Source organism: Gopherus evgoodei, chromosome 19, assembly GCF_007399415.2.
Source record: "Gopherus evgoodei ecotype Sinaloan lineage chromosome 19, rGopEvg1_v1.p, whole genome shotgun sequence".
In the NCBI taxonomy this organism is placed as follows: Eukaryota; Metazoa; Chordata; order Testudines; family Testudinidae; genus Gopherus; species Gopherus evgoodei.
The window spans coordinates 16,232,121-16,354,016 of record NC_044340.1 but is presented as its reverse complement, the minus strand read 5'-3'; the positions used below and the strand labels follow the sequence as shown (position 1 = coordinate 16,354,016).

The window sequence follows — 121,896 nt, the reverse complement described above, 5'->3', positions numbered from 1 at the left end:
TGCACCAAGGTGCCATCTATCGCTCCGGTAGGAGGCTCGTTGAGTAGTGTTTCAGAGAGGACAGTACTTCCTACTCCACCCCAATCACCAACTGCAACTACAGGGTTTTTCCTTTTCTGCTCTCCTATTCAAGCACTGGCCACATTAAAATTTAGCATAAATATTTCAAAAGCCAAGAGAGGTTGGTCAGATACGATAATAGCAATGAAAACTGACGGCTGGACAAAGCTGGTGCTTTGCGTGAGATGCATATTATCCGAGCCAGAGTAGAAAATGTTGGGGGGGGGGGGTCCTGAAAGCAATGCACAACAATACTGACCAATTCACAGTACAGAGTCTGAGGAACTTCTAGAACCTGCCTTCCCTTGCAAGTGACAAGAGGCTGTGAAAAACATCCCCTTCTAGACGAACAGGGAATGTAGATACTGGGGATGCCTCTAGTTCCCACCCTACAAAATGTTTCATTGACATTTTCCTGCAGTATTTCCACTCATTTTTTTATGCTAACAATCTTGGAAAAGATCTTGCTGCAACTAGCAATTTCATTTCCTGCACACAGAGAACAAGGAAGGGAATCAAGCCCTTTGTGAATTTGTCCTGACACACAGTAGTGTTGGCTACCAAAAGAAACATTGCAGCAGAGCAGGAGAAAATTCAGAGAGACACGTTGCGCCGTCATAGAAGAGCAGAATGCACACTAGTGTAACAGGGGTTTGCAATCTCCATGAATTTATGCACTAAATTCAATTAGAACCTAGTTCTGAATCATCAGGAATAAAGCTCAGTAAGGATTTTCCTATTAGGAGAGATAAAAAGTCTTAGAGAGAGATGTATAGTCTCTATGATAGCAAGTCCACTAAAATTTATTTCACAAACAATTACCCTATGCAGCCGCCCTATTTGATCAGATACACAATTATCACTCACTGTATTTAGTTTGGTGGGAGAGCGCCAAGACAAAGGAAAAACATGAGGCTGGTTAAAAAAAAAAACAGAACAGAACTAGCATTTGTAAAATCATGATGCCATAAACAGACATACCATAATTCATTTCTAAAGTAAATAAAAATATTTGCTGTTAAAAATCCATTTATTTGGATTAAACATTTATTACTTTGACTTTTAACCAAAGTACAAAGACATTTACAGCTGGATTGAAGAGCTGCTCCATCAAGTGCATCCATACCTTTGGGTAGAGTATCCTGTGTCTCAACAGGAAGAACTAGAAATGTAATGAAAGCAGGAATGCATGTGGCTTCAATTCCAAAGCTGAATAGGCCTGTTACCAGGATATCATTCTGAAGTGAAGAGACAAAGGCTTTAATCTCCAAGTCAGTCACCTTAACCAAACTATTCAAGGGCTTTTACTGTTTCTTGATCCTCAGTGTCAGAATCGGATATCTTTGTCCTGTGGGAAATAACAGAACCAGGTCAGCTGCGGTAAATAAATGGGTGATGCAGTTCCCGTACTTTAGTTTCAGGCTTTATGCAGGTTTCAAGCAGTCCACTGCCACACATGTTGCCTCTTTATCCAGTTTTGCAGAGTAAACGCTTCCAATGTTCAGTTTAATTCAAAATAGTTTCAGCTTCAGATATTTTGCCAAGCTCTAAACAGTGGTTCTCAATCAGCACACAGCTGCGGTCCACGTGACATCCTCAGGGCCCTACACATAGTATATACACTGTGTGGATGCAGCACATATAACACAGAGAGTTGCATACGTGGCCCACAATGGTAAATAGGTTGAGAACCACTGATCTAGACTACAGGGTCACTTTTTTTTTCTGGGGGGGGGGCACAGAGTTGTTACTTACTATGACCCTGGTCCTGCAATGACTAAACACTGAGGCTTCCCTTAACCCACAATGCATAGTCCCAATGAGACTACTCACTGCATAAAGTGAGGCATATACATGAATCTTTGCAGGACAGGGGCCTAGAGCCAGTTATTTTAACTTTCAGAAGCAAATGAAAAGATAGCTATTTGTTTGGACACTACGGATGGAATTTCAAAAGTGCCTATGCATCTTTCGAAGCACAAGTCTGTTGAAAGTCAATGGAAGATGTGCTCCTAAGTAAGTTAGGCTCTTTTGAGGATCCAATCTTGGGACTCTGGGTATGCAGTTACATTTTCATATCTTGTAGAAAACACCACCAAGTTTCTTGTATTTTCTGTATCAGCATGAAAAAACAAACCAAACATTATGGGTAACTAATACCATCAAAACTCAAGACAATTCTCTGTTTAAACAATGTTAACATATTTCTATCGGACCCTTGTGAGCTGGGAAGGCAGCACTATTAGAGACTCTTAGAATGGCATAGATGGGTGATCATCAGTACATTGTGTTTTGCAATGCCTAAGCACATGGCAGAGTGTTAAAGGATTCAGCGGTTTGTGTCCAATGCATGTTGGTTTAATATTTTTTTCTTGCACTTCTTTTGTATAATTATTAACTCCCCAGAGCACCACATCTTTACATGGTGTTTTACAGACATTTTAAAAGCATGGGGTCTCAACCCTGAAAATTTTACAATCTAGATATAAATCCAGGGTTATGAGCCTGAGTGACAGGGAGGACAGTGGAGTTCTCAGCAGTGATGGAAAAAGAGGTTCACAGGAAATGTGATAAGTTCAGGTGTTGCCACATTTAGTTTAAGCAAGTGGGAGAGCATCCAGGAAGAGAAGCAAGCCTCGATAGAGGGGGTCAGTGACCAACCTAGAGATCATGAGAACTGACTGCAGACTCCAATTCCAGTTCACTGTTCTGATATTTAAACCTCTCCATGCAAATGAACCTGAGAAATCCCTTCTCCCTTTGCAATCCAGTGACATGTAGATTCCAGTGACATGTAGATGTGAAACAGCCGATTAACGGGGAAGGCTCATGAGCATGGTAGGCAGAACTTTCACAACAGCTGGACTAAGGCTATCTAGAATCCAGCCTTCATATCTCATGCAAGAGAGAATAACTATTGGCCACACTAATTGAGTTTGCTCTCTGACTTAGCTTTTCTTTGATAAGCTCCACAGATGGACACATGCACAAAATTGCTCAAGAAATAAGACCTGATGCACACATTTTGCACCAGTACAACCATATTGGTTAAGGGTATTTTCTTTTTTTTTTTTTAAACTGAAATAATTATAGACCAGTACACTCATAAAATGGATGCAGTTATACTAGGATAGGGGTGCCTTATATTGGCACAACTTAGTCCCCTTCCAGTTTGGGAATAAGCTATACAACTCTAAGCACCTTTATATTGGTACAACTACATCCACAGGAGGAGGCTTATACTGCTACAGTTAAAACAGTATAGTTAAGCAGTATAACTTGTGTGTCAACAAGCTCTTATTTAAGCAAGTCTATACAAAAAAAAAAGTAGCCCATGAAGAAATATTCCAACTATTTCCCCTACAGGCTAGAAGGAAGAGAGATACTGATTTCTATTTTTAAATACTTGGATGGTGAAAGGCTATATAAATACAGACAGACCAAGTATGGGAGCTGAGGAGGTCAGCATGGGGACAAACAGAGTGGGAGAAAGGAGATTCACTAAAGAAATCACTAGAGGTAGAAAGACTCAGGAAAGGAGTGAATTGTCCCCAAGGAAGATGAATAGGATTTAGACATTGCATAGCTCTCTGGAAATAGGAAATATTTTCCCAGCTGTCCATCTGAGCTATTGCTGGAAACAGGAATCATCTCAGCCAATAAAGAATATGAATTTTTTAAAAAAGATATTAGTGAAACTGATATGATCATTGATCATTTCTCAGTGACAAGCATTAGGAAACTTAAATTTACAACTATTCTAATGAAATATAGAATCAATCATAGAATCATAGGCCTGGAAGAGACCTGTACTCACGGCAGGACAAGTATTTTCTAGATCATGGTGCATCTGAGGAAGTGGGTATTCACCCACGAAAGCTCATGCTCCAAAACGTCTGTTAGTTTATAAGGCGCCACAGGATTCTTTGCTGCTTTTACAGATTCAGACTAACACAGCTACATCTAGACTATGATACAACTCTATAGCTTCCACTCTGGGTGAGTTTGCTTAAATAAATATAATCAGTAGCTTAACGTTCTCTTTCAAGGCAGAGTTGAAGAAAATGTTTTTTTTTAAAAGGTTTTATATGGTAATAAGCTGAATTAAACTTCAGTTTTCTCTGTGAGCCCTAATCAGCTGTCTGAGAAAAATGCTTTCATTTGAACGATCTAAAACTCATGAAAATGGTGAAATTGCAGAAGCAAGGATTGAGAGATACCAGGTCAGCTTTTCCAAAGATGAGATTTTTAAGATGGGTTTTAGAAATAAAGGACAACATTGTAGCAAATGCAGCTATTTTCGTTAACTGCTTGAGTGCTGCCTAACAAACATGGTCAAAATGCACCTTGGAACTGCTGATGTCAGAATGATCTACAGGAACACCAGCTTTTCAGAGTAACATTACATTTTCCGGCATCAGGAAAGGAGACTAGGCAACTGCTATCATCATTTGTACTGTGATGGTGCCTAGGATCCCATTGTACTAGGCATTATGCAAACAGAACAAAGAAGATGGTAAACTCCTTAGGACAGGGACTATCACTGAGAATGCCCCCAAACCACAGAAATAGAACACAAATATTAAATGAGAGAATAAAATATGCCATGTGAGAATGTGAAATACCCACCGCTCCTCTTAGTACTTACTACACACCCTATAGATACAGGACTGTCTGGAGGAAATGGTAAGAGAGTCCCATCTGCAGTGTAAGACCACTGCACTTCGCACCTTTAAGCTGAGAGCTTTCCAGTGGTAACACAGGGTGACCTCAGAATTCTCCCAATTGAATTCCTTTGGGCTTTTAGTGAAAGTTATTTACTGATGCTGTGAAATTCCCTTGTAGAAAGGGACACACAGGTGCAGAGTGTGTTGTACTACAAGAAGCAATGCTTTTACTGTTCACACACTCAAGGGTAGTATTGAGCTAGCTGTGGACATGTATCAGAAAAAAAATTGCACCTAAGATGGCATATGTTGGCCCTGTGGGGATTTCAGAATATTTGGGGTGGATAGGTAAAAGCAAGTTCTTTATTATTTCTCTATACACAGTGAAAACATATTAATGGATGGACAAAAAAGTGTATGGTGTAAAAGGACCTGATATTTCCATCTTTAATTTAGCAGCATCTTTTGTGTACAAGGTCAGGTTTAAACTGCTTTTTTATCTAATTAAATGAGATTTCTTTTTACCAAGACAGATTTTTATATTTTCCTGTTCCTGTTTGATAGTCCCCTGTAACCAAAACCTGCTGACAAAGATCAATTGTGGGAGTTTTCTAACCTTTCTCAATTGTTGGTTTCTGAAAGTAACAGTAATGTGACCTTAAACTTAAGCTTCTGCGCATACAGTAGATTAAATCTCCCACTCCCTATCTGATAATTGCTGGCTCCTGTTTGTTTATACAGATGCTCACTCACAGTGGGAAAGAAAAGTACGGACATCACTGGGGAGACTCCATTCAAGGGCCAGACAGGAAGCTGTTCAGCAGAATAAAAATCAGATTCTCAGCAATCTCAGTCATGATGTTGGTCACAACTTTCACCAAGTTTAGGAACTGCTCTATTGGACCAGTTCATTTAACCAGTATCCTATCTGCAGCAGAAATTCTCTTTAGGGCATTTCAAGCCACACCTTTGCAAAAGTCTTCAAAATCTCTTAAAATGCTCCAGTTTTAAGGCTAGATCTTGATCTATCTGCATGGGCAGAGTCCCTCCAAGGCATCAATGCGACTCTGCAATGACGCAGGGATGCCTCCAGAAAGATCCATTTGTAGGATCTAGCCCTTCATTTCCAATCCCACAAACACTTGGGCACATGAGTAACTTTACTCAGGCTATGTCTACACTACAGTTGCTACAGCAGCACAGCTGAGGCACTGCAGCTACACCACTGTAGCATAAAGGCTTCCTACATCGATGAAAGGGGTTTTTCCATTGACGTAGGAAACCCACCTCTCACAGAGGTGGTAGCTAGCTCAACAGAAGAATCCTTCCACTGAACTAGCCGCATCTATCTAACTACACTGCTCAGGGTGTAACATTTTCCAAAGCTTCGAGTGAGCTTTACAGGTCAACCTAAGTTTTAGGCATAGATCAGGCTTCAAAAAAAAGTTGCATTTAAGTCAACGTGTAAGTGTTGGTGAGATCAGGGCCTTAAGAGTTACAATTATTTTCAAATCTATCTTCATCAACCACCACATGAAACTGTGTGATCCACTACATTGTTGATCTATCGGGAGGGCCTAAAACAAACAAATTTTAAAATCTGCCAGAGTGTTTTGTTTTATGGCTGCCCTATTTGGACAAGAAGGAGCATTATATATTCTCAAACCATCCATCTTACCTCCAAGACCCACATCCTACTGCCCATGCTCTCTGATTTCCCTCACTACTTGGTAAAGAAATCTAAACATTTTCTTGAAAATTATGTTTTTTCTTGGATTTCATTAACTTTTTTGCACCCAGAGCAAAATATTAACATTTTTCTTGAAATTCCACACCATTGCTCTAGTTTCATAATTCAGCTTCCATCTCCTTCTCACCTCTATTACTAAATTGCTGGAGCACAAGAAGTAAAAGAAAATTTTTGAGCCAGTTGTGCTAAGTGACGTGTCCTGTCTTTAGATAGGTATTTAAAACAAGGCTGGAGAAAGCACTAGCAATTATGAACTGGCTGAAAGAGGATTGATTTGGTCAATTTAAAAGGGCTTTTCTCTTCACTGGCCTCTGATTCTGGGCATGCGTGTAAGGCAAATCTGATTATCTTTTTTTCAAAACAATAAAAATGATTGGAAAACATTATGGCCCAGAGAACATTTCTGTGGCAGAGTGATCAACCCACAAAAACAGGGCTTTATAATGAGAACAGACTTAAATCAGGGCAATATTGCTGGGACAGAGTGATATCTTTATAATAAGTGTTTACATTACCTTACTTGATGTGTTTTGGTCTTTGGTTTATGCAGACAAAATATCTGTTCTTTCTAAGAAAGAAAGAAATATTTAAATTTGTTTCATTCATTCTAAATTTAGATTGTAAAATGCAGCTTTTCAGAATCAGCAATCACAGAAATACAGTATCAACAGGCAGATCAAATGCCTTTATAAATTACTGCCATAGCTAGTCTGAGTATTCTAGCATATATAATTTATTCATACAAAATAAAGCAAAAAGCAGTAGATGAAGAGATCCTCATTAATAGTCACCTTCTGATATATACTTGTAGCAATTCAGCTCTTATATGTATGAAATATCATTTTGATCAGTCCCTTGTACCAAACTTAGTTTTAACGGACTGAATTTGGAAATCGTCTTGAGAAACAGATATGCATTATCCTGGATTTTAATGAACTTTGTGAAAAGGAAGTACTTATTTTGAACCACTTTACAATCCTGAAATAAATGAGAGAAGAAAAAGGAACCTTTTGCTCTTAAGACCATTTTACTCCTAAGATGGAGATTTCATCTATGAAAGCCTTTTAGGATATCTTGCTTTCCAAGTTACTTTTTCATTACATTAAATCATTACATTTATCTGCCTAAAATCTGTAGTTTTGCTCTTCCCTGCTAGAATGTCACTGTATTTAACAATCAGGATGTATGGCTCTTCAGCAGAAGTAATTTTGGTCTTATATGGCCTCTGAATTCATACATCTCAACTTTGCACCTTGTCAATCGCCTCTGTAGGAAGCGAATTTTTTAGTCATACAGAAAACCCTCTTGTTCCAGTTCCTTCTGTTTCTCTTATCTGGCTAATCCACACAAAGGCATTCCAAATCAATAAATCTAGTTTTTGCTACTTACAAGAAAAAAGCTAAAAGGATTTCCCACCCTCAAAAAATTAGTTTATAAAAAGGATCCTAGCGTGATAACATATGCCAAAACTATAGCCAGTTTTATGGTTCTCATATAAATCTCTGATAATAGGGTATTATAGTGGGAAAGCCAACAGATAATGAAAAATAAAGTTAATTAAAAACAAAACTGACAGGCTGTAAAGATTCATCTAGCTAAATTAATTGAGAAATGTAACTACTTCTGTGAAATATGTTTGTATTAAAACAGACTGAAGTGTTGCTTCTGTTACTCATCCTAGTTTAAGTTTAACATTGTATTTGATTTTGTTTTACATTTAATTTCAGTTCCATTGTTAGTAGCCAAACAGCTATAACAAAATGCGGCTGCCAAGATCATCCTCCTCGCCTATTGACCTGACAATATCATCCCCTTCATAAATCCCTCCCCTGGATTCTGCCTCCCAAATCCAAGATTTTTTCCAAACCTCCTAGGCCTAGCATTTATCCATCCTTGTCACTTTTCTGATTACCCCTCTGTGAGCAATGAGAGCTTCAACACTGCCTGCTTCTCTCACAAGCATTTCCATACCTTCTTCTCTATTGCCCCTAAAGAACAAAACATCCTTCCTGAGCAAAGGCACATTTAAATCCTTCCTGAAGACCCTTTTCTACCATGATGCCTCAAAAAAAAAAAAAGGAACCTAGGCAGAAAAAATATAATTTTACAAAAAGTAACCCCAGCATCTGGCCAATTAACCCCTTGACCACTTAATTTTTTTATATAAGCTGTACCAATTTCCTTTTCCCCACTGTCTTTTGGATTAGGGGGAGTGGACATATTTTACTTCCTTTTCCCGAAGTTCATTAATATTCGTACTAAAGTGCATCTGTTTTCCAAGACTATTCTCAGACTAGATAACCTCTAATTATACCAGTACCCCTTCACCAGAGTATGTTGTTTCCTGGTACATGTTGTATTGTAAGAAATGCCAAAGAAGGACGTCCATCTCAAGAGCAATGTTAAAGATGAATATGAAAAATAAGCAGCCTTACTCTGATCCTCTCTTCTCTTTGTTTCCACAGTAAAGCAAGTATTTCATCCCTCCTCTTGGCCTGAGAGGAAACATATTTACCATTTTAAGTCCAGATAAATTAATTTAAACTTATCTGCATCTTACAGCTTCACAATCAACATTTTATTTCTTAATGGAGCAGAAAGCTAGACTAAATATGTAACAAGCACATTAGGAGATACTTTGTCAATTAAGCAGTTATTTCACAGTATTTTTCCATGATCCAGAAAGTCTGATCTTAAAATACTGAGTTTTCTTTTCCTAGAGTGATGTAAGGATATCTGAAAAAGGCCATCTGTGTCTTGATCCAGGAGAAACCAGTCCAAGTGGTGAAGTAAACACATTTACAAACAAAAGTTAGCAAACAATACTCCCTGTGTCTCTTCAAGATGGCAAAATAAGGATTATTTTGGTCTCCCATCCAAAATAACCCATATCAAACCTTTTTAGCTTGAAAGATGTGACAAGATCACATCCAAGGCAGAAGACATATTTTACTGTTACAACACTTCTTTGGTGCAAGCAACTCTCTCCCACTCTACGTAAGCGTTTTAAAAAGTCAAAGGGTGAAATCCTGGATCCACCTATATCAAGGTACATCTCCCAGTGACTTCCATGGGCCCATGATTTCAACCAGAATAGTGAAACATGCAATACTTTTTGCTCATTTTTCATTAACAGTCTTGGTTTTTCGGAACTGTAAAAAGGTAAGTTCATGTCCCAGAACTTGTTAAAACCATTCTCTCTCTAAAATACTAGCTGCAGAAGTAGAAGGATTTCATGATGAACAGTGCAACAATTTCTACTCAGACCAGTTTAATACTTGGGTTTCCAGGCACCCATATAAATCAAAACACTTCTAACACACAGTAATCAAATGCCATTGGACTTTTGCTTGCTGGAAATGAAGAACAGACTTCCAAGCTACAAAGGTGCTGGTGGGGGGTGGGGAGAGAAGAGTAGGAATTGTTTAAGCTGGGTAAAGGCATATTAAACACTGCTGAGACATTCATAGCAATTTGTTATGAAACAGACATTCCAGTAAGTATTCTGGGAAATCTCCACCACTGATGCCAGAGAAGAACAAATTACAGAATGTGACTAACACCAAAGAGTTCTCACTTCATAACTCCTTTTGGATTAAACCCTAATGTGTACAAAACTAAGGAGGAAAAATCTGATTTGAAAACCTCTTTATTCAGTGCCCATGTCATTCCCCGTTTCCTTCAACACCAGAGCTGAGACTCACAAGGAATTTTAAGTATCTGAATATTAAACAGACCAACATTTCCTGTACTGTGTCTAATCACTAGTAAAAGCACAATGAATCAGAAATCTGCTCTCTGTTACCCAAGCAGCTAATGCTAGACAGAGCAAGGCATTTTTCAGGGGAAAAAAACAAAATAGAAGATCTAGCTATTGGAACAGGGTAAGGAGAAACAGGAATAAGCAGCACTGGAAATGTTTAACCAGCAAAACCAAGATGCTCCAGTTCAGTGTGGTAGAACTTGTCTGTCTTTCTGGGCACACGGGGGAATTGTGGGAAAGCACACTGAAGGACTATCAGTATAAGAGTGCTTTAGTCTGTGTTCCCACTGCAGAGTCGGTGGGTTACCAGCCCAAATGAGAGCAGCATCTGAGTTTTAACCCACAGCCCTACCTTGGCCAACTAACTTGGGTTTAAAAGCACCTCTAAACTTGGGCAAAAGGGTTGTAATCTGTGGCCAGTAAGGGTTAGGGGGCAACAGACAAGTAAAAGCCAGGGGTAACTGCAATGAAGAAAGACCAATAGCCTCTGCCAGTACATCAATACCCAGCTACCAAAAGAAAACTCCTGAAGCCAACTCAGATTCTTTTGTCTGACCACAATTTCCTCTGCAGAATTTGAACTTTCTGCTTATGTAATTCTCAGTCCTTAAATAAAGTCACTTGTTCAACAACCACTTCAAATTTTAACCAACTTATACGAGCCAAAAAATGTTACCATTGATTTCTACAACAATTATTTTAAAAAATACAGCAGGTAGGAAGAAATCCAAGACTAAAACTAGTCCATTTTGGTGATGGATGCCCCAATATAACACCTAGATGACATTCTGGAGTCTGAACTTACATTTTCCTATTTATTACCTTACTAGAAAGGAAAGCAAAATATGTGAGGCTGTATAAAAGAGGGACAAAATCTATACCTCAGTACGCAAAAAAGGTATTGTATTGATATACATCAGCCAGAGACGGTGAAGAAAACCCAGATGCTAGTTGAGTTCAATTCCCTTTCTTGAGGGGTGGCTTTATGAACACAAAGAATATTAAAAACAAGAGGTAAGCCGACTCTGTTCAAGTTTGGCAGTCAAACCTGAACATGCTGGGACAAGGCACAAAGGCCCAGTGTGTACAGGTTACGAGGAGAGCTCAGTTCTGAGCTATCACATGGAAGATGGTGGGGCGGAGGGGGAGGGAATAAAAGAAAAGGCAGTGAGCAATGGCTGCCCCCAGCCTTTACAGGAAAACTGGGGAAAGGGCAAACCCTTTCCCCCAGGTTGCTGCAGCTTCTCCTTTGCTTTAGTAACCCAGATGATCCACATGATACACTAGGGAACCTTGGCTCTCCTCGTTATCCCATTACCTGCGGGGCCTCTGTACTTGTCTCAACCAGGCCTAGGTCGGACTAGAAACCAGTCAATAATGCCACTGGAAGGAGGGAAGCATCCCAACATTCATTAACTCCACCTTGTGAAAGTCTCTTCCAGTCCCTCAAGTGATCTTCAATGTGTTAGCGAGCCATGCTGCTGTGTACTCTAGGTGAATAAATTATTGATGTGATCTACAGCAGTACTATCAAAGTATGCAATCGTAATGTGCAGACCTACAGCACTACTCAGAGATGAGTGGAAGACAGCAGAGGGAGACCAATATTGAAGGAGAGAAAGTGACCAGGCTAACAGCATTGCATATCAATATGTCTGAATATATTCAGACAGGCTAGGGTACCTGATGTTAGGCACACTTAGACTGACTACCTTGGACCGCAAGTGCTTGTAATTTCTTAGGTAATCAGGTAATAATCTACAAACAATGTGGGAATAAATGAATTACATACAAGTCCAGTGCAATGAATGTTATTTAAAAAAGAGATACCCAGCTATGTTTCTGTGCACATTCCTCCAGTTTCATATAAAATTAACTGGCTAATTAAACCCACCTGTTTTCAGTGAATGCATTTCACCGTGATTTTTGTGAAATTACAGTTTAATAGTTATATCTGACTTCATGCTTTTTTGAAAATTCGTACTTATACCTTACTTAGGGAAAAATTGTATCTTCTCAGATCTGCCTGGCAGATCTCACCTTCCATATTTATTCTTGCAATGAGACATCTCCCTACACAGAAAGAACATTATATCCAACTCAAGATCCACCACGTGGATTTGAAAGAAATTTTACCTTTGTCTAATTTAATGGTAGTCTTATTCTGTTCAATGCATTAACTATCATATCCCCGGATTTACTGGAGGCCTGTACTCCGTCTTGCAGTTGTATAATTTGCTCATTAACATTTCTCAACTGCAACTACAACTGTAGGATGTGCAAACCTGCACAACCTTAATTTCATCTAGTTGCAGAATTTTTAGAAAATGAACTGAATATTCACTGAAAAGGACTACTGCCCTGTTAATTCAATTCCTAAAAGGTAAGTCTAATGCATGCTAATAGATTAAATGCATACCAGAGTTATTAACTGGAAAGAGGAGGATTGCTGAGTTGCAAGAAAGAGCTGCAGACCTCAGCACCTTTACACACCTACTGCTGATTGCTTTCATCTGGCCTGCTTCCCAGGCCTAACATATAAGCTTTTCCAAAAAACCCACCCCAAACATTTTACTAAAATGAGGAAAATACACTATAATTACAGAGTAAGACTAGCAACCTTATCATAATATTGAAATGTTATTTGCTTTGAGCTAGATCCTGATTAATTGGATCCATAGTGAACATATGCATCTGTACCATCTGTATTGTTGGTAAATGCAAAAAAAAAAAAAAGTTTACTTCTATTGAATGCTTCAGTATCTAGAAAGCAAAAGTACAATGGGGTGTCAGTCATTATATGCTAATTGTGTATGTGTGAGAGAGAGAGAAGCATGACAGGTGTTTGGATACTTTTCAAGTACAGTAGGTGAGCTAACAAGACTAAATTGCGTAAATACTAGTGTCTTCCTACATTCAGAAAAGATTCCTTCAACTGATTAAAAAATTTGAAGATTTTAATTGTTAATTATTTTTATTCCAATAAGACCTGAAGGGCCTGAATGTGAACAGAGAATGAGTGCGAACAGGGCCCCATTGTGCTGGGTGCTGCACAAACACATAATAAAAAACAGTCCATGTCCCAAGCAGCTTACAATCAGCAAAACAAGCTTTTTTCTAAATGTGCGATCTTTTACACAACAATAAATTCTATTAGTGACCAGTATCATGGATGAAGTGTTTTTTTAAATTAAAAAACAAAACAAAAACCAAGCTACAAAATGTATATCCAATTCCTCAAAACTTTACTTTCGTCATTTAAAACAACCACCAAATAGCCTTTGTTTGTCATGAGACTAGTCCAGAATATGAAATAAAAATTAATGCACAGTCCTGATTGAAATTATGGTTTTGCTGTAGCAAGATAATTAGCTCCTTTTACAATCAGATAAACAGTGACTCACACTTTCTGCTGTTTAGAGTTCCTTCATTATTTTCAATTTTATGTTTTTAATAAAAGTACTAGCTGTCCTCCAGATTTAAAATGCAATTTCATTATCCCAATTCCTTCGTTAAAGGAATAACCAAATAAAAAGCCTTTGAAAGAGGCACTACTAAAAAGCAGATTTGTTTTATGGCTCCAAATGGACCTCAAACCATATCTATCTAATGTAACTATGCAACACTGTGTCCCAACATATACAGGAAAAGAAACTGCTCTTCAGAATGCCATGGGATTTCTTTCATACAGTCATGGGACTGGACGGGACCTTGAGAGGTCTTCTAGTCCAGTCCCCAGCACTCAATGCAGGACCATTATCTAGACCATTCCTGACACATCTGTCCAACCTGCTCTTAAAAATCTCCAGTGACTGAGATTCCATAACCTCCTCAGGCAACTTATTCCAATGCTTAACTAACCTGATGGGAAGTTTTTCCTAATGTCCAACCTAAACCACTCTTGCTGCAATTTAAGCCCATTGCCTCTTGTCCTATCCTTAGAGGTGAACAAGAACAATTTTTTCTCCTTCCTCCTCCTAACAACCCTTTCTGTACTTGAAAACTGTTGTCACCTACCCCCTCAGTCTTCTCTTCTCCAGACTAAACAAACCCAATTTTTTTTAATCTTCTCTCATAGATCATGTTTTCTAGACCTTTAATCATTTTTTGTTGCTCTTCTCTGGACTTTCTCCAGTTGGCCCACATCTTTCCTGAAATGTGGCACCCAGAACTGGACACAATACTCTAGTTGAGGTCTAATCAGCGCAGAGCAGAGGAGAAGAGTTACTTCTCGTGTCTTGTTTACAACACTCCTGCTAATACATCTCAGAACTAGGTTTGCTTCCCCCCCCCCCCTTCAGTTTTACACTGATGACGCATATAGCTTGTGATCCAATATGACCTCCCAATCCTTTTCCGCAATACTCCATCCTCATGTATATATTAATTAATTTGGTTGGGATGAACACAATTGCTTCACCTATCTTTCGCCTCAAGCTTTTATCAGAGCAGAGGTGATAAATCCTTCATGTTTTCACTCTGGTCTTGAAGTTAGCTGCAGGCTGATGTGATGCTAGCTAGTAACAGGAGTGCTACGACCACTGCTATTAACGGTCCAGTGAGTTACTCAGACAGCTCTTTTAAAAAACTGTAGCACGCAAGTTATCTGTACCTGCTGATTTAAAAAGCTCTAATTTCAGTAGCTTGTTTAACATCCTCCAGAGATATTAGTGGAATGGAATGGAAAGTATTATAAGCACCATATAACGAGACTCATCTGTTTCTCCCCAAATACAGAACAAAAATATTTACTGATCACATCTACCTCTCCTGCATTATTACTGATAATTCTATCATTTACATCTTGTTCAATACCATTGTCAGGATTCTTTTTGTTCAATATACTTAAATTCCTTCTTACTGTCCTTAACGCAGTTGGTCACAGATTTCTCCTTGGGCCCTTAGGTTTCCTTTAGCCATTTTCTACATTTATTACTATGAACTTACCCTTCTATTTGTCATTTTTTATAGTTTCCTTCACTTCCCCTCTAAACTACGTCTTTTTTTTTTCTCCCAAATCAGTACAGCCTTCTTCCTGGATTGTGGCATTTTGGGCACTTAATAAGATGATCTTAATGGATTCCCAATTATCATTCACATTCTTCTGATGAAGCTCTTCTTCACAGCTGATTTGGCTCATAATTGTTTTCAGGTTTGTAAACTGGCCCTATTAAAGCATTGAGAGTGTGTGTGTGTGTGTGTGCGCACACGCGTGTGTGCAGATACATAAAAATAAATAACCAGTCTAGACTTTATTCTGCTTGCACATTATGTATTACACACAATCACCTATTTCAAAAATATATATAAATAAAAAAATTGCAATAGGCACACCCCAGAATCTTTTATTCAGTAGATCTTACCTTCTGAAGATATTTTTCTTTTTCTTCAGCTTTCTGAGCTTTGTGAGCTTCCAGGATTATCTGTTCACTCTCTAAATAAAATAAGAGTCAAAGGCTACATGGAAAATTAGTGCTAGACAAGCTTTTGAATAATGATTCAGAATAGCTAGCACTAAGACCTGTACAATTGGCACATGACACAGAAATCTGAGACTTGACTTGTTCTCAGTCATGGTTACAGCATCATTACAGAAATGCAGTATGGCCAGTAACAATAGAAGTGACAGGCATCATTGCAGAACTGTGAACTAATTCACAAGCCTGGTTAAGTTTCCTTTGGTTTCACGTTTTGGAAACTGAGTTGGAGAAGTAAATCCGAACGCAGACCCCTATTCAGACAGGTACTTAAGCATGTGCCTAACCTGAAGTCAACGGGAGTACTCAACTACCCAGTTGAAATGAGGCTTATAGCCACAATCCTGAAACAAGCAAAGGCTTACCTCTAAGCACACAAATAGCCCCATTGCTTGCACCACGATTACTCAAAGTTGTGAAAGTGTTCACAGGATCAGGCTATAATGTCTGGCTACCAAGCTCTTTGTAAGACTTCTGGGATAGATATCTCATCCCTATTACCTGAGTACCTCATGGTCCTTAACATAGCATTCTCACAACACCCTTGTGAAGTAGGGCAGTGTTATTATCCCCAGGTTACAGACGGGAAACTAAGGCACAGAGACATAAAGGGACTTGCCCAAGGTCACATAAGATGTCTGTGGCAGAGTTGGAAACTGAACCCAGGTCTCTGGAGTCCTAGGATAGCGCTCAAACCACAGGACCACCTTACTCTCGCCATTAATTGTGGGAAGAGGGCAGTGTCCTGTGACTCAGCCCTTATAAGCCACTTCCTGGCTAAATTCCCACTCCCCCAAAAACCCCAAAAGCCACACACACACAAAAAAAACTCCCAAGGTGTCAAGGGTTTAGCACCATGAGAGCACTTGTTAGTTTATACTCACTGTTACTGCCTGGTGGAATCTGGAAAGCAATATTTCTCTCTAAAAAAACCAAAAAAACCAAAGATCACATAAAGAAGAAACAAAATACCACTTTAGCCTTGTTGACACACAGAATGACATGGTTTAAGTACAGGGGTGATTTTAAACAAGTTTAGTTAAAGCAGTGGAAAAAGCCATGCAGACACTGATTTCAGTTTAAGCAAGCTTAATTCAGTTTAGCTCAAGGCAATCAGGAACACGTTTAACTAAACCAAAATATACCCATCTTAAACCCAGGCCCACACACAGGAAGGGGCAAGTGGAGCAATTTGCCCCAGGCCCTGGGCCCCACAGGGGCCCCCACGAGACTTTTTCAGGCCCCCTGGAATGGGGTCCTTCACTCGCTCTGGGGGTCCCGGAAAACCCTCACGGGGCCCGGACCCCCGGAGCTTCTTCCGCTCTGGGTCTTCGGTAGCAGGGGATCCTTCTGCTCCAGGGTGGAAGGACCCCCCGCCACCGAATTACTGCCGAAACGGAGCCCCCCACCACCAAAGACCCTAGGCCCCCTGAATCCTAAGGGCAGCTCTGCTTAAACCAAAACACAAATATCCACACTGGAGTTTGCACCTGTCCATAAGCAACTTTTCAAAAACACCCCAAAACATGATTTAGTGTTTCAACCTCCTCCAGTAACGAAGCCAGGGTGCTAATCCTGCCAACACCTACACCCATGATTAATCTTAATCATGCAAGTATTTGCATTGACTTGAATGGGGCTGCTCATCTGTATACAATTACTGTATACTAGTTAAACATTGGTTGGGCCCAGCACCTCGATTCTCCAGTGACTGTGAAGCAAAAGCATATCACACATACCCCATACATTCAGGCTGGGAGAGGGGATTTGGGTTCTTGGGGTACACCTACACAGGAAGGTTTTTTTAATAGGGTCATCCCATGAATACAGGTAGGGCATGTGGGTGGGACAGGCTGGGGGCTCTCAAGGCAGCCCTGGGGAGATAGGAAATAAACAGACATAACCCGGAGTCACCCCCACTACTGGGGAGGAATGGGGGTCATCCCTACATGACAGGGAACAAGGGGAAAGACATGAGGATCACTCATATACATCCCAGTGCTGGGGAGAGAAAGAGGAATGCAGGGGGTGTCTCCCCCAGAGCTGGGGGGGAAGGGTGGAATGGGGGGGTGGGTGTCTCCCCCAGAGCTGGAGGGGAAGGGTGGAATGTGGGGGGTGGGGGTCTCCCCCCAGTACTGGTGGAATGCGGGGCGGTGTCTCCAGGGGGGAAAAGGGGGGAATGTGGCAGGAAAGGGGGGAATGCAGGGGGTGTTTTCCCCCAGTGTTGGGGGGAAAAGGGGTTAATGCAGGGGGTGTCTCCCCCAGTGCTGGGGAAGAAGGGGGGAATGAGGGGAGGTGGAGGTCTCTCACTGCAGAGCTGGGAGGAGAAAAGGGGAATGCGGGGGGTGGGGGTCTCCCACCCTCGTGTTGGGGGGAGAAGGGGGGAATGCGGAGGGTGTCTCCCCCAGTGTTGGGGGGGAAAGGGGGGAATGCAGGGGGTGTCTCCCCCCCAGTGCTGGAGGAAGAAGAGGGGAATGCGGTGGGGGTCTCCCACCCTAGTGTTGGGGAGAGAAGGGGGGAATGTGGGGGGTGTCTCCCCCCCAGTGTTGGGGGGAGAAGGGGGGAATGCAGGGGGTGTCTCCCCCCCAGTGCTGGGGAAAGAAGGGGGGAATGCGGGGAGTGTCTCCCCCCAGTGTTGGGGGGGAAAGGGGGGAATGCAGGGGGTGTCTCCCCCCCAGTGCTGGGGGAAGAAGGGGGGAATGCGGGGAGGGGGTGTCTCCCCCCCAGTGCTGGAGGAAGAAGGGGGGAATGCAGGGAGGGAGGGTCTCCCCCCAGTGCTGGGGGAAGAAGAGGGGGGGGTGTCTCACGGGTCTCGCGAGGCCGCGGCCACCCGGGGCCCAGGCGGGACTCCAGCAGGGGCTGCAGGGTCACCGAGTCCCAGAAGACCTTGGCAAAGGCCACGTCGCGCTCGGCGGAGCCGGCGAAGACCATCAGTCCGGGCGGCGTGAGGGAGGCGGAGGAGGCCAGCGCCGTCTCCATGGAGCCCGAGAGCCGCGGCGGGCGCGGCCTGCCCCGCGGCGGTGGGGTGCGTGTTTGCGGGCTCGGCCCAGGCCCGGCCCCGCGGGGGTGAAGCAGGCAGGCTGGGTCGCTGCCCCTACCCCCGCGTTACTTGCCCAGCCCAAGGCAAACATCCATGGACCGTTTAACGACTTCCCAGGCAGCGTGCCAGGAAACTAGCCGGCTCCTGCTCCTGCACTTCCCCTTCCGGAAATGAAATGCTCCTGGGGGCTTTGGAACGACCCTAGCAAGGACCTCAAATTTAATTGCATTGCGGTGGCTATTGCCACATTTGCCAAGCAGCTCAGCTCCAGTCACCTCTTGGATGAGAACACGCGCCGTGCTTAGGACTGACTCAGGAAATGGGGCGAGCCAGGCTAGCCCGCAGCGCTGAATGTTTGGGTCTAGGCGGCTGAGGGGCAGGAATTCGGGCAGTGCAGCTTCCTACATTAGTTTACATTAATGTGCTGGTGCAAGAGACATTCCTAATCTAAAAATATGGGGTCCGTGTTACTCTGCATCTGGTGTTCTCATTTGCACCTACACACTGTGAGAGCAAAAGGCTTCCAAGGCAGCCAGGTAGCATTTCACATCCACCTGTCCCTGCTGTATGTGGGTACCCCATGGGCAGGCCAGTGGTGAATTGGGGAATGGTTTTCATCTATTTTTTAAATAATTTATTTTTAAGGGCCTGGCCTAGTGCATCTGTGCATTAATCCAGCACCAGCAAAAAGCAGCAGAGATTTGCCCATCTCCCCTAGTGCAGAACTTGATCCAGAACTCTGTTTATTCTTTTAGGGAGTGCTGCCCTGGGTTTTGTAGCCAGTTGGTGATATTATTGCATCCCTTAGCATATCTGGCACTGACATTATCCATCAGAGGGCAGTGCTGATCTGGACACATTATGGGAGTGCAGGTGTTTGTCACATGTAATGTGGCCCAATTAGAATATTGTTGCTGGATTAAAACTTTAGACCTCACAAGTGGGGCACCATAGCACCATCAGCTGGTAGCTTTCAGTTACCAGGAGCCAGATTTAAACCAGCAGAGTCCCCAGAGGTGGTGTATACTATGAGATGATCAGACAACTAGTTCCCCACCAATCTAGCACTCATTAGTACTGCACAGTGGAATTGTATTATGTTTTGTGGTTACGCTGAATTCTAGTTTTCAGATGAAGAGTGATGTTTTTCTGAAGTGGTAATAGAGCCAAGCACAGTCTCTTTGGAGTCAACAGGAGTTTTACTGAAGTAAGGACCAGAGGATGTAGCCCAGAGTCTTCTGTGCAGGAATAGCACCATTGCTGTATATTGGAGGACAGGTATTGTTGCAATTGAAATGTTTAGCATGATATGTTTGTTCTGATTGCCACAATTCTCCCTCCCCTCTGAGTGGTTTGAGCATTGGCCTGCTAAACCCAGGGTTGTGAGTTCAATCCTTGAGGGGGCCATTTAGGGATCTGGGGCAAAAATCTGTCTGGGAATTGGTCCTGCTTTGAGCAGGGAATTGGACTAAATGACTTCGTCAGATTCTTTCCAACCCTGATATTCCGTGATTCTAAGAGTGCCTCCTTGCAGCTGGGGACAACAATGTCAGGGTAACTGCCTCAGCTTCCCCTCTCAGGCTCATTAAAGATTCCACCAGATGGTCTCTTGCGTCCAGTAGTACCCGTTCCCAGGGCTAGTTGATTATTCTGCATAAACGCATAGTCCTTGGAAGCCCCAAACACAGTCAGTTTATCCCACGCAGAATGCACATAATCCATGAGAGTGCTAAACCACAGTCCAACAGCACACCTCATATCCCAGCTCTGGCATGTTCTGCCACACCCAGGCTTTCTTTTGCTCCCCATCTGCCCTATTGTGAGAAAATACACCCCAGCCGAAGTCCTTCTGCAGCTTCTTCTTGGCTTTCAAGGATAGTCCCTCTGCTGGTCTGCTAGGGGATAGCTACCTTGCAATAAAAAACTCCGGCTGGCCCAGGTCAGCTAAGTCAGGCTCAAGCTGTGGGGTTATAAAATTGCAGTGTAGACGCTCAGGCTGCAGCCTCAGTTTTGGAACTCCCCACTGTGGGATTTCAGAAACTGGGCTCCAGCCCTGAGCCCCAATTCTACACTGTAATTTTATAACCCTGGAGCCCAAACCATGAACCCTGAGTCAGCAACCTAGACCAGCTATGAGTTTTGTACTGTAGTGCTGACATACCCTTTCCCCTTGTCAGCCTCCCTGGTCTGGCTGTCCTTTCTCTTGTCTTTACAAACACAGACCCCAGGGCTGCTTCTCTAGAGAGTGGCCCTTGTTCTAGGACTCATACCCCTCCTGTAGCTATCTTTCCCCAACCAACTTCCCATCGTCTTCAAGGGACATTCCCCTTTCTCACAGGAGTCTTCCACTCATTTATTAGCTTCAAGTGCCACCCCACTCTCTCAATCGAGTCAATATGAAATGCACCGATGTTGGAACAGAGGTACTGGACCCACTTCATTTAAAGGAGCTAGCCATCATGTGACAGTACCATTTATTTATTTCCTTTTAAAATTTAATTTATATCAGCCTTCTTCAAATAAATTAACAGCTTCATCATACCATTCTGTATTTGATAGTTACAGTTTCTTAAAACTTGTAGCTTATTAACTATACACAAGATAAAGAGAAGAACAAAAATATAGGGACATGTAATACCCTCCTTCACAAAAGACTAAGGGAAAAATATATAAATAACATAGAAAGATGGTTAACGTAAAAAATATTACCTCAACTACGTTGTCTCTCTGAAAAATCAAAATCAAGCTCAAGACTCCACACTGAGTTGTAGATATATACCATGAAGACAAACAGGCAAATCACTTGCCACATGATTCACATAGGACCCCATTCTGCAACGTGCTGAGCACCCTAAACTTCTAAGGAAGATTACAGAAGTTGAAAGTGGATATAACATTCCAGAGACACTAAAAACCTAATAGGATGAGAACCATGCGGAGGCTACAATATTTCGAATATCTTCTCTAATTTACATTTTGAGTTCCTCACGAAAGAGAGAGTACATTAAGTCTATGTGAACAACTGTAAAGGCCGAGCCATCTTTACACAAAGCACCATGTGTACAATGTCTGGGTGGTTTTTGACTGGCCTTCACTTCTCTTTTCCTGCAGCTTCTCTGGTGCTTCTGTCGTCGTCTTCATTTTGTCCTTTGAGTTGCTAGAAAGAGAGAGAAAGAGAGAGAGGTGAAGCGGGCTCAGTGGATACCACGATTGCAAGGTCAATTCAGATTAAATGGACAAGGTCCTCGCCCCTCCTTGAAATTACCCCAATTCCTCGGCTTCGGCGGCAATCCGTAGCAGAAGGCAGGAGAGCTTGCAGCCGAACTCAGGGCCATCTGGATGCAGAGTGCGCTGGGCTTTGACTTGGCTGAGAGCGTGAGGAGGCCACGGGCACAGGGCAGCTACAAGGGCAGACCCTTCACTCTCTCAAGAGGCTGCTTTCTAGAACTAGCTTTCAAAGGGGAGTGTAATCTTGGGAAAGTGAGAGAAAAACCTGCACCCTAGTTAGAGGGAGCTCACTTTGGACTTTGGTGATTTCTAGGCTTTTTTGAGGAAAGGGTTGAATTTTTCACGGCCTCCACCATCCCCTTACAGCCGCCCCTTCGCCACACCTGGTTCCATGTGTCCCGGAGAGGAAATCCATGGGACGCAAATCAGATTTGACTTCAGAACCCAGAAGAGCCAAGTAGAAATCATTCTAGTGCCATTTAAGGTGACTAACCGAAGTAGAACCTCAACCCTTCTTAAAGGGGGGTCACTCAGCCAGAGGCACAAAGGGGTTCTCCTAGTTTAAGAATGAGAGGGATAAGACCTTAGGCCCTGGTCCTTAAGCCAGGGGCATCACAGAGGGCCGTTGCCAAGAGGGCGGAGAAGGAGAGACCTGCAATCCCTCGGTAGAGGGGGCTGTCTTTGCCCAGCCAGGGACTTTGGCATTAAAAGGGCAAAGGCAGAGAGGAGAAAAGGGAAAGAGACCCGATCCCTGAGTACAGGGCGGTCACCCTTTGTTTAGGAAAATAGTCCTCCTTTAAAGAAGGGGGGGCAAGTCCCCAGTGTGAAAAGATCTGGCAATGAACAGGTAAGGGAGGAGTCCTCCTGAGCCTCCCATTACCATTAAATCCTCCATCCCTCGGCAACACCCTTCCCGACTTACCTTCCTACCCCACCAAGAAAATGTCAACTTTGTGCCCCCCTGATCTTGACCAAAAGACAGTCCTGTTAGTAGGGTTAGGTGCACTCACATGCAAGCTCTGAATACCACGCCAAGTACCTACACCAGCTGAGCATCAGCACATTTCCAAAAGGACAGCCACAGCAATCACTGCAAACATAGCCCTGGGAATAGCCTCGGTCTGTCACCAAAGAAACAAAAGGCCTGGAATTCGGACACAGAGCTCTCCGAAGCTGTACCATTAACAAACGCTACGTGCAGCAACGTCTTTCTTGTGCCGAATCAAACACGGGCTCAAAGCTGAGGTTGATTGGGCAGTGTAAATTGGGCAGGGCAAGAGGAGACGAGGAAGGATTGCATGGAAGTGAGGCTCTGTAAGGAGCCCGCTTCCTCACCTGTTCAGTTCCAGACTTTGTGAAATAGGGAACTTGGGCCGATTTGTTGGCTCTCTGGGAAAGAAGGGTCGAATTTTTCACGGCCTCCACCGTCCCCTGACAGCCGCCCCTTCGCCACACCGGGTTATATGTGACCCGGAGAAGAAGTACACGGGTCACTAGTAAGATTTCAGGTCAAAGCCCAAAAAAGCCAAATAGAAATCATTCTCGGGGAATTGTCTGCGACTAACAGAACTGGACCCGCAACCCTTCTTAAAGGGGGGTCACTCAGGCACAGGCACAAAGAGGCTGTCCTAGTTTAAGAACGAGAGGGCTAAGACCTTACCCCCTAGTTACAGGGCGGTCCTTTTGCCTGGCCTGTCAAAGTGACCTGTGGCTTCATACGCATGGCGAAAGAGACCCAAACCCTCCTTACAGGGTGGTCCTTAAGCCAGGGGCATTTCAATGGGCCATTGCCAAGAGCGCGGAAAAGGAGGGACCTCCATTCCCTCAGTAGAGGGTGGTCTCTTTGCCCAACAAGTGCCAGTGGCCCAAGACAAGCTAGAAAGGGGAGACCTGCACCCTTCTTACAGGGAGAGGTCATTGGCACAGGGCATTTTAAAGGCTAGGTCCTAAAATAGTAGAATGCCCGAGAGACTTCGACCCTTCTTAAAGGGGGGTCACTCAGCCAGAGGCACAAAGGGGTTCTGCTAGTTTAAGAATGAGAGGGATAAGACCTTAGGCCCTGCTTACAGGGCGGTCCTTTTCCCAGGCGTGTCAAAGTGACCTGTGGCTCAATAAGGGTGGGGAAGGAGACCCAAACCCTCCTTACAGGGAGAGATCAGTGGCACAGGGCATGTTAAAGGCTAAGTCCTGAAGAGCTGAAATGCACAGAGACCTCAACCCTTCTTAAAGGGGGGTCACTCAGCCGCAGGTGCGGGATGGGCCCATAAAGCATTTCTCTTGGCGAGGAGCGGACCTTGATCTCCGTTTACGGAGAGGTCCTTTCCCCTGGTCCCTCCAGGGGGATAAAGCCTATGCGGACAAGTGCAAGTGCCACAGGGAGGGCCATGTGTGTAATGTGTGCGTGGTTTTTGACTGGCCTTTTCTTCTCTTTTCCTGCAGCTTCTTTGGTGCTTCTGTCGTCGTCTTCATTTTGTGCTTTGAGTTGCTAGAAGGAGAGAGAAAGAGAGAGAGGTGAAGCGGGCTCAGTGGATACCACGATTGCAAGGTCAATTCAGATTAAATGGACAAGGTCCTCGCCCCTCCTTGAAATTACCCCAATTCCTCGGCTTCGGCGGCAATCCGTAGCAGAAGGCAGGAGAGCTTGCAGCCGAACTCAGGGCCATCTGGATGCAGAGTGCGCTGGGCTTTGACTTGGCTGAGAGCGTGAGGAGGCCACGGGCACAGGGCAGCTACAAGGGCAGACCCTTCACTCTCTCAAGAGGCTGCTTTCTAGAACTAGCTTTCAAAGGGGAGTGTAATCTTGGGAAAGTGAGAGAAAAACCTGCACCCTAGTTAGAGGGAGCTCACTTTGGACTTTGGTGATTTCTAGGCTTTTTTGAGGAAAGGGTTGAATTTTTCACGGCCTCCACCATCCCCTTACAGCCGCCCCTTCGCCACACCTGGTTCCATGTGTCCCGGAGAGGAAATCCATGGGACGCAAATCAGATTTGACTTCAGAACCCAGAAGAGCCAAGTAGAAATCATTCTAGTGCCATTTAAGGTGACTAACCGAAGTGGAACCTCAACCCTTCTTAAAGGGGGGGTCACTCAGCCAGAGGCACAAAGGGGTTCTCCTAGTTTAAGAATGAGAGGGATAAGACCTTAGGCCCTGGTTACAGAGCGGTCCTTTTGCCTGGGGTGTCAAAGTGACAGGTGGCTAAATAAGGATGGGGAAGGAGACCCAAACCCTGCTTACAGGGTGGTCCTTAAGCCAGGCGCATCACAATGGGCCCTTGCCAAGAGCGCTGAAAAGGAGGGACCTCCATTCCCTCAGTAGAGGGTGGTCCCTTTGCCCAGCAAGTGCCAGCGGCCTAAGACAAGCTAGAAAGGGGAGACCTGCACCCTTCTTACAGGGAGAGGTCAGTGGCACAAGGCATATTAAAGGCTCGGTTCTAAATGGTAGAAAGCCAGAGAGACCTCGTCCCTTCTTAAAGGGGGGTCACTCAGCCACAGGCACAAAGAGGCTCTCCTAGTCGAAGAAGGAGAGGGCTAAGACCTTACACCCTGGTTACAGGGCAGTCCTTTTGCCTGGCATGTCAAAGTGACCTGTGGCTACGTAAGCGTGACGAAGGAGACCCAAACCCTCCTTACAGGGTGGTCCTTAAGCCAGGGGCATCACAGAGGGCCGTTGCCAAGAGGGCGGAGAAGGAGAGACCTGCAATCCCTCGGTAGAGGGGGATCTCTTTGCCCAGCCAGGGACTTTGGCATTAAAAGGGCAAAGGCAGAGAGGAGAAAAGGGAAAGAGACCTGATCCCTGAGTACAGGGCGGTCACCCTTTGTTTAGGAAAATAGTCCTCCTTTAAAGAAGGGGGGCAAGTCCCCAGTGTGAAAAGATCTGGCAATGAACAGGTAAGGGAGGAGTCCCCCTGAGTCTCCCATTACCATTAAATCCTCCATCCCTCGGCAACACCCTTCCCGACTTACCTTCCTACCCCACCAAGAAAATGTCAACTTTGTGCCCCCCTGATCTTGACCAAAAGACAGTCCTGTTAGTAGGGTTAGGTGCACTCACGTGCAAGCTCTGAATACCACGCCAAGTACCTACACCAGCTGAGCATCAGCACATTTCCAAAAGGACAGCCACAGCAATCACTGCAAACATAGCCCTGGGAATAGCCTCGGTCTGTCACCAAAGAAACAAAAGGCCTGGAATTCGGACACAGAGCTCTCCGAAGCTGTACCATTAACAAACGCTACGTGCAGCAACGTCTTTCTTGTGCCGAATCAAACACGGGCTGAAAGCTGAGGTTGATTGGGCAGTGTAAATTGGGCAGGGCAAGAGGAGACGAGGAAGGATTGCGTGGAAGTGAGGCTCTGTAAGGAGCCCGCTTCCTCACCTGTTCAGTTCCAGACTTTGTGAAATAGGGAACTTGGGCCGATTTGTTGGCTCTCTGGGAAAGAAGGGTCGAATTTTTCACGGCCTCCACCGTCCCCTGACAGCCGCCCCTTCGCCACACCGGGTTATATGTGACCCGGAGAAGAAGTACACGGGTCACTAGTAAGATTTCAGGTCAAAGCCCAAAAAAGCCAAATAGAAATCATTCTCGGGGAATTGTCTGCAACTAACAGAACTGGACCCGCAACCCTTCTTAAAGGGGGGTCACTCAGGCACAGGCACAAAGAGGCTGTCCTAGTTTAAGAACGAGAGGGCTAAGACCTTACCCCCTAGTTACAGGGCGGTCCTTTTGCCTGGCCTGTCAAAGTGACCTGTGGCTTCATACGCATGGCGAAAGAGACCCAAACCCTCCTTACAGGGTGGTCCTTAAGCCAGGGGCATTTCAATGGGCCATTGCCAAGAGCGCGGAAAAGGAGGGACCTCCATTCCCTCAGTAGAGGGTGGTCTCTTTGCCCAACAAGTGCCAGTGGCCCAAGACAAGCTAGAAAGGGGAGACCTGCACCCTTCTTACAGGGAGAGGTCATTGGCACAGGGCATTTTAAAGGCTAGGTCCTAAAATAGTAGAATGCCCGAGAGACTTCGACCCTTCTTAAAGGGGGGTCACTCAGCCAGAGGCACAAAGGGGTTCTGCTAGTTTAAGAATGAGAGGGATAAGACCTTAGGCCCTGCTTACAGGGCGGTCCTTTTCCCAGGCGTGTCAAAGTGACCTGTGGCTCAATAAGGGTGGGGAAGGAGACCCAAACCCTCCTTACAGGGAGAGATCAGTGGCACAGGGCATGTTAAAGGCTAAGTCCTGAAGAGCTGAAATGCACAGAGACCTCAACCCTTCTTAAAGGGGGGTCACTCAGCCGCAGGTGCGGGATGGGCCCATAAAGCATTTCTCTTGGCGAGGAGCGGACCTTGATCTCCGTTTACGGAGAGGTCCTTTCCCCTGGTCCCTCCAGGGGGATAAAGCCTATGCGGACAAGTGCAAGTGCCACAGGGAGGGCCATGTGTGTAATGTGTGCGTGGTTTTTGACTGGCCTTTTCTTCTCTTTTCCTGCAGCTTCTTTGGTGCTTCTGTCGTCGTCTTCATTTTGTGCTTTGAGTTGCTAGAAGGAGAGAGAAAGAGAGAGAGGTGAAGCGGGCTCAGTGGATACCACGATTGCAAGGTCAATTCAGATTAAATGGACAAGGTCCTCGCCCCTCCTTGAAATTACCCGAATTCCTAGTTGTCTGCACCAATTCTTAGCAGAAAGCAGGATAGCTTGTATGACAATTTAGCTCCTTCTGCCCTGTCAGCAGGAAAATCCTAAGATATTTCCTACTCTGTTCCTCTTTCCCAGTCAGCTCAGGGCTTCACAGGTATTTCACATCTAAGGCCTCATGGGAAGTTAGTACAACATGCCTTTAATGTTGTACACTGAATTCTTCTTGTCCAATTAGTGGAACCATTTCCCCCTTTTCGCACCCAGTGTATCCTGCCCATGGAGCCCATTGTGCCTCAGTGGTTTTCCTGCCTAGCTGCTTCTGTCCAATCAGCGCATGTCATTTCTGAATTTTTCTGCCTTGTGTTTCCTGGCCTGTCAGCATGAGCTGTCTCTGAGCTTTCCCGCCCAGCACCACGTGCCTTGTCAGCACGAGCCACTGCTGGGGTTTCCCAGCCCGCCCCTACTGCATATCTAGAGCGACCCAGCTCTTGTGTTTTCCCGCCCATCACCTTTTGCCCAGTCAGCACAACCTACTTTCAGACTCTCCCCTCAGTTCCTACAGCCCAGTCAGCCTGAGCTCTCAGTGGTTTTCCCCACCCAGTGCCTCCTGGCCAGTCATTGTGAGCTGCCTCTGGGCTTTCCCGCCCAGCACCTGCTGCCTAATCAGCATGAATTCCCTCTGGGCTTTTCTGCCCAGTATCTTCTGCTCTGTCTGCACAAGTCACCCATGGGCTTCTCACACCGAGCCCCTTCTGCCCAGTCCACTCCACCCAGCTTCGGGTTTTTCTCCCAGCGCCTAAAGCCCAGTCAGCAAGAGCCAGCTCTGGGTTTTCCCACTCTGAACCTCTGCCTGTCAGTGTGAACTGCCTCTGGACTTTCCCGCCCATAGCCTTCTGCATAGCCAGGGCAAACCACCTGAGAGCTTTCCCGCCCAATGCCTCCTACACAGTCAGTGCAAGATGTCTCTGGGCTTTCCTGCCCAGCGCCTTCTGCATAGCCAGGGCAGACTGCCTGAGAGCTTTCCCACCCAGCGGCTCCTCCCCAATCAGCGTGAGACACCTCAGTGGTTTTCCCGCCCAGCGTCTCCTACCCTGTCAGCGTGAGACACCTCAGTGGTTTTCCCGCCCAGCGTCTCCTGCCCTGTCAGCGTGAGACACCTCAGTGGTTTTCCTGCCCAGCGCCGCCTCCTCCCTAGTCAGCGTGAGACACCTCAGTGGTTTTCCTGCCCAGCGTCTCCTGCCCTGTCAGCGTGAGACACCTCAGTGGTTTTCCTGCCCAGCGTCTCCTGCCCTGTCAGCGTGAGACACCTCAGTGGTTTTCCTGCCCAGCGTCTCCTGCCCTGTCAGCGTGAGACACCTAAGTGGTTTTCCTGCCCAGCCAACGTGAGACACCTCAGTGGTTTTCCTGCCCAGCACCTCCTCCCCAGTCAGCGTGAGACACCTCAGTGGTTTTCCTGCCCAGCACCTCCTCCCCAGTCAGCGTGAGACACCTCAGTGGCTTTCCTGCCCAGCGCCGCTTCCTCCCTAGTCAGCGTGAGACACCTCAGTGGTTTTCCTGCCCAGCGCCGCCTCCTCCCTAGTCAGCGTGAGACACCTCAGTGGTTTTCCCGCCCAGCGTCTCCTGCCCTGTCAGCGTGAGACACCTCAGTGGTTTTCCCACCCAGCGTCTCCTCCCCAGTCAGCGTGAGACACCTCAGTGGCTTTCCTGCCCAGCGCCGCCTCCTCCCTAGTCAGCGTGAGCTGCCTCAGTGGTTTTCCCACCCAGCGTCTCCTCCCTAGTCAGCGTGAGACACCTCAGTGGCTTTCCTGCCCAGCGCCGCCTCCTCCCTAGTCAGCGTGAGCTGCCTCAGTGGTTTTCCTGCCCAGCGCCGCCTCCTCCCTAGTCAGCGTGAGCTGCCTCAGTGGTTTTCCTGCCCAGCGCCGCCTCCTCCCTAGTCAGCGTGAGCTGCCTCAGTGGTTTTCCCGCCCAGCATCTCCTGCCCAGTCAGCGTGAGCAACCTGTGAGCTTTACTGTTCAGCACCTTAGCCCAGTCAGTGCAAACTGCTTCCAGCTTCTCCTGCGCAGAGCCTCCTGCCCAGCCAATGCAGGGTGCCTGAAGGCTTTCCCACCCAGCACCTCCTGCCCAGTCAGCCTGAGCCACCTCTGGGCTTTCCCACCCAGCACCTCCTGCCCCGTCAGGGCAAGCCGCCTGAGGGCTTTCCAAACCAGGCCCTCTTGGCCAGTAAGCGCAGGGCTCCTGACAGCTTTCCCACCCAGCGCCTCTGCCCAGTCAGTACAAACCTCCAAACAGGTTACCCCAGCCTGCTGCTTCTGCCCCGTCAGCACGAGCCACCTCTGGGCTTTCCCGTCCAGCATCTCCTGCCCAGTCAGCGCAGGGCTCCTGACAGCTTTCCCGCCCAGCGCCTCTGCCCAGTCAGCGTGAGCCACCTAAGTGGTTTTCCCGCCCAGCACCTCCTTCCCAGTCAGCATGAGCCACTTCCGGGCTTTACTGTTCAGCACCTCTGCCCAGTCAGTGTGAACCACGTCTAGGCTTCTCCTGCTCAGCACCGCCTGTCCAGTCTGTTCAAGCTCTCTTTGGTTTTTCCCACCCAGCACCTGCTGCCCAGTCAGCGTGAGACACCTCAGTGGTTTTCCTGCCCAGCGTCTCCTACCCAGTCAGCTTGAGCAACCTGTGAGCTTTACTGTTCAGCACCTTAGCCCAGTCAGTGCAAACTCCTTCCAGCTTCTCCTGCGCAGAGCCTCCTGCCCAGCCAATGCAGGGTGCCTGAAGGCTTTCCCACCCAGCACCTCCTGCCCAGTCAGCCTGAGCCACCTCTGGGCTTTCCCACCCAGCACCTCCTGCCCCGTCAGGGCAAGCCGCCTGAGGGCTTTCCAAACCAGGCCCTCTTGGCCAGTAAACGCAGGGCTCCTGACAGCTTTCCCGCCCAGCGCCTCTGCCCAGTCAGTACAAACCTCCAAACAGGTTACCCCAGCCTGCTGCTTCTGCCCAGTCAGCACGAGCCGCCTCTGGGCTTTCCTGTCCAGCATCTCCTACCCAGTCAGCATGAGCTGCCTCCAGGCTTCTCCTGCCAAGCCCTCCTCCCCAGTCAGCGGGAGACTCGTCAGTGGTTTTCCCGCCCAGCCCCTCCTTCCCAGTCAGTGTGAGCCACCTCTGGGCTTTCCTGTCCAGCACCTCTGCCCAGTCAGTGTGAACTGCTGCCAGGCTTCTGCCCAGTGACCCCTGTCCTCTTAGCACAAGCCGCCTCTGGACTTTCCCTTTCCTCTTGCCCATCCCACCCAGCCCTTCTGGAGGTGGCTCAGTGTGAACCACGTCCAGGCTTCTCCTGCTCAGCACCGCCTGTCCAGTCAGTTCAAGCTCTCTCTGGTTTTTCCCACCCAGCACCTGCTGCCCAGTCAGCGTGAGACACCTCAGTGGTTTTCCTGCCCAGCGTCTCCTACCCAGTCAGCTTGAGCAACCTGTGAGCTTTACTGTTCAGCACCTTAGCCCAGTCAGTGCAAACTGCTTCCAGCTTCTCCTGCGCAGAGCCTCCTGCCCAGCCAATGCAGGGTGCCTGAAGGCTTTCCCACCCAGCATCTCCTGCCCAGTCAGCATGAGCTGCCTCCAGGCTTCTCCTGCTAAGCCCCTCCTCCCCAGTCAGCGGGAGACTCCTCAGTGGTTTTCCCGCCTAGCCCCTCCTTCCCAGTCAGCGTGAGCCACTTCTGGGCTTTACTGTTCAGCACCTCTGCCCAGTCAGTGTGAACTGCTGCCAGGCTTCTCCTGCGCAGAGCCTCCTGCCCAGCCAATGCAGGGCACCTGAGGGCTTTCCCACCCAGTGACTCCTGCCCAGTCAGCCTGAGCCGCCTCAGGGCTTTCCCACCCAGCACCTCCTGCCCCGTCAGGGCAAGCCGCCTGAGGGCTTTCCAAACCAGGCCCTCTTGGCCAGTAAGCGCAGGGCTCCTGACAGCTTTCCCACCCAGCGCCTCTGCCCAGTCAGTACAAACCTCCAAACAGGTTACCCCAGCCTGCTGCTTCTGCCCAGTCAGCACGAGCCGCCTCTGGGCTTTCCCGTCCAGCATCTCCTGCCCAGTCAGCCTGAGCCACCTCTGGGCTTTCCCACCCAGCACCTCCTGCCCCGTCAGGGCAAGCCGCCTGAGGGCTTTCCAAACCAGGCCCTCTTGGCCAGTAAGCGCAGGGCTCCTGACAGCTTTCCCGCCCAGCGCCTCTGCCCAGTCAGTACAAACCTCCAAACAGGTTACCCCAGCCTGCTGCTTCTGCCCAGTCAGCACGAGCCGCCTCTGGGCTTTCCTGTCCAGCATCTCCTACCCAGTCAGCATGAGCTGCCTCCAGGCTTCTCCTGCCAAGCCCTCCTCCCCAGTCAGCGGGAGACTCGTCAGTGGTTTTCCCGCCCAGCCCCTCCTTCCCAGTCAGTGTGAGCCACCTCTGGGCTTTCCTGTCCAGCACCTCTGCCCAGTCAGTGTGAACTGCTGCCAGGCTTCTGCCCAGTGACCCCTGTCCTCTTAGCACAAGCCGCCTCTGGACTTTCCCTTTCCTCTTGCCCATCCCACCCAGCCCTTCTGGAGGTGGCTCAGTGTGAACCACGTCCAGGCTTCTCCTGCTCAGCACCGCCTGTCCAGTCAGTTCAAGCTCTCTCTGGTTTTTCCCACCCAGCACCTGCTGCCCAGTCAGCGTGAGACACCTCAGTGGTTTTCCTGCCCAGCGTCTCCTACCCAGTCAGCTTGAGCAACCTGTGAGCTTTACTGTTCAGCACCTTAGCCCAGTCAGTGCAAACTGCTTCCAGCTTCTCCTGCGCAGAGCCTCCTGCCCAGCCAATGCAGGGTGCCTGAAGGCTTTCCCACCCAGCATCTCCTGCCCAGTCAGCATGAGCTGCCTCCAGGCTTCTCCTGCTAAGCCCTCCTCCCCAGTCAGCGGGAGACTCCTCAGTGGTTTTCCCGCCTAGCCCCTCCTTCCCAGTCAGCGTGAGCCACTTCTGGGCTTTACTGTTCAGCACCTCTGCCCAGTCAGTGCAAACTGCTTCCAGCTTCTCCTGCCCAGTGCCTCCTGCCCAGCCAATGCAGGGTGCCTGAAGGCTTTCCCACCCAGCACCTCCTGCCCAGTCAGCCTGAGCCACCTCTGGGCTTTCCCACCCAGCACCTCCTGCCCCGTCAGGGCAAGCCGCCTGAGGGCTTTCCAAACCAGGCCCTCTTGGCCAGTAAGCGCAGGGCTCCTGACAGCTTTCCCGCCCAGCGCCTCTGCCCAGTCAGTACAAACCTCCAAACAGGTTACCCCAGCCTGCTGCTTCTGCCCCGTCAGCACGAGCCACCTCTGGGCTTTCCTGTCCAGCATCTCCTGCCCAGTCAGCATGAGCTGCCTCCAGGCTTCTCCTGCCAAGCCCTCCTCCCCAGTCAGCGGGAGACTCCTCAGTGGTTTTCCCGCCCAGCCCCTCCTTCCCAGTCAGTGTGAGCCACCTCTGGGCTTTCCTGTTCAGCACCTCTGCCCAGTCAGTGTGAACTGCTGCCAGGCTTCTGCCCAGTGACCCCTGTCCTCTTAGCACAAGCCGCCTCTGGACTTTCCCTTTCCTCTTGCCCATCCCACCCAGCCCTTCTGGAGGTGGCTCAGTGTGAACCACGTCCAGGTTTCTCCTGCTCAGCATCGCCTGTCCAGTCTGTTCAAGCTCTCTCTGGTTTTTCCCACCCAGCACCTGCTGCCCAGTCAGCGTGAGACACCTCAGTGGTTTTCCTGCCCAGCGTCTCCTACCCAGTCAGCTTGAGCAACCTGTGAGCTTTACAGTTCAGCACCTTAGCCCAGTCAGTGCAAACTGCTTCCAGCTTCTCCTGCGCAGAGCCTCCTGCCCAGCCAATGCAGGGTGCCTGAGGGCTTTCCCACCCAGCAACTCCTGCCCAGTCAGCCTGAGCCGCCTCAGGGCTTTCCCACCCAGCATCTCCTGCCCCGTCAGGGCAAGCCGCCTGAGGGCTTTCCAAACCAGGCCCTCTTGGCCAGTAAGTGCAGGGCTCCTGACAGCTTTCCCGCCCAGCGCCTCTGCCCAGTCAGTACAAACCTCCAAACAGGTTACCCCAGCCTGCTGCTTCTGCCCAGTCAGCACGAGCCGCCTCTGGGCTTTCCTGTCCAGCATCTCCTACCCAGTCAGCATGAGCTGCCTCCAGGCTTCTCCTGCCAAGCCCTCCTCCCCAGTCAGCGGGAGACTCGTCAGTGGTTTTCCCGCCCAGCCCCTCCTTCCCAGTCAGTGTGAGCCACCTCTGGGCTTTCCTGTCCAGCACCTCTGCCCAGTCAGTGTGAACTGCTGCCAGGCTTCTGCCCAGTGACCCCTGTCCTCTTAGCACAAGCCGCCTCTGGACTTTCCCTTTCCTCTTGCCCATCCCACCCAGCCCTTCTGGAGGTGGCTCAGTGTGAACCACGTCCAGGCTTCTCCTGCTCAGCACCGCCTGTCCAGTCAGTTCAAGCTCTCTCTGGTTTTTCCCACCCAGCACCTGCTGCCCTGTCAGCATGAGCCGTGTCTGGGCTCTCCCACCCAGGTGATATTTAAAATACAGATTGTCTTAGGAGCAGAGGCTGGGGTTCTCTAGGCTTTTTCCAACACTAGGGAGATAGGAAATAAACAGTAATAATCTTCAGTCACCCCTGCTACTGGGGAGGAATGGGGGTCACCCTTACAAGATGGGGGAAAGCGTGTAGGAAATGAAGGACACTTGCATCCCCAGTGCTCACACAGGAGAGAGCACATAGGGGTCTCTGTCAATGATGAGAGAGGGGAGGCTCTCCTCACTGCTGGGGGGCAGAGGGAAGGAATGGGGGGGTCTCCCCAGCAGTACTAAGGGGATAAGTAGGGTCTCTCAGAGGTCTTGAAGCTGCAGTCCCCTGGGGCAGCGATGAGCTCCCAAGATCATAGATTATTAGGGTTGGAAGGGACCTCAGGAGATCATCTAGTCCAACCCCCCGCTCAAAGCAGGACCAGTCCCTAAATGGCCCCCTCAAGGATTGAGCTCATAAGGCTGGGTTTAGCAAACCAATGCTCAAACCACTGAGCTATCCCTCCCCCCACACTGAACTATCCCTGCTTTTACCACCCCAGCCCTTTAAATAGCTGCTGGAGCCCTGCAGCCCTACCCCAGGGCTCCAGCAGTGGGGCTCTGGTGGCAGTTTAAATTGCCTGGGGCTCCAGCCCGTGCTGGGAGCCTCAGGCCCTTTAAATTGCCCCCTGGGGAAGCCGGGCCACCCCTTTAGCAACTGGTTCTACACCGGCTTGTAAATTTTACAACCGGTTCTTGCGAACCAGCTCCAGCTCACCATTTCCCTGGGGCTTAGGCAGAACTCTAGTGGTGGCTGCAGGGTCACTAAGTTCCAGAAGACTTTGGCAAAGGCTATCATGCTTGGCAGAGCCGACAAAGGCCAACAGTCTAGCCTGTGCAAGGGAGGCTGCAGAGCCCTCGGGGCTGCCCTGTGCTGTCTTCATAGAGCCCAAGAATCGCGGCCCCCCTGGGCAGGTCGGTGTTTGCACACTCAGCCCAGCTCCCCAGGGAACCCACTTTGCAGCCAGGCCAGCCCTGCCCAATCCTCTGTGTAAGGAAGGGATAAAGCAGAGACAGGCTGGATCGCTGCTTCTGCAGCGCTGAATGTTATGGCCAAGGCTGCTGAGGGGCAGGACTTCAGGCAGTGCAGTTTCCTACACTAGTTTACATTAAAGTGATGATGTAAGAGACATTTCTAGTCTAAAAACATGGGGCTCATGTTACCCTGCACTTTGTGTTCTCATTTACACCTATGCACTGAGGAAGCAAAAGGCTTCCAAGGTAGCCAAGTAGCATTTCACACCCACCCGTCCCTGCTGTATGTGGGTACCCTATGGCCAGGCAAATGGTGAATTGGGGCCTGGTTTTGATCTTTTTTTTTTAAATAATTGATTTTTAGGGGCTGGGCCTAGTGCATCTGTGCATTAATCCAGCACCAGCAAAAAAGCAGTAGAGATTTGTCCATCTCTCCCAGTGTAGAACTTGACCCAGAACCCTGTTTATTCTTCTAGGGAGTGGTGTCCTGGGTTTTGTAACCCGTTGGTGATATTATTACATCCCTTAGCATATCTGGCACTGACAATATCCATCAGAGGGCAGTGCTGATCTGGACACATTGTGGAAGTGCAGGTGTTTGTCACATGTAATGTGGCCCAATCAGAATATTGCTGCTGGAATTAAAACTTCAGACCTCACAAGTGGGGCACCATAGCACCATCAGCTGGTAGCTTTCAGTTACTACCAGCCCAGGAGCCAGATTTAAACCAGCAGAGTCCCCAGAGGTGATGTATACTATGAGATGATCAGACAACTAGTTCCCCACCAATCTAGCACTCATTAGTACTGCACAGTAGAATTGTATTATGTTTTGTGGTTACACTGAATTCTAGTTTTCAGATGAAGAGTGTTTTCTGAAGTGGTAACAGAGCCAGGCACAGTCTCTTTGGAGTCAACAGGAGTTTTGCTTAAGTAAGGACCGGAGAATGTAGCCCAGAGTCTTCTGTGCAGGAATAGCACCATTGCTGTATAGTTGAAGACAAGTATTGTTGCGATTGAAATGTTTAGCATGATACTTTTATTGTGCTTGCTACAATTCCCCCTCCCCTCCGAGTGCCTCCTTGCAGGTGGGCACAACGTCAGGATAACTGCCTCTGTTTTCCCTCTCAGGCTCATTAAAGATTCCACCAGATGGTCTCTTGTGTCCAGTATTACCCCTTCCCAAGGCTAGTTTATTATTCTGCATAAACACATAGTCCTTGGAAGCCCCAAACACAGTCAGTTTATCCCACACAGAATGCACATAATCCAGGAGAATGCCAAACCACAGTCCAACAGCACACCTCATATCCCAGCTCTGGCATGTTCTGCCACACCCAGGCTTTCTTTTGCTCCCCATCTGCCCTATTGTGAGAAAATACACCCTAGCCAAAGTCCTTCTGCAGCTTCTTCTTGGCTTTCAAGGATAGTCCCTCTGCTGGTCTGCTAGGGGATAGCTACCTTGCAATAAAAGACTCCGGCTGGCCCAGGTCAGCTAAGTCAGGCTTAAGCTGTGGGGTTATAAAATTGCAGTGTAGACGCTCAGGCTGCAGCCTCAGTTTTGGAACTCCCCACTTGTGGGATCTCAGAAACTAGGCTCCAGCCCTGAGCCCAAACTCTACACTGTAATTTTATAACCCTGGAGCCCAAACCATGAACCCTGAGTCAGCGACCTAGACCAGCTATGAGTTTTGTACTGTAGTGCTGACATACTCCTACCCCTTGTCAGCCTCCCTGGTCTGGCTGTCCTTTCTCTTGTCTTCACAAACACAGACCCCAGGGCTGCTTCCCTAGAGCATGGCCCTTGTTCCATTCCAGTAGCTGTCCTCCCCTCCAGTGACCTCCCATTGTCTTCCATGGACCTTCCCCTTGCTCAGAGCCGTCTTTCACTCATTTATTAGCCTCAAGTACCACCCCACTCTCTGAACTGAATCACTATGGGACGTACCTGTGCTGGCCCAGATATGCTGGATCCACTTTACTTAAAGGGGCCAGCCACCTTGTGACAATGCTATTTTCTGCCTTTTAAAATTTGATTTATATGACCCTCATTTGAATAAATTAACAACTTCATTATATTATTCTGTATATGATAGTTACAGTTTGTTACAACTTGTTGCATATATTAACTATAGACAAGAAAAACAGAGGAACAAAAATAGAGGGACATCTAATACACTACTTCACAAAAGACCAAGGGAAAAATATACCAACAAAATAAAGAAAGATGGTTCACATGAAAAATATTGCCTCACCTACCTTGGCTCTATGAACAATCAGACTCAAGCTCACAACTCCACTCTAAGTTGTAGGTACATAGGCTATATGGACACAGGCAAATCCCATGCCTTGTTCCCGAGGGACCCCATTCTGCAAGGTGCTGAGCAGGCTGAACTTCTAATGAAGTTTATAGAAGTTGAGGGTGTTTTATCACTTTCCAGAGAAGCTCACCACTTCATAGGATCAAGCCCATGGTAAGGCTTCAGGTTTTGCTATGGAGGAACTTCCATGTAAAGTTCCTCCACAGGGGAAAGTGAAGAGGGAGGTGAATCTCCTGAAACAATTACAAGCTTGATTCTGACTTTATTTAAATGGGTGTAGATGGTGAGTCACTCCACCGAAGTCAGTGGGGTTAGACAGGTGTAACCTGTCTAGGAACTATTTTGGGAGCAGTTCTATGGCCTGTGTTATACAGGAGTTAAGAGTAGAAGATCACAGTGGTCCCTCCTGGCCTTGGAATCTATGAATCAGAATCAGATTCTATGTTTGCAAATTACAAAATAAAAAGATCTCTTCAGATTCTGTTTTGTATTTCCTTTCTGCATCCAAGGATATGAAACATTGTAATATGCAGCTTTATTCCAGCTTAACAGCTATACAATATTGAGCTGACAATTAGATTGATGTCACTTGCATTTTTATGAGGAATCCATTATGTTTCATTTGCTCTGCTTTGTCTCTGCATTGTGCACCTCTACAAAGGAGCCAGGCCAGCCTTTTGTGTTGTTGAAACACTTCAGTATTCCAGACTTCCAACAAGATGCATTACATACCTTTTTATCTGGCTGTGTGGTTAGTGATTGTTACCTTTAGCAATCAGCTAACTACACTGCCTGGTAACTAGGCTAATGTAAAAGACAGTTCATTTCCAACCTCTGATTTTACTAAGATCAGATCTTGCCACTGAAATATGGTAGACTGTTGTACTATTAAGATGATTTGATATTTCTTCATAATTAATTCTTAGAAGTTCACCAAAGTGGAGAGGGTGACATATGCTAACATGGTGAAGATGTATTTACAGCACAACACAGCATATGATCTCTAAGCAATTTTAGAAGTATCTACCTGTTTTTAATTTGTTAAACAAGAATTGATACATACATGCCTATATCTTTAAGAGAATTTTTAAAGTCAAATGAACTGGACTTAAATTCTCTGGCCTGTTTTCTTTGCCCTAGAATGCTTGTTGGTCAAATCTTGGTACATAAAGAATTGAATGTTTGAGGTGTTTTCAAAAAGCCAAATTAAACACAACAGGTGAAATCCTGGGTCCACTGATGTCAATGGGAGTTTTGCCACTGACTAAATGGGGCTAAGATTTCACCTGACTTCTTCAACAATGCATTCTTTGTTGAACAGCTGACATTTCTGAAAATGAAGTTGTAAATGAAAGATGTGTTGATTTATTCTGTGAGTTAGACATCAGTAGCTTGTAAGACGTGCTGTTCTCTGTGCTGAGGCTGTAGCAGGGAATTCTGTGTCTTGTTTTGATGGCAGTCAAGTTAGTGATTGCAAAGAGATGGATACAATCAGCTAACTACACTGCCTACAAACCAAACACTACTTCTGCGAGGAGAGCCTTGCAACTAAACCTAGAAAAAGACAAAAAGTGTCCAATAATTATTTGATCACTCATTGAATTTTTGTGAAATGCTCCTGTAATACAAACAGTTAACAATGACAACTAAAACACTAGGCCATATTCATCCTTGGTGTAATTCCACAGACTCCAAATGAGTTATTCTAGAAATAAATTTGCGCCAGTAACTCCAACATGAAACTGACTCACCAGAAAGAAGTTAGTGCAAAGACGTACTGAATCAGTGAAATACACCTCTACCCTGTTATAATGCCACCTGATATAAAATGAATTTGGATATAACACGGTAAAGCAGCGCTCCATGGGGCAGGGCTGCATGCTTCGGTGGATCAAATCAAGTTTGATATAACGCGGTTTCACCTATAACATGGTAAGATTTTTTGGCTCCCGAGGACAGCGTTATATTGAAGTAGAGATGTATTATAAATTAAGTGAGGCCAATATAGAAAATGGAAATTGGAAACCATAACAACCCAATTGTGCAACCCTTTGTCATGCTAGTGAGCATGAGATAGAGATTTTCCTCATGTGAGCAAATGCACCCACAGAGGGAGAAGGCTGCAAAATTTGGGCCAAAGTGAAGTGTTTGAACGTAAGTAACATCCTATGTGGTTTATGGCAAATGAATACTGAATTTCTGAGACTTACTGAGTCAAATTCATCCTTGCTGTAATTCTCCTGGAGTCAATGGTGTTACACCGGGAATGAATTTGGCCAGATGTATTAGATTTGTGCCACTTCCTGTTAAAAAGTTCTTAGCAGATCATAATTGTAATGACAGTACTGATGACAAAAGCAGTAATAACGGTAAAACCGTACTAGTTCCCAATTTACTAACCCCTAAACTTGATAAACCCCATATAGCCCCCCCCCATTTCTCCAGAAAGGTGAAGAAGCAGAGATGGTGCTTGAAGTGGCACTGGGGCCTCAGACTGCTATGACTTTGTTACTGTTCCATACTACACTATAGCATGTTTCCTAGTAGAGAACAAAGTATCGTCCTAAATAATTACAACTAAACTATGTTCATCAAATAAATTAAACCCTGTGCAAAGTGCATGTGGGATCTTCTTTTCACTTGTATTCCTTCATGCTTATTCAATTAATTTACTTGCTAATTTGTATGATTATGTAATTTACAATGTGTCTCCTAATCTTTAATGCAAATTCTATTTTACTAATAATTTATCTGTTCTGCCCAAGTAAACACCATATTTGAAATGATAATAGGCTATACCTTATGTCTTAGACAAGACATATACAATTAATAATATAATAAAATATTTTATGCAGGTTTACCTGACTCTTCCTTGTTTTGCAATGAGAGACACTATGGAGTTACACCATGAATGAATTTGGCCCACAAAACAGTAATATTTTACAAGCTTTCCCTCAAAAATGCCTCAGCCTCAAAGTGTGTAAAACAAACTTCAGGATTTGCCTATAAGGAGCTTACCTTGTAATAATCCTGATAGTGAGTATTGCATGATAACAAAATACTTCCTGGAAACATTTGAAGCAGCAAAAAAAGTGCTGGTAGCATCTGCTTTCTTCATTTTAAACATTTCCCTCCTTTTTTTCAGCCAGTAGCCCAGCCACCTGTTCACTCCATGCATTGATTCTGAGCACTGTTTTAAAGGACAAACATGCAAGTTGGAAATTCTGGGGGTGATCCCAAGGCCGTCCCATGTCTGTCCATGAGAATCCTCAGCTAAACTGTCCCCAGCATTGGTTGTGGGGCAGCCCTAGGCTTGGAACCTTTGTATACACTCTGTTGTCATGGTCACTCAGGTGGGGCTTGTGAATGGAGGATGGGTCACTGCTCTGAAATGGACGGCTTGACTTTATGATGGGAGGCTTTATTGTGCAAGAAGTTTCCATGGTTAAAACAAATACGGAACATAGACTGAACGGAAGGAGATATCACCACTCTCCTTTAATGGAGTGGCTACAGCTTGGGAGTTACAATTGGGACAGTCTGGGTTATGGTATTCAACTTGATTCTTAACTCACCGTCATTTCTGAGACTAGTTCATAGATTACTTCTGTCTAAGGCTGGTGCTTCCCCAGAGCTTGTCTTCCTAACCCCTTGTGTGCTAGCCATGGCTGTGCTCGCCCTTTCACTTTCCCTAGTTTAGTTTTTTGTCCTCATGTTTGGTTTTTAAAGAGCCCTGATCTAAGTCTCCTACTGTGTAACAAGAAATAACAATGGCTGCAGACAGAGTGGGAGAACCCAGGAATTAGATTTGGCATCTCAGTTACCCAGATGAAAATCCAGCATGACTCCAGAGTGGTAAATGGAGAGGAGTGAATCTTGTTTAGGACCAGAGTAAGTCCTGTGTAAATGAGAATGGGATGGACCTAAGGGGGCCACTGGGATCAACCTGATTTTGTTAGGCCTGTACAAGGTGCCTATATACTGTGGTGAGGCACATTAGAAAGAGATTGACAAATACACGGATGCATAGAGTAAGAGTCTCTCATGGGGACCTGGTTTTATGGCTCTGACCAATCTCCAAAGCAAAAGCACCCAGGATTAGTAGCCCCTGCACCCACAGCATCTCCTTGCCCCCAACACCTGGCAGGCCTTTTCCCTCCTCATGCATCCTGTCCTCCCCAGAGAGACCTCCTTTAGGCCTGGGCTCCAAGGGATAAGCCAGAACCCCTCAGGGTGCACCTCTCAGATCACTGTGGCATGGCCTACCTCGCTGCAGAAACAGAAAGCAGCCAGCACTGGGAGCTCAGACAAATGCATTAGACTCCAAGACTCACCTTCCCCTGTCTTTACCTGAAGTGTTTTCTCTCCTTCTCTTCCCTCTTGGTCCCAACCTCCTGTTTGGTTCTTCTTTTTTTTTTTCCTTTTTCTTCATCACTGCTGTCTCTATCCTTGCCCATCACCTGGTCCTGTGCACTCCACATTTTGCAGGAGTCTCTCCCACCCATTGCTCCAGTCTCCTCACTGCACTGCTATCCTTCCCCTGCATTTCTTTGTCATCCCTCTGGCCTTGTCTCTCTCCCAGGTCCTGCATCCCACCCTCCTCCCAGTCCTGTTCTCCCATCCAATCCTGTCTCTCCTGCCCCCATGTGCACCCAACCTGCTGCTGCTAGGGTGAGCAGATGTCCTGATTTTATAGGGACAGTCCCGATATTTGGGGCTTTTTCTTATATAGGCTCCTATTACCCCCCACCCCCTCTTCCGATTTTTCACACTTGCTGTCTGGTCAGCCTAGCTGCTGCTGAGGCACTCAAAGGTAGGAGGCAGGTGGTTAAAGCCAGCATGGTGCAGGCTGCACCCTCTTCTCCCTCTTCTTTCCCCATGGCCTACCCCACTGGGGGCAAGGAAGCCAGAAGGGGGAGCAGCAAGGAAGGATTTCTAGCTCCGTAGTGCCCCATAGTATATGGGAGGTGAAACCGCAGGAAAGAAAGTGTGCTTGTAAGTGGAGCTGGGAGGAGAGATGCATGGTAGGTATATGGCTCCTGGGTAGGCAGACACTGGAGACATTAAAGATAACATTTTCAAAAGTGACTGGTGATAGTGAGTGCCCAACTTGAGATGCCTTAATGGGCCCTGATTTTCAGAGAGTGCTGAGCACCCATCCTCTGAAAATCAACCCCCTTTAAGGTATCTCAAACTGGGTGGCCAAAATCACTAGTCACTTTTGAAAATCATGGCCTGAAATGAGAAAATGGTGTGTGTGTGTGTGTGTGTGTGTGTGTGAATATGAATAGGCATAATAACCAAATTATTACAGTTGCAGAAAAATTGCTAATGCTTGAGCACAGCATGAAGACCCTGTTTAGAGAAAGCCAACTGTCAACTCACTGTTCTCTCCTTTGCTGTTTAATATAGGCTATGTCAAACCAGCATCAAAAACTTTGTTTTATTGGTTTAAAAGTTTCTTTGCATTTTCAGTTTCCAGAAACAGAAGTTCACATTTAAAGACCTAGCAATACATGGTGCATAATGGGTTAAAACAACTTCCCTGATGAGCAAACCACAATTCTTCCCTGACTCCTACTTTATAGTGTGAGTTGAATTAATATTAGAGGCCATTCAACATTGCTACATGCCTGCATACAAACCTCATACATTCCCTTCTAACCACAGGAAACACAATGCAACTCACATATATGGGAATACAAACAGGCCTCAAACCCAAAGATTTACAGCTAGGGCCATGGTACATTCAGGTTCCTGAGGAAGAACCTGTTCTGTGTTTGTTGAACCCATCCTAAATCCACTGTATCCTGTCTGAAATCTACCTTTATTTCTTGTATCACATGCTTTCTTACACAACCCGAGCACTCTCACAGAGCAGGAGCCAAAGCCCACTGAAGTCAATGGGAGTCTTTCCCTTGACTTCAAAGAGCTTTGGATCAGGCCCATATGAATCAATGTAATTAGCTTGGCTATATGCATATTATAATAAAGTCTACTATTTATGTTAATCTAATCTAATCTATCTATCTAAAGCATCTTAAAATGTTTGATTTATGGCTGCAATTAAAAATAATGTCTATGTTGCTTCAGCCAGGAATTTTTTGCCTTGAGATTGTTTAGAAGATTTAAATGAACGTGTCTTTTGTTAGCATCACATTGCCCAACAATGCCAAAATTACCCTGCCCTGCAGCATCCTGCTGCTCACAGTTGAAATGGCACCTTGTGAAGGCGGCGCTATTACTCACACATTATTGTATCTAGAGGCAGGTCAAGTTCTGTCTGAACAACAGGCTGAAATGCAGCCAGAACAAACAAATGCAAAGTGCCCTCCTCCCACAGGGATAAATTAATCTCTTAACCAACAAGGATTTTTTTTTATTACAGAATGGCTCTTGCTAACTGATTTTATACCAAGATCATTAGTTATAGGTCAGATGCCTTACCTGTAGTAGGGATCTCTCGGTCTTAATCAATCACACCTGTATGGGCAGATGCCTCGATAAATAGACATAAGAAGTTTACTTCCAAATAAAAAAGATGTTTTATTTTGAAAAAATAATTCAGAACAAGCAGAAGGAAGGTTCTTAAAAGTAAGTTGCACACAGATGTGTCAGTTCCATATTCGTTAGCAATGGGCTCTGTAAAATAATGTAACTGCAAAAATTCTGTTGGGGTGCCCTAACCATCAATGGGTTTAGGAAAATAGTGCTAGCACTTGGTTTGGCCTGCAGTTACTAGAGAAACTGTGACTGACTCTTTTCCCTTTGTAATTCATGCCTAGGCTTGCCTGGTGATCAGGGAGATCCGTAATTTAATCTAACTAAGAATGTTTGTGCTGAGTTAGGGGTCTGATCCAAAGTCCACTGAAGTAAATGGAAAGCTTTGCATTGATTTTAATGGGGTCTGGATCAGGCTTTATGTGCCCAGAAAGAGGAATGCAGTACTTTTCTGACAGTTATTTCAATAAACCATTCTTTTGTAAAGGGACCAAATGTCCCCCCATTTATCTCCTACAACTTGTTAATCAAAATATTTGGCTAGTTGTCATTCTTTAGTTATAGAATACTAAAGTTGGAAGGGATCTCAGGAGATCATCCAGTCCAACCCCTTGCTCAAAGCAGGACCAATTCCCAATTAAATCATCTAACAGATTTTTGCCCCATATCCCTAAATGGCTCTTCAAGGATTGAACTCACAATTTAGCAGGCCAATGCTCAAACCACAGAGCTATCTCTCCCCCTCTTTTTTGCAAAAGCTGTCAGGATTCTAACAGTTTCTGTTAATATGTAGCTTTTGCTGGTTGGATCTTTCACTGAAATATTCTTTTCAAACTTTCTCTTTGAAGTGGATTTCTTAGCTGTTTATTATCGAAATATAGAAAACCAAGGCTGCCTCTTCTGTAAGTAAATCAGTGACAAGTGGTGACAGTATAAATTATTTTAAATCAATAAATCTGCCTAACTCGGAAAGGGCAGTTTTCTTTCTCGCTGAAGTGGGAAGCCAGCAAGTTGAAAAATTCTATACTTTTCTGGCTCCCATTCAGTGATATAATTAACAAAAAGTACTTCTATATTACCATGTTGGCGGATGATGTTAAAAGTGTTGTCAAAAACATTTAGTATCTTGTATCTAAATCAATGATAACCTCAATATCTTACGCCATCAGGAAGAATATAAAGTTGCCAAGGACCTTACTTAGTTGTCTTTTCTGTTTGACACGTGACTTCTAATGTGGCTGAGTTTAGCTGAATCTAGGGCCAGATGCTTCAGCTTTGACTCCCAAAGAGTAGTAGCTTACTCTGTGAATAGTCCCATTGCTATGTGCTTTGTTGGTTTGGTTTCTCAGGTGCAGAGTTTGTTTACAGCTGATTTACAGTTTGCACATTAAATATCAGCACAAATAGCTGAACAAAAGGAGGTGCTGAGGGAACTTAGGCTTCTGTTTAATTGTCCTTTTGTGGAATCCAGGCATTTGATTATTCTGCTTCATTATTTCATAACTCTCAGGGCCTGCCTGGACAAGCCAGAGAAAGCAATAGCCAGGAGACGGTTCAAAGTTCCATCAGCTGATGTGCTTCACCAACCCAAAAAGAAACTGTATTTCAATGGGGAAGCTCAAAGAGAGTACATGAATGATTGTTGAAACATTACTAGTTTAGGATCAGATCCCTGTGTTGAAGCCAATGACAAAACTCCTATTGATGTCAATGGCATATTGTGCATTCTCTGTAATTTTAGACAGTAAATATCAGTTTCTCTTTAATACTTACCCTAAATTAAAATAGGTTGAAATTTTACAGGGATGACCTAACCTAATCCCTAAATTGTCCTGATGTTACTCCATTTTTCTTTGTCTATGTCTAAAATAAGATAAACGTCTCCAGGAGAGGGGCAAATTTTTTTTTATGGATAGACGCTAATCCTTGTCACTCACTGTACAGTGGTAAAATGTTATCAACAAGTGACAGATTCGTGCCCTTAAGTATTTAGAGTAAAAGGTAGGAATGGGCACCACAGACCTGTGAGATGATAGCCTGGGTTAAGCACTGAATGTGATCATATCAAACTTGCTTCCTCACCTGTCCCTAGCTGTTTTTCTCTGCTACAACTCTTCCCTGCTCTCTCCTTCCCCTCTGGCCACAAAGGGCCTCCCTCTGTTCCATTTTTGATCCTGTTAGCAAAATCAGTACAATTAAAAGATGCCCTCCATCTGGAACCTTCACACAATAGATATTTAGAAACTGATGTGGTTGCAACTTTTGTCTGAGGCATTCAACCCAGAAAGCTACCCACCAAAATCTCACCTCTTTAAAGCTATTTTTAATCTGTAGAAGGCAATTCAGGCCTCTTTCAGGAAAGTCCAGTGTGCCACAGACAGTTGTGCCTAAAGGTGCCTGTTTGTGAGGGTCTTACTCCTTGCCCAGTGCAAATTTTGGTGTGTAATGTGTCATGGGATCAACTGAAAGTGAAAATCGCTATGGGCTGCACAGCAAGGAACTAAGACTCCTGTTAAGCCCTGTAGGGAATTAGGGAAAATCTACATGGTTATAGATTTTAATTGTTTCCTGCAGTCAAGCAACATCCTCCAGAAAGCCGTGCACTGACAGCTATTGCCACTTTATATTATATGTGAAAGAGAAAGAATGACTCAAGCTTTACCCATATAACAAACAAAATCAATATTTATCATCATACATTGCTCTGTGCATTGCAGGGCATTTCCTGGGAATGAAGGCTGTGGATAAAACAAACCTAGGCTAGAGAAGATGAGGGTTCAGTTCCTGGCTTGAAAACTGACTTTCTGAAGAGTCATTTCCCTTCCCTGTGCTTTAGGTGTCTCCATCTATAAAGCAGGGATAATAATACCTAGCTTTTACATAATACTTTTCATGAGTAGATGTAGAAGAGCTTCACAAAGGAGGCCAGTATAATTATCCCCATTTTAAAGATGGGAAAACTGAGGCACAGAGAGGTGAAATGACCTGCCCAAAGTCACCCACGGGCCAGTGGCACAGCCATGAATAGAACATAGGTGATCTGAGTCCCACTCTAGTGTACTAGCTACTAGGCCATACCACACAGCTATTGTGATGTGCTTAGGTTATATGGTAATAGAAGTCATACAGGTATGTAGGCAGGAGAGGAATAGGAAATGGAAAAATGATAAATCCATGGAGGCTTATCTTCTTATCTATTGTTGTCCCTTTAAAACAGGAGTTTAAATTGAAAACACTGACCTTTTAAGTGGCACAAGAGGACACTAGTATAAAACAAGGAGTTATTGGTGAGTGGCAAAAGAAACCCACAAATACAAAGCCATGCATAAAATGCAGGTTTAGGCTTCTGTCCTGCAAAGGCTTGGGAACAAGCTTCACTTCACATACCTGACAAAGCCCACTGATGTCAATGAGATCACTCGTGTGTGAGGTTTAGCAAGTGAATAGGTCTTTGCATGATTGGGACCATAGATTTCTTCCTATCTATACATTATTTTAAATTGTTTCTAGCATGGAAATGCAATTTGGATGCTAACCTGTTTTACCTTAGTCTTTCCTTTCTTGCTGTCTGGCAATGGCAATGCATGTCTTAGAGATGGCAATAGGTCCCAAACAGACAAAGCTAATTATTATCCAAACTCCTAAACAACAAAGGGCTCACCTTTGAGAACGTGCCTTCTTCTAAACCCTTTAAAAATAATCTCTACAGCTCTTCTTTATTCTTTATAAAAGTGTGTCAGAAAATATCAATTATTGTAAGTAATATAAAAATATACACATTGATTGAAGTAAATAATATTTTAATGATAAATGCAAAGTAATACAATTTTCAAAGATATATAATGACTAAGTTGAGGGTTACACAGGGAAAATAGATAGTCTGTTTCAATTCTGCATTAGCAGTTATAGAGAATAACACTAATGATTAATTATTTAATCTGGTATTGCTTCTCTTGATTACGTATATTCCCCATACATACTAAAATTAATGGGTATTACACAGATAAACATTACTGATGAAAGTACTGAATTAATCAAATGAACTTCAGAAAGGAAGCCTTAGGGGTGTTGAAAACAGATACATTGACAGTAGTTTTGAATGTTTGCAGTGTTGTAGCTACTTTGGTCCCAGGATATGAGAGAGACAAAGTAGATGAGATAATATATTTTAATATATTAACTCCTGTTGATGGAAGAGACAAGTTAAGAAGCTGTACAGAGCTCTCCTCAACCCTGGAAAAACTAACCAGACTGTCACAGTGTTGGAAAAAAGCAAGTTATATTCAGCATAATGGAACACAGCTGTTCAGTTGTTAAGCTCTTAACAGCCAGTTGAGTTCTAGTTCTATATACACCTGAAGCAGAAAATCGTAGCATAGAAGGGATTGCAGCTTGTAAGAGTAGGTGGTGACAGTTGGTATGTGTGAGGGTGGCTTCTGAGCATATGGTTTACTAAGACAACAAACATGTTTTTGTTGAACATATTTTGAATTGTTTATTGTAGTTAAAGTATATGACAGTTTTAAAGTAGCTGGAATTGTATCAGTTTTTAATTTGACAGGGTCCCTTTTAAAGGTAATATTTATTCCTTTATGGTATGGAAGAGGATTATATTATGACACTATATATCCACTATATAGTGGACTGAGGGTTAATGAAGTGATATAACTCCCTAATGTATGTTGCTTGCCCTTGACTCTAGCACACCAAAAATAATTGATGTGTGGGAACACTACCTTGCCTTCTATTTCTTTAATCTCTGTATGTTCTTCTGCAGTGCTTAATGCTTCAGTAGTAAGTAATGTGAATAGTATCTGTAACTAGGTAACTTCTCTGTAAACAGGAGCAACCTATTAGGCAAGACTAGATTATTTTAATAACTTTTCCCTGTACTCTACACTTTCTTATAAGCTTGTGGTGTCTGCAATTTGGTACTTGTTAAAGTAATGCTCATTCTTGGAGTGATAGTCTTTTCTATTGGGTTGCTCTAAATAAACTGAGAACACTAACCTAGCTAAAATCCTTCATTATTAATTCATACAACTAATTATAGTGGTGACAACTTTTGACTCTTATGAGTTTTGATATTTGGTGGCTATTTTTTAAATCCAGTTCCTGGAATTATAACTGAGCCATTTTAAACTTTTTTTTTTAATTATTAAATGCATTTAGCTGGCATGGTTGCAGAGAAGCTTGAAAAGTCACCTGAGTGCACCCTAAAAGGTTTCAAAAATCAAACCCATCTTAAAATCTCCTATATTTAAAGCAAAATGGTGGCTTGGGGGAAGGATCTGATTCATGAAGTCTGAACATGGGGGCTAGTAATAGTGTAATGGACAAAAGTCTTCCTTAGACTAATAAGGATGAAGAGGACAGTCATGCTGTTGCTTAATCTTTGAGTCTTGTGTGACAAAAAACTTCAGTGTGACTTCCTGATCTCTCTAGGATGTCTAAGGTCTTTTTGGCTTTGCTGGTCTAGGCCTCTCACCATTTGCCCATAGTGAAACTTAACTAGTACCTTAATGCTAGTTAGTTCCTTCAGCATAGTTATTTCTCTCTCTGCAGTGATGGTCTAACAGCTAGTACATCCTCCTGCACTCCAGATTAAAAAAGAAAATGAAAGATGAAATTGCTGCCACAGTCTTTTTCATCACAAGGCTGGTGAAGAAGCAAGACAAACTGAGCAAGCACAAAACTGAGAAATTTGCAGCTAAGCTGACAACAATACTGTTTGAAAAGTATAAGAACCACTGGTACCTAGACAACCCATCTAGGGGACAAGCCTTCAGGTAACAGACTTGGCCCCATGCATTGGTGCTATGATAAAAGGGGGACCAACATCTAGTAAGCTGGAATAGACAGAATGTAAGGCTCTGGGAACATCCATGTAAACATGTAGGAATTAATCAAGGAATAATACAGGATACAGTAAAGCAAACGAGGCAAATGCTGAAAAAACAGTCAACTGAAGAGGGTTTATTAAGAACTTTCTTCCTGTCAAGTTTGATAGGAGGAATAAAGGGCCAAGGAATAGAGCAGGTGTGGTAATGCAGCCTGGCTGCACACTTAAGGAAGCTAATGATTTCCTGATAAGAATGCATGTATAATTCAGGGCTTGCTTTCTGCAGAGTTAACTCTAGTTAATCTCCACTTGAGTGAAAGTGGCTATACTGCAAAATAACGAATGAGCAACAATGGTTGTGTTGGCAACTGATTTGTGCTAACACAGGCTATATCCTGAATAGCATTTAGGGCCCAGATAATCTGAATTTTAAAATACCATCAGATTTGAGCTAAAGGTTTTGATGTGTGAACAGGATTTGAGTTAACTGCAGTAAACACAAACCCTGTGGCATAATACTCTCCCTTATTTACTCTCTTTAGGTGTATACGGATCAACAAACATCAGACAAGAGATCCTGTACTGGAACAAGCTTGTTATGAGAGTAATGTGGACTTTGATAACCTTGGCTTGCCAAGAGAGATCACCATATGGGTTGATCCATTTGATGTGTGCTGCAGGTGAGGCCTGAACTCAGGTGACTGTTAATCCTTACTCTCCTCATCATCCACAGCTACACTGCATACAATGCATTCCAGAGGCCAGATGTGGACATGGTTCTAAAAATGTATTTGCAAAGGAGCATATGATTAGGAGCTGTGGATTTGCCGACCCCCGAGTTATAGGATTATAAGAAATCTATGGTATGCATGCCAAAGGCAGCACGTGAGCTGATTTCTTCAGTGGCACTCACACTGCCTAAGTCCTGACCAACAGTCTGGGGGGGCTCTGCATTTTAATTGAATTTTAAATGAAGCTTCTTAAACATTTTAAAAACCTTATTTACTTTACATACAACAATAGTTTAGATATATATTATAGACTTGTAGAAAGAGACATTCTTAAAATGTATAACTGGCACGTGAGTGAATAAATGAAGACTCAGCACACCACTTCTGAAAGGTTGGGGACTGCTGCTATAACTAGTCAAACTTGATTAGAAGGATGCACTTTGTTCTATTCTAAACTGTCAAGGGACTGGTGCTAGCTCCAAGCTCTCAGACTAAGGGCTTGTCTACACTGGCACTTTTCAGTAGTACAACTTTCTCACTCGGGTGCGGAAGAAACACACCGCTGAGCTCTAGAAGTTTCAGCGCTGTAAAGCACCAGTGTAGACAGTGCACCATCGCTGGGAGCTGTGCCCCTCGTGGAGGTGTGGTGTGATCATTTTTCTGCTGCAACTACACAAGCCACGTTTAAAGTGATGCCATGGCAGCACTTTAAGACTGTCAGCGTAGACTAGCTCTGAAACTTCTCTGAACTCTTCACCAACCCTCTCTGGAGGAGGAGTCCCTTCAGTCTGGAATACAGCAGAACCTCTTGAATTAGTATCTTGCTAATCCACAAACATGCAACAGTGGCATCTTGCCACTAATGGGAAAAAAGTAATAAAGTGTACTAAAAGCCTGGGGCTCCACCATAAAGACAGTGGAGAGTAATGTCATACCTGTGGGTCTGCAAGTAAATAGCAGTGGGCCTGTACAGTATTAGTGCAAAGCTTTATTATGCAAGAAACTGAACAAACACTCTTTTTTTCCCTCCCACCGCCCCCTCACCTCGCTCTAGGTATGGAGAGAAGAATCTGCCTTTCACAGTCGTTCACTTTGAAGGTGCTGAGGAGGACCGAGAACTGTCTCAACGCATCAGCCAAGCTGTTGACAAAGCAACCTCAGATTCTCATTCTGGCACCTCCTCAGATGAGGAGGGTTATACTAAGGAAGCTAAAGCTATCCCTACTGTCAGCAACCCAAACAGTGTCTATCAGGTAAGAGGCTGGTGGTGTATCCTAACCTTCTTTCCTGCTGTAAAGGGGGAAACGGCTAGAATCTGCCCTATAATATGATCTACTGGGGAAGACAGACCAAACTATCCTAATCAAATTGTTCTGTCAGTACTGCTGTAGGCTGCCTGTACTGCTCTTGATCCTCCTGTCACCTCAAATCAACCAATGTGCATGAATAAGCAGTGACTTTATCTCTACACTAACTGTAATACCTGAGAAGGAATTTGAGGCCAAGCTCAATACAAATCTTTAATCTCTTCCTATTCACCCCTTCTTGTCAACTGTTGAATAGGCCATTTCCACCTTAATTGAATTGGCTCATTAGCACTGACCCGCCACCACTTGGTAAGGCAACTCCCATCCTTTCATATGCTATAATATATATTCTGCTTGGGTTTTTTTTCCATTGCATGCATCTGATGAAGTGGGTTTTAGCTCACAAAAGCTTAAATGCCCAAATAAATTTTAGTCTCTAAGATGCCACAAGGACTCACGGTTGTTTTTGTTCTTAGATCAGTGACTACTGCAAGCTGCCCATTCAGCCGTGGTCTCGGTATCCTCGCAAGAAGACCTACGCAACCAATGGACTTCATCAGGCAAGCATTTACTATGCCCAGCACAAGGACTTCAAATGCTACTGGCCAATGGCTGCTTTTTCTGGACCTCGTATGGACCGATATCATTGGGTGAACACCAACCGATAGAGCAGTGCCTGCACCACTCTAACCCTGGCTCTTATGGGTCTCTAAAATACTGGACTCTGTGGTAGGAAGCTTGATGCTTCCACAAAATCTGTCCAAACAGAAAAGCACTTAATTCTGCCTTCTCCTGTCTTATTTCTCTCTCCCTAATTTTATGTACCTGAAATGTAAAGATTTTATTAAACTTTTAATGTCTTTTTATATTGCTCTGATAAGAGATACTGAAAACTAGTAATTGTATTTGTTACTTAAAAAGGAAATGTGGAGACTAATAAATTTAGTTGTGGTTTTTAAAAATATTGCACTTGTGATTTATAATTAGATGTGTGAAGGGTGAATACCAAAAAAAGTCTTCCCTCCTCTACTGAAAGCTCTTTCTAAGAGCATCCTAAACTGACACTTTCTTAGGATAGAATTCAACAGAAATGTGTTTTGTTTAGAGATTCAATGACTAGACAAGCATATGTGCCCTGAACATGCTTTGTGGTGGTGGGGATTGGGCATGGTCCGAGGGAGAGAATGCAGAAGCCTACCTCTCTCCATCACAGCTACAGCCAAAAAAATTCTGTATTTGATCCTGGAATTCTCCTGTGGTTCCAGATGTCTGGATGGATCTTCTTGGGCTCAAATGTAGCCAAAACAAATCCCGCTTAATTACATGTTTCTTAGTATGTGCAGCAAGGATCAACATGGGCCTTGACTCTATCTATACATCTTTTTTTTTTTTTCTTTAAAAGAATATATGTAGTCATGCAACTGTTTCTCAAACAAAATTGCTGTTGATTAATAAGCTCCACTTGGTCCCTCCACAAAAGGCAAGAGGACTCCATCTTTTGTTGTAAAGTGGGCAGTATTTCTATTTAGAAGTCTTCATAAAGAGCCTGCAGTGTTGCTATATTAATAGCAACCTTACAGAGTGCTTCAGGAAACTATCCAATAAATTAACAATCTCAGTCTGGTAGGTGACTTGCTTAAAGTAGTGCTGGGAATGCAGGAGCAATGCTTTCCATTCACTTCTGCAGTACACCTCGGAGCCTGGACACCTGCCACTTCAGTTCTGAGCTGTGTTTAGGTTTTTGTTTTCAAAACCTTTTGTTTGCATTTTCACAAATGAATGCAACTTATAAATTACAAAGTTTAGTTTGATCTAGGAACTCTAAAAAGATATAACAGGTACCTATTTTAATAGGACACTACAAACAAATCACTCAACTGAGAATATAGAAGGAACTGGATACAGTCATGTCAGATGTTTGACAGTATTAGAGAAAAGACATTCAATGATTCACAACCATTGCAACAGAAATAATCTCATTCAAATCCATATAGAAAATGATCTTCTGTGTTGCTGATATCCTGTATGATGCCATCTGTTCCTTTTACTTCAGATTCTTGTTTGTATAACACCAGTGTGAACTAGGGCCTGATGCTGCAAGGAGTTGAGGGCACTTTAGCCCAGAAGTTAAGAGCTTAGATACCTTTTCAGGATCTAGCCTTAAGCTCACACTGGAGTCCATCTAAGTGAGAGGTACTCAGCACCTTTCAGAATTAGAATTTCTATGGGACAGGAAACTGTCTTCCTGTAAATTTTAAAGGCTATGGATAAGGGAGAAGACAGTCACAAATGTTTGTAATGGTTAGTGCTATATAGTGTTATCAAAACAAGTTTATTAAGCACCAGAACAGATCAGATGGGAGTTTATTTCTAAAATACCACCTGCATTCCTTTGCTAGTTGATAGTTAACTGAGATTTCATGTGCTTGTGCAATGACAATAATCAAAATATCTTGACTGCTTATTAGTGATAATGGATATTTCAGAAGAAATCAGGGAGTCGACTAGCCTTAGGCCCTGTCAGTTTTTTAAGTTACCATAAATGCTTTAAAATCAGATTTAATGAGTGAGTTTGAAAAACATGTACCTGTCTTGGAATAAACTGTGTCTGTGTGTGTGTGTGTGTGTGAAGTCTGAAGGTGAGTGCAGACACCCAAACTGGAAGAAAGTCACCAATATTTTTCTTTGCTGTTGTTAATATTAATTAAACACCTCTCTGCCTTTTACTATTTTCCCTTCTAATATTTCAATTTGCTTTACCAAACAGTCTTTCTTCAAACCAAAGAGCAAATCTTCACTGGCTGCATACATTAAAAAATGTTCTTCCTCTATGACTTTCACCAGCTCCTCAGTTAATGTATCCAATTGATCTTCCATTTCTGAAAGGCTGAAGTAAGAGCAGCTTTCCTCTTCTGGCCTGAAGAAATAGAACCAAATGCTTATGACTTAAAATAAGACACGCCGTAAAAATGCCACAGCTAAAGCAACATCCCTGCTTCTGCCATGGAGAGTGGGACTAGGATGAGGACTACTTGGCAGAAGCTTAATCTAGATAAGACAGATAGTGGTGGTAGGATGGCAAGAAGCAAAGGAAAAGATTGACAAGTCAGTGTTTGTGACATAGGCTTGAAATTCAGGGCCCAAAACTGCTGCAGCATGTTCACTGCTGAACCATGATGTCAATGGAGTTACACCAGCAAAGAACTTGACCTGCTGTTCTTTATTCATCTCATTGTGTCTGAGAATTTGTGACTAGGCAGATCAGCTCCAAATCATATGGTAAGGTCAGGACCAACTGAGGGGTCATGGAATAGACTTGCTCTGTTCCAGAACACTGAGAATATTTGCATGCCACTTATTAAAACATCTAAAAATCATTCCCACCTTGTCCTCGCACCAAAGCTGTTCTCTTTCCTGCCAGCTGAGGTGTGGGTAAAACACTCTTTCTTCTTTACAGATAGTTTATTCTTCAGCAGGTCCTCAAGATTTGTATGGAGTAAGAGGTTCCTATTCCTCTTCATGCACCAGACAATAGGGACACAAAGGGAGGACACATCAGTATTGGTTTTAAAAGCCTTTTATAGACTTTGTCTGCAATTTATCTTCAAAGACATTGCTTTTTACACTGCCCTGGGATATTCTGAATTCCTCCTCGCCCAAAACATTTTCAGATGAAATGTCAGCTTTTGAGGCAGTTTGAATAAGACTTGCTATAGAAACAACAATTATCTCTTCCATAACCCTGCTGTACCTCAAAGTCTAATGAAACATGAGTCATTCTAGTCAATTCCTGCACATTTGTCCATTCACAATGTAACAGGTGATGTTAAGATGCTAAGCAAGCAGATGAATAGAATTACCATTCCTTTAAAATAAAAAATACTGGGCCAGATCCTTAGCTAGTGTAAGTCAGCATAGCTCCAGTGACTGCAATTGACTAGCTGAGGATTTCATCTAGTGCTTGTTTGAAAAAAACCTACAACCATGTCAAAGGCATTGTGACAGGCCTTATTTAGTTTGGTAGAAAAATGGACAGAAGGAGACCTTTATGTTGTCTTTTCTTTGAGCAAATATCTTTAATGAAAGTCAGCCAGCAAAGATCATTTGACATGGAAAACAAAAGGAAGCTGCTGGGGTTAGAAGCATCATATGATTTACAGTGTGTTTAATGTTCAACTGCATGACCTGAATGCTAAGATGTCACATTTATTCTTTAAACACTGAATGCAGCAGGGATTTGTCTGCCTTTGGGACACTGTTGCTTGCTTTAGTTCTGAAATTTGTGACAGTAGTTTAAATAAACCTATCGTGCAGATTGGACAATTGGTTTAGCTCCACTGTTGTTAACCCTAACTCTAAGGATGTCTTAGCAGACCCAGCACTGAGCAGGCCTCTAACTATGTTGAATATGTACACCAGTTAGGGTGAAATACACCTCTGTGCAAAGCCAGAATTGTGCACCATTTAAGTAGGGTGACCAGACAGCAAGTATGAAAAATCGGGACAGGAGGTGGGGGGGTAATAGAAGCCTATATAAGAAAAAGACCCAAAAATTGGGACTGTCCCTATAAAGTTGGGACATCTGGTCACCCTACATTTAAGTCCCACCTTAGAGCTTAAATTGTGCTGAGAGCTAGGGCTGGCCCTCTGCACAAGGCTGATTTTACTGAACAATGATGTGAGAAATGTGAGTTTAAGATCTGATTTAGAATTCCAGTCTGTGAAGCAGGAAGAAGGCTGGGGACACTGAAGCATACCAGGGTTCATAACCTTTCTACTTACCTCATCGGACACCTCTATCTCTCTAGTGGATTTTACTTTTGCATCTAAAAGCTGAGAGATGAGATTTAATTTCTCCTCAGAGAATGGTTCTCCCTTCAACAGGATCTCACTTATCTTCACAGAGGATTTATTGTCCTGGAGAACTGCTGACATCCGGAGTCTAAGGAAGAACATTTCACTGAGACAGGCCTTTAGTGCCTAGACATGGAGATGAATTATTTTTAAAAGCCTGAATGCATTTGTTCAAGAAATATTTAAAGCTAACATTCATAAAAGTAATAATTAACAAGGAGAAGGGAGAGGAAAAGGAGAGTAGATGGACAATGGGTTAAAACAATAACTTTTCAGCTCTGGAAGCCTAGATTCACATCACAAAAGAAATTAGTTTATTTGCTTTAAGTTAGTCCTTTGAGAATGTGTGTGCAGATCACAAATGCACCACACAATGTGGGTTAATGTGGCACTCTTAACAGTCTCTCTTCAGGATACACTCATGATTAGAGTATTAGGTCAGGCATGAGCAGAACCAGCAGAGTTCTGTGTGAGGTATTTGCACTGTGCTGGGATCTGGGCAATGCTGCTAGTCCAACTTTTGCAAGAGTACCAAGGATAGTGCTTTGGGGAAATAAGGCTAAATTTTTAACAGTGAGAGTAATTAACCATTGAAACTATTACCAAGGATTGTGATGGATTCTCCACCACTGCCAATTTTTAAATCAAAACTGGATCATTTAAAAAAAAGACATGTTCTAGCTCAAACAAGAATTATTTTGGGGAAGTCCTCTGGCCTGTATTATTACAGTGGACCCTTTTGGCTTTGGATTCTATGAATCTCCAGTGGCCCAAGCTGAATCCCACACACAGAGATCTAGATAGTGGCTAAATTTTCTGGGCCAGGAGTGGCAATATGCAGGTCTTATTTTGCAATGATACCCCAGCTCAAAATTCTGAATAAATTTCCCCAACCACTTGAGACTTCCATGCACTGGGCAGTAGGTCGTTAGAAATATAGTTGTCCCCAACGCTACCACCCAGTGACGGAAGCATGTTGCACATATTTCTGAATTAGTATCGTTTGTACTGAAGGGATGAGTATACATTGCTTTGGAGCTTTCTGCTGCTTTACCATATGGTGCCATGTAGTTTGAAGCAGCGTTCTTTGGATACTTTTCCAGCATTCTATTAACAGGATCTCCAGTATGATCATCTTATGTTATTGATACCATGCCATTAATGTTCTCCAGGAAATCCGAAGACTTGTTTGCATTGCAGTCAACAGGTAAGCATTTTATCCCACCTCCCTCCTTACTGCTTATTATTCCAAGCAATGCCATAAGATGCCAAAGAGCCCTGGTTTTAATAAGGTAAATCTTTGCAAAGAGTTAGTGCCTTAATGTAACTGGATATATAGTATATCATTATACCTGATAAAACAGTCTCTGAAAGGTGGGGCTAGAGTCATGGCTGAGGTCAGCAGCAGTGATGTGAGCCAGACAGTGCACCAGCAGCAGAATGAAGCTGCCCACACAACCCAGATACTCTCTTAAAATGAATAATTTTTTCTCTGAAATCTGAGAAGAAAAAAATGTGCAGAGCAGAGACAACAAGACAGCAATAGAGACGTGAGGTGATGTTTAGAGAGGCTGGGATGCTACTTTCATGGACATTAGACATACTATTTAGAGTCCATTGGGGATAAACATATGCACAACTGCCAGAAAGTGCAACCATTAAAGGATTTTATTCAGGATGGGCCAGTGTGTACCCTTACATTTTTCTCTCATGAGAAAACACACTTTCAGATTATTTTAGTGGGTGTGAAGACTTCTAGGGAATTTCCTCTTCCCCATGATACAAAACCTCACCTCTTCCCTCAGAATCCCTATACAGAAATAAGTAATAGTTACAAGTCAGATTTTGCCCTCTTTACTCACAGCACTCTTACTCCACTGAGTTCAATTAGGGCTATTCACAGAATAAGGTGCTATTCAGTGTGAGTAAGGGTGGCAGAATCTGGATTGAAAAGATTTCTTTTGAAAACTGAAACTGATTGTCGCTAGATATATAGTAATTGTACCAGCCCTCTCACGTTATGGGTATGACCCATCTATGGCACACAGCCCCATGACCACTATTTTAGAGAGCTCGATTAGCTTTACGTCAAACACTAACTGGGACATATCACTGGCAGATGAGAGGTGGTTCTTTCACAGAGACATTTTTTGTTTCTTTGTTAAGCAATTTTTTCCTAGAAGGAATCAAATGTGCCATGACTTGATAAATAGGAAGCGTATTTGCATTTCACTCCTTAATCCAAAAATTTAATATATCTGACAAAAATATTGAGGATGCTGACAGGATCTAAGCTGACATACCTGATAAAAGAAAGAGTTTTGGAAGGCATTGCCTGTGGTGTTACTGAGAGGTATGCTGGAGGCAACACACAGGTTAATTTCTGGAGCCTAAAGGGAAAAATAATTGTTTCTGTAAAAATGTGTATGTACTTCATATCTTCAAAGTCAGATGGATTAATGGGATATATATTAATTTAAATGTCACCATTGATTTTCAACTGAAGCAGAGCCAACAAATACCACATGAAAATGGAGTGTGTTTAAAATATCCCCAGCATATCACTGGAGTTCATCTTGCCAATTTTCTAATTAAATAAATCAAAGCGTACTTGAGCCCAGTGCCTCTGGTGGTTAGTGCTCCATTATTATTATTTATTTACTGTATTACAGTAGCTTTTAGAAGCCTTAACCAAGATCAGGGCCCCAATGTGCTAGTGCTGTACAAGCACAGATATAAAGGTATGTCTACACTACAAATACTATAGCATCACAGCTACAGCTACACTACTGTTGTGCTGTCACGTAGATGCTTAATACAGTGATGGAAGGGTTTTTTCCATCACTGTGGTAAATCCACCCTCTCAAGAGGTTGTAGCAGCATCTACAGTAGGGCTGATCTAACTAAGCTGCACAATGAAATTTTTCACAGCCCTGAGCTAAGTCAACCTAAGTTTTAGGTGTAGAGCAGGCCTAGGAGATTTCCTGCATCAACGTTTAAAAGCCATATAGACAAAGGAAGTATTATGTCCATTTTATAGTGGACCTGAAGCACAAAGAGATCAAGTGACTTGACCAGGGTCCAACAAAGAATTGGTGGCAGAGTCAGGAACTGAACACAATCCCCAGAGACCCCGCCCAGTACCGCAGTCATATGACCATTCTTCCAAGCTACTGTAGCTGAAACATGGCTTTGACTCCTTTGAATCTCTCACTCACTGAGCAGTCTCTATCCATCTTTCACCTACAATGGATGGGTTTCCTGCAGCCGATGGCTGGGTTTTATTGATGCTTTTCTATAAATACATGCTTCCTTTTGAGAATGGAAATATTTTCTTGTAGTATGTCAAACTTACATTGATATGAGGCCTGAGAAACTGAAGAATGGAGATGCCATATTGGTATATTACAAACTCCCTTGCAGAAAGTGTTGGAGGATGAACTGGTATTAGTTCACCTTTATGAGTCATCAAAGCATCCAATATATCCTGAAAAGGACTTCCTGTGTCTGCAGAGAACAACAGTATTTCAACAGACTCACTTATTTTCATTTTACGTTTGTATTTAGCACCAATGTACATTTTCTTTTATCATGAAATATTAAGGGACAAGAAGAATGTGCAGGTGGAGCTTTCCGGGAAAGACTGATTTCATTGCAAACACTTTTAAATGACACACAACCCATTTTTTGGACTATTTATACAACATTTAGTAATAGAAATGACAAAGACAGTAATAAAACAGCCTACCAAACTAGACAATTCCACTGCATACTCTTCTCTCCTGGTGAGAGGATGAACGAAAACAGTATGTGACAGATATTAGTCACATCCTTCAATGCATTACTGGAAGGCACTCAGATGCTATGGTGATGAGCATGGTGTAAGAATTTATATAAAATAGAATACTCAATTGTCTATTATCTATTTATTACTGTCATTTTATTTAATTCTGAGGCTGTTATATTTGCACACTCAGACTCTGCATTATACATGTTTAACCCTAGTCAGTGGAATCTTTCTGTTCCTTTACAGAGAATGAAGCAAGTTGTTTATTTGAAAGCACAAGAGTCATTGTTAAAAGGTATATAATAAGAGCGCTTTATGTATGTAACCTGTGTCAGAAAGAGAAGATGGCTAGATCTGCGGCAATGCCCTCAGATTTAGTTAAAACATGACCAGACTTATCCCTATATTAGAATAAAGCCCGAGACTTGTTAAATGCACAGTTGGTCAGTGAATAATCTACTATACTTCTCCTAATGTTTATAGCATCACTGTTTAATAAGAAATAAAATAACTCTGATGTATTATGCCTTCCATCCAAGGATCTCAAAGTGCAAAAAACTTTACAACTAACCAAATTTTATCCCATCCAGTAAAACTGGTAAGTGTTGTTATACAACCAAGGCACAGAGAGGTTAAATGACTTGCCTAAGATCACAGAGTAAATCATTGGCAAAGACAGGAATTGACCCCAAACTCTCAGATCCCCCTATATTTGCCATTAGTCCATACTTCCACCACAGAATAAACATAAATGACATTAGGATATCTGCCCTGCTGGAGATGAGTTAATCCCAATACATATGAGTAGTAGCCAACTCTATACTTACACAGAAAGAGATCTCCCAATGTTATACTGAATTGTGCTAAAAATGAACATTAAAAACAGAAGGCAAGAAAATTTACCTTTTTCCTGCAGATGGCTTTCCAGAAGCCCAAATGCCATCGCATGAACTTGGAGCTGGTCATTCACATCTTTCAGAAGAGTAAGAAGTGGAGAAGATTTCATATATTTGGCTTTATCATCATCTACACAAATAAATATAAAAATATAACTGAAAAATAACTGTCTCTTACAGTGTATGCATTAGGCAAATAAGAAACTCATATCCTGGAATAAAACAATTTACTGGTGCAATGAAGGTAATATTTTGAGCAACCTGTTTAATTGTTTGCCCAAATCTAAGTGCTGGTTACTAAAGAGATTTTAATATAACTTGAAAAGAGAGTTCTCTTCTCCGCAGTGTTTGTTATGAATAAAATGGGTAAAATAAATACCTTTATTTTCCAAAACTCCTGCTTGGAGTGCATAGAAAATACTCCTGGTAATTTTATGAAGCTTTTTATTAAAGGCATTCTGTTTGTCAATGATACATTTTGATTGATGAAAAGGGAAAAGAAATTTGATTTAAAACATCTTAAATATATTAAAAATGATTTTCTGTAAGATGACCAAATTCTGTTTCCTATCATATTAATGGGAGTTTTGATTAATTAAGTATCAGAGGGGCAGCTGTGTTAGTCTGGATCTGTAAAAAGCAACAAACAGTCCTGTGGCACCTTATAGACTAACAGATGTATTGGAGCATAAGCTTTCGTGGGTGAATACCATGAAAGCTTATGCTCCAATACATCTGTTAGTCTATAAGGTGCCACAGGACTCTTTGTTGCTTGATTAATTAAGGAATGCAAAATTTAGCTTAATGTATTTATGTAGCTGTTGTCTACACTGCAGCTATTGCGTGGAGACAGGGAACCACCATACAAAGGTCATAGGATACTAGCTTGATACAAAATGATGTAGCATGGATGGAATCATAGCCAAGGAAGTGAATCGCAGGGGGCTATATTATTCAAATCTACTGAGTTAACTGTGTAAAGGGCTTACCACACAGAAGAGGTGACCTGAACTGAGGATTCAGGAGAATAATCCTTGATACCAACAATTGTTCAGTTTGCTTCAGTATCTTGACATCTATGAGGCCAACATACATGATGTGTTAGTGAAATTCTCAACAAAGAATTGTAGAGATGCTCATACTTGTTTTATTTAATTCCTTCTTCTCTTATTCCATAATCTAGCTATGATTTTTCTATTTATAATCCAGGGTCACTTTATTAGTAACTAGTTTTAAAATGACCAAAGTTTGATTTGTTGGCTGGGTTCTCTCACTTGGGAAGATTAAAGATACAGGAATGGGTCACAGTCTCTCAAGAGGATGGGGTGGGATATCCTTGTGTGGAGCTCTAATGATTGATGAATCTAGATCCACTCCTGGAAAGTGCATAAATGTTCCTGACTGGGCTGACATAAGTGCACTGGGGCCAGTTTGGCTGACTGGTACACTCCAAATTCTTATTTGTTAGCTGAATCTGCATATGCTGCTGCACTCAGGGGCCTTTGTGCCCTGCAACTGTTTCCAATCTCTTATCTGATTTACTTGTATTCCAGACTGTAGGTGACAGAGAAAAAGACTTGATATCATCTGGACCATTTATTTGTACTTATGAGATTATGCTAACTCCTATCGCCTGCAATTGATGAATGAATAAACAAATGACTGGATCTTCCCTAAAGAGAGAACAAAGAGAAGACAGGGAAGACTTAGTGTATTGCCCAGTGGTCCCTGGAACCACAGGTAGTTGGTCTTGAATGATTCATTCCCCTGATTCTAATGAATGAACTCTGATCATTGCTCCAAGGAAGGTGAAACCCTGGTACCTCTCAAGTCCCTGTTAACTTCTATGGCAGGTGCAAAGGGAACTTTTCTAAAATTTGGTGATTCAGTTCAACTCTACGGAGGTGAATGAAACTCATCCTGGTTAAATATTTAATTTATTTGTATCCTAGATACTGCTGGCATCCAAGCAACGGTGCATTCTCACATCTAAATCTTAGTAATGCAGCGGTGATCAATTTTCTGCCCTTACTTTCTGCATGTGTTTTCCAGTTACTGCCTAGCTAAGAGACTGGCATCTCTTCAGAAGATCACATAACATCTCATTCATCCTGTACCGTACTTGTGATCTGAATGTTTACTTCATTACTAAAGCATCAATAACACCCTGAATGCATATTACTTGCAACAAGGAGTTATGGATTTCCTATTGCAAAAATCAGACCTACTCTCTGCCAAGAGAGATAGAACCGGGTCTTCTGCCTGGCTGGGTTTCTCTTTGGCTGATGAGGATGCAGCTGCAGATGACACACGACTGTTTTCTTGTGGTTTCTCTTTTTTCTTCTCTGCTGGCTCTAGCCTCCTTCTCAGTTTCTCCAGGTCTTGGTGAAAAGCCTTTTGCAGGAAGGCCACAGTTTCATTGTGTTGGTTCATCATTTTCTAACAAGAATTGCAAGAAAAATGTAAATGTTTGTAAAACACGCGTTACACCCTTAAGCTGGAGTTTATAATGCAAACATTAACTGACTGTATGATAATGTAATGGAGCCACTGTGACATCCAAATCTGTATCATGTTGTCTGGGACAGATACTTGGGGATTCTGAGCTAATTCATTACTATTATGTCATGAGGATGGTTGATAAAGCTCTATTCAAACACATCTGGCTTGGCCCTTTATTTCTGAGCCAGTTTCAAAAAAATGTGGCCTCTACACTTGTTGATTGTGCAGGAGGCCCTCACCTTCCCTAATATTACAGGCTATGGGGCAGAACTTAGAAGCACTGCATACAGTCAGGACCAATAAAAGGCAAGGAGTGAGCAAATGTGAAGCAGCACTAGCTAGATTGAGAATGGTTGTCACTAGAGATGGGACAACCAATGACAGAAAACCTGTGTGTTTCCCTTTAAGGGAGACTGGGATGCCATGTAGTAGAAAGGCCCAAACTTTTCTTCCCATATGGCAATGTCTTTGTCCTCTAGTGGTAGAAGTCAGTCCTGTGTATATGGCCAGGACAAGACACATGCACCATTCAAGTCCTATTTTGAGGGTAGTTATGCAGCTAGTTATTATATAAGCATGGCTCACTTCCCACAGCAGTGAGTGGGGGCATGGAAGAAAGGAGGCAGTAAGTATCATCATGACCCACTGTAGCCTGAGTGGTTAAGGGCCTGCCACAAGTATCTGAACTCCAGCATCACAACCTTGAAGTCTTTGTTATCAAATGATCAGACTGAATTAAGCCCAAAGGGGACATATAAAAACAACAACATAGTATACAGTATAATCTATATTATATAGGCTGCAGTTGTTGCTTAGGTATCGTTACAAGCTTGGACATGCATGTGGTGCAATCAATTCAGTTTGAAAAGATACAGAATTTGCTGTTTTTCTACCTGTAGTGGATCAAGATTGCTTGAAATATTCTCCTTAGTTCTTTTATCACCTATGAAGATTTTGAGCTGTTCTTTCAGTCCCCTTATTGTCTGCTTTCTGAATTCCTGTAGATCGTTGGCTGTGAAGCCAGCTTCATCCACAGGCTGCAGAGTATACACACAGAAAGGCAAAAAAAAGAGAAAGAGAAAACCAGGAATTTTATTCACAGAAAGAATGTCATTATTATATAATAGTAACAAAGATAATTGCTCAGCTTCTTTTATCTAGGGAACTCAATGTGCTCTGTTAAAATAAATTAATGCAGACTCACAATATCCCTGTAAGTTGTTTGCAGTGTTGTTCTAGCATTGTTGGTCCCAGGATATTAGAGAGACAATATGGCTGAGGTAATATTTTTTATAAGTTGGTCCAAAGAAAGATTCACCTCATCCACCTTGCCTCTATAATACTTCTGCAAGATAGGTAAGTATTATAATGCCATTCTACAGATACATTAAATGAGGCACGGGGGGGGGGGTATGGATCAATGTTCATGTTGTGTTCCCTGTCAGTACCTGGCCCAAACCAGGGAAGCTAATGACCCAACCTCTGGACCAAATTTGGTGATGAATCCTGGTCACGTGCCACTTGAGGCACGTTACGCATGCGATAAGAGGCACAGAGAGATTAAGTGACTTGCAAGAGGTCACCAGGAACTCAGTGGCAACACTGGATCTAGAACCTAGAAGCTCTGACCACCCTTCCCTAACTCTAAAACTGAACATGAGCCTCTCATCAGTTTTGGTTATCTGAAGCTCAATGCAACAAAACTGATACTGATCCGTTTACAGTGTAGTTCTCACAAGTTGAAAGTTTTAAACAATGCCATGGCTCAATATAAAGCTGTACAAAAACAGATCTGCACAAACAATTGTGCTCATTTCAAATTATCGCATGCACTCTATAGTTAAGAGCCAAGATGTTACTAAGAATTCTGCATGGGCGGTTAAGAAAAATGCTGGAAGCAAACAGGCTATCTACAGAGCTGGAGAGTGGATATTTTGGTTATTATCACTGGATAATTTCTTTTCAATTTTACCTTGTCCAAAGAGTAGTCTTTCAGGCATTTGGTTATTTCCAAAAACTGTTTCTCTCTGAGTTGTAATAATCTGGCAGCTTGTTTCAGCTCCAGCCCTGAAAGCCTGTACTCCATGTTATCTTTCAATAGATGTAAGATGCCCATCATACCATCATCCCCCTGAAACACAAAAAGCCCATGTGTTACAGCCATCCAGCATTGCCTGAAATATTCCACAACACCCATAACATGGAACCCTGCTCCTTTTATTGGTCATTTTACTTTCTAGAAGCCAGCTCACTGAGAACTTACAGAAAGGTATAGGAACTACAGGATTTTCCAAAATTCTATCAAGCACAATAGGAATCAGATAATAATACTTGCCACTTATATGGCATCTTCTATCCATAGATCTCTAAATGTTTAACAAAGGTGAGAAAGCATTATTGTCTCCATTTTATAGATGGGCAAACTGAGGCAGAGGCCTCTATTTGCATAAGTGGTTTCTAATTGTGGATACTTCCATTTTTGGGTGTCAACCTTAGAAACCCAGGCTGGGATTTTCAAAGAAGCCCAACATAAATCTACACATAAATAAATTATTAAACAAAAATAAAAGAGGTAGGTGCTTAACTTCCATTGAGGCTCATTTGACAGTCCCAGCACTAGGGGCTAGTTTTCAAAAGTGTTTAGCATGCACAACTCCAGGTAAAGTCAACAGTCGTGAGTGCTCAGCACTTCTCAAAATTAGAACTTTCCTAAGTTTATCTGAAAGGCCACTACCTTCTCCACATTCTGGTCCCTCCTGATAACCCCCCCACTGCCAAAATGCCTATGAGAAGTGTGATGTTTATAGCTTACACACTGAAAAATTAGATATGAACAAACCCTCATGCTGGAAGTTTGCAATGTAACTCTACTTTATTTCTTAAAATTCAAAACGATAACATACAAGACCCAAAATCAGAGAGAGAGACAAAACAGGCTACTCCCTAAAACAGAGATGCACAGCTCACCCCATCTTATTCTAGGCTGTTTGTCTGCAAGCTGATTCAAACAATCCAGATCACATAGCTTCCCTCAGAACTCCCTATCCTGCAGTTAGGATAAAAAAATCCCTCACTCTTAAAGTGATAGCTTGTTATTTTTCACACAGTTTCCAATAAACCTTGAGAAGTTTGTTGATGCCAATGACGAGCTTAATGAGTAATCTGAGACTAACTTACACATCATATATACATTTGTTAACGTAACTGTATATATGTTGTGCCCCTTCCCACATCCTCTGTTTGTTTGTTTAGGCTGTGAGCTCAGTGGGATAGGGATCATGCATTCCTTTATGTTTGGAAATACTTGCACATTGTTGGGGTTGCCAGATATAAACAACAACTACTAGGGGTAAAATTTTCAAAGGTGCCTACATGATTTAGGAGTCTAAGTCCCACTTTCAAAAGTGATTTAGGCACTTTGGAGCCTACATCACATTTCATTTCTATGGGACTTAGGCTCTCAAATCACTTTTGAAAATGTTACCTCTTAGGCATCTCAAATTGGGCACCCAGAATTAAAAGCCACACTTGAAACTCTGGCCCAAAGTGACTTGCTCATGGGCACAAAGCTTGGTAGAGCTGAAAACAGACCAGAGATCCCTTGAGTCCTAAATCAACACAGAAAACTATACTACTTTTCAGAAGATTTCAGGTACAGTTTGGCATGAGTAAATTGTTACAGAAATGACTATATGATATACTGTAATCTGGAGCCACTCATTTCTATGAAAGGAAACAATCCTTGAAAACTTGTAAAACATAAACACATGCAATATAACAACAAAAAAGGGCTTTACATCTATGACAAGCTCGCACAGGTTTCTTTCTTCAGTCTGTGTCCACAAGTCTGCCTTTTGGAATCTGTAGCTGTCTTGCAGCACTATTACTGTTTGCCGCAAGTGTCTCTGAGATAGGATAAAATATGCCACATGCTCAATGTGATTTGGTAACGCCTGTCTTTCAGCCTCCTGAATCACTTGCATTTCCTTGGCTTGCACCTAGGAAGAAAACATTGCAAACTCTTTAACACTACGTTCTCTGTAGATTACTGAGTGCTCTGAAGTATTCAAATTCTGCCTGCAAAAGTCTGAAAATAACAGTCACAGAAAAAAATAAATTAACTGTACTGAAGGACAAGGGAATCTATACGGCTAAAAGCCCCGCAGAATTCACACTTACTAAATACAGAAACCTGATTGAGCTGGATAATCCTTGTTACCATTTTTTGTGTGGATAATACATGAATCAAATGTTTGCAAACCACAGACAACAATGTTACATTTTGATACAATGGTCAGATACATGTGCTTATCCATTACTTTAAAGTAGCATAAACAGAGAGAGATTAACACAATAGCAATTGTACCTTTTCTTCTGTTTGGGTTTGAAGCTCCATTCTGAACTGTGTCTGCATACTCCTCAGTTCAGTCTCTGACTCTTCCTTCAAACCAATAAGTAAGTCCCCTTCTTTGTGGTGTTTCTGGAGAAAAGCCACAGCTCTCTCCACTTGCTGCTCCTCAGTAATCTGGGCCACCTCTTGGGCCACAGTTTCTCCGGTAGCTCTGTAGTGTAAAGTGTTCAGAATCCTTAACACACGTTCTGGACACGTCTGCCTCTTAAGAGAGAAAATATAGTGATAAGGAAAAATAAATGTTCCTTGGCTGCTACATTTGAGATTTAGTTTCTAGCATTGAGTATTTGAGTGGCTGAGTATATAGCTAGCTCTTGTGTAACTCAGGAGGCAGAGTAAATTATAGTGTAGCCCCACTCTGTGAACATGCATGTTCTATCCCACGCTTTCTGATTGAAGAGGATCAGGGTGCAGAATATGTTTTGTGAGTTTGTGTGTGCACAGTAAGCATGCACAGTGGGTAGATGGACTCCTAAATATGGAATAAGCATACATGTAAATGGCACTACAAAAGGAGGTGGGAAGTAGCTCAAACTTTGCACATGCCTGGCAAACCATGCCCCAAACATGCATGGCTTTAGAAGGAGGAAAGATGGTTTTGTGGTTAAGGCATGGGAATCAAGATTATCTGGGTTAGATCTGGGTTCTGCTAAAGACTGTGTGTGGGTCACTTAATTTCCCAGTGCCACCGTTTTCCATCTGTAAAATGGGGATAGATAATACTTCCTGTCTCTCACTCTTTTTGATCTTGTTTATTTAAGATAAACTCTCCAAGACAAGGACTATTTTTTACTTTGTGTATACATGGTGGGTATGGGGACTATGGGGACACAAGGTACTACTGTAATACAATTACATTATAATGAATAAAAATACTATCACTTTTGTCAGCAAGTAACGGTTTCAGAATTCTACCAAGAAACTCCTGCTGCCTCATCAAGTCCAACTGGCAACAGGACATGATTGTCTCGGGTGGAGATATGAACCAGAGGTAGGAAGCATACTGAGGAATACCTGTGTTGCTGAGATCTGGGAAGTTGGGGGAAGTTTTTAAAGGCACAAATGGCAATTAGGCACTAAACTCCCAGTGAACATCAGAGAGCTGGGTGCTTAAGTCCTATACGTTGAAAATGGCACCTGTTGTGCTTAGCTTGTGCCACTGATGTGGCTGTGAGGTATAGCGAGCTTTACCCTGTTGTAGCTTAATTCTAGCCGATTCAAGTCTCCTTTACATTTTCGAACTCTGACTGGAAAAGGTCTGAATTTGAATGACCCTTAGAATGTTCATGTAGTACTTTATATTCTCAAGGTATCATGCAGACCTTAGCAAATTGGCATTAATTTCTCATGTGAGGGTAGTGAAATGGAGGAATAATGAACAGGATATACCTGGAGTTCATTATAGAGATCCAATATTCTGTAGAGACACACTTGTTTCATAACTTCTAACTTGACTATTTTGACTGCTGAAGCTTGTAATATTTGAGTTGCTGAGTCTCGAGCTAGCTCTGCTTCCAAAGACTGTGTTTCCTGTTGAGTAAAACAGACTAAGATGCTGAGAGTTTTCAGTGTAAAAAACATAGAAGTTCATTCTACAACCAGATTATCTTGTGGATGGATTTATCTGACTGTACCCCAATACATAAAATGCTTTCTATAAATTGTTGTCTGTGACAGGGTTAATTTTTGGATCAGAAATAAAAATTCTGTTTGGCAAAACTAAAGGCTGAAAATTCAAATCATGTTTTTCTGACACATGCAGTCAAGATCAGAACCCATTTTTGTTACAGAGAAAAGAACAAACTAGTAAAGTGACAGCTTACTTACAGTTATATAAATAAGACCTTTGAACTCACATCTTGTTTTTTAGTGACATCATATCTGATGTGGGAATCTGTCATTTGCAAATCAGCACCAAGCAGTGATAAATGATGTAGAATTTCATCTAGAGAATGTAAGTGGTCTTTGGGTGTTACTAGATCCCGGCTGAGCCCTGATTGCTTGATTTCTTCCCAATGCTTCTGATAGAGAGCTTGTTCAGCACGCTGGTGGCATTCAGCTAACTCCTTCAGAAATGTATCCCAGTCGTTGGCTACATCCATTTCTTTATGGCTCTTCATCCCCTGAAACTACAGAGACACTTCTGCTTTAGCTGTTTAATGTTTAAGACCACATAAAAGAAAATAATCAGTTAAACTGTGGCCAAGATTTTTAAACATGTGAGCCAAAAATTAACTCATATAAAAAAGTGGTCTGAAGTTGAGCACGCGGGGGCTCATATTGAAAATCAGGTCACTTAAGTAGAGGTCTATCTATAGATATAAAACCCTAATTTTAGATCCCCATTTTTAAAAACATTAGCCTCCGTGTTTTGCATAGAAATGGTCAGAGCTTCAGCTTCATGTGTGCTTTGGGAGATATTCTACCTCTGTCATGTGATGTGAAAAAATTGAAAGCCACTCAGAAAGGAAATAAGAAAACTCTCATTTCCCATACTCTGAATGAAAACTTCAGGCTTAGTCCTCACCTGTCTCACCCAATTTTCTTTACATTCTTCCTTTTCCTTAGTTTTGGCTGATTCATAAAAGTAGCAGATCATGTTTATTTCTTCCGTCATTAAGGATAGCTCTAAATGCACCAATTCACTGGCGTGCTTTTCTAAAAAAAACCTGACAAAACGTCAGAAATAAATTAAACATGACAAGAAATGATCTTACAATTTTATGCAGCCTTTATCATGAAGGATTCTAAAGGATCCACTTTGCAAGCTGATACACATTCTATATCGGGGACAAGTGTCGTCTACCAATAGCATGGATTGCAGTGACTGTTTAAGCTCAAACATGATCACTCAATAATACTTCAGGAGAAAACACAAAGAATACTTTTTCCGAATTAAAACCGCAAGGAGGATTTAAAAAAGAAGAATTAGTATTTCTCACCTTGTCAGGATTTCTTCCTGTATATGGGATCCCCCTGGTAAGAAAAAAGAGGGCAGCACAGGTGATAGAGTGGCAGCCGGAGCAATTTCCTGGCTTGCTGCAGTCCTGAATGCCTCAGACTGATCTGTAGATGCCTTTAAGGTGCTTCTTGAGGAGTATCCTTCAGGAGAAACCAAAAAGGGGTAAAGGACCTTTAAATTTATTTCTGAATTCCTGGCTTTTTTCAGTGCATTCAAGCTCCCTTTCACAATTCTTTCAAGAAAATATTTTGAATATATTAATACCTGTCACTCTGCAGTACTCTCTAGTATATCTAGTAACAGTCTGGGACAGAAGATAACCAGATATGTGAATAAATCTAGATAGGTTATCTGCTCATTCTGGTTTTACTACTCAGAAGCAACATTTGTAAACAAGTCATTATACAGAATACATGTAACTTTGTAGCAAGACAAAATGTACTATATACCTGTCACTAAATCCTGCAAGGTTGACAAACCTGGATGTAAAAGTTCCTAAAGTCTTTATTGCTTTGTCGATCAGGAAAGCAAATCTTGTTTGGAACACTTGCCTTGATCTAAGTGCATATAAATGAGCTTCAACAGCATGCACTAGCAAGCACTAGTCCCAACATTTGATACAAGGCTCGTTCAATCCAATTTCCACTGTAGTGAAAGTGCCACAACCATGAATGATTAATTGCATATGAAGAAGAACTGGAAGGGCACCAGTCAACTGATGTTGAGCTGTAGACAGATAAATAAAGAGGTAGGTGATGTGATAGATGCAGATTGAGTACCATCTGGATCGATCTCTAGCTAGGTCCTTTAGAATGGTCTGGCTGGCTGTTCACTATATGTCCATGGAGCTTGATCTGCAAAGATGCTACATCTCTTTGAATTTGCCTTAATGACGATGACAATTGTCAGGTAGATGTTGCAAGATAACACATTAGATTATTATAAGGGAATCAAATTTGTGAGCTCATACTTATCTATTCTGACTCTCATACTCGGCAATTCTTAGCACTCTATGCAAGCTGATCCCTCCTCTTCTTACCTTGCAAACATTATGTGACAGCTTTCTCATCAATGCTGGAAATAGTCAAACAATGCTAGCTAAAATATCACTACAGAAATGGGAATCAGTGCTGGTTCAAGAAAGAAGAAGAATGGCCATTTGATTCTTCTTGTATTAATTATTTTAATGCAGTCTTGGTATTTTTATAATCAATTCTTTCTAAAGTGCTGACAAATCTTAAGGCTTTTTGGGCTGCTTCCACATTTTAACTGAAATCTTCAGTGTGTTCCAAAGAGACTGATGAGTGATAAAGAGTGAAATGAACTAGATGCTGTAGCTGCCATCATTTAGGCCCTGATTCACCAAATTACTTAAGTACATGCTTAAATTTAAGCCTGCGAGCAACTGCATTCCTATGCACATGCTTCTCTTCTATTGACTTCAATAGGACTTAAGCACACATCAGGCCCTTAATCAGTGATTCATTACTAGTTATTTCAGTATTCATAAAACAGCTATACCTTTCCAGTAAATGAATGACACAGCACGGTTTCTGATTATATTGAAGATATTACACGGAAGAGCAGACCTTTGAAAAACTAATCATTCAAATCCCAACCTTACAGTTAATGATCTTAGCAGAGATTGTGGCTGATTGACATTAAGAGGAAAATATATTTGTTACAGATCTAAAGAGGAGGAAAAAATCTTTACATTTTAATTTGATTATTCATACTGGGAGACTGGAAAGGAAGTTTAATTATGAGAAAGGGGAATAATAAAATAGAGGAAAGAAACAGTTATTACATTGCTTTGGAAATTCCACTATATTTTTTTCTCTAGGTTTGCAGACAGACATATTCCATATTGACTAAATGTTTGCATCCTGAAATGTAGACAACATTTTGATAGCTTGTATATTTCAGCTCTGTTTGTCAATAAACAGCAGTTAGAACTTTTATGTAATACAAGTCTGGTTACATCACAATTTGTAGTTTGAATGCTCACATGAGGGAAAGTAAAAGCTTTGCCATTGATCTCTGTGTTTGCATAAGGTTTCTTACTGCCAAACTGAGGGTAGGTACTCCATTCAGCAGCAGAATGGAATGGAATGGAGACAGATGCACCAAGATTACATATTTCAGGATTTCCTAGGATTGAAGCCTTCTAGTCAGGGAAAAAAGACCAGATCCTCAAAGGTATTTAAGCATCTAACACCTATTGATTCCAAAGATCTTGTATACTCCAAGTAACCAAATCCATCCTCAGGCCTGAGTAAAGATGCAAGAACTCAAGTACTCGGTCACCAAGCTCCTAATCTTGTTCTCTTGCAAAAATATAGAAAAGGAAATTGCCATGCCCCTGGAAGTTAACACAATCTACTGTACATTATGATGAATTCTCAGCATATTCATTATTTTCCTAAAAAACAACAAGGAGTCTGGTGGCACCTTAAAGACTAACAGATTTATTTGGGCATAAGCTTTCGTGGGTAAAAAACCTCACTTATTATTCTCCTCAGAAATCTGCAGTTTCACCTTCCTTTATCAGTAGAGACTGAAAATATCTAAGATTTAGACCTTATTTTTTCCTTTTAATTTTAACTGACGGAGTTTTGATTCTGACTATCTGGCCTATAGCAAGAACATCATTCTGATGAAAACTGACTTTTTGCTTCTGGAAATTTCCAGAAGGATGGGAGATTGCAAAAAAGAGAGTGTACACACAATGTATTTCAATTTTTGAATAGTCTAATAAAAGATTATCTGAATTTTGTAAACATCTATACATTATATTTATGGTTGCAAAGATAGGCTCTGATCCTGGAAACAGTTTACACACACGCTTCATTTTACACATCTGAGTAGAACCTTTGGCCCATGAGACTCCTTAAATGTATAAAATTAAGCACATACTTAACTTTCTCCTGCAGGATTGGCGCTTCAGTTTTTAGCGCATCAGAACTTTTTCACTCCAGTAACAGTTTTCGAGTTGGAATAAAATGAAATTATTGACTGTACCTTTACCTGATTGAAGAATTAGTGTCTCAAGTGACCTGTCACTCCTTGTGTTTTCCTCCAGTGTCTGAACCAGAGACTTCAACAATGGAATCAGTTTTTGATGGATGACTGCCCATGTGCTGTGGGGAACACCAGCAATACCATAAAATCTGGTCCCTTGGTAGTTTTCAAAGCATTGTGATGTCCCAAAGAGAAGAGCCTGAAAAAGCACAGATTAGACCAAGATAAACACACTTGTTGTTCACATGTGAGTCATTAATACCACTGCAAATGCAGCCAGTCATTCTCAATATTTCCATGCAAACCTTGTACATGCAAATCAGTTTATAACAGGACTAAGAGGTGTGCACTGTGCTACAAGCTTGCCTAATCACAAATAGTTTGGGGGTTCCTAACGAGTGTATGGCTGGGTGGTAATGGGCTCACAATTCCCATCTCTTTAAACTGTCCACATTCCTGAAGCTTGTGTAAAGGGTTTTAAGACCAAAAAAAATTAATTTTATTTTATGTGTTTAATGTCCCCAGTTTATGTGAGATGTATTTGCAAGTGTCATATACATGGTCAAACTCTCCCTCTCCAGCACTGCAGTATAATAACCTTATTTCATTTAGAGTAATAAGCTGGAGTTCAGCTATAGATATAGGTGACAGACTCATGTGGAGTGAAAAGAAGCTGAGATGGAAGAGGAAGGGGAACTTCAGGAGACCAAACGTCATAAGGCATTTTGAAGTAAGGGAAAGAGAAGAGGGGAGGTGTTCAGCCATGACCACCCTGATAACTCCAGTGATCATTTTTTTAAACCAACATAGCCTAAAATAGACAGACTATGTAAACTGGCCACTCAAAAGGACAGAGAGCCTGATCCAATGCCCCATGAAATCAATTGAAGGATTTCAACTGATGTCAAGAGGGTTTGGATCTGTATCTACATTTTTCTGGACACAGCCCTTAATTAAAACATTATAGATACCAAGGGTGGGATTTTCAAAAGCACCTCTGTGATTTAGGAGCACAAGACCCATTAAAAGTCATTGGGATTTGTGTTTCCAAGTCATGCAGGGTACGTCTAGACTGCAATAAAACACCTGCCGCTGGCCCATGTCAACTGACTCAGGCTTGTGAGGCTTGGGCTGCAGGGCTATAAAATTGCCATGTAAACAGCTGGGCTCAGTATGGAGCCCAGACTCTGGGGCCATCTCACCTCCTGCGTTCCTAGAAGGTACTGTCACACTTCAAGGGAGTACCTTTAGGAGGAGGAGGTTCACCTGTTAAAAATGTAGATCCAAACTAACATCTTGCACATCATTCTAACACTGCAGCCAAAATATTACATTTCTTAATTGATTTTTTATTTTGGGTACAAGTTTCAAAGTCCATGATAAAATAAATTCTTAAACTAATTCTAGCAATTCTCAAATAGGGTGGTTTGTTTTTCTGAGTGTCTGATTCCATGCTAAGATTTTATTCTAAGAACATGCCAACAGCCTGTCGTTGCTGGAAAAATTGGGTAATACATAACATTATCTCAAACCTCCAGGTGAAGTCAATACCTTTGCCTGCAGAGCCTGGATGTCCAACAAGTCCCTGAGATATTCCAGTCTGCTGTATGCAGACTCCACACTGACCTGTTGTTTCATTATATGTTCCTGAAATTCAGCAACATGATGTAGTACGACCTAGAAAAAATGGTATGAAATATTAGCAAATGAGCAAGCAAGTTGCCTAAATTAAGGATTGCATTTTTCTTATGATTAAAATAGAACTTTATCTATAAAGCTTGTATGACTGTATCAAGAATAGTGCACTCAGTTCTCGTCATTTCATCACCAAAGCAATCCAGACAAGTGCAGAGAGTTCAGGGAATACTAACAAAAATGATTAAGGGGCCGCAAGGGACTAATTTAAGGGAAAGACTGAAATCAATAAATATGGCAGCTGGATCAAGCAGTGGCGCGGGATGTGATAAAAGCCTGCAAGAATTTGAAAGGTGTAAACATCAAGGAGATTTGTTTTGGATAGAATAATTCAGAGCGACGGTAAAATTAAAAGAAAAAGCTTCCAGACAATGAAATCTGATAGGTGCTAGATGAAGGCCTGACCAACACAAACACATAAGAACGGCCATACTGGGTCAGACCAAAGATCCATCTAGACCAGTATCCTGTCTTCCAACAGTGACCAATGCCAGGTGCCCCAGAGGGAATGAATAGGTAATCATCAAGTAATCCATTCCCTATCGCTCACTCCCAGCTTCTCGCAAACAGAGGCTAGGGACACCATCCCTGCCCATCCTGGCAAAGTCACAAGTCAATAAAAAGAGAAAGAAAGAGTCCTATTTATTTAACTAGTCACTTCACTGGGCTATGGATAGCATTTGAAGCTTCATCTCTACATACATGTAACATATGACTGGGAAAGCTTTTGAGAATTGGTCCCTAGGGGATGATCTTTCATGATCTAACTGGTCTTATCTAGCTCTAATGTCTATGATGCCATGTAACAGATTTCATGTTTTTTTAAACTGCTAACATGAAAAGGTTCTGTACTCGTCAGAAACATAACACTAAACATCGTATTTGGCAATTCCTCTTTCTGACTCCTAATTTCAGTCTGGCCAGTTTGACTCCTAACCAGTACTGTTTCACAATCAAACTGGATTTTCTATCTCAAAGAAAATGGCTTTACCATTGCTAACAGCATCGTGCTATATTTTTCTGTACAAGTTTAAAATTGATTATCTGAGTAGCAGCTGTTTAGGACGACTGACTTTTGTTTAATATCATTCTGCTCACTTGCTTCTTCAGCCTGGTCTGTGGATAAGGGAGGAGAAGCCCTGTATGAGATGGGAGGTTCTTGGACAGTTAAAACTGGCTTTAAATGTGCTTCAAAGGGAGACCATAGTTTCCTGCAGAATAAGGTTAGTGATATTTAACTCAACCTAACAGTAACCTCACCTTTCTGGGCTTGAATCTGGGTACTGTCTCTGTGTTAAAGTTCTTGCTACTTTGCCATGCCTTCTCCTTCATCTGCCTTTGTAATCGGCCTTCCTCGAGCTGCATCTTTTGAATAAATTGAACCATTTTTTCCAGCGCTTTCCTGATCACCAATATAACTCGTACTTCTTGCTCTTTTTCATCTCTCTCAGCTGTAGGTACAGAATGTTAGCAATTACTCTCAGCTTGGAAACTGAGTCCTAATGAGTGATTATATAAGGGAAGCTACTGAATTTCTGATATGGATGAAGGGCATGGATTAAATGACCTAACAGGAATTTTCAATTTCTGATTCTGATGATTCTGTGGCATGCTGCACAAAAATGATTTATCTATCAGATCTGTTCACCCGTTCCTCTTTCAACTTTTAGGACACCCATGAGAACTTGCTATAGATTTATTCAGAGTGTGAGTTCTACCAATCATAGTGCAGTTAAAAAAATCCCAAAACACCTCAAATGAGGTTGACATACAGATTCATTGCAGAACAGTGTGGGATTTCTGGGGCAATTGGCAGGATTTTGCATGGGATTTTGAGACACTCTTCAGGTCTGCAGTGAGATTTCTCAAGATGAGTGAAAATCACCCCTATGCAGACCGTCAGAAAATGGTCCTGCTATTTTAGGGAACTTTCCTGGCTTCTGCACTACCCTAGTGGAACTGGATAGTGAAAGGATCTGAGTCCTTGCTCCAACGCCCTTTACCCAGATGCCTGCTTGACCTTGAGGACTCCCTTTTCACTCTCCCATGTGTCAAAATCCTCATATCCTGATAAGGCTGGGCCTAGGATTCTGGGAGACTAAACCCTCAGTCTTGTCGTGGTCACTTAGGACGGGGTGAGGGTGTCCCCACTCCATGGTGCTCTCTGCACACCAGTCGCTTCCTCAGCCCAGTGAGCACTACATTAAGTTCAAACCAAATATAATTTACTAAATAGCAAAGAACAGTATGAAGAGTAAGGGGGGAAATGGGAAAGGTTCAAGGAAACCAGGCATGGGGAAAGTGCCAACAGCCGTCTCTGGGAAGTTCACAGTCTGTTCCTGCCCACCAGGGTCAGACACTCTCTCTGGTGGTGGCCACATGCCCTCAGGCTCAGGGTGACGGGGACTTTCACCCCAGCATCGCCCCTCCCCCTTTGGGGCTATGGCCCCCTCCGAGTCCGGCCTGCAGGACACCTTACCTGCTGCCGTCTCCCTGCCGGCAGCCCAGGATCCCCCTCACGCGTCCCAGCTGCTCACCCACCCGGCTCTGGTGTTACCGATGGCACGGCCGGCGTCCGCCCCCCAGCAATGGCCCCGCAGCTCTGCGCTGGAGCCCAGCCCCGGCTCACCGTCGGTGTGGCTGGTCTGCATTGCTCCAGCTCCAGATCCCCGGCTCCACTCGGCCTTCTCTGGCTCCATCTCCCCTTAGCTCTGCTCTCAGCATCCCTTACACAGAGGACGGGACCCCAGGCTTCAGACTCCCTCACTGGCCTGCCTGACCTGTCAATCTGGCTAACCTGGAGCTCTGGCCTCTCCCCACTGGCCCTGGGGACTGTCAGTCTCAGGATCTTGATTTCTCATTGGCCCTTCTCCTTTCTTTTGGTATTGAGAGAGGGCCAACAAAAAAACCCCACTCAGTTTCAGTAAGGGCCTAACATATGCATCACCTCAGTCCCATTTCAGACCTATTTTGAATGATTAAGTGGGACTTGAGTATTGTACCAGCCTTGCTCTGGCCTTCTGCACAGGAGTGATTTTCACACTGTATGTTTAAAAGGGCCTCACTTTCTTCCTGTTAAAGCCTCTGCTTCCTACCTTTAGATAACAAAGATAGTTCAGAGCCCAGTAGGCTGCTCAGATCCTTGGCAGTTCTTCTTCGACCTTCCTGAAGAGAGGATTCCTCAAGGAAGTGACAGGTTTCCTCTAGGTCTTTTAATTTATCCTTGTACCTTATCTGTAAGAAGCAGGACAGAAATTATCACTGATATTATCTCCTGTGACAGGGAAGTCTAAAAAACCCAACTGTTCCAAAAAGTTCTTATAGCGCTACAGAATACAGGAGTAACTGTGATGGCCATGGTTAGAAAGAATAAGGCTTTTATCTATACTTTCTTTTCCTCCTATCCTCCTCCCTTAGCTAACAGGGGATACACATTCTGTCCCAACATCCGTCATCGCATTTCCCCTCTGTCTTGTCTTGCTTTAGCCAGTCCCTTTCTGATTGCATATAGATTGATCCAAAACTCACTGAAATTATTGGGAGTCTTCCATTAATTTCAGTGAGCCTTAAAACAGATTCATTCTGAGTTTTTACTGGAGATTACTCTGCTACTGTGAGGCAACAGCAACTAAAATAATAGCGACTACAGGAGTGGGCTTGTTTACACTGGGGATTTTTGCACTGGTATAACACAATACTGTAGCTGCGCCAGTGAAAATACCAAGTGTAGATAATGTATTGGTGTAAAAAAAGACTTGGACTGGCATATGCACTAGCACAGCATCAGGGTACACTGGTGGAAAAATTCAAATGTAGATGAGCCCGCACCAAGCACACATGTTGTGTCAAAAAGAGGAACAACTATATTTCTAACATCAGCTTGAAAATTTGGCACAGAGTGGATTCCCTTAAGCGCTTGAGAAAAAAAGTCCAGTGAAGAATTAGTTGAAGCCAGTTACAAAGAGGATCCACTGCACCTTCTGTGCCTTTCCTTCCTTTACAGCATCAAGGACATCAAGAAATACAAAGTTTAGCTCTTTAAGAAGCTCTTCTTCCCTTTCTCTTTGGCGGTGCCAGTACATTTGTCTTGAATTTATCTCCTTTTCCAGAACGCTCAGCTGAAAAACAACACCAAAAGCAGCAGCTCAGGTTTTCAGGGTTCTGAAGGAAGCTCAGAAATCTCTGTATCGTGTGTGATTCTCTGTGCCACTGAGGAAAAACCCTTGTTCCACAATTTCTACAAATTCTCCAGCCTGACAGTATAGGCACTTACTTTGCGTTAGAGAGATGAATACTTTGCAATGGGAAGTTTGTGCAGGTTTACAACTTTCACTTTAGAAGTTTATGCTTCAAAGCTGTAATGAAAGTAGCATGAATTTCAGTGGGGAACGTGACAATATAGATGGAGAAAAAGGGGTGACAAAGAAATGAGAAAAATAAAGTGCAGAGGAAGGGAAAATGGTGGGATATTGAGAGAATAGGTGGGAGCAACAATTAATTTATTTCTGATCATTTTCAAATATCAAGTGTTATAAAACATTTACATTAACTTTTATTGAACTGTGGGAAAATATAAACTGGGAAGCAGACTTTACAGTTTCCTGATCCAGAACTCAATACTACCTGTCACAGAATGGATCGTTAAGACGTCACAGAAGTCTGTCTACCCTGATAACGCCTATTCAAAAATGAAGATACTAAAACTAGGAGGCCTCCAATCCCTCTTTAGAGAACTATCTACCCTCACCCCCCAATGCCACTCAATGCCCCCAAATCACATAAAATCACCCCAAACCCACTCTCAGAAATGTTTGGTAACCAAATCCCTTGTAAGTAGGTAACAAACTTATTAAAAAACCCAACATTTCAGTTATGGCTCGATTTCCTTCTATACTAATTCCAGTTCCAACAACACCCTGTCCTGGGAGCTCACTCATGTACAAACAGTATAGTACAATAAAAAAAAATTTGTCTGTACTCTGGTCGTGATAAACTCACACATCTACTAATAGAAAAAGCTGTGGTCTGTTTAGTTAGAATACTGAAGCAAGCAGAATTGTCTACCCATAGTTTGAAAACATAAGCAGGGAATTTCAAAATATTGTCAAATCTGGAACAAATTCTGATTTGTTGGGGCTCTAATTACCAGATCTGGGTCTGCTGCTCCTCTTGGTAAAGCTCCTAGGGACTGAACAATAGGAATTACAATGTTTGTCCAAGGATCAGTTTGAGCGCCTATGACTGGGCCAATTTCACCTGTAATAGGATCTATGGTTCTGACACCAACTGTGATAGGGACAAGACCTGCAGAAAGGCAAAATAAATAAATATTTTTTTTAGAATTCAGAGGATGAGGAGAGTGAGCCATTTAATTTTTGTGCATCTAGTTCAGTGATTGACATTTATTAAACCATAAAAGGAAGGGACTATGATCTTAAATAGCCCATTGATAAAACAAACCTCTGAGCTAGCCCTGAGCTGCCATGTACACAGCTGAGTTCAGGTCTGAAGCAAATGTTTCTTTTTACTGAACTGACATGAATTGGGAGCACTGTGGGGGGCAGTGCCCCCAACTCTTGGGGCTGTATCTCTAGTTATCCCCTCTGGCCCATTCAAGGAGTCATATCTAGCCCTCCTGAGTCAGAGAGTAAAGTGGGGCCTTTAGATCACCCACTGGGACTAAAGAAGTACAAGGATGTGCAGGCAGAATATGTTTCCAGAGGTGAAATGCCACTGCAGTGGCCTAACTCTCTTTCACCATTAAGTTGAAGCTGACTGTTGTGTACAGGTCCACACCACACCAATCAGAATTTCACATTCAAATTTGTATGAATGAATTAACTTTTTCTTTGCCACTGCACATTTCTGATTCTGAAAGTAACACAGATATTGGTGACAGTCCTGCCACTGTCTCACTATGGCTTTATGTTGTATGATCCAGTTTCTTCCTCCACCTTTTCCATCTGCATCTTCCATGGTTCCTGCTAGTGGGGTTGGATGCCCAGTGTTCCAATGACATTCTACTCCTAGGATGGGCACCATCAAACCTGACCCACCAGGATCTGGGATTTTCATTCCAAACACTGCAGGAATCCACATCTCTGTACCAGGATATTTGATAATCCCTAATACATTTGAAAAAGAAGAGAGGAAGATATCAATACGTGCTGCTAAACTGAATGGAAATTATTTCTTGATGGAAATAGCCATTTAACTTTTAGAGGCTGATGAATGCACAGTTAATCTAGTTAGTTATCCAAATGAGACCTGGCTGAGCTCATAGAGTAAAAATTTGCTAAAGACAGCAGGTATTTGGCATGTGTTTCTCTGCCCACTGTACTCCTAATATGGCACAGAATGCTTATGCTATTTTGGACCAACTTCTCTGATGATGTGATTAGATATAGCTCCATTGATTTCAGAGGAATTTCATCCACTTACATCAGTTAAAATCTGTCTCTAAATCATTAAAATAGGCTCACATTACTTTTGTTCTAAACAATTTTTTTTCAGTAGGTTTTATGCAATGTACGTACCCAGTTTACCACCATTACTTTTGAGGCTTGAAGCTATTTCGTGTTGTTTCTCCAAACTTCGCAGCCGATGAATTGCATGATGGAGCCTAATTGACAATGACTTTTTCATGTCTTCTACTGCAGCCTTGAAGACTTCCTGCTTGTCTGCTGCTGAGGCCATATCTTCACAAATTGAATCTTTATACTGCCTCAGGGCTTTAATCACATGGATCTGGGTGACAAGAGTGTTAGCTTCCAACAGCGCCTGGTACCCTCCTGCATGGGGCAGCACTTTATCTTGTTTAAGGCAAGCTCCATGTATCCGAGCAGTCTTCCTACTCAGAGGTTCAGAGAAGGAATCTCCAAGAAGCAATAGGCTTCCCAAGGGTCCCATCAGCCCCCCAACTGGGACCAAATCTCCTGTAGTCAAGGAACAGTGAAAGCAAATCAGAACATCAGCCAGACTTTATGGACCTGTTCCATTAAAATCAATGGCAAAAAATTCATGTATTGCAACAGGAAGAGGATCAGGTCCTAAATGAGCATGTAAAATAGACTAAAATGCTGATGTCCACTGTTTACAATGATTTACAACTTTAAAATACTTTAAATGTATCTGTTACTTTGACTTTAGAAAATTGTGTTGCATTTGCAAAATTAGAATGTTAACAATAAAATTGGATAATAATACATAGCTTTAATATAGTGCTTTTCATCTGTAATTCTCAAAGTTTTTCACATAGGAGATAAGTATCATTATTAGAGGTGGGCAGGAAACTGTTTTTCTGTCCTATGAATATTTTTGAGAGTTTGAAAATTTTCACTGTCCTGAATCAGGAAGAAAAGTTGAAATCCTGAAAATGTTTGTGAATTGAAAAACCAACAACTATTTTGGTTCAGGTCAATCAAAATATTTTCTTTTGATAATTCTGAAATGTTTCTCTCTTATTTTTATCTTTTCTCTCTTTTTTTAAACAAACCTTTTTCAGTTTAACTAAATTAGATTTCAAAACAAAAAGTTGTTTGGAACCAGAAAAATGGAATTTTTCATTTAAAAATGTCAAAATGAAACATTTCAACAATTTTGAAACTTTTTTCAATATTTTTTCTAGTGTTTTACAAACAGTTTTGGTTTCAATGCATGGGCATTTTTTGATGAAAAAACAATTTTCAAAAAATTCCTGACCAGCTCTCATAGACTCATAGACTCCAGGACTGGAAGGGACCTCGAGAGGTCATCGAGTCCAGTCCCCTGCCCTCATGGCAGGACCAAATATTGTCTAGACCATCCCTAATAACCATTTATCTAACCTACTCTTAAATATCTCCAGAGATGGAGATTCCACAACTTCCCTAGGCAATCTATTCCAGTGTTTAACTACCCTGATAGTTAGGAACTTTTTCCTAATGTCCAACCTAAATCTCTCTTGCTGCAGTTTAAGCCCATTGCTTCTAATTATTATACCCACTTTATAGATGAGGAACCTAAGGCACATGTGTCGTGATTTGTCAAAGGTCAGCCAGCAGGCCAGTGGCAGTGCCGGAAAGGTATTGCACATTCCAGGACACATTTCATTTGGCAATTTGTCTGATAGTAATAGTACCGCAATATGATATGAGCCAACAAGGCCTGTGCTCTGCATAGCCTGACTCCCCGGAGACAGAGAATAAGGAAAACATGTAATTGTGGCTTTGCTGTTTGATGTTTCTGGCATTTTTATGCATCTTGTTCAGTAATAACTGCTATAGAGTGATATTCCCAGCAAAGCCTGTGGGACATGTAGTATTTTAGGTAATCATTAAGGTGCATTAGTGTTGAACTTTTAAGAACTGACTTTCTAAGTGAACAGTCAATCAAGAGAATTACTTCCCACTCACTAAAAGCCTCTCTAAATGGTCTCTAATCATGGACCAGAACACGCACCTTTAACTCTACTGTAATAGCAGATATGAAACACAAAATTTGCACATCTTGCAAGATCCTGCAGGGAAATCCTGAGTCCCGTGCAGAGAGTGATTGGAGCTCTCTAGTCCTGTTGAAATTACAAATATTTTCACACATATGTCTGAATCTCAGGAACTCTTCCTGCTTCTTTGGTAAGGAAATTCAGACAGACTCTGACTATACCTTTTTGCCTTCTTATCGTAAGGACCAGATCCTCAGCTGGGGTTAATCAGCATAGCTTCATTGAAGCCAGTGTAGCTATACCAATTTACAACAGCTAAGGATCTGGCTCTAAATTATGTACATTGTATCTCTCCTTACTAAACACAAAAACAATTCCACTTTGGCTGCCTCATGGCTTCAGTGTGAGTGTGACTTGTTTGCTCTGTTTTTGAGTATGATAAGTTTTCTAAAATTAGCTATGAAGAACATAAATGTATGGAAAATGCTGTCTATAAATCTAGAGCTTTTGGCCCCAAAGATGCTAAAGAATGGATTTCATGCTGTTTTTATTATATTAATAGAGTAATTGAACTATCTCCAGGACTCAGATCAACTTTACTAGTTTCTGTCATATAATTAATGACTACAACACCTCTTAGTCATCAGTCACTGCTTTTCTTTCTTTCTTTAGTCAGCTTTATAGAAAGTGTGGCAGGTTATTGATTTTTAGGACATTAATTTCTGAAATAATATTCTGGGAAAGTGAAGGCTTTCTGTCTGTGATACTTTGAGTCCAATCTATGCCGCTATTCAGCTGCTTATAGTAGTATCTCATTCATCAGGAGAAACCAAATGTGGGGAGTGAGGTTAAAGGTTTGAATCTAATGCTGCTGCCATTTTTAGGATTAGTGAATTGATGATAGGTTCCATTTGCACAATGTGTCACTTTGTGCTACACACACACACACACAGCAGAACTGTCAGTGGCTCTAGCTGATGTTGGGGTGTTTTAAACAATATTTGGGGTTTTAATTGAGCCACCATGGTGGGCTATTGTTTCTCTATCCTCTTTTAATTGTTTGACTATTCATCGATCGTTCCAGTGGGAACTAAAGTTCTATAGACCTTTTAGATGGTCTTCCTCAGTAAGGTTATAGCAAATATCTACCCACTGACTAGCTATGGGAGAGGTGTGAGAGGGGATGAAGGGAAGGAAGAAACAACCTCACTTTGGATTTCCACCCCAAGAAACATGAATATTATTTACCTGTGTTATTATCCAAACTGACTCCAAGTATTGGGACAATCTTTCCTCCCTCTGGTTCAATCATAGGTCCTCCAATTTCAAGAGGCGTCACTGTTCCTGTAAGGGGATTCATGTACGTCCCACCCAAAGACAGTTTTTGTCCTGTTTGGGGATGGATTGTAACTCCTAGCACTGGGACTTCTATTTCTGTAGCTGGATCTAGCATGAGTCCTCCCAGTTTAAACACTCTGTCAGGTTGTAAGCTAGGAAGTTTAGTCTTCACTGGTAAGCCAGTCCTTGGAGAGATAGGATACGGAACATAGGGGAATATGGGTACTTCAGACTTACAAAGCTCACCTAAATATTGAAACAGAAGAGATTTGACAGTTACAAACTATTTTACTCTTCAGTGGATAAGGGAATTAATTCCCACACTAATACAATTCTCTGCATTAGAGCTGGGAACAGAGGCATATTGGGGATTTTAAAGGATGATTATTATTTTTTTTCTCCTTTCTGTTCATTAAATTGTACAAAATATTATATGCTAAAGAACTTCTCATGTTAAGTAAGTGTAAAAGCAGGAATTAAATTGGAGAAGTGTGTCAACCACAGAAAGGGAATTCACTCTCTTCATTTAATTCTTCATGTGAAGAACGAGAAAGTTTATAAAAATAATCAGGAACAGGAAATACTTAAACATTTTGCTTTATATAAACCTGGCAGGCTCAGTAAATCCTGTCCATGGCAAGATCCAATTCAAGGTGAACAAAGTCTCCTAGTGCCAAGCAGGCAATGAAGTGGTCATAGGTCAATCTGCATGTAAGGTTTTTTTCATAAGAAAAATATGGGTAAGTATATTAGGCTTTACTAAAATCGCTACCACAGATGCATTCCCCATGTAGGCAAGTGGATATATCAATTATCCCCATGTGGTCCCGTACCTGAAGCAGAGTCAACAGCAGAGATCAGTTTAGAGCTGACTGGATCATATCCAACATTACCAGCCACGGGGAGCACTTTTCCAGTTTCAGGGTGTAGGAACTGATCCCTAGACACGGGCATGGGGCAGTGATTGACCAACAGCGTGACACAGTCTGGGTTGGGAGTTAAGAGTCCAGTTATAGGATCCATGTAGATGGTGTTAGGTGCCCTCACACAGCCATCCGAGTCTGAGAGCAATAAGTGACCGATGAGAAAAGCAAATGAAAACCACCATCAGATCCTCCATTAAACCCTAGGTTTCTGAAATTCCAAATCTGTATGTCTACGGTTGGATTCCAATCTTAGGTTCAGTCAGAAATCTGTGCCTATTTCTTTGTGATAGTTTGTCTGTGATCAGAGATCACATGTAGGTAAGAGAGAGTCAAGAAGGAGAGTAAAGGCTTACAGACAGATCATCCTATCTACATTAGCAAATGTTCTGTATGGGAAGAGAGTTACAGTGTTCCCAGTCCTCATTCTTTTCTTCTCCTCAATACCTATGCATGACTCCCATGAGGCTAATGGGACTTATGCAACCATATGAACGTGGTTAACAATCTCAGATTTCAGCACACAGATTCATGTTGTCCTAATCTGCAGTATACATGGAAATGTCCAAGGTAGATTTTATGTTTTAATTTTATTTCAGAAGATTTAAATAATAGCAAAAAAATGCCTATACTAGATCTCTAGGCATCAGAATATTTAATTAATTTTTCAACAACGAAACACACCCAGCAACATTAAAAACAAACAAATGTTCAAACAGGAACAAATTAACTCAGCTCAGCTACAAAATAGGTCCTTTCCCTCTCCACTGATATAGAATCACTAACAAAGGACATACAGTTAGACACCTAGCAATGTGTTTATCAAAAGCCTAAGGAAGAACAATGAAAATGTGGCAGTTATCATAAATGTTTATCTGAAGAAATTCCATAGATGGTCATGCTTGCACAACAACTTGACAAATCCTCTTTTTTGCTACCTGAGCAGCTGCATTAGCCAGCAGCAGTGGTAGGCTGTTGTCCTATTCTATGGACCAGCATTAGAAGAGGGCACTGAACCAGTGGGTTACAGCTGCATGTTTGCACAGTTAAAGTGATAATAGCTCTCTTTGAACATACACTAACTAGTTGCCAGAGTTTGTAGTTACCCAGTAGCTCCTCCTTGGTGAGGAGCCTGGTTTTATCTTTGTTAATGAGGTGAGCTCCTGTTCCATCTCCCAGCACACCCCATGCCTTGAGTCTGTGACTCTCCTTTATTACTGCACTTGACATTCTGTTGCTTGCAGCATCTATCTGGGATAACAACCTGAAACTCACAAGATAAAGATGGATGTCAGTAATCTGACTATAAGTTAAAACTGTTTCAAGGCAGAATGGCATCCATTTCGGGAAAATCTTGCAGCAGGCACATAATCCATCTCTGAACATCAGCACCATCACAAAAAGGATTTTAAGGACTGAGGAAACATATGCTTTTTATCTTCCTTGCTTTTGAAATCATTTCATTAATACTCCCATGCTGATTCTGACACAGGGACCAGGCTACTCAGACCATTGTTACCTGGTGTTCTGGGATGGCTGGCCTGACAGGACAGTTCTTTGGAAGCTGAGTGATGTGGCAAATGGGAACAATTCATCAAGAAGCATGAAAAGGAACCAAAATAACTTTGGACCTTAAGATCTAACTGGGTTCTTCTGAATATCTCCAGCTCCCCTTTTCCTTGAGTTTTCCTAGCCCTGCTTTCCATGAACATGATTTCAATAACCTCGTGGTAACAACACTTCCAGACCCACGATGGTGCTTGTTACAAACCAACCCACTGACTCAGTACTATACAACTGCTTTGTCTGTCTAAAAACTACAACACTTTAATGCAGAGTTCTAAAGCAAATTACTTACCATTGGTAGTCTGGTTTAGACCACATGGCTCTGTTCCCTCCACAAGCCATCTTCTCCGTCAGTACTTCCACCAATCTCCCTGCCTCTCTCAGGGCAGACTTGAACAAGACACAATGCTCTTCTTGGCATTTCAAATCATGGTGTAATAAGTGAAGTTGTTTATTCACAATCTCATCATATTCAGCAGCCAGCTGCTTTCTGTGTAGCATCTCCTCTTCTGCCTAATTGTAACATAAAATGTAGACACCTGTTTCTCAAGACATGAATTGAGACTGCAGCTGCTCTGTACTTTACCAAAAAGGTAACAACTGGAGGAAAAGGGGTCAATTTGAAGGTATCTTCCCCTACTCGGCCATTCAAAGGCCAATAGCTCCAGTAGGTTGGGTAATAATTATCTAGAGGGTAAGTGCCTTTCATGTATCCTCACTTGAATGGTCTAGTGATTCAAAATACTAGTCCATACCTGCCAGCTAGAACTTAAGGGATCAAGTTCATTTTGCTTCTATATCTTTGAACTATATGTTTGTACACATATGTGTGTGTGTGTGAGAGAGAGTATGGGTGTTTCTATTTATAAACTGCAAAATCGTTACATTTCCTTCACAGGTTTTTCAGAAGAACACAGCCAAACACACTAGCTGTGAGCAAGATGGAAGAAAAAGCTGCAACAAAAAATATATATATATATATATATAGGGAGAAGACATGGTCTTCCACAACTGGGGAGAGAGTAGCATCAAACACTAAGTGAAAAAAACAGCACACGCCAGAAAAGTGAGTAACCTTCAGAAATATGTCTCTGTATTAACACTGAATTGTTCCAACAATTTTAGAGATTTCAAATGTTCTAGTATATCAGTCACATACTTTGAAGCAATATTATTTGCATGGTAGCTTATGAAAATATGATGCCATTACACAACAGACATGAAAGAATCCACATAACTGTGTCTGATATTATGAAAATACATGTAGCCAAGTTGAGGTTTTGAGTTTCTGTGTCTATGTATAAACAAATCTAAGAAAAACTGAGCTCTACCTGATATTTTGCCTTCATATAGTTCTCCATCGTTATGCTGTCATGAGATTCTGCCTTCTCTGAGATACACAGCCTCATTATCCAAAGCTCTCTGAGTGAAGCTATTTCGGTCATAAGTTTGTGATACAAGATTTTCAGCTGAGAAGAAAACAAAATGAAAAATAAACAAATGAGGGTGTAGCTGTTGTTCTGGACCCTTCTTAGTGCCCAAAGGCCACTGAATATATAGCACAAAACAAATACATCTTTGAATGATTATATTCCATACTGGCATCTTATTTTTCTTTAAAAATACCAATATTAGATGACTTCACCTTGATTGGAAATCCTTGCTGCCTATACAAAACCCTCTCCACAATAATTGTACAGTAAGGCAATAATTTCGCTACCTGGTTTTGGGAGATTGTAAGCTGTTTGGGGCAGGGAGTGTCTTTTTGGTCTGTGTTTGTTCAATGTCTAGCACAATGGTATCCTGGTGCATGAGTGGGACTCCTACGTGCTACTTAAGTATAAATAAATAATAATAGTCAGGACCTCACCATACTTTGGATAAAATTCCTGAAAGCAATCTTCATGAAATAGTTATCCTTAGACGAATGTTGCAGTATTAGAAATGCTGAGTGGCTGATACTATGATGCCAGTCCTGGCAGGACCACCTTCAGGAAATGATGTCAGAGCAAAGGAGTTCTTGGGGCTGTTTTAGGCATGTAGGTAATTTGGGGCAACAAGTGTTTTTCAGTGTGTACCCTCTTTATGTGCCTTTCTTCTCACAAGATCTTTTTACTAAATATCATACTATTTAGTAAACATTTAGTATTCCCCACTCTTTAGTGCAGCTAATGTGGCCTTAAAATAAAAATGAACCATGTGTATTAAAATCTATCTACAGATACAGTAGCATGCAAACATTTGTTTTATACAATTCTCTCATGCTACACAATACACACAGACTGTAATACTAGCTCCCCCTGCTGTCCTTAATCCATACAGTTGCATGCTGTCATATGCTGCGGATCAGTTGCCTGAAGCATCATCTCATTAACTCCACTGATTTAAGCTGTATTACATTGGTATATAACTGGAGTAACATAATGCATATGGGTCATTTTGATGTTAAGGCCACATTAGCTGCACATTCACACCAATGTATCTTTTTAATTCTCCTAAATTTTATCTATGTCTCTTAACCCTTGTTACAAAGAAAGATAAAACATCATTACCCCCCTTTTTTCAATGAAATTGAGGCAGAGAAGTGAAGTAACTTGTCCAAGATCACATGTCACTTCAGTAGCACAACTGGGAATAGAACGGAGATTACCTGACTTCTAGGCAAATGTCCTAAACACTGGCCTATGATTCATAAATACAGCTTGCATGAATGATGTGTATACATATTAATCGCTTCATGGTATAGAAGAATTTGGAATGAAGTACATGCCTTACATAGCAGTAATACTACAGATAATACTGCACATGGTTGCTAGGATCATCTGTACATACATGAGTATGATAAAAAAACAAATAAACCAGTTACCTCTTCTTTAAATTGGCTCAGTTTGGCTGTAACTGACAGTGACTGTGTGAGCAGAATTTCAAAGAAGACATTGGTATTGAATGAATCCAGGTTTATCTGTTCTCCAGACTCCCAGATTTCACCTGTTTCTAGGAAGAAAGTTGAAATGAAAGTATTTATTATTACTTTTTAAAGAGGATCTGAAATAGAAAATTGAATGACTGCAAAATCTGTCTCCAGTGATCTATAGTAATTCAGAGGAGGGGAGGAGGCAAGTCAGAATATATGAGCCAATGTACATAATTAGAAATAGAATTCTGTCATGAATTCGTCAAATAAATTTGATTCAGCTCTTTGCCTGAATAACTGTTTATTATATACTTTTATAAAAATTATCTGACCTTCTGGCTCATCAGAGTTTCCATAGTTTTTATCCAAGCTGCCTTTATTCTTCAGCCTGGGATGACATTTTTTAATTGAAATCACTGTGGATCCTTTGGAGGAATATTTGTCAAGATTATATTTCAGCTGCAGCCTTCGAAATAGAGGGCAGGTATTTCCTTCTTTGGACCAACCCAAGTCTTGACAAAGAATCTACAAAACACAATGAAACTGAGTGAACAGGTTACTCCTACAACAGGATGCATCATCACATGCAGGACCAGATCCTTAGTTGGTGTAAATCAGCATAGGTCCATTGAAGTCAAAGAAGTTATTCTGATTTACACCAGCTGAATATCTGGCCCACACATTCTAATCTAAAGCATTCACATGATCTGGTCTAAACCCAAAAAATTATTAGTCTTAATAGATACCACGTGAGCCAAGAGGCAGGAACTGCAGTCATCAGCAGTTTGAGTTTGCTGACATATGAATTAATAAATCATCTCTACTTTTACATCATTATCAATTATTTATTTATTTACTAGTAGCAGCAACAGGCCCCAATCAGGATGAGGACACTACTGTGTTAGGTACTGTGAGCATATAGAATATTCCTACTCTGAAGAACTTACAGTCTAAAAGACTGTATCACTGTTTGTTTTTTTTAATTGTGGTTCTGATCCTATATTTGTTGCTGTCACTGAGAGTTTTGCCCTAAGGAGCCCAGAATTTGGCTCCATGTTCCCTAGCCCTTTAAAGGCTGATTCATTAAAGACAAACCTTAATAGTAGCTATATATGGAGATATATCTATCTCATCGAGCTGGAAGGGACCCTGAAAAGCCATTGAGTTCAGCCCCCTGCCTTCACTAAACAGGACCAAGTACTGATTGTGCTACCCCAGATCCCTAAGTGGTCCCCTCAAGGATTGAATTTACAAGCCCATGTTTAGAAAGCCAATGCTCAAACCACTGAGCTATTCCTCCCCTGCCTAGTATACTAGAATTAAGGAGTGAGTCTCTCATTTGTGAAACAGTCATGCAATTCACAAAGAAATATCTTAAAAATCCACTGACTCCTGCCAGCCTCTGGATGATGAACTGGAGAAAAGGGAGCCACTGGTAAAAGAATTCTTCCTGTCTCCTCCCCGCCGTGGCTGGATCACATGATTGTTCCCAATTTAACACAATCCTTGTAACAGAGAATGAGCATGAGAGTAGTGGCTGAATCACGTGTATCTTCGGGGACCATAGACATGATTTATAACCCCAGGAACTCTCAATATTATACACTTTTTATCTATCTCTCTGCTATATTGATAGTGCCAGTCATCATAGCACATAGGTCTTGGTCTACTGAACTAAGAAGCATAGGTGAAATTCACCCTTCTATGCAGCTCTTAAATACTACTTAAGCCCTTGGATTAGGGCATAAGCGGTACATAGGGCTGTGCTGGACCTTTGCGCAGGGATGAATTTCAAAATGTGTGTACAACATGTAGTTTAATCTTAATTCCAAAATCTGGAAGTGGTGCAGTGAAAAGAGAGATTATATAATTTTTACTTACAATCAGCAACAGGCAGGTAATAAGGAAAATGAGAAGCCCTGTTATTAATCCAATAATAGCTGGCCAGTCAGGTTTCAGAAGAAGGTTTGGGATTCTTGCAATGCCCACTTGTATGACATGCCTGGGAGTTGTTGGGAAGAATGGTCCATCTTCATAACACTGTCCACCATGTGGCATGACTCTAATATACTTCAGGGAATGAGCATATGTGTAGAAAGAGCAAGTCAGACATATGCAACTTTGGGTCTATCCATCTGAACACAAATATTAGGTTTGTATTTTAAACAGAGGGCCAGATCTTCACTGACTCTTCCCCCGCCCTTTACACTCAAATGTTACTACATGAACATACTCATCACAAGCCACTGAACTCAGACATGTCTGCGCACCTCAACACACGTTGTACCAACTCAACAAAATGTACGTACAATACAGAGACTCATTATCATTCTGAAGTTTTCTCTGATACCAGACCACTGTCTGGAACTTGAGACATTCCACTGAAAATAGCATCATAAAAGCAAAAATAGAATTCCTCAAACAAACCATTTTTTTGTGCTGGTTACTACTGAGCCTAAGGACACAGGTGCCAGGATGTTCGAATTGGTACAGGAAGAGGAGGATGTTGGTGGAGGCCAGTTTGATTTCCTCTGCCAGTCTACGGAATCCTCCCCAGTCAAATTCATTATTTGTGTTGTACAAGTTGTTTCTAGAAGCAGAAACAAAAGTTGGCTCTTGACATCATCTGTTTGTAAAATACTCTGCAAATAATGTGCATAATTACAGTAGAAATTTGCTAATGCACAGTAATGACTGGGAGACTCCTTGCAAAAGGCTCAGTTCCATGAATAGATACCTGTAAAGAATGAGGGAGTCATAAATAGTACTTTTTTACAAATATCATATGCTCCTCAGATCATCTACCTGAATGCCAGAAAGAACTGAATCAAAGGAGGAAAAGGGGAAACCCACAGGAAATGAAACAATGACAAAGATAAGGTTTGGACCGTCAGTGGAAAGAGCAGGCTAGAATGGTTTACTCTTCATAAGACTAAAGCCTAGGATCAAAGGGGATCCTAAATCTCAAAGAGAAGGGATTTTGGGGTGAGTTAGTAGAGGCTGTCCAGGTTGTGACAGTGAAAAGCTGGCAAGAGTGCAGTCTACTTCTCCCTGCCAGAGATGGAGTTAGTGAGACTGAGTGGTACTTCCAAAAGCTGTCAAGGAAAATTAGGTTTGTCAGACCCAGGCATATCAGCCTTTTTTTGTTTTGTCCTTTGCTCTATATGCTTTGTACCTTTAGGGAGTGTTTTGTTTTGAAGGCATTGTCTGTGTCACTGTGAACTTGTACTGTCACAGGCTCCCAAAGTAAAGCTTGTAGAGGTGCCTAAGCTGGGTTTGTCCTATACTGTTAACATGATTGGGAACCAGGGGGCTGCAGCGCAGAGATCCAGTCTAAGAGTGGCTGAACCATGTGGTCCCTCCCAGAGTGAGGTGCAGGGCACCGGCCTGTCATCTTAGGCGTGCAGTTGAGAGGAACTAAAAGGGGTCTACAGTGCAGTTTGCCTTGTACCCATGTGGAACAGGCCAGCCTGCCTCTTTAAGGCCAGAAGGCTTTGGGCTGGTCAGCTCTGGTCCATTAGCCCTGCCCTGCTGCACCTGTGCTGGCTGAAGTGGAGAGCACAAAGCAGACATAGGCCTGTGGAAGACTCCAGGTAGGAAGGCCTGAGACTGGCTGCTCAGGAAAGAGTAGGGAGCAACCAACAGGAGCCCAGGAAGGATTGAGTGGAGAGAAAGATAGGAGCCTGGGAAGGGTGAAAGCTGACCCCAGAGGGAAGGCAGAAGAGTGTGTGAATCAGAGAGAAGATAAACACCCCTTTAGAAGGATGAGCTGGGGCCTGTTGGAGAGTGGGGTAAAGACTTTGTGTTTTGTTTGTTCTGGACTTGCAAGGCGTCTTTGGACTTTGGAAGGGGTCATCTTAATTATCACTTCAAAAAGTTTTTTTTCTCCTGCTGACGATAGCTCATCTCAATTGATTACACTCTTCCTATTGGCATGCATACTCCCATCTTTTCATGTTCTCTGTATGTATAAATATCTCCTGTCTGTGTGTTCCATTCTGTGCATCTGAAGAAGTGAGCTGTAGCTCACGAAAGCTCATGCTGAAATAAATTTGTTAGTCTCTAAGATGCCACAAGTACTCTTGTTCTTTTTGTGGATACAGACTAACACAGCTGCTACTCTGAAATCTGGAAGGGGTGGAATTCTCTTTATGGCTTAGCCAGAGGGTCGAGTCACTGCAGCAAGATTGTTGTGGTAAAACTGAGGGGCAGATGGGTGCAATCCCAAATCTTGCTGTGAGGGGACAATCTGAGATGGTGAGTCTTGTAACACTGTGACAGTGAATAAGGATGAAATTCATCCCTGTGCAGAGGGCCATCACAAAGCCAAAGCAGGGCTGAAATGGGACTTAAGAGGTGCATAAAACTCATGTTGGCCTGTTGCACAGGAGTGAAGTGAACAAACACAACAATTAAAAAATAAAGAGGTGGCATCAAAAAATACACTTTGGTCACTTGTTATGATAATTGCACTTTAGTTTTAGTTATTTGTGAAGATCTTTCCTTAAGTACCAGTATATATTCTGCAGCCAGTTTTGTAAAAAATAATGCAAATTTAATAATAATTGATTCCACTCCCATCTGCTTACTTTTCTGCTCTTAAATCTGTGTTGAGAGATAAATGAGGATTAGCAAACTGCTACTGGGTTTGGAATGTGTACTTACACGTCATACACTGGATAATGTTCTTTGGAAACAATGAAGATGATGGTAACATTACTATTGATGCATGTAGTGGGATTTAAGATGCCTGTAAATGAGATTTGCAATGTAGAGTTTGAAGGCCTCTGGCTTTGAGCCGAATAAAATTGAGGATCTTCCTTGCCAGTCTTTCCTGTGAAAACAGAGATCTCGGTGGACTAGAATCTTACTCTTCATCGCTGTCTGTATACATAATAGCCTCAGGATATGGTGTTTCTTGCTTATTTTACAATTAAACTTTATAGAGCTAAATGATGTTTCCAGAATAAACCAAATTTACAGTCAGGGTGGCAGATAAATGCTGATTATCACTCTGGCTCCTACGTGACTTTGTGAAACTGTGCACTGTCCTTTAATCCTTTTTAAAATTGTTCTTCTAAAGGTGAGGCATTAGCTGCATGATTTCTAGCTCTTATAGCATTTCACTGTGTAACAAAACTACACTCTTACATTTTACTGCAATTGGCTCATCCATAGATTTGAGATGGGGTAAGCATTCTGCGTGTGGTAATATTTGCCCCTGGAGAGAACTGCTTGGCAATACCCTAGTGGAGACGGAGTCTGATTCAGAGCCCACTTTAGTCAATTGCCTTCTTTCTGTTCACTTCAATAAGCTTTGGATCAGGCTTAGAATGAGAGAATCTCTCAGGGGGTATGATGAGGTGGAGGAGGACAAAGTCTGTATGCTTTGAATATAGCCATTAACAGTTCACTGCAGACACAGTTCAGAATAGCAGGGAATTAATGTTGGTAACTATCATAACCTAGTTCCAGATTTGGACTTTAGTGTCCAAAATATGGGGGTTAGCATGAAAACCTCCAAGCTTAGTTACCATCTTGGACCTGGTAAAGCTGCCACCACCCAAAAAATTAGAGTATTTTGGGGCACTCTGGTCCCCCCAAACCTTCCCTGGGGACCCCAAGACCCAAATCCCTTGAGTCTCACAACAAAGGGAAATAAACCTTTTCCCTTCCCCCCTCCAGGTGTTCCTGGAGGGACACACAGAAGCAAGCTCTGTGAATCTAAACAGAGGGATTCCACCCTCCCCGTTTCCAGCCTTGGAAAACAGAAGTACCGAGAGCTAATCTCTCTTCCCCCCTCACCCAGAGGAATGCAAAGTCAGGCTAGTAAATCTAACACACACAGATTTCCCCCTGACTTCTTCCTCCCACCAATTCCCTGGTGAGCACAGACTCAATTCCCTGGAGTTCCCCACTAAAGAAAAACTCCAACAGGTCTTAAAAAGAAAGCTTTATGTAAAAAGAAAGAAAAATACATAAAAAATGGTCTCTCTGTATTAAGGTGACAAATACAGGGTCAATTGCTTAAAAGAAATATGAATAAATAGCCTTATTCAAAAAGAATACAATTCAAAACACTCCAGCAACTACACACATGTAAAATACAAAAAAACATATAAATCACTATCTGATCTTTTGTACTTACAACTGGGAAACAGAAGATTAGAAAGCAAGAGACAGAAATCCTCCCATAGCCGAGAGAGAGACAGGCACAAGACAAAGAACTCAGACACAAACTTCCCTCCACCCAGACCTGAAAAAGTCTGGTTTCCTGATTGGTCCTCTGGTCAGGTGCTTCAGGTTACCTCTTTCCAGGTGTAAGAGACATTAACCCTTAGCTATCTGTTTATGACAGTAACCAAAGGCAAATCTTACAGAGACTACTTTTTGCAGCCTTGCTGCATAGCCTCACCTGGAGCTGCTGCTGACAATGGTACACTGTTGTCAGAAGATGAAATTTTGTTTGGCACAATGAGATTGTACAGCAGTTCAGGATCAGGATTGTACACACCCAAAAACCCTTTTCCTGAAATGATATAAAAACATCAGTCACCCCCATTTTTATCATACCAGAACTCCCATTTCCTCCCCCTCTGGAGAGGATCAATTTATCTCACCTCAAAAATCAAGCTTAGAAAAACTGAAATAGAACTGTATCCAGCATGCACTGGGCCCTTTTTGGCTCTGTAATTTCATTCAGGGCCTGTGCTCTAAAACACATGTGCAATATTCATGTGCTTCACGTTCTCTTTGGCAGGACAGGGCCAGATCTTCAAGTGGTAATTGATGCAACTCAAGTGAAGTCAATGGAGCTATGCTGATTTACACCAATTGAGGATCTGGCCCAAATGGTCAAATGCACCACCTGTGTAAATGAGCACAATTCTATTAATGCTAAAGGGGCTTCATCTAGTTACACAAATAATGCGTTTGGTGCACAGTTTTTATTCCAGAATAACGGGAAAATATACACGTATATGTACATTTAAATCTACTGCTAAATTCACATTAAAACATGAGGCATAAGCATCCCCAAGCAGAATCTCTACGGACAAAGGATCTGTGAAAGGGATCCTCTCTCATGTAAACCTAGTGTTCTTCATACTTTGCATATCAAACTTTAGGGAAGCAGAAGGCTTAAAACATGTCTGGTCTTACATGGTATTTAACAAGTGCATAGGTGGGATTTCTGCACAGGAGTGAGTTTCATCTAGAGTGCTGACACTTTGAATTAAACTTTTGATTATGAGATCGCCATTCTAGGAAATAATCCATTTAAGGCTGTTTAAAAGGTATTTTGATGAGTATCTTGTTGTTTGCCATGTCCACTTGGTGTGGTGCTTTGTCCCACTCTAGTAGTGGTCAGGCCACTGAGGGTACCTCTACACTACACCATAAGGGCTGTGGACCTGGGCTTTTAGACTTCTAACCCCATCCTTGAACATCCACACTGCATTGTAAAACTGGGTTTATGATTGCTGGTGTCAGGTCTCACAACCATGCTAATGTGTCCATACTGCACTATGCTGACCTTCTGACTCAGGTCACTGGCTTGACCTATATCCACACTGAAAAATGACATGGGTTGTACCTGAGCCTCAGTGGGATTTCGGTTCTGACTCCCCTCCCCCAACAGCAGAGTCCTCAGACCCAGGACTTGAGTGCTTGTTGACCAAAGTTGGACAGATTTCTGTGTGGATGGAAGAAGGGCTTGGGCTCAAACCCGAGTCAGAGCCTGGGATTAATGTGCAGTGTAAACATACCCCTAGAGAATGACATGCCAGCTACAGCCTTGGCTCACAGAGATTGGCCTTTTAGCTCAAGCTGTACACACTTGTACATCAAGATCCAGCAGTCTCAGGTTCAATTCCTGCTGCCAGCAACCCACCCAGTGATGTCAATATTACATTTATAAAGGCCATTCATTATGCATATAATATTGTGAAATCTGTCATCCCCTTCCTTACCGCTTGTTTTCACCATGTATACAGGATAGGAAGAGATGCTGTGCTCGGTAGGGCAGGGGTTCTTAGCAGGGGAATGCAGCACTTGTAGAACTGCCTTTAATTGTTCCAAGAAAATGGCAATCTGAAAATAAAAGTTTAAGTTTGAGGTTTACTAATATAATATCTTAGCCATAGGCCATTCCTCATAATACAACAAATAATTACAAACTGCAAATTGACACAAATCCAAATAACAGATACAAATTTTAAACACACAAATTAAAGAAATAAAATTAACCCTTCCCTAAAATCAGTTACATCTTTAAAATCACCACCCCTAAAATGATATATGAAAATTTGATTTAGAAAAATTAGAACTATTTCATTTCATTTAGGTCAAAGGTAGCTTCCTTCTCATATACCTTTTTCTCACTTTTATGGCCTACTAGGCAAATAAAGTGACAGCGAATAAAATTGGAATATTTTCACGATGTAGCAAGTATTCTAATTTCTGAGGTGATGTAGTAAAAGGCACCAGGCCTGGGAAGAAAGAGAACCATTTGTTTCTCAAGTGACAGTACAGGTTACAAGCATGCTAAGTCTTCAACCTGGCCAGACCCATATGGACAAAGACAATTATGTCTCTCGGTACCAGCATACCTCCTTGCCAAATTGGCCATCTGCATAGCCTACACCCCCACCCCCAAACTGCTGTTTATAAGTTTGGGTGACATGAATTTCACCTACAAGCTACAGCTGCAGTACAAGACCAGATGCAAAAATATATCACACATCTAAAGCAGAATTTATTTTTGTTTTGTTCCTACACTTTAAGACATCACTCCTTAAAAAAAAAAAAAAAAAAAAAAAAAAAAAAGGAGGATCTTCAATTATAAGCCTGACTGTATATTAAAAAGTTAATATAAATAGATGCACAGGAAAAGTTACAAGAGCAGCACATTTACCTGGCTCTCATTTCTGTAAGTGAGAGAAAGCTGAGCATTTTTCCCTTTACAGACAAACTGCAGAATGTCTCTTTGTTGTCTTCTACACTGAGAGTTACACACACTATTCAGATTGTCTGCTCGACAAACACAGAGGCCAAGAACCTTGTCATAGCCTTGATAGTCTTCAGGATGGGTACAAACCTGCAGAGAAATGAACAAAGAAGAAATTCTGCCATAAAAGAGTGAAAACAATCTGAATGTTGGGACTCTAATCAGGACCTCCTGGTGAAAAAAAGAAAAATGCAGAAGGAAATTGGGCAATTGTTTTGTCATGCTGAAAGAATCTGAACTTCTTAGGCAGGACAGGAGCAAAATGCAGGAATTCAGAGCATGTTGTGAAAACTCCAGTGACACTCTTTGTTCATGCACAGTCTATATGCAATGCAGGAATGGTCAGAAAGTTATACATGGTCCCAGGATTTAGCTAATATAAAAAACACAGTACCTTATTTGTACAGTAATGCATCCATTCTTTCTTAGTCAAGCACTGTCCCTCCTGGTTTCGGGAAGTTGAATCTCTACAAATGTCATATACTTGTCTAACACAGTGTCTCCTCCCATCCTCTAAAGTCTTATAACCTGGAGCACATGGACAGTGAGCATCACTGAGCTGTAAGAGGAAAGAGATTTACTCAGCATCTGTGGTCTTCCAGGCAAAACTACTTCCACAAACTCCTTAGATCAGGATCTTGCTTTATTGGACAGATGTAAACTGAACCTTCGGCTTTCAAATACATGCTCTTTACCTTCCATCAGAGGAGACAGAATGTTGCAACCAAGAGAAACTCAAAACAATGCAGAGTTCCGGAATGTGAACAGGGAGACAAGAGGCCTGTATATGAACAGTCGGATTTAGGGTTGAAGAGTACAGCTAGTAAAGAAGGAGAATTATTATGTTAAGTAGTACATACTAGGTACATTGGCAGGGAACTGTGAGAGCCCAAGGCTGAAATAATAGATGGTGCTATGTGCAGGATTCAATTACATTGGTAGGTCTGTGTGAGCACTAAAACAACAGTGGTCCTGAAGTGCTTTGGCAGACCTTTGTCTAGAAGTTTGTACAATGTCTGACTAATGGATGGATCTAGCCAGTTCTTCCGTTTTCTCACTTTTATGAGTACTAACGTTGTAGAGCTCAAAGTAATAAAAACAAAACAAAAACCCTTTATCTTGTTTTAAAATAAAGCATTTCTTAAAGCGTTAGTTTGATTAAGCATGGTGTGGTCAAAATTCTCAGTGTGATTTGGTCACAGTAGGTTATTTGGAAATAAAATTGAAACCCAAACTGTTTTTGTTAAGTATAAGCTTTTTGTGGGCAGGGTCTGTCTTTTCATTATTTGAGGGTACAGCGCATAGCACATAAGGGCTTCAGTCTCTGACTGGGTCTTGCAAGTGATGCAGCAATTCATATAATAAGTAATAATAAATTAGAATGATTTAGTTATTTAAGAAAATAGTAGTATCTTTTATTAGAAATAAAACTAAATTTCACCGCTTCTACTTTAAATTGTTCTTTCACAATCGGAAGGAGCTGGTCCTGTACCTGAAACACACGGCCTTCCCCATGGCAGACACATGTTTCTTGACCCTCCTTGGGTTGTACAGCTTCTGAGCCACATGGAAGACATGCCTCTTGGCCAGGTGTGGGATTAAAGAAATCCTTGGGGCAGTTCAGGCAACTGTGTGAAGTCAGAGTTCCTTCTGCAGAACGGAAGGTGCCAGCTGGGCATGGGACTGGTAGAATGCTTCCTTCAGGACAGAAAAAACCTTCAGGGGAAAAAAGCAAAGAGTAAAATTTCATAATGTATGTACATTAATTACAGTGTAGCTACAGTATAAATGTATTGTAATTACACTATAGTTCTAATTTTTGATGCAATTAAGCATATACCAATTCTTCAATTAAAAATGCTTGCCCATTGCATTTTAGAGTGTTAACAACTTTATATTGCAATGCAGTATGAAAATCTTTGCATTGGCAAGTCTTGCAGGCCTCTTTCTCTATGCAAAAACAAATGGCCACACTTGTCTGGCCCTTAATTTCTGATTCTAATGCCTTCTGCATCCACAGTAACCCACAAGAAATGGCTTTCCAATTAGATCAGAAATACTGAATACAATGTAGAAAGCTTTACTTATTCTTGCAGTAGTCATGCTAAGCCTTCCAGCCAATCATGGATTCTGTCTGTTATCTAATCATAGTGATAAAGATCAGACACTATGTCAGAAGAATTTCACTCTTTTGAAGGATATTTTTTTAAAAATTTAAGAAACAAGATTGTGAGAACATTTAAATAGGCTAATATCCATTTGCTAGAAACTATTTCAAAATACCTGCTGGACAGACTGACTGATTCTGTTTTCTTCTTGTACAGTAGATTCCATTTTCACAATTCTCATTGTTTTGAAGAAGTTGCAAATCCCCAGCACAGCAAGACAAGCTTAGGATAATGGATAAAATAAAGATATGAGAGGCCATCTTTCACTGGCACAGAGCAGAGAAATTATCAGTTCTTTAAACCTTGGTTACTAACATGCATATACCCTGGAAGGCTTTCACTTCAGTCATTGAATATTTTATAGGGAGTGAAACTTAAGACACATGAACATATCAATATAAAACATCTGTGAAAGATATCTGACCTTATTGTGTTTCCCCCAGGGTCATATAACAGAAGCAGGATCCTGCCCAATGCAAACAGCTAGCAAGTGAAATATGAATAGTGGGCTGGGGACAAATGCTGAGCTGTTTTTATCTGCAGTTCCTCACCATTCTGATCCAAGGATCTCATTCCTAGTTGCTGAACTTTGTGACTAGAACCTGAGCTTTTTGGGCATGATCATAACTGTCCTTCTTCATCTTAATCTATGAATCCCCCCTCTAAATAAGTCTGAATAAAAAATAAGCTACCATAAATTTAAGCATGAGATGAACTTTGTTTTGGTTTTGGGGCAGGCTACATAGTTTACACCAACAATTCATTATTATGACCTTATTTTCTGTTTCTTCTCCCTCCACCTTGGCTAGGTGAATCATCCAAAGTCATTGGCATAGATTTGAACACAGTATCGGAGGCTTGTCTCCCAATGCTTTACCTTTTTGCATTCTTTTACACTTTTTAAACAGCAGCATGGAAAGTTTTGCAAGACCAATTGTCCATCAAAAACTGGATTTTCACCCTGTTAGTAGTTTTCCACAACAGATGGCAGAATTGCTTCTTATATAGACTGGTAAAAGATCATCTGTGCCACAATCAACTAAAGATTGAAGTGGCTGCGTACTTGCTTTAATTAGTGATAATTTAATTGCTTTAAACATTGTCAAAACAAAAATAATTTGGAAGGTTCATCCTTATGTTTTATTTCTGTTGTTTATTGAAACAAGCAGAATTAGATTATGGATTCTCTTCACTTAGGCCATGACAAATCTAAGGGTAAAATTTTCAAAAGTATCTATGGGCCAGATTTTCAAAGGTATTTATGCTCCTAAAGATGCAGATAAGCACCTATTGGGATTTTCAAAAGAACCTGAGCACCTGACTCCCATGGACTTTCAATAAGATTTATACCCATATGTGCCAAAGTCAATTTTATTCTAAAGTCCTGTTACCAAAATGACTTAGGCACTAAGACCCACATCCCCAAAGGTATATAGGCACTTTCAATGGGAGTTAGGTGCTACATATATTTGAGCACCTGGGCCTACAGTAACATTTTCAAAAGTAATTTACAGCTTGTCTATATGGGAACACTCAAGAAAATTAATCCAAATTAACTGAAGGTCTGAATTTAAAGTGGATTAAATAATAAGGCATGCATTTTTAATGTTCAGGAAGGCGGTGGTTTTATGCTGACAGAAAAACTCCTTCTTTCTCCATAAGCTGTATCTACCCGGGGGCTCTTCCAGTACACTTACACCAGTATAGCTATATTGGCAAAGCAAGATGAGGCCTCAGCAGAGAAGAAAGAAAAGGGAAGTATTATTATTCCCATTATACACATGAGGATCTGAGCTACAAAGAGATCAAAGTCTCAGTCCACAAATATGAGTGGGCATGTAACTTTACACACACACATGTTTGTAGGACTAGGGGCAAATAACTAGCCCAGGATCTCACAAGAAGTCTGTGGTAGAGATAACTGAACTCAAATTTTCTGCATCCTAGCTGGGTGCCTTAAATGCAAGACTGTCCTCGTTAGCACTATTTTAAATAATAGAATAGTGGAAGCTGGTTATAGCATTAGAGATTTTTTTTTCTCCTAATGCTGGACGGGCCTCCAAATTATAGGTACGGCAGCAGCATCTGCAAACATAATGCATATAGCATCAAATGAACAGACCCCAAGAATCCGGAATATACTTGGTTTTATAATGAAGAACATGGAATAATTCAGGACAGTGGCTTATACAGTAACTCTTTCATAATCGTATCTCCTTTTGGTCTCTGCAGCAAATATCAATACACCTCTTCCCTATTATAACGCCTCCTGATATAACACCAATTCGAATATAACGCAGTAAAGCAACGCTCTGGGGGGGCGGGGCTGCGTGCTCCAGCAGATCAAATCAAAATCAAAATAACGCAGTTCCACCTATAACGCAATAAGATTTATTGGCTCCCGAGGACAGCATTATATCGAGGTAGAGGTGTACCTGTGGCTATGGGCCTGAACTGATGAGATTAGACTTAATTGTGGAAAAGCTATCAACAATTGGTGCTAGGTTACTAACATTGTTACTAACAAACATACAACATCTCATTTTTACAGAACTGACATAAGGTGCTGCGGTGTGTGCCAGTTGGTCACTTCCCTTGCTTCTGCTAGGAATGCTGGAAAGAAAGTATTTTAATGGGAGGAGGGAGAGCTCAGTCCCCAGTGGAGATGGATAATGTTCTAAGAGTGGAGGCTGATGCTGTTTTAGGGAGCTCTTTTTCTGGTTGTTTTTATTCAATTGTTTTATGTCCAAGTTCTCCTGATAATACTAAGGGCGAGGAGAACTAAGAAACTAAATAGGAATTTTTGTACCAGGAGGGAGTGCTTTGGACTTAGAGCTGCAACTGTCATTTAGCCTTCTTCCCTTATTATTTCTAATGTGCTTGAGATCAAACTTGATATATTAATCTTGATTGCAAAATAAACAAACAAATGACACATACCAAATCACCAAACCCTCAAGATACACAGTTGCAGTGTTGACAACCCCAAATGTTCAAAAATCAGGAGTCATGCTCCCCAGAATCATGAGATTGGCTTAGAAATCACATTTTTTATTTGTATTATTTGGTTTGGTTTTTAAATTGGGGTCCTTTTTATGGTTTTTGAATGTTTAGAGTGCCCTGGGGTCACATTTTCAAGCTTGCCTCTGAAACCATGAGTGCTAGAAACTCACTTTTTAAAATGCAAGCTGAGAGTCTTACGTAATCACAAGATTCCAGGAGCCGGAAATTGAAATAAAACATCACATATTGTGAGGCTTGTGATAAAAGTCACAAGAACAAGCAACACTACATTTGTTTTGTTCACATAAGCATCAAAAAGTTCAGACTCTTATCCCAACCTCTTGGGACTCCTTTTCTCTCCTATGATCTCCCAGTAGGTCCCCGGCTCGTTTCCTTCCCCTCTCACTCCCCTGCAGGCTTTCTGATTCCTACCCAAAGATCAAATACAGATACCCCAATATTCAGGGAGAGAGAGAACAGGGTGATGGGTCTTTGGGATTGTTGCAGTGACTTACTTGCCTAGTATTGAGAGCAGCCACTGCCTCAATTTCTACTTGCTGATTGGGTAAAGCAAAGAATCATAGGACAGGAAGGGACCTCGAAGTCATCTAATCCTGTCCCCTGCACTCATGGCAGGACACAGTATTATCTAGACCATCCCTAACAGGTATTTGTCTAACCTGCTCTCAAAAATCTCCAACAATGGAGGAAATTTATTCCAGTGCTTAACCAGCCTGACAGGATTTTTTCCCTGATGTCCAACCTAATGTCCCTTGCTGCAATTTAAGCCCATTGCTTCTTGTCCTATCCTCAGAGGTTAAGAAGAACAATTCTTCTCCCGCCTCTTTGTAACAACCTTTTATGTACTTGAAAACTGTTATCATCCCCCCACCCGTCTTCTCTTTTCCAGACTAAACAAATCCAATTGTTTTCAATCTTCCCTCATAACTCATGTTTTCTAGATCTTTAATCATTTTTTGTTGTTCTTCTCTGGACTTTCTCCAATTTGTCCACATCGTTCCTGAAATGTGGCACCCAGAACTGGACACAATATTCTAGTTGAGGCCTAATCAGTGTGGAGTAGAGTGGAAAAATTACTTCTTGTGTCTTGCTTGTAACAATCCTGCTACTACACCCCAGAATGATGTTTGTTTTCTTTTGCATCAGTGTTAAAGTGTTGACTCATATTCAGCTTGTGATCCACTCTGACCCCCAGATCCCTTTCCACAGTACTCCTTCCTAGGCGGTCATTTCCCATTTTGCATGTGTGCAACTGATTTGTTCCTTCCTAAGTGGAGTACTTTGCATTTGTCCTTATTGAATTTCATCCTATTTACTTCAGACCATTGTGACGAGTTTTATCACAGAAACTCTCTCAAGACTGTCACTAGATGTGCTGGATACCACTGAAAGCAAACCCCCCTGTCAGAGAAGGCTTCCCTCCACTCCCATATTGCTGAATTAGACACTCCAGTCAGCTACAGCACAGACCAGGAGGTTGGGCCACTCCTCCCTGCGGTGCACAGAAGCTAAAATTCACTTAGCCCAGGAGTTTCTCAGTTAACAGGGACTTTCCCAACACCCAGTATTCAGTCTTTCTGGGAGCCTAAACCCCAAATGAATCCATTTTACTCTGTATAAAACTTATACAGGCAGGGTAAGCTCATAAATTGTCCACCCTCTATAACACTGATAGCAGGATATGCACAGCTGTTTGTTCCCCCAGATATTAATTACTTACTCTGTGTTAACTAATAAGCAAAAGTGATTTTATTAAATATGCTGTTGTTTACATGTTGATCTGAGTGTTCCCAGGAAAGCTCAGATGTGGATTGTCATCTCCCAAAATCCATTGTCAGTTAAGCGTTTCTTGATTTGGCACTTGCTCAGAATAGTCCTTTCTCAAGAAGCTGACCAAATGCTTCACTGATGCTATTTAGAATCAAATACATTGAGATACAAGTACATAGCCAATATTCATAACTTCAAATACAAAAATGATACACACAGACAGCATAATCATAACCAGCAAATTACAACCTTTCCATAAACACCATATGGGAATATGACATAACTGGAATATGATCTATGCTATGGTTATGATCTACTGAATCTATTAATCCAATCTGCATGCATGTATCATTTTTGTATTCGAAGTTATAAATATTGACTGTGTACTGGCTTGATTTCTAAATAACCTTAGCAGAGCATTTGGTCAGTTCCTGGAGAAAGGAATGTTGAAGTTAAGCACCTAATCAAGACACTTGTTGAAGGACAATGAGTCTTGGAATGCTCCAATCCACACAGGAAGTCTATTTGAGGACATTCAAGGTAGCATGTAAACAATGGATGCTACCTGTAAAAACTGTGAGTTGTGCATGGACATGTGACTTACCCAGTTAACTCCTAAACTCCATCTTGGAGCTGGACTGTGCATAGGATTGAGGAAGGGGTCTATACCAACAAGAAAAAGTCTATTTAAACCCCTGGGAGACCCCTCTATGGTGGTCTTCATCTGGCTAAAGAGAGAGCCTCCTACGCCCCCAGGATACTAGAAAGAAACTGGAACAAAGGACAGTGTGCAAGGGGTGTGAGTGATTGCTGGACCCAGGCTCAAAGGAGATTAGTCTGTAAAAGGGAGCATTCTGGAACTGGTGAGGATCTTATCTGTATTCAGTTTGATTAGACATAGATTTGCACATTTTATTTTACTTGGCTTAGTGACTTACTTTGTTCTGTCTGTTACTACTTGGAACCACTTAAATCCTACTTTCTGTATTTAATAAAATCACTTTTTACTTATTAATTCAGAGTATGTATTAATACTTGGGGGAGCAAACAGCTGTGCATATCTCTCTATCAGTGTTATAGAGGGTGAACAATTTATGAGTTTACCCTGTATAAGCTTTTTACAGGGAAAAACGGATTTATATGGGTTTAGACCCCACTGGGAGTTGGGCATCAGGCCTTGGCTACACTCACACTTTACAGCGCTGCAACTGGGGTGTGAAAAAACACCCCCCTGAGCGCTGCAAGATACAGCGCTGTAAAGCATCAGTGTAATCAGGGTAGCAGCGCTGGAAGCGCAGCTCCCAGCGCTGCACGCTACACCCGTAAGGGATGTGGTTTACATGCAGCGCTGGGAGAGCTCTCTCCCAGCACTGCCGCTCTGACTACACTCAGGCCACGTCCAGACTAGGAATTAAAATCGATTTTAGATACGCAACTTCAGCTACGAGAATAACGTAGCTGAAGTCGAATTTCTAAAATCGAGGTACTCACCAGTCTGGACGGCGCTGCATCGATGTCCGCGGCTCTCCGTGTCGATTCCTGAACTCCGTTCGGATTGATGGAGTTCCGGAATCGATGTAAGCGCGCTCGGGGATCGATACACCGCGTCCAGACTAGACGCGATATATCGATCCCCGAGCAATCGATTTTAACCCGCCGATGCCGCGGGTTAGTCTGGACGAGGGCTCACACTTCAAAGCGCTGCTGCGACAGCCCTCCCTCAGCGCTGCCGGGGTAGTGCTTTGAAATTCCAAATGTAGCCATACCCTGTCAGTGTTAAAGACAGGAACACTTCTTTCATGTAAACTTGCAGCTTTGGGGCAAGTAATTCAGACCCTGGGTCTTTTGCAGCAGATGGGAGTGTGTGGCTCAGCAAGACAGGGTGCTGGAGTCCTGAGCTGGCAGGGAAAGCAGGGGTAGAAGTAGTCTAGGAACATCAGGTGGCAGCTCCCAGGGAGGTTTCTGTGATCCAAACCGTTACAGGTAGTTAACTGAAAATTTTCATATGTACCCTGTGTGTTGCAGAAAAATTTGAACTGCAGTGGAGATTAAAATAGATGTTGAAGTACCTGTCATGACCATCGTGCACAGGAGGGAGAATATCTTGCAAAATGTATGCTTTAAATTTTACTTCATATCACTTCGTTATGCTTTGGCAACATCAAGAAGCATTGCCCACATAGGCGTGTGCACCACATTTCATTAGGGTGTGCACCCAGGGAATTTTATTTATTTATTTTTTTAAAGGTGAACATTTATTGAATACTCAATCATAAAGGACATTTTTATTCACCAAACAAACTAAAGAAACTAAAACTTAACTAAACATAATTTTTTTAAAATTAACAACTGAACTTTACTTAAAAAATGAGACACAAAATACCAAATTTTTGCTGTAGTGATAACCAGGTGTGTACAAAGATAGTCAACTTTTATGATCTTTATCTTTGACCAGATAAGGAGCTAATCCAAATTGACCAAAACAGATTAAGGTTTCTTCAACTTCCTGTCCTAGAGAATGAGACGTTGCTCACTGAGGTGTTATGGACTTAAATTTCTCAATCACATCATTGTAATTAACTGACAAAGCCAATTCTTGTTCAATGTACAAAATCATGAGTGAATGAGGCGCTGTAGGGACATTGTACTTCTTTTGTTTTTTACATGTGCTAGTTTCAAAAAGGCTCTTTCACATGAACAGCTTGTCTGCTCCTTTTCTTACCTTAACAAGGAACCGATCCATATTTTAAAATTAAAAAGGGGTATCATACTATTGAATTGAAGCGTAAAGCCATGGGCTTATCGTATTTCAGTAGAGTACAAGCGACAAAGATTACAAACACTGTACACACTGCGCTGGGCACGCCTGATGCAGCCCCGCTTACAGGTCAAAATTTTTTCTAGAATAGTAGTCAGAGGGGAGGGGAGGACCAATGGTAATGTGGTGTGGTCTGCAGTAGTGGGGACGCATGCTGCAAGCGAATGTGGGCTTTTTATATAGAGGGTATCCTGTGATTAAACTAAAACGCAAAGCCTTGTTTTTTTGAGACATTATGGCAGGCGTGGGCAACCTTTTTGGCCCGAGGACCACATTGAGGTTCCAAAATTGTATGAAGGGCCAGGTAGGGAAGGCTGTGCCTCCCCAAATAGCCTGGCCCTGCCCTCTATCCCTGGACAGTGCTGCAGCGGCGTGGCTCCGTCAGGAGCTGAGCTCCTGCCACTCAGCCTGCCGGAGCTTTCAACCTTACCACGCAGCTCTGAGCAGGAGGAGCTCTGGTCCCGCTGGAGCCATGCTGCTGCAGCACTGTCCAAGGCCGCTCCTGGACAGGGCGCACTGAGGTGATGGGGGAAGGCGGGGCTGGGGCTGGGGGGAGCCTCAGACATTTTCGTGGGGTCCCCTGCGGGGCCCGGGGACTTCGGCAAATTGCCCCACTAGCTCCCCCTCCTCCCCCCGGGTGGCCCTGCTTAAATCAGGAACAGGTGCAGCTAGAACTTAAATTGCTCTTGAAAGGAGAGCTGTCCCAGACCTGAAGAAAAGCACTGTGTAAGCTCAAAAGCTTGTATCTCACACAAACAGAAGTTGGTCCAATGAAAGATACTACCTCACTCACCTTGTCTGTCTAATATCCTGGGACCATCATGGTTACAACAACACTGCATGCAATTCTCCCAGTGACAGAGATAAAGACAGATTTCTTGCTAATCATTTTTTTTTCTTGACTTTACTCTTTACAGAAATAAAATGAGAGAGAGCATCCAATGCAACCAGGGAGCTCAAGTTGCATTGTTCCCTCTTCTTTTTAAACAAGTGTAGGAAAGTGGATGGGATAGGAGAACAGACAATTAAATGCAATATGTTATTGTAAAAAGGAGAGAACCTAGTAACTAATTATATTTTTAAGCCTGCTCAATGTATCTCTTAAGCGGTAGAGCAAATACCTATTATGCGACCACCCCACTCTATTCCACTGTGAAACTGATAATTAAGACCTGTTCTTAATCCAGTTTGTTGCTATATTGTAATTATTTCTGTTAGAGTGTGGGGTTTTTTTAAACCAAAATAGTTATATTAGGGACAACCTCTAACATAGACACAATTGCATTAATATAAAAATACCATATACCAGTGTAGCTTATTCCCCTCCTTTTATGGATATGCCTTTACTGATATAAAACACCATTATACTGATTTCTGTGACCATATTAGAGGGAGTAGGACCTCTTTAACTATAGTGGTACAACTAAAACAGTAGGACTTGTGTGTGTAGACAAGCCCTAAGGCAACTGAAGGTTGAAGTGTGTCTGTAAGGCAGTGGTGTGAGCGAAACCTAAACAAAGATGATTTCTGCTATATTCTTATTGCATTTCTGGGAATTATTGTTCAAAAATAATTTGTAATTCTAATTGCATTATTCTCTGCATAACAAACTGAGTGAGATGTCAGCATGTTTGTAATGGGTTATGGTCAACAGGACAGTTTAAGCAGGTTGGTTTAGTTTCCTGTATAAAAGGTTAATTAGGGTTGTTAAAGAAAGGAGATAATTTGTTCACATAGCTCCAGGTAGGATAAAACCTTTTCCCAGAGGCACATATGGAGACCTGTCTCTGAGCCATGTTGACATACATTATTACTTTTCCATGCAAATGTTGTTTTCCAGATAACGTTCACAAGAGCCTCTGGCTATTGTAAAGGAGGCCAATTAATGCTAGATGCTGCTCTGTTTGCATTGCACAAGTTCACTGAGGGAATATTTAGGAGATGCTTACATATTTCAAAAGCTGACCAGTTTAAGGCTTGATTGTGACACTATGCACAGCCCTGAGCCAAGGATGGCATATAAGTTGCGTCACTAAAGAGTAGCACTGGAAGGCATAATGACTCTGAGAATCACAGTCTGCTCCCCCCCCCCCCCCGCCTCCCGCATTTCTACCCTCAGGAAGGAAGTTATCTGTTATTGGCCTATGGCAGCAGTAAATTACTGTTCCTGCCCCTTCTTTGGCTCTGCTGTGCTGGCCATGGCATTGGGGGAGGTGGAGTCAACAGTTCATGTACTCACTGCCCACTTACTCTGAAAAAGAAGTAAGCAGGTGCATAGCCCCCTTTACTTCTCTGTGTTGGACCTAGTGTCTGGTTAGCTCACATAGAGGTGTAAAGGGAGTTCTTACTGGGTATGTAGTCCTAGTCAAAATCTGGCCTGAACAAACCCCAATATCCTTTGCGATTAATTCATTATGGATACATGATTGTCATTACAATACACAGTACATTGTTTTGCCATTGAATTTCTGTGCTAAAGTGCATCTGATAATATTAGCAAACTAGGGAGAAATTCTTCTCAGTATAACAGTTCATATAAATGGGAAGTTAAAGTCCAACATCAGACATATTGCATAGTTTATGTAAATATACTTGAGATGGACTTTAATCGCGTGTGTGTGTTTTATTATAGGTGACAACATGTCTGGCTGAGAATTCTAAGAATTGCACGATTCCAGAGAAGGTGATTATCTGGCATTCGATCATGGTGGAAATGCCTTTATGGGTGAGTAATGATTCCAGCGAAATGGAAAGGTCATATTACCTGTGGCTCGAACACGTACACCTGCAGGCATTAGAAAATGATTCCTCAGCGGTTGCCAATGTACTCACAAAGCCCTTAACATGCATGGGACTAATTACTGTTTATCTCAAGATCTGAGTTTTCTAATGTCTTACTAGCATGTCAGCAAAAATAACTCATAGCCAGATATTTCTTGCTTGATTAAAATGGGATTTTACCACAGACTGTAGAAAGGTGTAAAAATTCATTTATGCCCTCACTTCTAGTAAAATATTACATAAAGGCCTGAGAGATCTGCACAGGAAGTATAACCTCAGCCCTTGTGATGTAATAGGTAGAAATAAACAGACTAGGTTAGGGGAGCTGTGGCATATTTAACTCTCAGTATCCATGTAATTGTGTATTTGATGCAGTGTAAAAACTGTGGTTTAGTCTCACTATTTTAATGCTCCCAAAATGTGTGTGGTTTGTTAAGGTCAGGTTATAAACTGCTTACTCCCACTGGTGTCCAGTTACTCATGTGAGCAACTGTTCACCAGTGAGTGGAAGGGCTCACACTCAGGACTTTTTGAGCAGCAGTGGGAATTGACTGGTTCCATAAAATATACATATTCATAATGAATGGCACCTAAAATTCAAAACCTGCCACTAAACTTTGTATTAATTGATAAGGCATACTTTTCTATGCTTAGAGCTCTGTCACGAGCGAATGTTTGGGTGAGGTCATATAGTAACCAGGAGACAATGGCATTTTGGTTCTCATTCTTTGCTCTTGTCACATGAAATGTGGTGGTTATTTCGGATACCTCATTGCATTGGAGCTTTCAAAAATTAAAAATTAAAGCTCCTTGGAGACTTCCGGGATCATAATAGTTGGATATGAATGACAAACAAAGGCATAAAGGGAGGCTGGATTTGACCCACTCCCCAAAACAGACTCCTCGACGTCACAGTGCAACAAGGCCAAAGGGCCTTCCTGGTAGAGAAATTGGACAATATTTTCACAGACCCTCCTCCCCTGAGATGATATCTCAGACATCACATCCCAAATGGCTGACTCAGAAGATGAGCCCCAGAGAATAGCCATTGAAACAAAGGAGAGAAAGGGGGAAATGTCTTCAATGAGAGGAAATTGGATGACTTGGAAGCCAGGGCAAGAAGAAATAATCTTCATATTTTAGGCATCAGAGAGAGTTTAGAAGGTAAAAACACCCTCACTTTTCTTCAGCAACTGCTCCCAGATCTCTTCCAGATAGACCCACTGCTTACCGCTGCCCCCTTTGAGATAGAGCTCAGCAAGTGAGTTTAAAAAAAAAAGGCGGGAAAGTGCTCAGCCCGAGGCTGTGGTCCATAAACTGCTGAAATGCAGTGATAAGCTGCTAGTAACCAAAGGAACTAGTTCACATTTGTGTGTTGAGTCCTATTGTCCAGTCACAAAGACCAGGATCTCAGACCTGAATTGATGCATTTAGGACTGAATCTTGCAGGCCCTTGAGTGCCATGGAACCAAGCAGTGCAGTGCCTCTCTTCTCAGGAGAGATTTAGGAGGAAGTGGGGGGAATGGCCAGTGGATCTATGAACTGTGTTGAAGCACTGCATCATAACACTGTGTGTGTGGGTTTGCGGTAGGGCACATCATATTATAGCCATTCCTACAAGCTAAGGGACTAGCTCTCTGTTCTGGGTGGAAGAGTCTTTCCTCCCAACATTTGCATGGTTCCCCCGCTCAAAGTTCTCAGCTTTACTCAGGAAATTAGAATTTCAGCCCAAATGCCACCTGCCAGCCAGTTCCATTCTCAGTGCATTTCATCCAGCCCCTTCCGTGCAGCCACAGAAATACACTTTGCTTGAATTGAATTGTTTTGTTTCCAAGTTTCCTGAATAACAAACAAAGCAGAAAACAAATATTGTCCAACAGCGCCAAAAGAATCTGTATTAGACAAGACATTAGCCTCTTCCCTGGCTCAGAACCTTGTCTTCTCTTACTCTCCATGCAGATGAGCCCATCTGCCCTCATCTAGTGCAGCTAGATCTGGGGTGGAAAAGGAGGGAACAGGGAAGGCTGTCTTCTCACAGAAATCCCTGGGTAGACTTTTCCTCCTGAAAGACAGCTGCTGCCTGTTATTCTAGAAGTGGCAGGGAGAGGTTTTTATGATCATTAACGTGACTTCCCATGATGCAGAAGGATTTTCTAAATTAATGTAAATTGTCCTCTTTCCTGACTTGTCTGTGATATGAAAAAGTAAATCCTCTGTGCTAGTCAAGAAATTGGTTAAAAAAAAAATCATACCATTGGCTTTTACTTTGCTGTTCTTTATTTAGGATATGGTATTTTTCAAATGAAGTTGGTTGCGTCAGAGAGATACTGTTTGTTTTGGCACTGGTCACTTGTCATATAGTGCTTTTACAACAACTGGTCTGTATACATTACAATGCATGGTCTCCAGGACATATTCCTTTTAGTATACACCTCCACCCTGATATAACATGACCCGATATAACACAAATTTTGATTTAATGCAGTAAAGCAGTGCTCTGGGGGCAGGGCTGCGCACTCTGGTGGATCAAAGCAAGTTCAATATAACGCAGTTTCATCTATAACACGTTAAGATTTTTTGGCTCCTGAGGATAGTGTTATATCAAGGTAGAGGTGTATTTCTTGGGATGAAAGGAGAAAGGGATCTGGATTCTCTACTGAGAACAGTCCCCCTTTCACTGTGCTGGTATTACAAGGGGGCCAGAAAGCTGCCAGATCTCCCCAATGGGGGATTCCCCGGCAGGCATAGAACTGGTATAGCCAGGTTCTACATCACCATACCTGCAGCCCTTGGCAGAGCATGTAGGAAAGTCTGCCAGAGCACAGTTCCTTGGTGGGCAGTTCCTTGGTGTGGAGCAGAAGTAGCCACAGTAGATTAAAGCACCTCTCAGGCTGCTTTCCTCTGGGCCGCAACTGGTATAAAACTGATTCTAAAATCAGGGAACCACAGGTGGGGCTTCTTTGTTGCTGAACAGAACCACATGCTGTTGAAAATGTGGATCAGAATCTCTTCTCTGACATTTCTGGGTTCCACTCACCATATTGCATCTTCCATCATGCTGAACCTAATGCCTGGAATAATGTCTCTCTTGTTTGCCAAGCACCCTCTCACTCCTAAATGAAATCCCTCCATTCTTCTCGTCCTCTATAATCCCCTCACCCACCCTCTCCTGAACCATTACCCCATAACTGGTGAGTATTTGTCTAGTAGTCATAGGTAGATTGCAAGCTGTTTGCGGGCCAAGAATTTGCCTTATCTCTTTTTGCAAGGTGTTATGAAAACAGACGGCACTATACATGTATGTTAATAATATTTTCTGAAGATTACTAGAATGACATCCGTGTGTGCCAAAGAAGCTACTTTGCAGATATCTGCACTCTAGCATTGCTAGGGAAGGAAGTATTATATTTGCAAGGGTTATTACATCTGTGATTATGTGAAGTAGCTTCATTGCTGCTCCGTGTCCTTAGAATAGTGTGACCAGATGTCCTTATTTTATAGGGACAGTCCCAATATTTGGGGCTTAGTCTTATATAGGCGCCTATTGCCCCCCACCCTTTTCCCCCACACTTGCTCTCTGGTCACCCTAGGTTGGAAGGGGAGGTTTCCTTCCTCTGGGAACGCAGCAGATCTCTCTTGCCTACAATTCCCACACACAGTGTGGAAGGATAGACAACCTCAGGACATTGTTCTTACAGGTGATAAACTAATATTAACTACAAAATCTCTGTGAAAGGAGACAGCCGTGAACTGACTCAAATTACTATAGGGTTCTGTAACTCAAAGGGGATCATATTTACCCTGTCTTTTGTTTACACTGACAGTCTTTTTGTCCCAGTCCTAACCTCTGAATCCAAATATGTCCAGTATGTAACAGTGCTGTTCTGTAGGTAGATAAACCCTCTGCACTGAATGCAGCAGTTCACTTGATTCCTCTTCAAGTCATAGCATGTCTGCAACAGTTTCATAATGAACGTCCTTTCTCCTGATGTAAAAATTCCCCAAAAGGCATTTAAGGCATTACATCTGATCCAGGTGCTTTTTTGTCTCTTTCTGTGCTACAGATTGACTTTTGCATTCAATTGCCAGGCCCCTGCACTTCCTTTTTGTCTTAAAGTAATGCCGCTTGCTGGTTGGACTTATATGTTGCCTGAAAATGGTGTTTTTTTGCATTTAATAGTTTGTTTGATTTTTATGCTTTAAGACCTGAACCTATATTGCAATCCCATCTTATTTCTTCATTACAAAGTCATGGGAGAGGCTATTTAGTTAAGTTTGGAAAGACTATCGCACCTTTTGATGTGATCCTGTTACCTTTCCTATGCTAAGCAGGGCTGCGCTGGGACAATTCTTGGAGAGGAGATCTACAAGGAACACTCTGGGGCAACTGGCAATAGTGTTGATGATTCAGTAAGCAGTAGCCTTCCCTCTGAATCAGTAATGAATCTGTACCAAGCAGGGTGTCAGGGAGTTGCATTGCCCGAGGGTGTCTTTTTTCCAAAGAGATGTAAAAGAGAAATGTTGAGTTGGAGCAACTGTGGTCATTAAAGATCCTATACTTAACTTCTGTATGAATCAGGGAGTTAACATAAGCGTCCTGGCCAAATTGCAATATTGGTAATTACGTACTGCCTCCCCAAATTCCCCAGTTAGATACTGTGTTCTTCACTTCCCATCAAACTATTGTGTTCTGTGCTGGTGTTAAAGATCTACCATGTTCTACACAGATAGGGTTGCATTTCAGTGGTAGAGAAAGTGAGCCCTTTATATCTCAGATCTTACCCAATAGGATTGGTATGAGGCTTTATAAATGTTTGTGAAGTGTAGAGATAATTAGATAAAAGTTATAGAAGTGCAATATTTTTTTTTTCCATGAAAGACAATTCCCATTTTAAGACTTTTTCTTTCCCAGGAATGCCCTTTTTGGCCTGAAATATTTTATGTGATTGATCGTTAAAACAGCCTCTCCCTCTATGAACTCTTGCATTAGTGAAGTCTCTGTTTCCCTGAATCACAGATTAGTTTCTGATCTGAAGCTAGAAATTTTGAGACGTGATTATAAAATACATTTAAGGGGGTGAGACAAGTGAGAGAAAAAAAATTTTTTTTAAAAGAACATCTTTCCTATTTCTATGTTCCTGTTCTTTAGGAAGTTCTCATGTAAAAGCGTGAGAAATGAATAAAAGGAGTACATTAAGATCAGTTTTATAGCTTGAATTTCACATATTGTAAATAAGAACTACACTATTTGCAGAGTTGGTATAGGAATGTTTATAGGTTACAAACAGATTCCTTGGTAGAGTGACTGTCTAAAAACCAAGGCTCTCTGTTCAGACCAAAATCTGGTTTAAGAATCTCTCTCTTCACTTTTGGTAATGGTGGTATTACCCCCTTTTTAATAATGACTAATTTAAGCAGATTGTTAGTGCATAAGATGCTCTTATTTCCAAGTTTCTAACTATCTTTTACTTTATAATGTAATACAACACTGATACCAGTAGGTAACACAGTAAATACATGAGAGTGAAATTATCAGCATTTATTGACAGTGAGAAATGGTGGAATATAATTCATTGCATATTAGACAAAGTTCTCACTGAGTGTTCATGCCATTAAAATACAGCCTGTAAATTATATATTTTTACAATGGTTAATTCAGTTTTGAGCATAATATTTAATAAGAGATACAAATCAAAAGTTCAAGATTCAAGTTCTGCCCTCACGCACACAGATCCCATGGAAATAATACTATGTACTATGTTCTTATTGCACTTCTTGATTCTGTACTCTTTACACGCCTACCTGTGAAGTCCACAACTGATTTGTCTTCAGTACAAAGGATCACTAATACAGGTTAAAATCTCTATTATTATGCTGCCTCATTTGTACTTTTTTAGTTGTATTCCAGGATTTAAAGGCCATTGAAATCAATGAAAGTCTTTCCATTGACTTCGGTGGAGGCTAGATCTAGTCCTTAATTCTTATTTCTCAGTTTAATAAAGTGATACAATATTCCTGATTTCTATCATGCATGTGGTATAAGAAAATCAAGATGATTTATTGTATATAGTGGTCTCTGAAACATTCACCATGATCTTTTCTTTTAAAAAACAAACTAAAATTCCAAAATTTTGCAAATCCCTAGAAAAGCCTAATTCCGCTGGTAGGTTCAGGTTCTCTCTCCCTAAACCTAGGAATGACTCCTGAAATCCTTCATCCAAGCTAGAGTTAAAGTGCAAACAATAGTAAAGGTGGATGAAATATAATAGAAAAGAAACCAAATTAAGGAAAATAGTTCTATTTTGGATAAAACTCTGAAAGAAAGATCTCATTCGATATCCAACACTGAGGAGATATATGGAAATCAGGAAGTGAATATTCAACATATAATACAGAATAATTTATTTTAAATATACACAGTTATAATTCTTATTCAAACTCTGTTCCTCACTCAGGGGGAAAATACCACCTGAATATAAAAAATCTTGATATAAGAACATTGTTTAGCTGATTAAAAGGTAAGAAGTTTAGGGCCTGATCCATCATCCATTGAACAGTAGCTTTCAGAGCTTAATACTTAAAAATGTTCAATGAGACGAAGAAGACCCTTTATTAAAAACAAAATGCAAAGACATAATTCACATAGTGGGAAAATAGATCACTTTTGTAAGTACTTGTTACCTGTAACCCTGATTCTACAATGTTTACACGTGAATAAAATCTCTCCCATTTATTTCAAAGAGAGAGGGATATATGAATTGATTGCTGAGGATCAATCCTTTTTATGTGTTATATATTGCTCCATATGTAGCAAACAAGGAAGTTTCACAGAAACCAGTTAATTCACAATAAGAGTTTACAATAAAGTGAGACTGACAGGTATTGAGGTTTTCGGGAAGTAGTTACTAAGTCTCTAAAATTTCGTAACAGATCCCCAATTATTCTGTGATAGCAGTTTTGATTTTTTTTTAAATTAAAAAGTTACTTGGTATAAAGATGACATCAAATATTGTGAGTAAATATCTAAAGTTATATGGAAGAAATTGTTCTTCTGTTGATCATACAAAAATTGATTAATGGTTTTAAAATTTCAGTTTTACTGTTCCAGACTACTTGTATATACAGTCTCCTACTGTTATAAACTCTGTATCTTTTTTAAAAAACGTGCCCTTAGTTGAAAACACAGTCAGCTGTAGGAATTTTTTTCAGTGCGTGCCTTAAAAATCTGTGATAACCCCATCCTTGGAGTTCCCATTGACTTTACATGCCACTGCAGGTGCTTAGCATCTCTGAAAATTAAACTCATATGGTAGGGAATAATCCTTTACTGGCACTTAGGGGGTTGGACTCCAGAGATCTATGGTCAACATTTTCAAAATTAGACACCTATATTGTAATGGCTCAATTTTCAGAGTTCTGAGCTCCCACAACCTGAACTGGCTTCACAGGGAGATGTGAGTGCTCAGCGCTTTTGAAAACAAGGCCACGTATTTAAGGCACCTAACATTAGATGCCCGAGTTTGAAAACTTCTTCTGAGTTTTTTCCTTTCTAATTTCTATTAGTCCAATTCTGGGCTCTCGGGGGGTGTTTTCATCAGCAGCTCAAGTTTTAACATTCAGAAGACTTTTACTGTCTGTTTTCTGGCTGTTCCTCAGCAACAGCTGCGGAGCATGAGATAGGAATAATGAATCTACTGGCACATTCCTGGAAGGCAAACGAACAAACAAAGCATTCAGTTCAATAGTAGCTGTCTTGTTTTATTTATTCTACATTTTTTTCTGCTTGTCTCTGCAGGCAAAGGTGAATTCAGTGCAGTGCAGAACTCTGGGCCTGATCCAAAGTCTTTTGAAATCAGTAGGCGTTTTTCTCCTTGACTACGTTGGCTTTGGATCAAGCCGTATGATACTATCTTAAACCTACTCAAGTTCCAGGAAGGTCCCACAGCTGAAGGCCCCTCCCCCAGCCTAAGGGGAGAAACCACTAAACCCAGGGTTTAACTACGTTCAGGGGACAGCAAATGATTGAGCAGGAATGAGGGTTACAGGGTTGAAAGTAGGGATCCCGGCCGGGGTGTGGGGGAATACTATTTGACAGGTGAGCATATGGTTGCCAACTTTCTAATTGCACAAAACCAAACGCTCATGCCCCACCCCTTCTCTGAGGCCTCAGCCCCACTCACTCCAGCCCCCTCCCTCCATCGCTTGCTTGCTGTCCCCCACCCTCACTCACTTTCACTGGGTTGGGGCAGAGGTTTGGGGTGAGGGCTCCAGCTGGGGGTACGGGCTCTGGGGTGGGACCAGGGATGAGGGGTTTGGGGTGCAGGAGGGGATCTGGGCTGGGGCCAAGGGGTTTGGGGTGTAGGAGGGGGTGAGGGGTGTGGATTCAGAGAGGGAATTTGGGTGTGGGAGGGGGCTCAGGGCTGGGGTAGGGGGTTAGAGTGTGGGAGGGGTTGTGGGCTCTGGGAGGGGGTTTGGGTGTGGGAGGGGGTTCCAATCTGGGGCAGTGGGTTTGGGCTTCAGCCAGGCGGTGCTTACCTCAGGCAGCTTCTGGTCGGTGACGCAGTGGGGCTAACAGGGCCGGCTCCAGGCCCCAGCACATCAAGCGCGTGCTTGGGGTGGCATGCTGCGGGGGGCGCTCTGCCGGTTGCTGGGAAGGCGGCAGGCAGCTCCAGTGGACCTCCCGCAGGCGTCCCTGCAGCTCCGGTGGAGAATCCGCAGGTACGCCTGCAGGAGGTCCACTGGAGCCACGGGACCAGCAGATCCTCCGCAGTCATGTCTGCGGGAGGTCCACCGGAGTCGCGGGACCGGCGAGCGGCAGAGCGCCCCCCACAGCGTGCCGCCGTGCTTGGGGCAGCGAAATAGCTAGAGCCGGTCCTGGGAGCTAAGGCAGGCTCCCTCCCTGCCCTGGCTCTTCGCTGCTCCCAGAAGCAGCCACCATGTTTGGCCCTTAGATGGAGGTGTGGCCAGGCAGCTCTGCGCTCTGCATGGCTGCCACGCCTGCAGGCACTGCCTCCATAGCTCCCATTGGCCACGGTTCCCAGCCAATGGGAGCTGTGGTGCTGGCGCTTGGGGCGCGGGCAATGCACAGAGCTTCCCTGATTGCCCCTGCACTGAGGAGCCGGACATGCCAGCCACTTCCAGGAGCCACGCAGAGCCAGAGCAGGCAAGGAGCTTACCTTAGCCCTG

At 42.4% G+C, this 121,896-nt stretch overlaps 4 protein-coding genes and 3 long non-coding RNA genes across 7 annotated transcripts in view; 2 read left to right on the top strand and 5 right to left on the bottom strand.

The window, feature by feature from the left end:
- Positions 1-1,030: 1,030 nt before the first annotated feature.
- On the bottom strand, positions 1,031-18,696 carry C19H11orf88 (chromosome 19 C11orf88 homolog). Its single transcript, XM_030538427.1, has 6 exons — positions 18,525-18,696; positions 16,602-16,640; positions 15,604-15,674; positions 8,913-8,972; positions 6,993-7,045; positions 1,031-1,408 (listed from the first exon to the last, which is right to left on the bottom strand). Exons 1-6 carry the CDS (start codon positions 18,694-18,696, stop codon positions 1,351-1,353), a joined length of 453 nt encoding a protein of 150 aa, XP_030394287.1. The 3' UTR covers positions 1,031-1,350.
- A 3,137-nt stretch (positions 18,697-21,833) lies between these two features.
- LOC115637364 lies at positions 21,834-26,249 on the bottom strand. The gene is made up of 3 exons (XR_003997243.1): positions 25,126-26,249; positions 22,023-22,568; positions 21,834-21,914 (listed from the first exon to the last, which is right to left on the bottom strand). It is a non-coding gene; the product is annotated as an uncharacterized LOC115637364 (long non-coding RNA).
- LOC115637363 lies at positions 21,896-27,581 on the top strand. Its single transcript, XR_003997242.1, has 3 exons — positions 21,896-21,974; positions 24,425-24,530; positions 27,466-27,581. It is a non-coding gene; the product is annotated as an uncharacterized LOC115637363 (long non-coding RNA).
- A 10,407-nt stretch (positions 27,582-37,988) lies between these two features.
- Positions 37,989-40,733, bottom strand: LOC115637247. Its single transcript, XR_003997216.1, has 2 exons — positions 40,489-40,733; positions 37,989-39,024 (listed from the first exon to the last, which is right to left on the bottom strand). It is a non-coding gene; the product is annotated as an uncharacterized LOC115637247 (long non-coding RNA).
- Positions 40,734-47,827: 7,094 nt separating this feature from the next.
- On the top strand, positions 47,828-52,744 carry BTG4 (BTG anti-proliferation factor 4). Its single transcript, XM_030538256.1, has 4 exons — positions 47,828-49,760; positions 50,356-50,493; positions 51,599-51,797; positions 52,328-52,744. The coding sequence occupies exons 1-4, from the start codon at positions 49,588-49,590 to the stop codon at positions 52,517-52,519; spliced, it is 702 nt and encodes a 233-aa protein (XP_030394116.1). The 5' UTR covers positions 47,828-49,587; the 3' UTR covers positions 52,520-52,744.
- A 1,453-nt stretch (positions 52,745-54,197) lies between these two features.
- LOC115637410 lies at positions 54,198-102,498 on the bottom strand. Its single transcript, XM_030538658.1, has 37 exons — positions 102,433-102,498; positions 100,544-100,708; positions 100,057-100,239; positions 99,113-99,233; positions 97,558-97,671; positions 95,808-95,892; positions 93,570-93,732; positions 91,475-91,667; positions 91,095-91,222; positions 89,560-89,697; positions 88,521-88,741; positions 87,769-87,926; positions 86,573-86,800; positions 85,650-85,985; positions 82,516-82,914; positions 81,126-81,283; positions 79,957-80,097; positions 79,075-79,213; positions 77,240-77,430; positions 75,836-75,961; positions 74,291-74,483; positions 71,244-71,403; positions 70,838-70,970; positions 70,158-70,424; positions 68,257-68,505; positions 67,688-67,888; positions 65,863-66,021; positions 64,784-64,927; positions 63,617-63,827; positions 62,378-62,464; positions 61,396-61,518; positions 60,061-60,212; positions 59,009-59,095; positions 58,058-58,204; positions 56,634-56,831; positions 55,236-55,366; positions 54,198-54,768 (listed from the first exon to the last, which is right to left on the bottom strand). Exons 1-37 carry the CDS (start codon positions 102,496-102,498, stop codon positions 54,552-54,554), a joined length of 6,312 nt encoding a protein of 2,103 aa, XP_030394518.1. The 3' UTR covers positions 54,198-54,551.
- A 15,762-nt stretch (positions 102,499-118,260) lies between these two features.
- LOC115637366 (NF-kappa-B inhibitor zeta-like) overlaps positions 118,261-121,896 on the bottom strand; it is a 15,784-nt gene continuing 12,148 nt past the window's right edge. Inside the window, exon 12 of the mRNA XM_030538582.1 lies at positions 118,261-120,415. Within this exon, the coding sequence (XP_030394442.1) occupies positions 120,402-120,415 (14 nt within the window). The 3' untranslated portion in view covers positions 118,261-120,401. The remainder of the gene's footprint in view (positions 120,416-121,896) is intronic.

Excerpts from the sequence above, each read along its gene's own strand:
- C19H11orf88 (XM_030538427.1), bottom strand. The coding sequence starts at position 18,696 with ATGGAGACGGCGCTGGCCTCCTCCGCCTCCCTCACGCCGCCCGGACTG. Across the intron at positions 15,675-16,601 it reads GATTCCACCAGGCAGTAACA|AGAGTGAACAGATAATCCTG; the intron begins GTGAGTATAAAC and ends TATTTTATTTAG. Across the intron at positions 8,973-15,603 it reads AAGAAAAATATCTTCAGAAG|GCCAAGAGGAGGGATGAAAT; the intron begins GTAAGATCTACT and ends GTTTCCTCTCAG.
- LOC115637410 (XM_030538658.1), bottom strand. The coding sequence starts at position 102,498 with ATGAGAATTGTGAAAATGGAATCTACTGTACAAGAAGAAAACAGAATC. Across the intron at positions 91,668-93,569 it reads GTAACCAGCACAAAAAAATG|ATTCTTTGTCAAGACTTGGG; the intron begins GTTTGTTTGAGG and ends TGTGTTTTGTAG. Across the intron at positions 88,742-89,559 it reads ATATGAAGGCAAAATATCAG|GCAGAAGAGGAGATGCTACA; the intron begins GTAGAGCTCAGT and ends TGTTACAATTAG.
- BTG4 (XM_030538256.1), top strand. The coding sequence starts at position 49,588 with ATGAAAGATGAAATTGCTGCCACAGTCTTTTTCATCACAAGGCTGGTG. Across the intron at positions 49,761-50,355 it reads TCTAGGGGACAAGCCTTCAG|GTGTATACGGATCAACAAAC; the intron begins GTAACAGACTTG and ends TACTCTCTTTAG. Across the intron at positions 51,798-52,327 it reads ACCCAAACAGTGTCTATCAG|ATCAGTGACTACTGCAAGCT; the intron begins GTAAGAGGCTGG and ends TTTTGTTCTTAG.